At 38.4% G+C, this 144,179-nt stretch overlaps 4 protein-coding genes across 9 annotated transcripts; 1 reads left to right on the top strand and 3 right to left on the bottom strand.

Annotated features, from left to right (window-relative positions):
- Positions 1-36,722: 36,722 nt before the first annotated feature.
- Positions 36,723-91,611, top strand: shisal1b (shisa like 1b). 2 transcript variants are annotated; one of them, XM_036576539.1, is made up of 5 exons: positions 36,723-36,987; positions 63,449-63,634; positions 66,457-66,670; positions 71,524-71,856; positions 90,487-91,611. In XM_036576539.1, coding segments are annotated over exons 2-5 (615 nt in total). In that variant the 5' UTR covers positions 36,723-36,987; positions 63,449-63,567; the 3' UTR covers positions 90,488-91,611. The 2 variants fall into 2 exon arrangements, with proteins under 2 accessions (XP_036432432.1, XP_036432431.1); XM_036576538.1 differs by lacking the exon at positions 90,487-91,611 and having other exon boundaries at positions 71,524-71,860.
- Positions 91,612-98,493: 6,882 nt separating this feature from the next.
- On the bottom strand, positions 98,494-108,410 carry parvg (parvin, gamma). Its single transcript, XM_036576536.1, has 13 exons — positions 108,111-108,410; positions 106,829-106,910; positions 106,576-106,640; positions 104,903-105,005; positions 104,617-104,772; positions 103,705-103,820; positions 103,512-103,567; positions 103,178-103,203; positions 103,016-103,077; positions 102,856-102,924; positions 102,062-102,163; positions 100,818-100,890; positions 98,494-98,947 (listed from the first exon to the last, which is right to left on the bottom strand). Exons 2-13 carry the CDS (start codon positions 106,884-106,886, stop codon positions 98,874-98,876), a joined length of 960 nt encoding a protein of 319 aa, XP_036432429.1. The 5' UTR covers positions 106,887-106,910; positions 108,111-108,410; the 3' UTR covers positions 98,494-98,873.
- Positions 108,411-109,533: 1,123 nt separating this feature from the next.
- On the bottom strand, positions 109,534-126,597 carry parvb (parvin, beta). 3 transcript variants are annotated; one of them, XM_036576533.1, is made up of 13 exons: positions 126,378-126,597; positions 118,971-119,060; positions 117,706-117,776; positions 117,367-117,469; positions 115,356-115,496; positions 115,134-115,249; positions 114,989-115,047; positions 114,876-114,895; positions 114,243-114,304; positions 114,062-114,130; positions 113,707-113,808; positions 113,142-113,214; positions 109,534-111,879 (listed from the first exon to the last, which is right to left on the bottom strand). In XM_036576533.1, exons 1-13 carry the CDS (start codon positions 126,466-126,468, stop codon positions 111,803-111,805), a joined length of 1,074 nt encoding a protein of 357 aa, XP_036432426.1. In that variant the 5' UTR covers positions 126,469-126,597; the 3' UTR covers positions 109,534-111,802. The 3 variants fall into 3 exon arrangements, with proteins under 3 accessions (XP_036432426.1, XP_036432428.1, XP_036432427.1); XM_036576535.1 differs by lacking the exon at positions 126,378-126,597 and adding an exon at positions 123,196-123,271; XM_036576534.1 differs by lacking the exon at positions 126,378-126,597 and adding an exon at positions 120,621-120,784.
- Positions 126,598-127,414: 817 nt separating this feature from the next.
- On the bottom strand, positions 127,415-139,784 carry hdac10 (histone deacetylase 10). Of its 3 annotated transcripts, XM_036576530.1 has the most exons (21): positions 139,695-139,777; positions 139,574-139,650; positions 139,357-139,491; positions 137,557-137,653; positions 137,029-137,126; positions 136,718-136,822; positions 136,538-136,606; positions 136,281-136,407; positions 135,657-135,722; positions 134,790-134,849; positions 134,254-134,343; positions 134,047-134,153; positions 133,583-133,650; positions 132,994-133,243; positions 132,056-132,146; positions 131,508-131,593; positions 131,324-131,377; positions 130,765-130,846; positions 129,092-129,280; positions 128,174-128,336; positions 127,415-127,961 (listed from the first exon to the last, which is right to left on the bottom strand). In XM_036576530.1, exons 2-21 carry the CDS (start codon positions 139,633-139,635, stop codon positions 127,927-127,929), a joined length of 2,034 nt encoding a protein of 677 aa, XP_036432423.1. In that variant the 5' UTR covers positions 139,636-139,650; positions 139,695-139,777; the 3' UTR covers positions 127,415-127,926. The 3 variants fall into 3 exon arrangements, with proteins under 3 accessions (XP_036432423.1, XP_036432425.1, XP_036432424.1); XM_036576532.1 differs by having other exon boundaries at positions 139,574-139,702; XM_036576531.1 differs by having other exon boundaries at positions 127,550-127,961; positions 128,174-128,333; positions 139,574-139,784.
- Positions 139,785-144,179: the final 4,395 nt, after the last annotated feature.

Here is a 144,179-nt window from a genome sequence, read left to right as displayed (position 1 = left end):
ATATAGAATTTAGAATTCATCATTATAATGATGTAAGCAGAAACAAAAAGAAGTCATATGAGAACTCACTGAAAGCAACAGTTCAAATTGACCATATCTCTGAAAAGCTTGGAAGCAATGGTAGTCCTAGCAGTAGGTGGCTTTGGACAGTCTAGTCCACACATCAGTCATAGAGCCTTTAATCCCTCTAAATCCGTTTATGTGTCCCCAGTTCAATTAAAATAGCCTTTTATTCATTGCCTATTGAAACAAAAAGCGCCGGAGCTATTAATGAGCTCTTTGCTTAGGTGCTGCCTTGGGGAACCTTTTAGAAAGCGCATCAGGACAGATGATTTCCCTGCTGCTCTTCCTGTCTGTGAATTTAAGGGAAATACTCCAGTGGCCCAAGCTGCTGTTTGTCTTGCATTTATTGTCTTATTCCCAGCCCTGATTGAAGCGAGAGTGCTATTACTTCTGCCAAAGCCTCAAAGGAGCACTAAAACACACAAACAGGTGGTAAAGAATATCAGCAGAGCTTCTCAACCAGATAAAATTTAAGCACAAAGCTTAGTTTTACCGCATGTATTGCTACCGAATTGTTACTACCATCATATCTTTTTTAATAAGGATAATACTAATTTTACTAGTTATTTAAAATATTTATTCTTTGTTCAAGTTGTACTTTATCCCTTTCATCTTGTCCTAAATATTATCAATGACACATCAAAACAGCAAATTTGTCTTTTACATTTTTGGCCATCATTTAACCATCATTACATCCGTTGTAAATATTACTCGGGTCCTACAGCGTGCAGAGTGAGATTTACCAGTTTAAAGACTAATGCTAACCGTACACTAGAAGACTTTGAAAAGACTTTTGAAAGACTAAGGTCTGACACCCTCTCACATCTAAAGACAGTGTCATGTTTTTTAGTCACAGACTATGATTTTGCAAAGACTAGGAATCTTGCAGTGTCACTATTTACAAGAATGCAACTAGAATTTTGAGATTATTCCCCATCATGCACCTGGTGGAAATTTACAAGCAGATAAACACTTTTCCTTCCACTCTATAGTGGTACAAATGGGAAGATATGCTGGCTGGGTGTGTAAAGATCTGGTGCTCAGATGAGTTCACTATACAACTGTATACTCTGGCAGATAATCACCCAGAATTTTAATTAACCTGTAAAATGTGCAGTTACTTTTTTAATTTGATATAAAGATTTACACATCAACAGAACATGCAGTGATTCAGCATTGTTGATTGGGTGTCATGAACTAAACCACAAGAAACAAACAAACAAAATAAGAAACCACTGTAACAGAAAACAGAAAAAACAGAAAAAAAACATTGAGGATTCTTCAATAATGCCTGCATTCTCTCTCTCTCTTCCTATCGCGCCGCGCACCTGCGCTCGCCTGCAAGCACTCACGCGCGCCCTTGGCACGTTACTATTTGCATGAGCCAAGACCTAAAACTTATGATAATATTAAACGCGGTTGATTTTGTCGCAGCGTCAGGACGAGAAAAAGACTGACTTAAGACAACCATCTGGACCACCTTACACCAAACGATCAAGATGACGCGAGTGCGACGCAACTCTAACAAGACTCTCATGATTTTATCCCGACATGGATATTTGTCTGCGACAGTGACATCGCTTGAAAAGTCGTTTGGTGTAAGGCCGGCATAAGAAAATCTCCTTCTGATGTAACCTGAAGTGAGGAGGAGTTCTTTAAGGCTGTTCTGAAATGAGGTCTTTTCAGGCTGTATATATACACACACACACACACACACACACATGCATATGTGCATATATATATATATATATATTATATATATATATATATAGAGAGAGAGAGAGAGAGATATATATATATATATATATATATATATATATAGAGAGAGAGAGAGAGAGAGAGAGAGATATATATATATAGAGGGAGAGGGAGAGGGAGAGAGAGGAGAGAGAGAGAGAGAGAGAGAGAGACAGACAGACAGAGAGAGAGAGAGAGAGAGAGAGAGAGAGAGAGAGAGAGAGAGACAGAGACAGAGAGAGAGAGAGACAGATCTTACTGCAGCTGTAGTAACTGTAGTAACAGTCTTCAAATCATCATTATTATGCAGAGAATGTGTTACTCAAATGGCAAATGAATCATCACATGGGGAGGACAATAAGCTAAAAGCTTACAGCTACCTTGGTCTACCTGGCTATGGAGACCTCTGTTTGGCTCCTTTTCTCTGTCTGAAAAGATAAACAACTTGTCTCTGATGTCCATTTTGTGCTGAGTAAAGATAGTTGACTGTTGTTTTCCTCACAATTTTGTTTGTTAAATAAGAGATAAGAGTTAAACTAATGCTAATTTAGTTGTATTTATTAGCCTACAGATCAGTGGCAGTGACTAGGCTAGCAGTCATCATTGGTTGACACCACAGGGATTCCCAGTGTTTGAATGATGTATTGGTGTAATTCATGCTGGGTATTGTAGTGAGAGAACACTGAAGAATAGAAACATGAAATTGATATAAAATCATGAACTGTGTCAAACTGATATGGCTGATATACAATGCTGTGCATGAGAACAGAAATTCATGGCAACTTACTAGATATATAATAAAACACAATTTGTTATACTTTTTTTATACAATTCATTATAGCACTTTAGCACCTGTACTAAGTACTCAGGTGTGCTGCTAGGTGAATGGAACAATTTAATTTCGAGCCAAATCTATGTTGAAAATCATCTCACAAGATAGCAATGACTTTTCTGAAAAGAAGAAATTATTGTTAGATTTGCTAGAAAAGACATTAAAGAAGTTGCAAACCACAAATAGATAGACAAATAGTTTTAAAACAGTTTTGAATAGTTTTGTAGGTTATGTCATGACAGAAATAAGATCCAACATGCCATTTGGTTTTAACCTGCCGATCCATGCGTGTACCAAAAACACACAACCAGACAGAAAAAACTGAAGTGAAGGTTCACTGCTGTTTAGTGACCTGCACTGCCAGCGGAGTGGATGTTAGGAGAATTACTCTGACAGTAAGGCTCTGGAGAACACAGGGGAAAATGACTACACTGAGGCAGAAACATGACACAAACACACATACACACACATGCTCACACTCACGCTCACAGACACCTCTCTGTGGGAGAGACTGACTAAGCTGCTGGACTAACCTGAAGTGACGTGGGGCTTTGGCAGGGGAGTGCTGTCAGACTGCTCCGTGCTCACTCACTCTGTGTTGGAGGGAAAGCACCATGCAGACCCCTGCAGGCACAAACAAAGGGTCAGCACTCAGTGGGATACGGACAGCGCTGGATGGACATGGCAGCATATGTGAGATGTGCTGGTGAAATATTATATTTAATAGTGCTGAATCCTGGCGTCTTTGAGGACCCAGCTCAGTGAGTGTGTTACTAAAGCTGCTGAAAAAGCTAAAAAGAAGCCGTTCGATACTTCTTAAGTCATTATGATGCTGCTCAAGCCAAATAAACTTAACTGATTTGTGAGGACATATTAGACGTTTTTCCACTGAACAGTGTAGTACAGCACGGTGCTACTCATCCTAACCCTGAACTACTCATAAGCTTCTTGAATGCCTGTGTCCATGTCCCACTGCATGACAGGACCGTTAAAGTAGGTGGGCTCTCTGGAAGTTGTGTGGTGGTCAAATAAGATCTCACAAAATGCGATCATGGATGTGACACTGTGTTGTATCGTATCGCACTATCCAGTGGGATAATGCCAAACTGTGTATCAGTGCAGGGATTAAATCATGGTCACAAGGGCACATGTCACACTTTTGAGCGTCCACCCCATGCTCTGACAATATCACAAAAAATATCATAAAGAAAAACTTTAACAAACAGCTAATGTAAACAAACAAAATGATTCATTCTTAATAAAATGTGCAATAGCTTGTTAATTCATGTGCAGTTTCTTTCTGCACATTTTTGGTGTTAATAGACTTTTTTTAAATATGTTGACAGGATATGGGGTTATTTTATTTATTTAGTGATTATGTATTCAGGAGCTTTTTGCATCTGGAGTTGGCTGTGCCCAGCCTTAGCCTGAGTCGCCTTAAGGTGAACCTACACTACACAATCTTCAGCCAGATTTAAACCCTGTTTTGCCCTCTTATGACAAATGATGGCATGGATGATCTGGTAGTGTGACAGAGGAATTGAGTCAGTCTTTAGCCTTCTAAAGTGATCAGAGGCTCCTCCTATATTTGCAAACATGTTTCATTTTTACCATGTTCATAAGTCATGTGGTCGCAATACAAAATTGTTGGAAGGAGCAAATTGGGGTTAATATTGGGCAAAAAGTCATGTGGTGTAGGTCTAGCTTAAGGCAACTGAAATACAGCCAATTGCAAAAATAAAAAAATGAAAAGCTCTTGAATGTAATCACTAAATAAATAAAATAGACTGCTACCACATATAAAATTATTAAAAGCCCCTGACTGTCAGTGATAGAACTGAACAAGTGATTCAGGCAAAAACCAATGAAAGCATTAGGAGAAAAAAAAGGCGAAGAGACATGCATGCAGCACGATGCAGAGACAGAGAAGCTGCTTGTTGAGCACAAAGAGGGCTCACTTTATAATATCAATTCAGCTGCCAGTACGTAGAAAAATATTTCTCCAACTCTCAGTGTGATATCTGCATCACCCATCTCTGTAACTGTCCCCAGTTTGCATTTTTGCTGCACTTCTTGTGTTTGCACAAAAAAGTCTAGTCCAGTTTAATTTAGTTTGCATGACATGATAATGACGTCAACTGGACAGCCGCAAGGTCATTGGACAGCCGAATGCGCTTGGAGGAAAGTACAAACCACCAGATCTGTTACGTCAACTAACAGACGCCTGCGCTGACTAGCATCACGTTGAGTGATGGGGGGCGGTGGCAACTGTGCTCTCTCGGACTCCCGGCCACGGATGGCTATAGCATCACCAGGGATTGAACTAGTGATCTCCTGATGATAGGGCCAACGCTTAGACGGTTGCACCTAACATAGCCAAAACCTGTTGCCTCTTATGCCATGTTGTCTAGTGTGTGCACCCTCACAAAAAAGACCTCACAAGATAGACGGTAAAAGACTGATATTAAGTGTGTGATGCTCGGTTTTTTAAATCTGTTAGAAGTTTAAAAGTTGTGTAGTGTATGCCCAGCCTTAGTCACCAGGCAATCAGAGGCTTCTGGGAACGGACCCCATTGGCCCGGTCGGCAATCCTTCCTTGTATCTATGCTCCGCCCACAAATTCATTCTTATGCAACAACAACTGAGTTGTCCACTACAGTTTCTAATTAGGCTGAACGGCTTCTTTTTGCCAGTGTTCTGTAGCTTGCCCAACCTAGAAACAGTTGCTACAAAAGAACTCATGGATAGATCAATTCTATGGGGGTTTGCATTGCCTCTCTAACTGTCTTATTCACTCCTTAGCATGTTTGCTGTATGGTTCTTCTATCTGTGCAGCAGCTCTTTATCTAACACAGTGACTCAGGCCTGGCTGGCAATCCTTTCAGAGAGTGGCGGACTACAAAGAGCCTCACTCAAACAATCCTGATAGAAACAGAGCTTGCATGTAGTAGCTATTGTGCTTTCTCCTCTCTCTCTTTCTCTGTGCCGGTCGGTTTTTCATTGCGATCTGTATCATTTCAATCAAGAGATCAAGGGCACTGTAACAAGCTCTGAAAAGCGTTCCACGAAATACTCGACATCTTCCAAGAAGAGCACAGCTCGTATGTGGTTTCACGAGTAAGGCAGAATTAAGTAGATATGGGGAGGAAGGGTCTTAAGTTTATTTGAGGACTACTGCCTTGCATTTTCTGCTTGTCTGAATTGCTTTTGCAGCCTCCATTAGGATGTATTTTTCCTAATGAAGGAGTGGGTGGTGCATCTAGAATCTTCTGAAGGCTGTCATGTAACTTCCTTTTGTCAGTAAGCTACTTAGTTTTTCTCTAATTAGTCCTCTTAAGGAGCACGATTCTGTCAAATACACTGAATAACAGCAGCATCTTCTTTTTACACTATATAACATTCACTTAATACAATGACTACTTATGTGACCTGAATGAACTAATCTTTAATAAAATAACGATAGCTGTTTCTTTACACCCTAAATCACTCAACCAGACCAGTTTGAGCTTTATATTCATCAGCTTCAATAGAGATATAGAGGGAAAGAGCCACAAAACTATGATCTTCCTGGAAAAAATTTGAAAATCAAACGCAATTAAGTCTAGGCTGTCTAAAAATCAATGCAAGTCTCTCCTCTTCTCCCAAGAGGGCAATTATCAGTTGCTGTATCTATTCCCTTAAGTATTAAGAGTCTCTATAAGGAAAACGTGATAAGAGGCCAAACTCCACAAAAGTCAGTTTATTTTGGGGCTAGGTGAGGAACACGCAAGATGGGACATGACTAGATCCTCTGGGCTCTTCCCATGGTTTAACCCAGGCATCATCACCACATCCAGTGACTTAGTGACACATCAGCAGTCTGTGTACAAGACTCTAGTTAGGATTACATGAATATCTGCACAATGGACCTCACTTAGCCTGATACTTTGGCACTTATGACTTTATTGATTAAAACCGTCTCATCTTCTTCCTCATGTTTATTTGAGGCTCATATCATTGAGCTCAGGGCCAGATGTGGTCAGGAATGTGTGATTTACCCCTAAATGGAAGTTATTTGGCAAGGCAACATTTGTCCATCAGTCCACTGAAAATGACAGTAAGAGCAGGGTTAGAAAAAGTACAGAGAAACTAGACATAAGCGAATGTACTGTGTCTTACAGTCTTACCTACACTTTTACTCAATTAACAGTGGTTAAAAAAAACTTGAGTAAAACTGTTGACTTCTGAGTGAGAATCAAAAAGAATCTACATTTAAACATACTCAAGCATATAAAATGTAAAAAATTAAATAAATAGTTTAACAGATAAAATTAAAAATCAAGTGATGCATTTTTACTTTATCTTAATCCTGGGCACAAGCTGATTACAAGCTTTGTAACCCAGACTTGGCAATCCAGCTGGCCTTGACTCTTTTCAACAAGCTCTGTGTGGTGTGGCAACTGAATTCATTAGCAATAAATGAATAAATAATTTAATAAATAAATCATGGTCACTGTCAAAACTGTCTTTTTCTATACCATTTGAAAACATCTTTATGAACATTTCATCATGAATGGATCAATATGAGTGGTCTTACTTGGAAATTACTTAACAGTAAAATCTTGATACATTAATACACATTAAAGCGGAGAATATTTTTTCTTCTACTATAAAGTTACTATTTCAGAGGTACAAGGTACCAGAGATACAGGAGATATTGCGGTTGTTATAGTGTAGTGCAGGGTTTCTCAACCACTGGGCCTCTGAAGCACCCTTTGATGGTCCTTGGGCCAATACTGAGGGAGTCTGTAGTGGGCCAGTGATGGCACTTTGTCATAAAAATCAGCTAAAAAAACTCCCTTCAGTTGTATACTCATGAGCGACTGTTATAAAAAGCTGTGTTGTAAAAGCATTCTACTTAATTCACCAATTTTCTGCCTGATTTCTGGTTTTAAACAAGCCTAAGTTAGCCTAACCATTTATTTTCATTCACTGATATACATTTACTGTTTGGCACTCAAATATTGCTGTGTTGATTTTTTTTCCGTGCTTTTTAGTTATAAACAGGTGGGCTGAGGACCCTTGGTGTAGTGGGTAACACCACTGGTCCCCAGTGAAGCAGAGTGGGGTTTGATTTCCCACCCAGGAAACAATACTATACCAAACAAGGTGAGGTTATGATAGCAACAATACATTATATAGTGGTGTTTTTTTCTCTCATTTCTAACACTATAGATTTATAGTATAAGAACCTGTCTAGGCACATAAAATGTCACACATCCTTTCACACATGGTAAACAGATCTGTTGTGTGGGGGTAATCCATAGTCCTGCTGCAGCACACTGAAAGAAGTCAGTGTTTTCTTTCTTCTCTCCCTTTAATAACCTACCCAGGTGCACACAAACCCACTCACTGCAAAAAGAGCCGTCTAACTTCATCTGTCTCCTTCCTTTTCATCAAACAGATATTCCTATGTCTCAAAATTAGATCTGGTGCGGAAAGGAACGTTTTTTTATTTATTTGTGCCAAGTCATCTGTCTTAATATGATTCCAGGATACTGACACTTCTCTGCCACAGTTCATATCAATGACCCTCGAAGCAGTGAACAGAGTGAGTTGTATGCAGGTAGAAACGCACAATCAATCCAGTAGCTTGAACCTCATTAGAAAGATACATCTCCACTGGCTATTGTTAGGTCCGTATCTAGCTCATTTCAGAACGCAGACTGCTTCAAAGTCAGAGCCTCTGCTTTTTACTCACAGTGGAGTCCCCTTGGCTAAGTGCCCAGAAACAGCTTACAAGAAAATTACTGACAAGAACTCAATGACCAATTTTTCCAATCCCAGACAGAAAACCCAGACAACGGCATATACCTTTACCTCGCCAGTGTCTAACAAACACCTCTCTTTTAGTCCCGTAAGATTTAAGGCACATACTTTTTTAATTGGTCTTCAAGCTGAGTCTAAAGGTGCTTCTTCTTAGATCAACTTGGATGCTCTCCTTAACTGCTTCTGCTTCAGTATTGCTCCTTTCAACTCTTACAACCTGTTACTGTCATATCAAACCCTTACAATGTCTCAAACAGTCCTACTAGGAGAATTGAGAGTGAAACACTGAAAAAAATGTGACTGAGGTTTCTTTTGCTGTCATATTGTTACTATATTACACCATTATTTTTCTACACCATTTCAACATGCCATCCACCCTTTACATTGTGTGAACATTTCATGTTGAATGGATGAATAAAAGCGCTGCATAAACATAAATTAAACTTTTTTTTTTCATTCTATAAAATATGGGGCATATATGACAGTGGTGATATACATAATATAGTTTTTTTTTGTTTCATAATAATGATTGCATAAAGGGAAAAATATGGCTGCCTTTGTACTTCAGTGTTGGCAAAGACTTTTTGGAGTACATTGGACGGCCTCACTTCTGTCTTACCTCATTTGAAGCCCAGATAACCAAACTGAAGCCCTTTTTTGGACAGACATTTCATGAGAAGTACTAATTCACTGGAAAAGACAATTATGCTTGGAACAGTTGAAGGTAAAAGAGGAAAAGGACGGCCAGCAACAAGATGGATGGAGACAATCACAGGAATCGTGAACCAGCTATTACGAAGCCTGAAAACCCAAACAGAAGGCATTTAGGACATTCTGGAGAATTTGTTGGGATTGGCTGGACTGCACTAAAGAAAAAATAAATAAACATGCATGAATCAAAAATAGTGATTTACATTAAAATTATTACATCAACAAGCTCAATTAATTAAGAAACCGACTCAAACATTTAGACCTCACCAATAAAAATCACATCATGTTTAGTTCATGTTTAGACCTAATCCAAACTCAGGCATAAAAACACAGAAACTATAAGAAGAAATCTAGTAATTTGTATAGACATGACACAGTTAACAAAAGCTTGCTTGCGCTTAGTGACAGTCAAACAAGACATTCTGAAAGAACTCACTTGTTAGATCCTATACAAAGCAGAAATATAGATTTTATAATGCATAATTAAAATAGTACATAAACTAAGTCTTCCCTCTTTTTCTGCTTTGAGGATTTCAGAATGGCCCCTACAGCATTTCCAGGATGCAGTAATATTTTGTTAGAAAGGTTTCTAAAAGCCCTGTGCTGTTTTTAAAACTGAGTCACTGGAATGCCTTCTGAGAGCAGTTGCTTTGTGAACGTTCTGTAAGTCCTTGTGAAAAAAGTAATAGGCAATAAAATTAATCCAGAGTGCTAATTAAGAGGTAGAGGAGGGGAACGTGCTGCTTTACTGGCCTCAGGCTGCACTTCAGAGTCAGACACCTGTTTCCTGACACAGGACGAGTGTGTGTGTGTGTGTGTGTGTGTGTGTGTGTGTGTGTGTGTGCGAGAGAGAGTTGCACTGGAAGTTGTAGTGAAAGACTATTTTCTACTGTTGCAGACAACACTGTAAAATCAACCTAACATACACAAAGCCAGTTCCAAAAAAGTTGGGACAGTTTGTAAAATGCCAACGAAAACTGAAAATGCTGTTTGACCTGTATTAAATTGAACACAGTATAAAAACACAATATCTGATGTTTTACCTTATGAACGTCATTGTTCCTTGCAAATGTTTTGCCATTGTCCAAAGAAAAACAAGTATCTCCAAAACAGTGACTTTACAGGAGAGGGCAAAAAAATTCTATAATTACAATGTAAATTAATGTAAAGTCATTTTATTCCAAGCAGTTTTATGGTACTTCTGTTGATCCATTAATCATGAAATTTTCACACAATGTGAAGAACAGCTGCCGGGCTCAATTCATGCACAAATGTAAAAATACATATAGAAAAAGGAGATACATGTTTTTCTTTGGACAGCACAGATACGTTTATTCCAAATGTAATGCCTGCAACACGTTCCAAAAAAGTTGGGTCAGGAACATGTTTACCTCAGTGCTGCCACCTTTTCTTTTAACAACACTAAATAAACACAGAGATCCAGATTTGAAAGCGAACTTCTTTGCCATTCTTCAGTTATACAAGTCATCAGGTGTTTATTGTTTATTATTATATTTTGTCAAATTATTCCCGAGCATATATAATGATACGTATCACAGAAGCAGGCCAGCTTTAAGTTTAGTTGGACTATTTGCTGATGCATTTTTAGGCAAAGTGGGGAGCCTCAACCCATTCTTTCTTGTAGAGCACTAGGTCTTTCTTGCATGCTCCTTCACCAAAGCATGAATACATCACCCTTTTAAAATATTTTCGGAACATCTTAATAATGTTTCTAGTCTTAAACTGCCCCGTCCCAAAATTTTTGGAATGTGCTCCATGTATTAACTTCAGAATGAGCACAGGTTTACAAAAACAATGAAGCTGATAAAATAAAACATTAAATATCTAGTTTTTGTTCTGTTTCATTCAAATACAGGTTAGAGTGAATTTCACCTTCTGTCCCAACATTTTCAGAATTGTGCTTCTAATAGAAATTTGTAGGGGGTCTTTGCTGATGCAAATTCTTGTCATAACATGCTTACAGACACAGTTTTGGGCACTGCTGAGTTAAGTTTTTACTTTCATTTTATTGTGTTCCCTCCTTATAACTTCAACATGAATGAATCACATCACAAACACAATGAATCCGAAACAGGCACATTTTAACCTTAGTTTCTACACGTGTATTGTACTGACTGGAAGGTGAAGCTTTTAAAATGTTTATATTGTTGCTGTTGGATCAGAACATTCAGAACCCGCACAGGAGAATTGAAAACATTTTTACAGTGTATATGGCAGCTGGCATTTTAAATGAAGTAAAACAAATAAATAAATAAAAATTAAAAAGACAAAAATGGAGAAACAAGGTTGTGATCTGACAGCGATGACATACCACATTAACATTTTTTATTTTGAAAATGCAAGGACAGTTTGGTTTTCCATGATTTGGACGCTTTGCAAGATTTGGGGTCCTAAACACCAAGAAAGAACAGAGAAAATGGTTTCATTTCATCTCTTTAACATCACATACTACACTTAAACATCAACTAGGTTGACGCTGTTTATACACAGAGAGGGTTTTCCCTCCTCCCCCCACACAGAAAACAGTCTGGGAAAGAACTTCTTTCTATCAAAAGCACAGCACGACGTCCTGTGCTATATTCTGTAACACACACACACACACAAACCCACAGTCTCCCCTGAGCCAGAGCAGTTGTGTGTTGTGTGTAAGAAATGATAATATCCTCCATATGGAGCTAGTTCAGGCTGCACAGATCTGGGTGATAAAGACGATACAGGATCAGAGCATATCTGCTAGTCGAGCAGAGAAAGGTGGAAATGAAAAGCTTAACCCAGTCAATGAGCCACTACCCTTCTATTAAGGCCAAATCAAGTGAAGCAGCGTTCTCAAATGAGCAAATCTTCCCTTGCTGACAGGTTTCCTCTAAAGGTCAGCTTGCTCCTTTATCCAGGTATTAACATATTCACAATCCACAGTCTACAGTATAAATAGACATAGGAGGAGTCTCAGTGAAAGGTCATTCTTTGTGGCAGGCTGCCTTCAAAATGTCCTCCGTTTCCAGCTAAATGTCGCCATGCTAAGTGAGATTCAATTGTATTTGTGGCAGGCAATTACATATGTATCTTTTATTCAGTTTATTCAGTTAGCCTGAGCACCACGCTGACAATACTGTAGACTTTATATACTGTAGAATGACCGATATTAATATCCTATGCAGGTTTGAAGAGAATGATGCCAACGCATGACCAGATCCACCAATGGCGGAGGTCCACTTATGAAGTTTGTGTGGGTTAATGTACCAAAACTAGTTACAATAGCTTTTTATATATCCATTTTCCTCTTTTTATGCCTTACAATCAAGAAGGCTGTTTTTTGTTACAGTGACTTAAAGACTGATATATTTAAATGATCTCTGTTCTGACTGGCTGCACCTCATTGCACCTTACTTTAGCACTATTATATGATGTATGCAGACTTCAAGAGAATGATATCTAAACACAAGCAGATCCACCAACCTAAACCTTTATAATAATTGTATGATATTTAGTTTCATAATGACCCTAGAGCAGGTTGAGAAGTTAATTATCACAGCTGATGCAAAATATGAGTCATGCTTTTGATTCACTAACACTATTTTGGAGGAATAACTCAACGGGACTGGACTGAAACACTCCTTACAACTTCAACATAAATGGGTGGGGCTTAATTGCTGTAGGTTGGAAACGTAAATGTGTTGGTTTTTATGACATCACAAAAACAATGAATTCAGAATTGGCGTTTTTTGAGCTTAGTTTCTACACCTGGATTATAATAAGTGGGGAATGACTGGCACCAGTGGTCAGCCTTCAAAATGTTCTCCATTTCCAACTAGATGTCACCATAGCAAGTAGGACTCAATTCTTTTACTGTCATGTAAGTAGCTTTTATTCCGTCACTTAAAAGCAGCCTGAGCACCACATACTGTTAGCTTCATAAATGATACTAATATCTTGCACAGTGGTAGGTGGATTACAGTCCTATTATATGATGTACGCAGACAGAGAATGATACGAAGTCACAGTTTATGTTACTGTGACTTGAAGATTGAATTAAAGGATGTCTGATTGATTCTGATTGGCTGTCCTATATTGCTGCCTCATTCAAAAAGCAGTCTGGTCTGAAAAACTCTTTATAACTTCAACATGAATGCTGTAGGGTAAATATGTATACGTGTTGGTTTTCATGACATCACAAAAACAAATAAAAAATTGACATATTTTTTAGCTTTGTTTCTACATACGGATTACATGGAGTGGGCAGTGAACAGCATCAGTGGTCGGCCTTCAAAATGTCCTCCGTTCCAAACTAAATGTGGCCATGCTAAGTGGAACTCAACTGCTTTTCTGGCAGGCAAACGTATCTTTTATACAGTAATTTAAAAGCAGTCTGAGAGCTACGCTGACGATACTGTTAGCTTTTCTTAATGAATGATATCAATATCTTGCACAGTAGTAGGATTATCCTTTAGAACTATTATATGATGTATGCAGACTTCATAAGAATGATATCAAGACACGACCAGATCCACCAATGGCGTTCTCTTAAACATTTATGATAATTGTATGATATTCAGTTTCATAACGGCCTTAGAGCGGGCTGAGAAGTTAATCGTGACGGCTGATGTAAAATCTGAGTCATGCTTTTAATTCACCAAGACTAATTCGGAGGAATAATTAGGTGCTAAAAACAGGAATAATTTGACAGATAATGAAAGCTGTTCAATGACAAAATACTGTGCAAATGTCAAGCCTAACACATAATCTTGCAGTAGTTCAGAATGTCCCCTTTCCTCCCTGACTTAGATGGGGCTATACTCCTAGAGCGGTGTAAATCTGGTGAGGGTGCGCTTGTATACACAGCTTATTTTTTGTTTGTATTTTTAGCTTAACGGCTGCCACTCTACTGATGTATAGCATCGAACCTTTATCTTGTACCGAAGTGCCATGCAGTCTAAACATCTGTTTAGTGCTGTATGGAGTGGGTATGGGGCATCTAGTGTTCTCATTAGCACTCTTACCACACATGTTTTTTTTTAGAAGCAATAGGTTTTATGGCTATAATAGGTATCTGTAAGAAGCAGAACAGGTTTGGGATTTAGCAGACAGCAGGGCAGGCTTATATGTGCTTTATTAAAATTCACAGCCCAAGCTCTGAATGTAAGAACCAATCAGCAACACAAAGAACCATATTTACCATATTTAAAAGTTCAAAATCACTTGCTTATACTTGCATTGTTCGTAAACGAAAAGAACTTCTAGTACTTTCCCTCACAATGAGGGAAAACAGCTGCATTTTGGAATATTGGATGTCAATGGAAAATTAAGTGTCATATTTGAGAATCAGTGGGAAAATACAATAAAGCTGATGAAAACAAAACTGCCTTGACAAATGCTTTCTTCTGACATTAACAATGCATTCATATTTATATTCTCAGCTTGTCTGCTCTCGCATCGTCTGGCATTTTGGAGAAAACCCGCATTTCACAAAGAGGGGATTATTTTCAATCTGGCACTTTAATCTAAAGTGGGCCTTCTTGAGGGAAAAAACAAGACTATCCTCTTCCTCGCTCACAGGCTTTTCATGATAAGATCATAAGATGATATCACTCTCTGAGCCTCCTGATGCGAAAGGCTTGGCCACATTTAAACCCAGATGCACAGTCTTTTTCTACACATCTATGAGATTGTGGCAGTCCTGTGAAAACCCAAATGCTGGTAAAACTCAGCTTAAGCTCCTAGTGAAGGGACTGTCCTGCTGTATAAATATGACTACAAAACATGCTCTAATGGCAAGCCGCTCTAATAAGAAATGTTTGCAGGCAATTATCCCAGAGCTTGGATCAGTATGCGGTTCACAACTATGCCTGTCTCTGCTAAGCTCTGGAGCTCAGTTGCTAAACCTGAATTGTTGAAATTGGATAATTTGAGTGCTTTGCTGCAAAGTGAACTGTTCAAACTGAGCTGAAGGACGGTAATTGTATAATATTCCCAGTGGTCCACGTCCTATCTCTCCGACTGCAGAGACTGAACAGAGGTTGGTGGAGATTATGCAGCGAAGCGGGTGTGGGCTCTGTGTTTACAAACACGAAACAGGGACGTTCTGCAAAGTAAACAAACAACCTTATAGTGATGCAAAAGCACGTCCTCAAACCTTCGGGCTGAGTAGCAAAGTTAATTGAGAAGCGTACAAATGTATCAAAATAGTCATTTTCAAATGTCAGAAAGGTTCCATCGCTTTTGTTTTAGTGACTGTTTTCACACCCATTCCTAAAAAAACATGTTTTAAGCAGCCAGGGTGGAAACCAGTAGAAGGCTCATGATGCAATATTATAACAAGATGATAACATTGTACTTGAACCCTGCTTCGTTACATTGACATAACCATGCCATAAACATATCATAGCAGATGTCAAATGCTGTCATGAGTTGTCATGACAGATTTTGTTCAGTCATATACAGTGCTCTCCACAAATACTGGCACCCCAGGTAAACATGAGCAAAACTGGCTTTAAAAAACATTTTTTATTGTTAATCCTTTTGTACTTTCATTCAAAATATTGACACAAAATGAACCTTCATTTGAAGCACAAGTGCAATGACTGTGAGAAATAACCTTAATCTTATTCCACAAATCTTGGAACCACTAGAAATTCTTCTGAATTAAATATAAATGAAGTATATTCTCATTCACATTTCATGTTTCAAAGTTCACCTGAGCAATTGGTAACACTTAAATAGTCAGCCATGACTTATTGTTTCACTGAGGTATAAATATGAGGTCACACACAGGCCAAATTCCCTTTGGTCATCCATCAATATGAGAAAGACTAGAGAAAACAGCAATCATGTGCAACAAACGGTTGCTGACCTACACAAATCAGGAAATGGCTACAAGAAAACGACTAACAGCTAACTAGCTGAAAATATCCATTTCCTTTATCAGAGCAATAATAAAGAAGTTTAAAGCAACTAGAGATGTTAAGAATCTGCTGGGAAGAGGACGCATGTCTAAATTGACCCCATGCACAGTGAGGAAGATGGTTTGAGTTCAAAAGAATCTCCAAGGATCACAGCTGGTGAATTGCAGATATTAGTTATGTCTTCAGCTCAGAGCATTTCCAAAACTACAATCAAATGAGACCTACATAACCACAAGCTGTTTGGGAGGGTTGCCAGAAGAAAGCTTCTGTTGTCATGGACCAACAAACTCAGGGACCTACACTTTGCCAAGGTTACTGGAACTTTCTGTGGGACAGTGTTTTATGGTCAGATCAGTCCAAAATAGAGATTTGTGGCAACAAACAGCAGAGGTGAGTTTGGCATGGACACAAAGATAGACATGCGGAAAAGTAACTCATCCCCAAAGTGAAGTATGGTGGTGGACCTGTGATGCTGTGGAGCTGTTTTTTTCCGAAGGCCCTGGACAATTTATTCGCATACATGGTATCAAAGACACCATCAAACACAAGCAGAAATAAAATAAAATCCTGACTGCCTACGTAAAAAAGCTTAAATTAGGCCATGATTAGATCTTACAGCAGGGTACTGATCCAAAGCAAAGCTCAGGACCAACACACCAAAATGGTTCAGTAACCACAGAATTAAGGTTTTGCCATGACCACCCTAGTTCCCTGACCTAAACCCCTACAGAAAACCTGTGGGATATCCTGAAAGGGATGTGGACCTCGGAATCTGAAAAATCTGGAAAGGTTCTGTATAGAGGAATGGTCTTAGATCCTTTGTCATGTGTAAATGAGTCTCATTAAGCATTACAGAAGACTCAGAGTTGTTATCTTTGCAAAGGGAGGCTGCACAAAGTATTGAATGGAAGGGTGCAAACAAATCATCGTTTTACAGCTGATTAAGGCTGGTTTTAAATCGTCAAAACTTTGTGCAACTTAAGTTGCTTGAAGCTTACCTGAAACTAGAGTTGCATAATGCAAAGCATGCTGCAACTCATCTGCAACAGTTTCAAGTGTCTCAACTTTCTGGAACAAGTTTCAGGAAACAGTCAATAAATACTCTAAAGATGCATCACATGAAATGAGATCAAATGACCATTTGAACGATTGATTTCAATAAATCAATGTATATGAAGATAAAAAATAAGATGGTTTATTGTATGATTGAAAAGAAGATCCTCATGATTGACTTCATGCAAGGTTAGCTGCATTTCATTTTGTCCATGTATGTTGTTTACATTTTTTCTCCTGTCCCTAGTTAGCAAGACAAGCTGTAATGCTTTGCCATTTTCCAAACTTCATTTGTGTTAAAGCGCCTGCTCTTCTATTTCTTCTTTTCTAAAGCAAAAGTATTTGAGCCAGGCAAAAATGGCAAGAAAGACAAGCACTTCAGGAGAAGTACCTGTAGCGTTGGAGGATTTAGACCCAAAACACTTATCTGCTTTTGCCAACTCCTTGCATTAGTGAGCTTCGGCAAGCTTTGGCAGCGTTTGGCAGCCAGTGCGCCAGCAGGATGGCGGAGGCTGGGGTTGAGGACAGCAGCAGTGCCAGCCAGTGGCAGCCATTACAGAGCGGTCATTTAACACCAGGCAGTGGCAGACATGGCATTTACAGGTCAGAGGTCCTGCAGTGGCCATTTCAACCAACCAGAAGTACAGAGAAAAGATAGCAAGACAAGAATAGCATCACAGAACATTTATAGTGCAGAGTGTATTTAGCTTTTATAGAGCACCTTAATCTAACCTTTATGCTAATATGTTTGTTAAACCAGCCCTTATGCTTATTAAGCATTTAAATTCTCACCGTTTCATAATTACAACAGTTAGTACACGCTGTTTCAAAGTTAAAGCTTCTAGAAAAGGTGTGTTGACTATTGAAAGTGTAACCTGGTCAAATCTAAAACAATAGTGCACAATACCCATCACAGTTGTTGGAAGTAATGAGGGGCTGTCCTGTTCCAGGGAAAGCTGTTGTGCATTTGTACAAACAATGACATGCCTTATTGGTTGCCCTTTACATTCTCTTCCCTGGAGATACAACTCTCATGCAAACGGAAATGTTAAATAAACAGGGTTGCTGATTACTGGTTGGTGAACTTTTTTCATGCAGTATTCGACACTTTCGGTCACTCATATGCATATGTCACTGTTTAATTATTAGCACACCTTTAAGCACACAAATGTGTTCAGCTTTGATTACATTCTAATTCTAATGCTTATTATAGTCTTTGTTTATGTTGGTATTCATTTCTCTATTTCATATTCATTTTTTTTAAGACACAAAAATTCTAGCCTAAACTTTTTTTTTTAAATAAGGTGTTTGAAGTAGTATACAGTGTAAAAGTCAAAATGTACTGTTCACGCCCTAGTCCATACAGTGCATATATGAAAACTAAACCACAGAAACAATCCATTCAAAAAACAAACTATTTACAGATCTCTGCCTATTCAGCCTACAGCTACCCATTCACACTGAGGCTATAAGGAGTATTTCAGTCCAGACAGCTTTTTGAATGAAGCACAACACAGGAAAGCCAGTCAGAACAGAGTTCATTTGCATAGATTAGGCTTAAAGGCACAGTAACGAAAACAGCCTGTTTATTTCACATTATGACTGTTTTTGATGCATAAAGCCACACAAACATTATAGCTGCACCTCAAGGATAGATAAGTTACAAGAGAAATGCAGGATATGGGCCATTTGAAAATGAATATATTATGGGTGGTTTAGTTGAATACATTACAAACTCATGCCAGACATCAACAAGCATCACAGTGCAACAACCTGCTGCGCTTTCCATGTGGCCATTGAAGCTAATAGAGCATGTGTCCAATCCACACTGCTTCGGTCTCTGCTCCATCATGCAAGTGCTTTTGATAGGTTTTAAACTTGACAGCACAAACGGCAGATCTGTTTATCGACTACTCAAGTATTCATTTGTAAATATTAACAAGTATTTAAGCTGTGTAATGTACTGTTCGGGGCAGACCTACACTTTTATTGTATTGTTGTTAGTCTTTTAATTTTTTGTGCCACAAAACCAGCGTATTTCTGACACAGAATGCTTAATTAGACAAAATCTGCATATACAGCCTGTATTAAATAAGAAAAGACCCTGCTTGCGTTCTCCCTACCTGTATACATTATGCATTTTTAACGTTTTAAAGTGTGTGTAGCCGCACTTGTTGAAAGTATCTGTAACAATTCAGTTTTACTGTATTATCATATTTTAAATTTTTAATACTTCTTATTACGGTTTTTTTTGAACTATTAACCCTTAAAATTCCAGGTTTATTATATCCTAAGATATTCAGGAACAATAACAATTCCAATGCAAAACCGTGTTCTTCTTAGGTTATGAATGTGTGTTTTAAAAAATTAATAAATAAATAAATACATAAAAACCAGACCTGCTGACATGTTCTGACCATTTAAGGGGTTAAAGGGAAATTTCTGCCTAAAACTAGCATTTAGCACGTTATTTGTTATATTATGTAATATTCTACAGTGCAGTATTATACCTCTCAGCCACATCGCTTTGACAAAATTCACAACTTTGTAGTACTTTTGTGTTTTTAATGTCCTTTCATTACAATACCCAACATGCATTATGCAAATTTATCACACATTTACTCAGAATCTCTATGGCGCTCAACATATCCTGATCTATTGATCTATCCACTGATTTATCTGATATAGCACTAACCCCGATTGCTTGTCAATTCCTTGTACACTTGTAGTCTTTCAAAAGCTCCTCCCACCTTCAAGATACATCGCCAAGAAGGGGTTTTCCTAGTTTTAAAGCAGAAAATCTCATTTCATTGCTGCAGGAGCCAAGAAGGTACGTATACAACAGATGTATTTTTTATTTTGCCTGTCATAAGTAATACAATTAATATTATTTGTTTGCATCTACTTCATTGCATCTACCACTCTGAATCTCTGTCATCAGTGAAAGCTCCTGATGGAGGCTGATGGCTGCCTGTGTGTGGACTCCCCTGCTTCCTTGAATCCATAATGAATCATTAAGGAGAAGACTTGAGTTATTTGATATTCCATGGCCAAAGGGAACAAAAGTGGGAAATCCTCACAGCCTGGAGCGTGAGCTCTCACCTAACAACACCGAACCTCCCGCCACATGCCTGTTGCTATGGCAACGCCTCAGATATCCCGATGAGATGAAGCAAGGGAGTCTTGAGTTATGCTAATTTCTCATTCTTCACAGACTATGTCTCGAAAGATTATATGGTCTTGTATCGCTGGAGGCATTAATATGGTCTTTTTTGCCTAAGCAATACCTGCCATCAAATCCTTCCTTCTTTCATCTGAGCAATAAAAGGCAACTGTCCTTACAACTGTCAATCATCTTCCTTCCTCTAAAAAAAAAAGGATCAGTTCCTGAAATTCCATCCTATGCTTTCTCAAAGACCCATTTCACTCACAATCTGCCAAGCCTAAGCCTGAGATATTCTAAGCTTAAGCCTAACAGACTAATTACTCAACATTCTTATGTGGAGCTGAGTTGTATCATTATCACATAAATAGCATGCTTTATTGACTGCATATTTAGCGTGTACGGACAGTGTGTAAGGTGTGTAGGGACAGAATTTATAGTGCAGATATTAGCTGTACCTGAGAAGCCATCTTGATAGCATGGTATCGATACATTTCAGACGCAGGTACAATAGCCCAGGCCTATCAAGACATCGTTTAGATAACAGGACATTAGAGGCCTTATCACAGGCTGTTAAATGACTAATGTCATTGGCCAGCAGCTCCAGACAGCCTTTGCAGTGTATGTGGGAGTTGTGGTGATAGTAACATGACTTACATAGTTGCTATCTTAGCTCCACGTTCTGCTCCTGCCCCATTCCTCTCTACTAGAGCAGATAGAAAGTCCTTTACAGTGATTTTATAGCTTCTCAGGCTACAACCTGACTAAGATCTTCTGAGTAAATCTGGGCTGCTACAGGTGTCTTGCATAGTCAACGATATGGATGTTACTTTGATATTATGACATTTTTTTAACTCATCTGATGGCCATATATTATCTGAATTATTTAACCAATCACTTTGTACAGCTGATATAAAACTAATATGTAGCCTGTGCAAAAGCTTTGTCACATTTTATATTATATTTTATGTTTTTCCAATATATTAAACTCAGCAAATAAATAGTGTGTAATAATCTAATAATTAATAATTTAATAATTTCACACTTAAATAATTTAAGTGTGTTGTCTGTAGAGGATGTGTTATTTTTACTTAGAAAATCAACAAAACGTTATTTGACTAGAGGTGTTCAAACATTCGCATATGATTATAGTTAGCCTATTTTTAGCAATAATTGTGTTGATGTAATATTTTATCCTTGTGGAAATCACGTATATAATGCATCATCTTTTTGAATGTAAACCTCGACAACCTTAGAACAGTTGATAGGAAATAATTAGTTCATGGGGGGGGTATGAATGGATCAGCTGACAGCTGAAAAAAAATGTTTTTTGTGTGTTTTTATTGGATTATTGGGGCATCATTTTGGGAACAAAAAACTGCTGCTTGTGAATAGACATCAAAACCATTGCACTTCTAATAAAAAGCCACATTTTGATACGCTGAGATCAGTTCAACAATTTCATCGTAATGCTCTCTAAAAAGCAGGAGCCACTGATGATGAAAAAGAAGTCAGTTATACGAAGGGTGGCTGCCTATAAGGCAGCAGTTCAGGTTTGACAAAATTCTCTCAACTTGCTGTACTTTACTACTTTACTGTGGGCAGTTGCGAGCTGATAGCAGTCATGTTGCTATGGAAACAGCCTGGACTGATAGAGGAGGAAGGGGGAAGGTTTATCACCAAATGGAGCCGAAAATATCTGGCAACCCAGACAATTCTTTAAAATACAACATGGCTTTTTTTCTCATTTTCAGAGAAATATGATGTTCTACAAGATATGACCTAAACTGTGTACAGCCGCAGAATTTCAATCTAGAACATCTCCAGTATGAGATTTTACCAGACGTTACTAAATTTGGAGTGGATTTCCGACCGTTTCTAATCAGTTCCTTTCTTTACCATGAACTCTCCCTAACCCTAATGAAAAGATTTATGTTCATGTGTCGTATAATTGCTAAAGTGCTCTGTTGTTTTTCTTCCTAAATCCACTTGAATGTTTGTTTGCCTGATAATGGCCGCAGCATGTGTGTCTGTAAATTGCTGCAAGGCATAGAGCCCAGTTATTAAGAATGAAAATATACAAAATTGCTTTTTACGAGTCGGAGAGCGGAGCTTACACAGCTGCTTCACATTTCCATTCTGCTTTGAAAGCCCACCAGACTTTCTCCTTTGCCGCCCCCTCCCTGCTCGCCTGTGTTTCCCCCCGGCTAAGAGCTGGTCATTTGAGTTTTTGACTAAAATGATTCATGAGAAGACTCATGCGGATCCTGCTCTTTTCCTGCTGTCCCTCCGATGTTTCAGATTGACAGTGATTGGTGACAGAACGGAAGAACGGTCAACATTGCCCAGTCTGCCTAAACGGAACGGGAGCGAGAGAGTGGAGGAGGAACCTAAAAAATGCATTAAGCTAATAAGAGTTCTCTGGGGTGCCATGTAAGTTATTAGCTATCATATCTACTCGCTCCAATAATTGGAGCTATTTAATTCAATATTCAGTCCAGAATCATAAAACTGAATAGTATTAGTTATATAAAACTTTTAGCCAGCTCAGAGCCGCGCTAACAATGAACTGAACACCCAGACCTGAGCCACCTGTCTCCAAATTACATGACTTTTTTTCTCCAAAGATCCAGGTTGTGATTTAGACTGTTTTTTTAATGCATTACCATCGACTGGAATCATGGATCATGTCATTGTCTCTGCAACCCATAATTTTCTCTGCTAGCTCAGATACCACGGGTTCCGCTCCTTTTAGTGAATCTGCTTCATGTCAGCTGTGAAAATACAGGTGTCTGCCTCTTTCCTTTCACAGTTACCCAATCAACTCCACAGCACAGGCTATTTCAGGGCTAATTGATGTCTGGGTCTTGAATGTAGAGAAACAACAGAATACAAACCCACCACCTCCCCCTCAAGGTTTAAAAGAATTCTGCCTTTTCTAATTAGAAATAAGAAAGCTTAAGAGTACTAGGAGTGCTTTTGTCACTCCATGACTGCATGACCAATACAGGAGAGCAGCACTTCTGTAAGGAACATGATTCATGCTTATACTACCATGAAGGACACTCTGTACTCACAATGGAGCGACATGCGGTTCTACCTCACTGCATTATACATTCACTGGTCACCCAGCTCGCTTGACAAAGGATGTGACAAAGAACAACACCGTTCTCAAGGGGAAAACATGCTATTCCTTGTTTAAAAGTGAATGTTCTTCAAATTGTGTGCAGGTGTCATCTCCCAAACAAAGCTGGCTGTTTGTTTACTCTATTTTTGTGACATTTTTACAAATGTGACAAGAGATAAGCCATGGGGAACAGCCTGCTCTGGAAACAACAAGCTGCTGTGATAAATGTGAGTGAGTGACTGTCATTCAATCAGTCTAGCCCATTTTATTTAAACTCTCTAAATGCGTTTTAAACACAAAAATGCTACCCTGTAGACTTGCAAAGCCATTACGGACTTGTTGCCGTTAGATAAAGGAAATGTTTTTTTTTGAAGATGATGTCTCAGTCAGACATGCTGTAGGCTAGGTGAGTGCAGTCAGTAGAGACCAAGCAATGTTTTCAAACACTGACATCTGAGTGGTCTGCGAAAGGTTAGCACATCAGAAATCCAGCTCAACCCTCAAGCCAATTTGGTTTAACTGATATTTGCCAGAACCTTCAGGAAAGCAGCAGCTGAATCTTGATAGCGGGTCAAAAAGTGGAACGGACATTTTCATTCCCACTGTCACCCACGTAAAAGAATTGAATTACAAGAATGAAATAAAGTGTTCCTTTCCAACTCCTCCTCAGTGGCTTTGGGCTGTGAGCATGACCGATTGATTGTAAAACAGACAAACACAGTGAGTTGTGAGTGGGGTGCTGTACAGTTGCAATCTAGGGCCACTGTTGATCTCTTAGGCAACAGCCTGGCTCAGTCCAATCAGCCCCATTACCCCTCTCTTCCAGTTCAGAGCAGCCCAGCCACCCAATCACCTGCCGAGAAACAAAGTGAGCTCAAAATAACAGTAAGTGAGCAAACCATTTCTCAGGTCCTCATGACGTCAGACTAGCCATGGCAACTAGACCGCTCTGATGACACAACCCACTGTCTTCAAACATTTCTTTTATTAACATCAAAGATCCAGGCTTTCTGGGCTCTAATTATGCTCCACTCGTGGCACAAAATGCACCATCGGTGAGATGTGGATGTGCATGAAACACACGTGAGGATTATATCCATAAAGAGAGGCACACTTCCACAAACACACAGAAAAACCTATACAGTCAACACTGAAAGATTTCACACATGAGAAAGAGCAACAATTTAATTCAGGCTAAATCAATGGTGTCAAATCTGGCTTTCAAGATTCACACTGTAATGTAACGTCTCCTTCCGTTCACTGCCCTTTTCTTTTTGTGAATGTGCCATTTGTGTGTGTGTGTATGTGTGTCCACTACAGAGGACAGAAGACAAATAAAATCTAATTCAGTATGTTCCTGCCAGAGACTCACTTAATTATCTCACTATGCACCTGGAGCATGCTCTCACTCTCTCACACTCACACTGTCTCTCTCTCACTCTCTCTCTCTCACTCTCTCTCTCTCTCACTCTCTCACTCTCTGGAGGAGATTTAAACAAAGATAAAAGAAGAAAAATAGACACAGGACAATTCCATGTTTGATTAAAACAAAACTGTCTTTGAGACATGACACAACGTTGTTTTTGTTTTTCACAAACACATCAATCAATCAAGTGACCAACCAATCAATGTCAATACATACACAGTAAACCAATATCTTTAAAACTAAAATGTGAATTTACATCAAATAAATTTTGTTCAGCAAATATACAGTACATGCTATTAAATATTCCAGCCGTTATCAGAATGTTTTCAGAAAATGAATGTTTTTGGCTAGTAAAAGGTCTTTTCACTTTTTTTGTAAAGCCCCTGTCACCGTAGTTTCAAATGTTTAAAATTTAGTTTTAATAGTAAAGATATGCCATGGAATAAGTGCTCTTATAAGAAATATATATAAATGAATACAGTTTAATAGATAAATGCTCCAGAAATCCAAGCTGCTGTTGGCTCAGAACTGTGCAGGCGTGTCAGAACACAAACAATGTAAGCAACCCAGAGCCAGTGGTAGAGGTGAGCAACACCACCAATTGGTGTGCTTCAGCCCTACATGTTTAAGCCTCCCTTGGAGAAAAACAGACCACTTTGCTCTTCTTCACTGGTCCCTGAATGGTGAGAAAAAAAGTGGAAAATGGAGAGCAAGCTGTCGAACGGTCATTTTAGAGATCTAGCTAATTATGTTTTGCAGCTAATGCAAGCTCATCTTATGATGGGCAGATTACAGATGTGTGTGTCCAGTATTTGAATTCTTAGCAGCAGTAATGTTACTGTAATCTATAGCTAGCTTACTGCTGGACCATGCTTCTGAAATGGAGGCCACACAAGCTCCTGTTACGCTCCCGGTCATATTTGTGGACACGACGCTTGCAAAGTACAATGATGGGTAAATATTATAGGTCTTTTTTAGGTGGGGTGCGGAGCTAATGTAATAATAAGGTTACATATCCTTTTATTCCTACAGTTAAGGTGGATCGCACTCTTGTAAATGAAGTTAATCGCTTATAGTCGGATCCTGCAACAGGCGGCTAACGCAAGTAGGATGCTGCATCTAGCTACGCTACAAACAATGTAATAAACCTTCATAACAGGCACTGTTAAATTTAGAAAAGCTTAAATAACTTACTTGCTGGAAGTTTTGTCTGGGACACAGAGCAGTGGGAGATCAGTCACTTCATATGAGAGAGAGGAGCCAGAGTAGCTGACGTGTACATACTGCTAACTCTGACTGGTGCTTTGGCAGATCTGACATCACCTGCACAACATTTAGTCCCACCCAACTAAAAAAAAACAGAAAAAAAACAGCAGAAAAGTTCATTTAAAAAATCTCTTAACAGAACAGACCAAGAGAATTCCTTTGCTGCCAGTCCACTGCAGAAACAAGAACTACAGATAACAGAAGAAATGAAAAAAAAAGGCCACAGAGGCTTTAATGGCAGGATGGCATCCCCTTGCATCTCCCCTGGTTACAGACCATTTTTAGACTGAATTCTGGACTTCGACGCTGATTTTCTCTGTTTTCATGACAGCAATGATATTACGATGAATTATTCAGTGAATACTACAAGTCAGTGGATATTTTTTATTGCCAGATGGCTACATCTCTCCCACAGATTCCAAAATGTGTCCAGAAGTCTATGGTGTCACCCTCCCACACACACACACACACACGCGCACACACACACACACAAGTATATAATAAAATCACCTGTGTGACAGTAAAATGTTCTGTTTGACTATAGAAACATAAACAGAAACTGTTTCTGTGGGCAAGCTCATGGATGGATGAAAAACACGATGACGATAATTTAATTAGGAGATATTTATGTGGTCTCGCTCTGCAGGAGCCAGTCTGAAGACTCTTGGTCATTAGATTAGTCCCAGGACAGGTGATTAATTCCCTCATTTGCCCAACACACACACTGCTGCATCATTCATACGGGAAAACACTGTCGCTTGTAAGCGTCTGACCCTCTCCTCTCACCCGGACTTGACTGACAGGTCTAAGAGGACAAACAGAGCCATTAAATCATCTGTGGTGTCATTAATATGTATACAGCTGATAGAAACCCCAGAGAGAGACCCCTCACAACTTAGAAATGCCAATTATACAGTATTAAAGTAAGACAATCTAATGCAGTGCATGTGATCAGAATATTCAATTGCATTACTATGTTTACATAGGTCTGTTAACATCACACTATGGCCAAGTTAAACGAATGCATGCTAATCCGAAAATGTCAATATTAGATGTGTTCAATTCTCTTATTGTCATATATGTATGGTGATAAGTTAGTTACACTCTTAAAGGGGTTGTCAAATCATTTTGTTATCTATTTATACTTTTTTGTCATCTGTTTATACTTTTAACTACAGGCTCCTGCAGGAATGTACCAATATTTCTCCCCTTGCTGCCACTGGATATCTAATCTGCTATGCAGAGTTTGCAAGTTGAAAGCTAAGTTCTTTTAGCTCATTTTGTTCAGTAACTAGTCTTTAAACATAGCCAGCAAATGCTCACATTGCATGAGTAATCTGTTGTCTAGCATATCCACCTAGCCTTAGCAAATGTGCTTGCTTTCGTCACTAAAATGTCCCATGACGGTTACTGCAATCACTCTTAACTGAATATAAATATACCTCAAAAAAAGCCTGTTACAGCAAGATTGTTTACATTGCCATGGCTACTCCACTGTCAATCACTGAGCGGTCTGAAACACCCACTCAGCCCTCATCACTCTTTACCTTTGGTTAATGACCATCAAGTCACAAACCTTTAGGAATTTTAATACGTGCAATCAAGTTGCCAGCCCATACAATACTTTCAGGTTCTGAAGAGGGTCCAATTCACACATCTCATTTACAAAAACTAAAATCTACTGAAAGGTTCTTTAGGGAACCAAAAGTGGTTCTTTTTGACCTCACTCCAAAGAACCCTTGCGTCACCTTTTTTAAGGGTACAGTCATTCAGACACCATAAATCACTAAAGAAGCAAAAGGAATGCACAAAAGAATAGATCTGATATCTGTCTAAATCTGTGATATCTGACATCTGACAGACAACTTGAAGAGTCATTGCCTAACAACACGGCTGCATCATATCTCATATTCATACTGCAGCTAGAAATGGTGTTTCAAAGGGCCACATCCCAGAGAGAACGTACAGTATGTATTCCTCTTCAAGAATTTAGTCGAGGAGGTGTGCTGTGAATCACACTGTAGGCAGTGGAGACAGACGACCAGGTGGACTGTGTTTAATTTGAGCAGACAAAACAAAAAAACATTCTCCTCTGTGATTTGTAGGCTGGTGGTGCTCTTTAGCATCCCGAGATCCTGCCAGTACAAGCGGTAATGTAATCCCTTTTTCATATTTTAGCTTGGACGAGTCCTCATATTGCTCATACTGAACATTTTTTCCTCTCCAAAATTATATGATACAAATCCCTTCCTTGGGCGAAATGGGCACTAAATTTCAAATCAACATCAGTTGTGAGATGCAGAACAGAAAGGGATAGAGTGACTGGAGGAATGGTAGAACTGGAGAATGTAACGAGAGCTCCAGATCTCAGAGATCATGACAGCCTGACACAATATGGTCAGCTTCTCTCTGCCTGTGGGCTCAGCCTGTAAAAGGAAGAGTGTGAGTAATGATTCTCTCCATTAGAGATCACACATACGCTCACAGTCTTCCTTACATCTGGCTGATCAATAAGTTATGCAGCCATGACACTCTCTCTTCACTTCTAATCACTGCAGACCAGAGGAATTAAAGGCCCTGTAAAATACACTGAAGAAACACAAAAAACAAAGAGGAAAGAGAGAGAGAGAGAGAGAGAGAGAAAGAAAGAGACAGTTTCTGGCTCTTAAATAGGCTCTTTGGCACAAGTTCTGGTCTTTTTTCTTTACTGTCTCTTTCCACTGTGCATTCTCTACATATGGACTCGAGTGTGGAATAGGTACTGTGGTTAGTTACCATAGGAAATGGATCAAAGAAAGGTTATTACACTCACAATATGTTTCAAATTGAATTTTATCAGTATTAATGCACTGATTTGATGTATCCATGCTCTGCTCACAAATGTACTTTCATAGCACCAGTTTTACAGAATGTTGGCAAAAATCCCATTCAAACTAATATACAGCTATAGAGCAGCACTGTTTTATCAAAATAAAGGAGAGTGTTAGAACTTAAAAATCTTATTTATAGGGGGCTCCCGAGTGGCGCAACCGTCTAAGCGTTGGCCCTATCATCAGGAGATCGCGAGTTCGATCCCTGGTGATGCTACAGCCATCCGTAGCCGGGAGTCCAAGACAGCACAATTGGCCTCGCTCTCTCTGGGTGGGTAGGATGGCCCCTCCTTCTCCCCCCATCACTCAGCGCGATGCTAGTCAGCGCAGGCGTCTGTTAGCTGACGTAACAGATCTGGCGGTTGGCGCTTTCCTCCGAGCGCGTTCGGCTGTCCAGTGACGTTGCGTGAGCGGCAGTTCGAAAAGAAGCGGTGGTTGGCTTCACAGGTCTCGGAGGAAGCCTGTGCTGCCTTCACCCTCCTAGCGTTGATAGCATCGTGTGATTGGGGGAGTCCTAACTAGCGGGTGGAATTGGAGACGACTAAATTGGGGAGAAAAATCGGGTAAAAATTAAAAAAAAAAAATCTTATTTATGTACTTTTTATGCGTGTGAAGGTATGCGTCATTTCTGCCTAGTTTCAATTAGCTGCAACAACATAGTCCAGTGTGACACTGTAGCATTTTAAACAGGAAACTCAATGTATTTATTCTAAACTCCAATCTAAATTCATCAGGCTAAACTTGATTTCTGCCAACAATCTATCAAGCTTGTCAAACTTCACAATTGTTGCTACTAAAGAATGCACTTGTAGGCGGAGCATAGAGAGATTAATTCCAGGAATTACATTCCTCCAAGTGTCACTGGATCCTCTGAATTACGAGGCCATTTAGCACTCAAAATACAAATAATGCTACATACATGCAACAGGCAAGCTGCCACTCCTGTGCACTTGATGTTGCATAAAAGTAATCTAATATTAAAGGAGCAATATGTAAATCGACTGTAGCAAATCATAAAATGACCATGATATGTTGTCAGAGATTAAGAAAACATGCCAAGTTAAAATACTGGCTTCTCTGACAACAGTGCTACAGTCAGTATGTTCCTCTTTGAAATTTACATTGCAGAGCAGAAAGTCTGTTTGTGTTTTGGCCTGTGATCCCGCCCACTGCCCATTTCCTGGTTTCAACACCCTGGGTTGCCAGATATGAAACACAATAGCAGGCAAAAACAACATGCCGCAGCCATGGAAGCAAGCAAACAAGCTCGATCCCAACCTAAAAAGCCTCTGCTTCCTTTTCATCCATCTAGCTGAAGTAATCTTCCTGTTCACCAGCTTTTTGTTTGAATTTTCCTATTCCACCTTAAATGTTGCAACAATTACATTCTGGCATCTGAGGCACCAGAACGCAACTGCTTCTTTGAGGCATTGAGGCTAACATTGAAGTGATATGAAAAAATCCACAAGATAGTTTATAATTTGCAAACAATTAAAACATTGCAAACATACACATTAGCTGATCAAATTACAGTTATCCAGTTACAGTTATCAACTTGCAGTTATCCAGTTACACTTACAGTTTGTGTAGGTCCAGTGTCCTCAACCTGGAAACCCACGTAAGCGTCGCACCTTTTATACAGCACCAAGGAAACGTACCGCACCTGACGAAATTGCTAGTCTTACGATGTCAGTTCAATGCACAGCAGTGTTATTTTGCATGTAGCTATTGTCATATTTCGTCTCTTTAACAACCTTGAAATTCAGAGGACCTGCGCAACATTCAGAGGAAAATGTCCGTAAAGCAAAGCATATCAGCTCCAGAGCACTTTATTCTACCACAAGGTAGAATACAGAACAATTTTAGAAAGCATTTATTTTTCCTCACAGAGAAAAACAGCTTAGACCCAGAGTTCCTATGTTCATGACACTGACTACAGAATGACGACACAACTTCAGCGATCTATAAAGATTTGAAAATGATGTGCTGATGTGCTGACTTTTTCCACTTCCAGTATACGAGCGGCGGTAGCAGGACCACAGGCCTCAGTGGACTGAGCTTCAGCAGTTTCCATGGAACTCTGCTACACTGAGATAAAAGGGTTATCCAAATTCTACATGGTGTGTACACACACACAAAAGCAAACTCTCTCTCCCTCACACACACCCACACACCCACACACACACACACACACACACACACACACACACACTGAGGAAGGAGATGGGATATAGAGCAGAACATCTGTATCAAATAGGTTCTCTGGTTTAATAGCTCTGAGTGTAAGATGATCCTACATTTATAGCCTACCAGAGTCAGAAAGCCAATCCTCAAAGCCAGCACAGGCTGCAGCTCAAAAACTCACCACTGCCTGCTGTGCACAATACTCAGCATTACAGAGATCATCTCAGTTTGGCTTTTCTTCCATAACTATAATATTTAATACACTATCCAGGCAATACAATCAAACTATCTTTACAGCCAAACAGGCTGACACAGAGTCAAAGGCACTGAAGCAGCTTGTACAAATTAGGGACATGCACAGGTACTCGAGTAATCAATTAACTGTTTGAGACACCAGTATTCAAAAACTGAAATCATTATTAACGTTGGCCAAAGTTTATTATTTACTTTCTCTGCACTTAACTGATTCCCCTTGCAGGTACAAAACCCTACAGTTTTTGTCTATGAAATTAGTAAACATTCTTACAATGATATTAAAAATGATATCTGTAAAATGACTTATATGTGAGTTTCTTGTAAGATATCAGAACAGTGTGCTAGCAACATCTCTACCTTTCTGTTTAGTGCTCAACAATTTGAATAATAATTCCTCCATGCCTTGTGCTCCTTTCACTCAGTGACAAAGCCATTAGGCAAGATTTCTTTGACAAGTTTTAAACTTTAATATTTCATGAGAAGATGAACAGTATGACCTAAATTTGCTTTGAGAGGTGTGAGAGAGAACAACAATACCCAGTGGAGGGGTTCTAACACTCTGGGCTCTTTTCTCTAAAGAAGTCAGCTCTTCCTTTAGTAATCTCTCTCCAAGAGATAAGTGCTTCGAAGAAAATCGGGTAGCTTTTAAAAGCTCAGTTTGTAAATATTTTTCCAGTGGCACAGCGATAACCCCACATTTATAGCATTATACATCAAAAAATGTAACAAAAAACAAACTTGCAATGTATATTATATATATTCATATATATGAAGTTTCAACAGCTGTAGTTTCTACTATGCACAAAATAATAGAATAACTACCTACTAACTACTAACATAACTAACATGGCTAACATAGTAGCCAAATACAGTTGTATGCAAAAGTTTTAACTCCCCTGGTTAATTGACATTTTGTTGTTTTTCTAAGGGAAAATCCTCTAGAAATAACAAACTTAAATACAACATTTTCTGCAGATTTTCAGTGCAAAATTTATATTTATTTGATTAACATGTAGGACAAAAACAGGCCTATAACATATTATTTAATGTGCCATAACTCTTGCACAGGCCACATTTTATGCTATTTCTCTCCAATATGTTAAGTTCAGCAAATAAACAGTAATTGTGCATTAAAATGTGCTCATTTGATCAGGGGCGCCAAGACTTTTGCATACGACTGTCCCTTGGAGCAGATGTGACAGTGCCTTGTGATTTTTAATCAATATGGTCTTCTACACTGTTGAGTCCACATCTTACATCTCTTCTCTTGTTATAAGTCATTGACTCTCTATTCCAAATGTTGCTGGATCTGATTAAAAATTCCCCACAAGCAATATTACAACGTTTATAAATTATAGAAATTCCGACTGTGACTGAAATAGACCCCTATGTGCCTTTTAGGGCGCTACTGAATACTTGGGCCATTTTTACTATAAAGTGCAAATTGTAAAAGGGAATTCCAGAGTGATTTTAAATGCACTAGAAAATCCCACAATGCACTTGTAATTTCTAGCAAACACTGTACATCACTACATTAGTTACATGTATATCAAAGTGCAGTTTAGAGTCTCTAAAAATAGAAATAAATAAAGATACTTGAAAAAATTATAACAACAAAGTCTCTGCTGTCTCTTGGCAACCCAATCTGAAGGTGCTTGGGTCACATAACACAGTTTGTAAAGCAGTTTCCCAAGGGGTTTGTTTGCATTTCAAATCAGTACGTACAAAGGACTGTACAGGAATGCTGTACATTTTGTCGTTTACAGTAACTTTTGTCCAAAGCAATTTCCATTAAGCACAGGAACATTGGCAGGGACATAATGTGGGGTGACTTGGGGTTAAGTGTATTGCTTATCTGGACAATGGCAGTTATGGATGTAATGTCTGTGATGGCTGTAGCTATCAGTAGCAAGTCCATAACTTTCTTCCAGAACACCGCTGGGCACAGCCAAGTTCTCCACTGTTCTCTAATTATAACAGTTGTTGCTGTTTCCATAGGTTATAGATACAAGCATTTCTCTCTCTGCTGGTTTCAAAGTTTTACATCAGGAAGAAGGAATGCCCCCTTTTTTTCCATTTATCCAATCCCCTATGAAAATGAAACTTATTGTCATATGTGTCATACAAAGAATATACTGTTATACAGTGTCTATTTTTTTATTTTTTCATATGAGATTAGACTTTATTTAAAAAAATGTTTTCAGTATTTCTGTGTTCTTGAGTGGTATACTTAGCTAAGAAGGAAGTAGATACTCAGTGCTGCTACTGTGTAGCAAGTGACCTGCTGACCTCTGATTTGGAAGGATTACTTAGCTCCTCTCCACTGTCCGTCTGCAGCAGCACTGGCCAATCGTTGCTGTCAAGTATACAAAACTGACTTTTCCATGCTCCACCCGCAAATGCATTTTGTGTCCACAGCAAGTCCTGCAGGGTCAGGTAAGCTTTACAGAATGCTAACCCTGTTCAACCTAATAAGAAACTGTACAGCACAATTCAGGTTATGTGAAAATATGTACAATAGAGTGCATTACTAATTTTAAATGATATTTATTTTGTATGGGTGTGAAAGGTCATATTGATTGGATAAACTAGGTGTAGCCAAGGTTTGGAGAGATCATCTGATCTGTTTCAGAAACTTAGAAAAAGGTTCACTGGCTTCAGCTGTTTACTAACTTGCTAAGTTAATATCATAGTTTATGCCACTAGATGCTGTAACATGGCTGAATTTAATCATATTTGCTAACATCATTTTTCTAGTTGCTATACACTAACAATATTGCAAAAACAGGAGTTGCCTGATGTCACGTGACATCAGTAAAGTCAAACTACCTGGCTGAAAAGAGCCTAACAAAAAATTATAGAGCACAAAGTCTGTATAGCTAAAATAAGGACATGCTTGCTGTAGCTGTAGGGTGAGATTGCACAACTAAAACATCAGATCCACCCTAACAGTGTAACCTGTCACTTCTATACAAAAAAAATATCATCTGAGATCCATAATACACCCAAAATGTAGGTATATAACCTGTTGTGTGCTACAATTACTCATTATGTTAAATTGGATTTTTGCCATCCTTCTGTAAAGCTTTTCCAACCTTGCAACAGCTGCTACAAAATAGGTGGCAGGCTTTCAGTGCCGTAGCCCCTAAACTTTGGAATTCCCTACCTGAACCTCTTTCTGCTTCCTCCTTCTTACTTCCTACTTTCCTCTTTGAATAACACTTCTTTCCGTCCTACTGTACTGCAATATAAAGCAACCTCATCATTGTGAAAAGGGCTATATAAATAAAACACATTCTTTTCATTAAAATGATGCCCGTGTACATGAACAGGTAATTCAGACATTCAGCACTCTCCTGCAAGGGTGATTAGCAGCCCTGCCACACTGTGGGAGCTGCAAGATGCAGTGGCTAACCTCACAAGTCCCATAGGGTAAAAATAAAATGAGATTGTTTAAGGTTATTAGGTTATCACACTATGCTCTTGCTCAGACTCTTGTAGTATCTAGTGCCTATTTACAGTGTCCACTTTCTATTTGTGCATTATGACAAGTGATATTAAAAATACACACAATAATTTGTTTAATGATAAACAAAAATGATTTTATAGAATGTTTGCTACGGTGGAGACACACTTGCAGTTTTCACTTTAACAGGGAGGCAAAAAACAAGTATTCAGACACTTTTGTTTTTGTTATTTAAGATATTTCCAGTGCATATATGAACTTCAAATTTACATACAATGTTTTTGAATTTTGTGCTAAATATATATATATGAATTGTGTCACAAAAGACAATATCATTAGTTAGGAAGATTTCATTCAACAAGTAGCAATCACAGTGGAGGTGAAGGAGCTTCCTAAAGTTATCAGGGACAAGATTATTAAATAAGACTCAAACGAAAAAAGTTACAGAGCCCTATCAAAGACCCTAAACATCTCTGTCAGTATATATTTTTTTGATAATATGCAAGTGGAAAGTTAATGGAATCACAGCTAATCATCAGGTGCGTTGCAAGATTTGATAACCACTCTCAGACTAATGATACGGAAAGTAAGAGAGTCACTGGAAAATAGTTGCAGGCTGAAGGGAAAGCAGCAGTAACTGTTGTACCTCCAGCTTTCAGGTCATCCTCCAACATTTGTGATGCCTTTGTGAACATGAATGGAGCTTTATCTGTTTCTCTCTCACCCCCTCCACTCACATGCACAGCAATGTACTTGGGAAATTACCCTAATCACCTAAGAAACTGAATCTGGGGAGAAGATGGATGTTTCAATAAGACAACGACCCTAAACATACACAAGACTGGTTTCTAAGAAAAAAAGAAAGTGAAGGTGCTGGCATGGCCTTGCCAATCTCTTGACTTGAATCTTACTGAAAATGTACGGATTTTGAAATTGGGAGTCCATCAGACTCCATCAGACCGTTGTAACCTTGAGGAATTAAAGAAGTTTTGTCAAGAGTAATGGGCCAAAACTGAACCACACTGCTGCAAAAAAGCAGATTACGTCTTGAAGCTTGCCAACAGCTTTGCAACAAAGTACTCATTGCATTAATTTGAGTCTGAATACTTTTTTCTCCTACCAACTTCACTTTTTGGTAACTGTAGAATACTGTTCATAAGGCTACATGACACCTACACAAGCTTGTCATGACAACTGATATAACCCTACATCAATGTTTAGGTTTTTTCCAATATGCATCATTCACTATAAAGGTGATTTGCTGATTTTGATCAAAGTTTGCTAAAGTAGCCCTAATTACACATGACGCCTATTGGAATAAGCATTTATAAACATGTATGTAGGGTTGTCTGTGTCATGACAAGCTTATGTAGTTTATATAACTAGAACTGCATGTAATATAAAAAAAAACAGTGCCCTCTGCTGAAAATCAGAGATCAGATGTCTCCATACTGTCTCAAGCTCTGCTCTCTTTCTCTCACACACACAGCAAGACTATCACACACACGGTCCTCTCCCTCTCTCTCTGTCCCCATGAGTTCTTCTTTTCCTCCACAGTAATGCCATAATGTCATCTCCAGAGCTTTAAGGCTGTGCCTGTGTGGGTGGAGAGAGTTACTAGAGGACATGCAAGGCTTTCTGAGGAATAAACAGACTTGAGGTTAACGAAAACCTTTAAACACGTGGAGGAAGTGGAAGAAGCACATATATGTTGGAGTCAAGCTCTTCAACAGTCAGTTCAGCGCACATCCCCCTCCCACCCCTTAACCCTTCCTCTCTCTCTCCCTCTCTCACTGGTTCGCTCTCTCAGTATTAGCTTTATCTGTTCCTCTCTCACCCCCTCCACTCACACGCACTCCACTCGGAGCACTTGGATACAGCGCTGAGGACTTGGCTGGTCTTTCTCCTCCCTAAAGAAGCGCTCATATTAACCTGCGCTCCAGGACAATCCGGCACATCCACTTTAAATGGCACGCCACCACGCTGGACCACAGAACGAGGAGCGACAAAGGAGTAAGTGACAGAGACGGAGAGAAGGAGAGAGAGAGAGAGAGAAAGACAGTAAGAGGGATTCCCCCGTGTCTGGAGTAAACAGAGGAGATGGCGGTAAGCACACATTGCTCTTTTTAATAAAAATAACTAAATAAATAAATAAATAAAAACATAATAATAAAGACAATAGGTAACCTGCAGGTACAGTGGAAAAATCCATTGTTCCCTGCTTAAACCCAGTTACAAATGAAGATTTTAACAGCATTTGACAAAAGGGCTCATCTGCACTGTTGCTTTAAGCACCTGAGGCAAGTTCTCCAGCATATGAACTAGGAATCATGAAATGAATACAGTAATAATAACAGTAACTGTAACGCAACTAACCAGTTACTAATAATAGTAATTGTTGCTGTTAACATGGTGATGGTTGAAATTCACATCTTTTATTCGAATTGCTTTTGCAGAGAACAGAAAGATCGAAAGCTAAACTAGGTCAAGTGTTCTTCATATTGTTTATTCTTCCTCTTTTTTCACTCAAGTGAATCCTCCTCACCTGCTTTTACCGTCACGCGTGAAACTCACGCTCTCTCTCTCTCTCCCTTCCTCTCCCTATTCTGCTCCCTCTCTCTCTCTGTATTTCTCCCTTGCTCTTACTCTCTCTCTCTCTCTCCAGTATTTCGCTGTTAGTGTGTCACAGGAGATGGGGGGCGTTGGGGGTTTGGGAGAAAGAGTTAACAGTTGAGAGTGTGTGTGAGGTTTAAGGTGTGTGTTTCTCTTTCTTCTTCTTTCTCTCCTTCACTAGTGCGCTGTGCTGAGCTTTCTTTTAGCTGCTGAGCTAATTAGGCTGGATTGGCAGACAGTGTTGGGCTGGTAACTTAGAAACAGGCATGTTGGAAAAGCTCAGTGGAGCACACACACATACACATACACACATACACACACACACACACCACAAGGGAATTCTTATAGGAAACAAAAGGAGGATGCGTATGTGTTCCACCACGTCAGTCTGCTGCACTAATGATAGTGTTACACACACTGCTCGAGAGAGAGAGAGAAAGAAAAATAAAAAAGAGAGAGTTTGACAGAAAAAGAATGATAGAAATAACACGGAGTAATACAGAGACATATAGGGAGAGAGAGGCGGAGAGGATGAAAGCAAAAGACAGACTGAAACTGGCTGAGAAAGAGAGAGAAAGTAGAGAGAGAGAGAGAGAGAGAGAGAGAGAGAGTGTTAATATGGACCTGATTTGTTGATGCAGGGACAGTTTTTTTTAAACAAGTCCTCTGACCTCATGAGCCTGATAATTGCCACATTTTGAGATAACCACACCATCTCTGACTCATTTTGGAAGCTACAGTATTTACCATCAACAAATCAACAGAACAGTATAAATACATCCCACCTGTTCTAGTCAATGATTCTCATCAATGATCCCTTATAAAGAAAATATAAACTGTAAAGGTTCCCTATAGACCTATTTATTTCAGAGTGCTGATGTTACCCTCTAAAACGCCTGTGCATGTGTCCCCGGTTTTCTGAACTGGATCTTGTAATGTGAAGAGCAGTGAAGTTTTCATTTGCCTCTCAGTAGGGCTCTACCTAATGAATGACTAAGAATTTTTTCCTCTTAATTAACCTCCAAACAACACTACTGGAGAGGCTCGGTGCTCAAACCACAACAGAGCTATTAAGCTTCTTTCATGGGACGTGCTGCTTTCATAGATTTTGTGAAGATTAAATATTTATTGAAGAGAACAGTCTCAGACAATGCAACATCAGTAGTCACTTCAGCTGACTAGGAACAGAAATGCTCTAGGATTATCCTGTTAGAATCAAAAAGGACACATCAGCCAAACCTGCTGACATAAAACCCCAGAAGTCTGAATTGAACACTAGTGATGAAAGCATGCTGTGCTTATTCAATTATCTTCTCCCCATTATATCCTATTGAGCTACCTATGCCCCATCCACAAATGCTTTATCTGGTAGCAACTCTCGTGGCACTGGATGAACTTTACAGATTGTTGGCAAAAATCTCATTCAACTAAGAGAGCTTAGGCTGGAGTTTAGATTTGCTATATACCATTGAGTTTTTGGTTTCGAATGCTGCACTGAGCTGGACTATGTTGTTATAGTTAATCAAAACTAGGCAGTCAGAAAACGACTATGAATCTACCTTCAATCGCTAGCTCAATTATAAATTGATATACTAGTCAAATGACATATTTAGCTGATTTCCTAAGTGAAAATAAGCGAAAACATCCTCTACAGCAAACACTTCTGCACATTTAATGCATAATTACTGTTTACTTGCTGACTTTAACATAATGCAGGAAAAACGTGGCCTGTGCAAAAGGAATTGCAGATTTTATAACTTGTGTTACTTTTTCCTAATGTGAAATTCAGCAAACAGATGGAAATTATGCACTAAAATGTGGGTGTTCAAACTTATATGTGTATGACTTTATGAGCCTTCAGACACAAACAATACATACATGTCTCTGTGTATGACTTTTCATCGACATAACCAAACAAAAAAGTCAAACTATCAATAAAACATTTCCATATTTTTTTAGTGGTGTTGCAATTTCTCATTATGTTGAAGGGAGATTTTTGCTATTGTTTATTGCTGAGCTTATCTAACCTTGCAACAGCTACTACAGCAAAAAGCACTTGTAGGTGGAGCATAGATGGATGACTTATTTGGGCACTTTTAGTTGGGCACATGATGCACAATGACAAGAAAAGTTGCTTATAAAAAGACTGACAATGACAACAGTGATAATGACGAGGGCCTAGAGAGTAAGAGACAGAGAGGAGAGGGAGAGAGAGAAGAGCACATCACTTGACAGACATCTAAATGCGGACTGGCAGGAAATCCTCAGTTCTGCGTGTGGGTGAGTCACTGACGTCTGAAAAAGGTGTATGTGTGTATATGTGCGTGTGCGCAGGAGTGCAGTACTATCCATTCACACAGACCAAGGCAGAACTGATGAGAGGCAAGTTTAATTTTATGCTAGCCAAAAAAACAAGCACCACTTTGTTTGCTCATATATGTGTAATATCGTTTGTTACTAACTTAAGGCTAATTAACCCTGATCTAAATGCTTACGTCTAAAAGAGGTAGATGCGGTCCTAAAATCTCAGCAGCATTCGAAACCAAAAAATCCATGTGCAGTCAATGGAATTATACATATGCCTTTGATGCTGTTCACATGGACCACTGAGTGTACCGATGAAGTAAGAACTTGAAGGACGGACAACTTATTTTCTTAACTAGAACTAGGCTAATCAGCTAGCTAACAGGCAAAACAATCCCTTTATTTAATATCACAGGCTTTGAATTAAAGGACTTACTATACGGTAAGCTATACAACTGCAATATTAAAGACTACAGAATATGTGCCTTGAATGTCAGATTTCTAAACAAGACTGGAATCGCATAGAGGCACTAATGGAAATTAGCATTGTCATTGTGGTGGTAATATACTTACAAAGTGAAGCTTTTTGCATTAAACAGTGCTATATTATTATATGTTGATTATTATATGACAAAAAGTTACACACTTCATGAAATGACCACAATACACAATAATTGGCAACTGAATGTTCTTGACCTCTGTCAGCAGTCCATGGTTGATTGGCAACAAAACATACTCTAGCAGAACTAAATTTCTTGATGGAATCATTATTTATCTAGATGATTATTCTTAATGATAAATGAAATAATTTATGAATTATGTATTGACTGAAAATGTTAGATTTTATCATATTTTATGTTGTCAGCAATTTTATAGAAGCAATAAACCACGTGCATTACACTGATTTGTGTTGTGCCTAATAAAATCCTTACTCATGATAACATCACTGTAACACGTCCTGCTTTATTGCATCAGCAAACACATAAGCAGCAAAGTTCCACTTGCTTGACTACAATGTTGTAAAAAAGAAGAACTCCGCAAAAAAAAAAGAACCAAAGTAGAACCTCCAGATTTACCCACAGCACCACCGAAACTTTTACATGACTTCCACATAAAAGACCAGGCACTAGTCAGTGCCTCACTCTTCTGAAATTTAGTCAACAGAACTAGAAAGAAAACTATTAAGTATTTTTTCCTTTGCTTTTTGAGTGTGTCAAAAAAAAAGGAAAACCAAAATGCCGTCTCTCTAGCAGACACTTTGCACGTCTGTCATTTGAACTGGCTGACCACTTTGGAATGCTCTTACAGCTCCAGCCCTACAATCAGTCAGCACAGCGAGTTCGCTTGAAGTACTCCGAGAGTACAGCTTTACATTTCCAGACAGATCCTACAAAAATGGTCAGAGTGTGTTCTGGCCCACTGGGTGTGATCATAAAAATGAGCTGGAAGATTCCCCTTATGTTTTGATTTCAGACGATTCAAGTGCAGTTATGACCTCCTCATAACGAATTCTTCCTTAATTACTCCGCTCTCAGACCGCCTGCACTCCCTGCACATTGGAAGTGTTCGTCTGAGCGTGACAGTAGTCCAGGAATGAGTCTCTCACTTCCTGTCAATCCACAGAGAGTGCTGAATAGTGCCATTATGACTGGTGCAAAGCACTCATTGGCCACATCAATCAACCTACTACTTTGACACTGTTTGGTAGAATTACAGTTCTTCTGAACACCCTTTGACATTACCAGAAAACTTTCAGTAGTTCACTTTTTCATACAGCACATACAGTCTGAGGCTCCTTGGTAAGGACTGTTGGGTTGACCTCAGCCCAAAAAAACCCATAAACTCAAACCCATTACCTCCTGAGACTTCATTTATTTACTGTGACCCTGCACATTACCAATGACACATGCAATACTTAATCACCACATACTGCATGTGTATTACAAGAATGCATTAAGGTCACCAAGAATTATGCACAGCATATATTACTTTTACTTTGTGGAGCCATTTAAAGTGCTGTGTATGATTTAATAGAGTTCTTGAGTTAAGCATGGCAGTTTCCAAAACATGTTTCTCTGCATTTGTTTCTAGTGCTAATGTGATGTTTTCAGTTCACCTACACAACACAGACAAATGTGTTCTTTCATATTAACAGACCTCTGATGTTGTGTCATCATTCTGTGGTCTGCGTTAAACCAGACCACAAAATGTTAGGAACTCACTAGCACATTTCTCTATGGCACAAATGGCATTTTTCAAAAAATCACTGTTTTTGTCCCAATGGTTCCAAACCTGATACAATTTGCTGTATAAAAATATGTCCTCCAAATGTCATTGGATCCTCTAAATTATGAGGTGTTAAGGAGTCAAAATATGAATGCTGCTACATGCAAGCTAACACTGCTGCACATTAAACTGACATCATAAGACTGGCAACCTCACCAAAATACCTCCACAAACCAGCAAGCTTTGCCACTGTGCTGGACTATATATATGCTATTGTAGCTAATCACAACTAGCCATGTTGAAAACAACAACAAATTCGACACCAATTTTAGCTCTATTATTTAAAAAAACAGCTACTTCAGATCTCTCCAGTGTGACTTGCCATACACATATAATTTATTTATTTTTTTTCAGCATTCTGTAAAGCTGTGCCACAGTTGCTATGAAAGAACACATTTGAGGGTGGAGCATGGAAAAGCCTATTGCCTTACCATCTAAAAACTTCTATAATGTCAGAGTTTTGCTGATCTTGAATCTAAAACAAGCATTAGAAACATTTTAACGGGTCTTTCACTGTAATTATTGTTTTGCAAGATGGTTATGAACCTCATGATTTCCTGCACTGATAATAAAAACTGGAAATGCATTACTGGCATCCACTTATCTCTCCATTTCCTCTTGAAAGCAGTTCTGATGCAGAAAGACGGCATTACTGTAACCACAGAGTGAAGAGAATGGTTTTGCGGTGACTAATTGTTTTCTGTCTAATAGCAGTAATATGATCACCACACTGACCTCACATCAGTTTATCTGTGGCAGAACTCCAGTGAATCAGACAGACAGGCGGCGTAACATGAATATCAGCCGGATCTCAGTTTATCAGAGAAAAGATCCAACTGTAACAAACACGTTATGACTGTCACAGCAATGTCCCATCAGTCTATCCATGGAAGTGTATCAGACAGAGTGGCAGCATATCTTTTCTGGTCATTTACACACAGGCAGCTCTTTGTTGGTTAATATCTCAGATATATAGTTTGTTTATGCTTCTGGCATATCAAATTTGTGTTGTCGCAGCTCTTAATCATGATAAAATTTTGAAGTGGGATTACAACATGGAAGAGGATTATAAAGAGAGCCATCATTTCTTCATTAAATTAAATGTAAAAATAACAGTTATAACAGTGACAGCACTGTTTTTAATGTAATAGCATGAAGCTGTGGCAAAAATCCTTGTGATAATGTCTAAAAATACTTCTAACAATGATACATCTATACAGTTTACAGAGCAAGCCATAGCCTCCTTTAAAAGTAGAGCTGAATATAAAGCTGGCTCTGGTCTCTTCTGAACAGTATTGATAATTATAGTCAGTGTTAATTATAAACTAATGTGTAATTGGCTGATTCTGCTCAGCAGCATCCTCTCAGCTATCATATACTGATATCTACCAGAGTTACGCATTAATATACTGATTCATTACCGAATTAGATGGAGAGCAACGAGTGCGCATGGAAATCAGGTTTCTTTTCCAGGCCATCTTTTCAAAAGCTTCAATTAGGTGAATGAATGAATAATCAGCGCTTTCATATGCAGCTGGAGAATATCTACAGCATATATCTATACACAGATAGATTACCATTAGGAAAATCTTATCACCTCATCCATATGAAAAGCTTTACATATTTTATGTGAACTGCCATTAAGCATGGGCTTATGAAGTGCTATTAATGCAATTCAGTGAAAACAAATAATTTTAGACTTATAGTAACAGACAAATGTACACTGCTAAAAGTATATAGCATATTTAAGGTATTAATGCAGATTGTCACTGTCAGATATTATTATTATTATTTGAAAAGGCCACCTGCTCCACCTTAAAGGGCCCATATCACCATATCATGGCATTCACTCTCCAGTCCATACAGTAAATGTATGGAAACTAAACAGCAAAATCAGACCCTTTTGAATTTATTGATTTTATGATGTCACAAAAACTCATTTACATAAATCCACATATTCAGCCTACAGCAGTTTAGACCTGCCCATTTACGCTGCAGTTGTAAGGAATGTTTTAGCCCTACTTTTCGAATGACACACAATACAGGACAGCCAATTAGAAGAGAGGTGATTTACATATCAGTCTTAAGGGCACGGTAACAAAAACAGTCTGTTCAATTCTAAGGGATTAAGCAAGGTTATAAAATGTTCATGGAAATATAAATGACAACATTACATAAACCAACATAATGAATGTCAAGCAGCATTACTATATACAATAATAATGACATTATTATTAATCGTGTTATGGTACTGTTTATTAAAAATATTTTTTCTTTTTCTGCAAGTTATCGTTTCTGAGATTCGAGATACAATAGTTTTTTTTTCCAACAGTGACAATATAACTTTCAGTGTGCAGTAAATATGACTAAATGTTGTTGCTATGAGGACCAAAACTTGTTGTTTTTGTTTCCTTTAAAGAATTTGAAAACGCAAGCTGTTCTTTACACTGTGTCAAAATATCATGACGAATGGACTGATAGAATTGGCCCAAAAACAAATATTTTTCCATTAACCTCTGTTTAAAGTTAAGAATGTGTTTCCTTCTCCTGTAAATATACCATTTTGCAGATACAAGGTTTTGTCCTTGGTTTTGACAGTGACTATATAATACAATATGCAAACTAATACAGTTTATTTTCTTTACTATGTATAACTCCTGCCTAAGTGCTACATTAAGTACCTTTACTATTCACTGTACAGTGGAAGTCCTAGCACAGGCCCGTTCTGCAGCACTTCACGATTTCAACACTTCAAGACTTTGTGGGACATGCATACCACTGGTTTCATTTAGCAACATTTGGTTTTTCACTTTTTTCCCTTTTTATAACAAGAAAGTAAAACTGTCACATCAAATAGCATTCCCTGGATGCCATGCAAGCTCTCAGTCAAGTCTATTTCGAGCCATGGACAGGAAAAAAAAAAACATGCAGTATGAGGTCAGGAAGACAAGCCATGTCATTTTTCCTGACTTCTGGGAGATTATGTTTTTCAAATATTTTGCTCTGTTCAGCCATTTCTAGTTTGTGGTAAACTGCAGAACAACTTTGTTTAAGCATTTATAAAACTTAAACCAAGCTTCTTTACAGGGAAAATCCTTATCAGCAATCTCAAAATCTTTGAGGGAGAAGCTCACTTTCAATATGCCACACTTGCCCTGGAGAGAATTCTCTTAGACTGAAGGTGCTAATGTAGATTCTTACCATCACTTGGCTTATACTGCAAAAATCAATTAGTTTTTTTACTTACAGAACTCGTATTGTATTACTAAGTACTTCTGAGTACTTTTTTCTCATACCCCTGTATTTTTAATGTACATACCCTGTCATATAATGTAATATACCCTGTCAGAAAAAAGGTACTGTGCAGGTATATGTTTCTTTCATCAAGGCACAAACAATGTTAATGTACCATCAAAAGTACAACAATGTTTTTTAAGGACCAGTTGTGTACATTAAATACTTTTCCAAGGGAAAAGGTACATATTTGTATCATTTGATAACCTTATATTTTAAAACAGTCCAATAAAAAAAAGGCCAGAGACAATCCAGAGTGTGTGGAGTCAATAAAACTTAAAAAAATATAGTTGCAGTGGATTACGGCACAATTGTCCCCAACTAAACATACTGAAGACATACCCCTGAGGGCACCACCCCAGTGACAGTTTGGTAGTTTTATTTTATGTAGGCTGCAATGTGCACACACAGCTGTCTGAGGACCCTCAGATTTGCTACATTATGTAAAGAGATATTGGCAAACATCACAAAACTACTTAGCTAGCTTTTGATATTATATGCTTGAATGTTTAGGCACACTGTTTCATAGTTAAGAGAACGATCACACTATTTCAGTGTACAGCGTAGGACTGTTTATCAATGCTGCCTTAAAATGAACATCTGATTACAGCTGTTACAGACACTTATACCAGTTGTTAAGACTACAAAGATGGCAGTTATCCCCACCCTTGTGAAATAAAAGAGTTTGATGTCATGTGTAAATATCCCACTCACTCCCCACTCCATGTGGTCCATATGTGGAAACACATCAGCAAAAATGGCCCATTTTAAATTAATTAATTTTGGGATGTCCATATATCCACCTATTCAGCCTACAGCCTGGACTAATATTTGAATGAGGCACAATACAGGGCAGCCAATCAGAATAGAGATAATAGTGTCAAATACAGCCTGTTTAATTATGTGGGATTGAGAGAGGTTGGAAAATGGAAAAAACGTAGCATATGAGCCTTTTAATAACAACATTATTAGAAGAACTATTTAAGTGACACACAAAACACCCTCATGTTTGGAATATCATAACACATAAAATGCATTCAAATATATCTTTGGGGCAGAAAAAACATGTTAAAACAAAAAAAATCTCCTGCAGCTACAAAAATACAAGTAAAAAATGCTGGGAAGAGAGAGGCTGCTTAAGACTGCTCAACAGTAGATTACTGCAGTATTTCTCCTGTAAATTCACAGCAGTTCTGTAGAGTGTAGGACAGAGTGTGAGGTGAGCCCTTACGCTACTGTGGGACAATATGTTTCTGTTCCCTCTCAGCTCATGATCATGTAATGAATTCAGTTTAATAAACATCAAGTTAGAGAGAGTCATAAATGGCCTTAGAAAAATGACTCGGGGAACATTTGCAGTTTAACTGAGTCTCTGCCCTAAGGCAGAGTCTTTAGGGTGGTGTTTGGCAATGGCATGATAGCCCCCGAGAGTTTATGCATGCTTGTGCAGATTTAATCAAGCTACTGTAATTATCTTGACGAGCAGATTTGACCTGTCCATCAGGGACTATAAAAACTGATTTGTTTCTTTTTCTCCAACAAGATCTCACAATTGGAAGTTCATAAAAATGCATGAAGCCCAAAAGCTTGCAGCTAGTGCTGTAGGCTGCATAGCTGTTTTTGTTACGCCTTAACACAGTTCCCAGTAATTTCCTATGAATTCTCTGTGAAGCCAGGTTTCAAACATAAGTACATATCTCAGAAGACTGATTCGCCATTGTTTGCCAAACATAACCCATTCAGCAGTTGCTAAGTTAATGTACAGCTTTGTATGAAAAACTTTTTTTTCTTTTTGTTTTCCAGACCTCACCTGAGTTAAACAGCAGGTGGGATAACAGCATCTCTTTGAAAGCATGCGTGTATGTGCGTGTTTGTGGGGTGGAGTGAATATTGTTCAGCTGGATGTGGTAAACAAAGCTGTACAATCATGTGGCTTCCTCATACTGGCAGCTACAAAAGAGAAACCCACTGAACAAAACAGCTATTCTCACACAAAGCACAGCTGTATGCATGCTGCCTTTGTCAGGAGAACTGCTTTCATTACAGCACTGATTCTGATCGCTGCAAGTTCTACATATCAGGAGTTTTCAGCAATTCTAAAGGTTAGCAAAGCTAAGCACACACAATTGAATTTTTTTTTAACAATATACAGTAACACTCTTAAAAATAAAGGTGCCAAAACAGGTTCTTTGGAGCGATGCTATAGAAAAACATTTCTGGTTCCCTAAGGAACCTTTCAGTAACAGGCTCTTTGAAGAACTGCTTTTGTAGATGAGATGTGTGAATGTGAAGAACCTTTTTGAAAGTTTAAACAACATCTACATAATACCCACTGTGCATATTGCTTAAATTCAGAAATTGCTTCTACCTGAATGTACTGAATGATCAAATGTGTACACATTAACCATCAGACTGTGTTGAAGCAGAATACAATGGATTGCAGAAAAAAACCCACCTCTCCAATAAAGCTCATTTTTGCTAGCACCCCTCTGTGGGTGCTATTGGATTCTAACAATTTGTTAGCACTAAGCTAACAGCAATTCTCATTAAAATTTTTTGTTTGAATCTTCTAAAAAATATTCCATGTTGAAGACTGTGACAGACATATTAGCATAAGTTTAACTTGTAGCAGTTTCACAGAGTGACTCAGTAGACAGAGCTGAATTGTTTCCATCCAAAACTTAACAACGAAACAAGAGTAGTACTGTAACACCAGCAGACTTTAAATACAAGCATGATTCTACTGAATATAAATGAACTAAAAATGACAGGCATGTATTTTTAGCTACCAGAAATGATTAGGCCTCCTCTGAAGACCTAGAAACCCCTGAGACTTCCCCACTGGCAGTTGTAATGATAAGTTTGGCATACTGTTACATTTTTAAAAATTCCATAGATTTTTCAAATTTTCAGCATAATTTCATCTTTGAAATGTAAACAAGGTCATTCAGAGTGGTTCAATGTGAAACTGCATTAAAGGGAAACATAAAGACTCAGACTTCTTTACAGCGGTGGTAAATGGAACCAGAGGTTGTGATGTCTACAACACAAATATAGCCATTTTATTTACTATCCAAAATAACCAGTGAACCTATGTCTTCTGACTTTTTATATATAATGATGAAAATGATAAAATAATGATAAACAAAAAAAGTGCCTCTCAGCCATAAATATACATATAAAGGAAAAACAGTGTCTCAGATATCAGGCACATTACTTTCTCTGAAGTATCTTTCAAAAGCATTAAACTCTATAAATGCTTATTTCCTTTCAATAAACCATTCTGAATGACTTTGGTTGATCAATGTTTTAATAATGCAGAAATTTTGAGAAAATTGGAAAATTGGTAGAATCCCTCTTTGACAGGACCAAAGCCCAGCAGTGGTGTGGTGCAGAAAAAATCTAAACCTGAGTTTAGGAAACAGCTCCTATTTGCAGGGGTCATTTTATATTCTAATGTAACGAGCCCCTCTCGCCTAGTTGCGTAGAATTTCATTAATAAGGAATCCTAGAAAGAGACACACGTGAAAGAGAGCCCAGCCTCGGGGCAGCTTCACTGTCTTTATTTTAATTTTCACCTGGGAATTACAAGCCTGGTTTGATGTTTTGTTGGTATGCAAGCTAGTGGCAAACACAGGGGATGTCTGTCACCCAAGGCCATTACGAATGGTTTTTGCTGCTTTTGTTACAGCTGACTCTTTTCTTTCATCTGCTTTTGTCAACATCCCACCAGTCAGAATTAAATGATATAACTCAGAGAGACAGGGAGAAAGGGACGTTCACTTTTACACAGAGATGTATCTTAGAGCCATAGCAATTAACATTAAGCTATACGCACAGGTTATGCACAGCTGACGTATATATTCAGATTTAGTATCCACTAAGAATTTCCATGGTATGTCTCTTATATAACAGATAAATGAGAGAAAACTCTCTGTCACCACACCACATTACCAGTCTGCCTGATTCTTCCAGCAGTGAGATGCGATTTAACAGACAACGGAGCGCAAAAACTCAGCGGAAGCCCGTAACTGAATCATTTCCCTCCATCCACTCTGCCTGTAACTAACCTCATTTGGTTCCCACTCTCATTTAGCCCCACATATTCTCCCTGAAGCCTGCATGGCAATGAGCGTCATTAGCGTCTGTGTACCACACCCATCAAACCCTGGCTTAGGTTCTAACGGATCACTGCTGGCTTTCATAAAGTAATAAAATCCCCATTAAAAATCAGCTCGAATCAGATCATGCAATTAAGAATTTCACAGACTGAGGACACTACTGTTGGTCAGAAAGAACTGTCTCTGAGTAAGCTATGAGATGGGGTTACAGCTGTACTGGGAACAAAGGCATTTCAAAACATTTCTGCATCCTGCACAAATCCAGTCTCTCTCAGTCTCCATTACTTCTCTCATTTCTTAAAAACGCATGAAAATAACGGCATCAAAAAAAGTCTTATGGTAGTCCCTAATACATTTGTTAAGTGTGTGCACTTTTCTATCAGCAGTCACTACCATCAGCTACATTTTATGTAATGAATGTGCAGACTACATTTTAGCTGTGTTCCAACAGCCAGGCTGCAGCTGGGCTGCATTTCTAGGCTTCTATGTCATCAAAGCCTGTTCCAATCAGAAAGACCTGGATTTTCAGGAGGCTACTGGAGAAACACAGGTGGATGAAACGCCCACAGCTAAACAGTACTACACATTGTTTTAAAGGTCCATGAAAATGTGTAACGTTAGTAAAACATACAGTACGCCAGAAATTGAACACAGAGTATAAAAAGCAATTTCAGTGAGTTAAACAGTTTTTTTGCTTGCAGGACAGCATTTACAACCCCATTTCCAAAACAGCTGGGAAGCTGCAAAATATAAATAAAAACAGAATGCAATGATGTGCAAATCACTCAATAGCTGATGTGCAAAAACTCTATAGCTAATTGAAACTAGTACTAAGACACTGAAAATTATTTTGGTTTTAATAAATTATATGCCCAGTTTGAATCTGATGCCAAAAAAAGTTGGGACAGGGGCAACGATAGACTGGTAAAGTTGTGCAATGCTTGAAAAAGAACAACGGGCGAAACATGTCACGACTAATTAGGGTAACTGGCAACAGGTCAGTAACATGATTGGGTATAAAAAGAGCTTTCCAGAGGGCCTAAGTCTTTCAGAAGATGGGGAAGGATTCACCGCACGGGGGTTCTATATAGCACCAAAATATGTTCATCTATTGTTATGATGTCAAGCTTGTAACAATAACAGAACCGTTTTTGGTGCTATATAGAACCATTTTCAAAAAAGGTTTTATGTAGAACAACATAACACATTCCCTATTAATTTGAAGAACCATTTCACCATGCAAATGGTTTTTTAAGTGTTCATGGTTCTATACAGAACCTTTGTTTTCACTAAAGAACCCTTGAAGAACCATACTCTAGAGCCCTGTGTTGTCATTTGCACTTCTTCTTTACAATTTCCACAGCTGTAGTCTCGGTACCAGATGCCTTGAGCTCCTCAAGGACGTCGGCTGACAGGAAATTTTAACTTTGGAAGTGGGTAGAATGGATCTGATTGGAGCCACTGGCTCCCATCACTTCTAATCAGATACCACTCCAAGATTGTCAGCAGAAAGTCCCGCCCAGGGAGTTCATCCCTCACACATTAAAGAGAATGAATGTGAAGTTACCCTTCCAGAGGTACAGCCGTTCATTTGATTGGCTCAATGAAAGAGATTCAACACCTTCGCCTGCTGTTACTGATTTCCAAACTGGACACACTTGCATGTGTATGTCTGAATTCCCACCTTGTGTTTCTGAATACATCCTTTGTGACTTTGATTATTTGCTGTAAAAGTTAGACAGAACAGAGAAGACTGATTGCACAGCAGTGGCTATTTGGCACTACATTGTCTGGAATTCGTAGCTAACTAGCTGTAACACCCCTTTTTGCATGAGAGAGAGTGAAGCTCCTTAGTTTTAGCCTTGATTCTCCCTAACCAACTCCTCCCCTTGCTGTTTTGGAAATGGCTAGAACAGAGCCACGCTCTGATTGGCATGTCGTGATTTGCTTTTGGGATCTACAGGGTAATGAGGATACAATGAACCAGAGGCAGAGTCCATATGCAAATACAGAGACTGCTGTCCAGACATAACATTCAGTGCTATAGACAAATAAAGGGTAAAAAAAAAAAATGCAAATCTGACTGATAGTGAATATCGAGGAGTGTTGTACCCAAAACATAACGAACACCAACACAACATACTTTTATTCTATTAGCTTACGAAAGAGGAAATTAAAAGAGAGACATTTCTTTTAGACATATTTCATGTTTCTGTAGCTTTTGTGCTTTTGTGTTCCTTGTACATGACAAAACGTTTGCAGCAAAGAAAAAAAAAGTAAAAAGATGTTAGAAGATTATGGAAAAAACTTTTGTCTTTTAATTAAAATATTAAGAATCATGCTATATATATATATACACACACATGAACTTACATGGTAAAAAAGGTTCCTTTCAATTTCAGGTTGACCCATCAGAAAATACAGAGACTCATTCCAAAATGCTGCATATCCATTTGTAACATTTTAGAGTTTTTGAAAAGAGTAACAGCTGATGTATAATGGAAAACACATTTTCCATAAGTGTCATTTATCATAATATAGCACTGATATTTCTTGTATGTGTAAAGCCCACTCCGAACAACGTATATCAAGAAAATTCTTGAAAGTGGTCTATAATGCATTTTGAAACAAAACCATCTCAGTGGCCTACACAGGATTCAATCAATTACCTGCAAGATCACCAAGTGCAGGGAGGTCGTAATTTAGACATCATTAATGAAGTAGGAAAAACACATTGTGCTTTTTGTGGAGCCCAAATCCCAAAGTGCAGGCAGATCTGCATTTAATTTTAATTAGTTACACAACACAACACCACAGATCTGGCTGAGGCACTAGAGCAGGCAGACACAGAATAAACAACCAAACCAAATTTCCCAAGTTTCCAAAGCACTGATGTCCTGAGAGGAGAAAAAAAGATAAAAGGGACAACGCTTTGTGTCTCTGTTGTTTAAGTTGCCTTGCTAACAAGATGAGTATTAAACTCACTGTGTGAAAGGGGTGCACTTCACTTCACAGCATACATTGAACACTGACTTGACAAAAAACAACCGTACAAATAAAATTACATGCATGCAGTTTCTGGAGGATGAGCAGTATTCAGTGCTTGTGCCAGAGGGGAGATTTGATAAGAGAAAAGTGCCAGCAACACAAGCTGATAATGAGATCTACTCCGAAAAGAAACAGAGGAAATGTGTCATATTGTGACACCCAACAGCATATTAAAATGTTGAAAATGCTAAGTTCAGCTTTTCTGTGTTCTCAGTGTGTAATCTGTAAATAACCAGACTGAGCTTGTGCTCTTATCTAAAGCACTGACACATTCAGGTCTCCGCTTTTTCATGAGGTCAACTGTCTCACCCCGAAGCTTGAAGTGTCTAACAGAGATGCTGTCAGCGTAGTTGACGGTATTTTTAGCCTCAGCAGTTTATTAATTATTTGTCACGAGTCAAAGAAACAGGTTCTGTAATGCTAATATTAGAGCTCAGATGGATGTGCGTCATTACATGAGCCATTTGAATAAAATAAAAATATATAATGATGTTTATGCACAAACCGCAGGACTTATTTATTTATTTATATTAAAATACTGATGATATAAAAGTGAACTAGATAAAAATGTATTCGCTACTCTAAACAATATCAGACCTGAGGCAAGCATGTTATCATAAGGCCCAGCATGGATTACAAAGAGCTCAGGACTCAACTGTGCCAGAAACTTTAATCCTTCCAAACCCTACGTAAATTTAAGACATGCAGGAAACTCAAACATTTAGAATATTTCCTTCGTACATAGTTTTCCTATAAGATTTCATATAAAAGGTTGATTCTCAAGCCACAGGTGTAGTTTACTTACCAGAACCATAAACTTAGCAGATCTGCCAATGTACAATCCGCAGTCCAGGGGTGGTGTCTAAAGAAAAAAGAGAGCAAGACGAAGAAAAACAAAACAAAACAAAACAAAACAAAAGAGAATGAACAATAAGATAATGAGATAACGGGGAGTAAAGTAAGGCTGCACCTTTCAGAGCGAGAAATCAGTAGAATCAAGTGTGGTAACAGCGCCTGGTGACTATAACTAATTACAACAAAATGTTCATGTACTGATTTATTTCTTGCAAACCACAGGAAGATATGGAAGTCCAGAGAGAAGACAATAGTTGTTTCTGTGATATCATAACTTATTTTTCTTGTGATCTCAAGGAAACATTTTTGTTACCTTGAGATCACAAGAAAAAGAAGTTGTGGTCTCAAGTTAACACTCCAGATAAATGTATAGTTATAGCTATCTCCCTCAAGGTCTTCCGTGGAAAAACACCAGTATTCCCACACATAAACATAAACTGAACTTATAAATATGCGGGGTGAAACCACACCTATACCAAACACAGATGAGACTGTTCTAGAAAAGTGTCTGGTTGAACGAGCTCAGCGCTGCAGGCAGATACACCATCATGTCTGTACAAAAATCAAACATTTCAGCACATTAGACCACTGCACCAGGTTTCAGACTGAAAAAGGCGCGAGTGAAAACATGAACCAGCTCTCGTACATTAGGAGAAACGGAGTTTCTGTAACGGCCTGAGGCGAAATGGCTTTAGAGAACGAGACGTTCAGGCTGAGGGGCCACAGACGGCGAAGCTCGAGTTAAACTTGAAATTCCGCTGTTTTAGCAGACTAAACACAGTTTCGTAGCCACATTAACGATGACTTGCTACTGAAACCACGACTTTTACTGAACTGCACTTTATTATGTTCATTTTTTCGGTAATATGGAAAAGATTAACGTCAACTCACAGCTGAGTTTACTGTGTTCCCTCCTGCCGCCGCTCCAGTTTAGGGACCGTAGGAAAACTACCGGAGGAGACGGTAACGGAAACAAAGTGAGCAGCTTGGGATGTTAGAATGGGGTGGCCAGGGAAACCCCAGAGCTTTGACCGGGGTGGCACACTGCTAAGAAAAAAACACAAAAAACAAAACAAAATAGTGCTACTGAATTAAAATCACATTAAAAAATGATGCATAGCTTTTCACTACATGACTAAAAATGTAAATAATTTCCAAATGAACAAAATATTACATCCACACATTTTTGCCGAAAGTAAACAAAGACAAAACTGTGTTTATGTTACTTATTCTGGTCACTGATGAGGAAATTCTGTGTTTGAATAGATAACATTAAATCACTTTTTTCAGTGCACAGTGTTGCCTTTCAGGAAAACATTTCATATAGCAAGGTCAAGTTTTAATTTAGGCTGTCCTCGCTACATTTTAACACGAGTTTAATGATTAAGCTAGCCAGACCACGCTGTATAGAAAAACTACAACATATGCATGTATTCAACTATAAAAAGTAATTAGCATGAGAAATAGTTATAGCTGACTAATTGTTGGTAGTTCATTAATCTTGCCATCACTTAGCTCACTTCATAATGCAGCTATGATACTTCATGAGCAGCACTGCTGAAGGGACCCAGCACACATTCACTTGCCTGTTGGCCTATTACAGCAAGATATGCTAATTATTGAATGAAGCCTCATCATATTCTCATAACTGATTGGTACCCTGATGGCAGATTTTCACCATAAAACATATCTGGTGCTTTATTAACGATGGATGACTGTCTCACTTTCACTGACTGGGCCTGACGGGTGGCGATGCTTCAACGTATGTTGGCACTGGCCACTCCTTGGCTATGCCACTGCTCCAACCAAGTTTAACTGTGGTTGTGTTCTACATGGTTACCCAAATAAGAGGACCCTGTTACTGACACAGGCCTTAGCAAGAGTAAGCAAACATTCATGGAAATGTCTGAAGCAGTGGTTCTAAAATGTCATGCGTAGCAGGATGAACCTGTAAGGTTGTTGTGTGCACAGAAAAAATAGTATTCATTCATGTGTAATTTTGAAATGGGTTTAATATTTCACTTTATTAAAAATAGTTTGTATCTAATAGGCAGCTTACATAGAATAATCAACTATGTAGACAATCCAAATATAACTTAGTTAACTGTCAGGTCTAGCTAGAACATTGAAGTCACCTCAGAAAAACAACATTATGGAATTTGAATCACAAAGTGCAGATATGATTTTTTTTATTATTATTGTCATTATTATTATTACAATATAGAAGTGTGGATATGAATGTTGTCTTCATAGGGCTGGGAATTATCATTATCATGATAGATTGTGTCAGAATATGCTTTTCTGTGCAAACCTCACCCTCTGAACTGACCCTCCCACTGATGCTGCTGCTGCTGCATAAACTAAAACTAATCAAATTAACCACTGCTCCACCTGTTTTCCCCGTTTTGTACTAAAATATTTTATACTAACACTGTTTGCTATCCGGTGTCGACCAGAGGAGGATGGGTTCCTCTTCTGAGTCTTGGTTCCTCTCAAGGTTTCTTCCTCTTGCTCTTAGGGAGTTTTTCCTTGCCACTGTCGCCACTGGCTTGCTCATGGGGGCTTGGACCCGGATTTTTTCTGTAAAGCTGTTTTGTGACAACACCTTTTGTAAAAAGTGCTATATAAATAAACTTTGCTTGCTTGCTTTTCTGAGCACATTGTGGATATCATCAGTACTTCTTGAACACTGACTCACTGCATATTTGGTTACAAAAAGATCAGAAATAGTATTATTTAATGGGATTTATTGCAATGGTATATGAAACATTAAATAAAAATCATTTGTACTCGGAGTTTTTAATAGTACTTTTTAGATGTAGCACCATTGGCTCTTTTTTGCCTGTTCCAAGATTTCAGATTTCATAAAAAAAAACAAATATCATGAAACATTCTGTATCAAGAACATTTCTTGAAGTATTGTGATATTATATTTCTGCGATATTGCCCACCACCATGTCATCACTACTAACATCTAAGCAGCTAAACTGATGTAGCTCCCACTTCTCTCTCTCTGGGAGAATAAAGGATGAGCAGCTCTGTCTAATGGCCCATAGTTTAGAGGACAGGGGCTCCACTATAGGGACACAGTTTTTTGTAATTTGTTAAATGAATAATGGATATCATGTCAGCTATGTCAGTGGAAATAAATCAGGAGTTTGAAGACACCCCAGGGACTCATAGGAAAAAAGGACAGTCCTTTGGTAGGCAAAATGTGCAGGTGTGGAGGTAGAGAGGTTTAGTTGTATTACTTTAAAGATGCTTCTTCTTTTGCTAAGCTGTTACAACACAGCTGCGTAAAGATCATTACTGTAGTGCTTTCCACATATTAGATGTTGAGTCTGCTCTCAGCGGTAATAGTAGACTATTCAAACCAGCAATTATTGATTCACCTAGCGTTCACAAAAGAACAGAGGACAGCCAACATGATTGGCTTAACCCCTTAAAATCCCAGGCTGTTTATATACTAGGGCATATTATTCAGTAACTACAGGGACTTCAGTGCAGATTGTTGAGCTGTTCTTAGGTTATAGAGGAGTGTAATAAAACTTTGTGTCTGGAGGCAGGCCCATGCCTTTTAAGGGGTTAAACTGCAGTGCAGTTTCAAGCAGAAATGTGTAGCAGAGACATTTTAACAACTGCAGGAAAAAAAACACTCTCCCCCCAAAACTTAAATATCTCTATTTTTTTGTTTCCCAAACGGTGCTGAGAAAGAAGAAGATGTCCATATTAGTAATGAACCTGAGCACTTTTATTCATCATTATGTACCTCAAATTACTAATGATATGAACACTGTTTGAAAACTTAGTTGCAAATCAGTATTCACAGGAGAGCCACTCAAGCATGTGCAGTGTTTTGTAGAAGCATTCAAACCCTCCTTTGCTATATGAGCTCATATAGCACTTTTCAAAGTCAAAACAAGCTATTTGTCTGTAAATGTATATATATTTATAAAAATCAAAAACTGAAATGTGCTCATTACTTTAGTATTCAAACCCCAAAGCTCTGGAACACAATTGCCTCTTAATTGGACATAATTGGTTTCTACCCATGAGACAATAAAGTAACTGGCACATTTTTACATTAGATGAAAAAAGCACTTTGCAGATCTACAAACAGTAAAAGTCCATGACCTGTGTTTGTGTGTGTGTGTGTGTGTAAACATGTGCTTGTCAATCTACACAGAACTGCAAGATCTAATAGTTTTATTTCTATCTAATTATGTTATGCCTACAGCTTATATAAAAGACACAGAACGTACAGTTTTTCCTTTTGTTCTAACCGGTTTAGGGACATCATGTTGGGGTTTGAGTGCAAAAACGGAAATGTTAAAAGACTGGTTGTGCTGAGAGGGTTTTTTGTTTCATTTCTGTTCCTAACACTGCCCATGCCTCAAGAAATGCCATCCCTACAGTGAAATATGATGGAGGCAGTGTCATGCTGTGGGGATGCTTTTCATCAACAGGAACAGGACATCTTGTTAAAACTGAAGCAAGAATTGACAGAACTAAACACAGGGAAATAAAGCAAGAGAAACTGCTTCAGTCTGCTAAGAATTTTCAAAGAGTGCCACAGGCCAAAGCAACACTGGAGTGGCTCCACCTCAATCCCTTTGAGAATCTGTGACACTGTTTGAAACTTGCAGTCCACAAGTGTCCAACTAACCTGAAAACCTGCTGCATATCACTCCCAAACAGTCTGCAAAGCTGATACACACATACCCCAAAAGACTTAAAGCTGAGTTCACAGTGAAAATTACTGATAGAAAAATTATGTTTAAGCATCATTTTTAATTTACAAAATGTTGGTGGTATGTTTGGAAGTTGGTTCAATGTATTATAATATACACAGTAGGCTTATAATATCTAAATGAGACCTATTTTATAACAATGTCATGTTTGGAATCATTTTCAGTAGATGATTTTATACCATGTGCTTTTATACCAGTTTAGATGAAACAGATGCGACTCAACCCTGATAATGGCAGCAGAATAAACCGAGAATATGGGGGCTGTGTTCTATTGGATGTCATTCATTTTCAGGGACTAATCTATATATTCAGCTCCAGGTTTTTCATTTGATATAGGCTGCATAACAGAGCACTTGCCATTGAGGTAATTAAAGAAGTACATAGCCAAGACCCATAACTAAGCACAGTGTATTTAGACAGTATTTCATAGGGCCTTGTTGCCACGGTGATAATTAAGGAAACACAGAGCTAATGCTGCTTACAGAACAATGTATTATTTAACAAAGCAGTCAAACAGTAGCAATCTAATCAAATTCACACGCAGTAGAAAACTCAAATAAGAAAATATATGACAAACGCTGTGAAACAGCAAAGGACAGAGCATCTGAGCATCCCTTCAAACAACAAGACCATGAGGAGGAGGAGACCATGAAAGAGAATAGACACTGGAAAACCCTGTATTACTCTCACAAGATAATTTGGCAAAATGTTCCATGTAAAACAAGACTACAGTATCATCCATGTGTCCAGGTCATATGTTAAATCTATATATATTTGCTTACATGTAAAATCAGGGTGCACTGTAAGTGATGTTTTTAAAATATATTTAACTTTGCCATTATAGATATTGAAATATATACCAATATATGCACATATATGTTGATATATTGAAATGTATGCACATATGTAGAAGAAAAAAATTTTATTCTAATATATGTAAGTATATATTGGGCAGCGCTGTGGTGCAGTGGGTATGGGTGCCTAGGTTTGATTCCTCAGTCGGATGACCAGGGTCCTTTCTGTGTGGAGTTTGCATGTTCTCCCCATGTCTATCTGGGTTTCCTCTGGGTGCTCCAGTTTCCTCCCACAGTCCAAAGACATGCAGTCAGACTGATTGGACATGCTAAATTGCCCATAGGTGTGAATGTGTGAGTGAAGGTATGTGTCTGTCTGTCTACCCTGCGATGGACTGGCAACCTGCCCAGGTGTTTCCTGCCATCCGCCCAGTGATCACTGGGATAGGCTCCAGCCCTGCACAACCCAGACGGATTAATGGCTTAAATAATGTATGTGTGTAAATATATATTTCAATATCTTACAATATTTTCAAACATAATGGAACTATATGGAACCACATAACAACAAATATGACACATTTTGAAAAATATATGGAAACATATTTCTTTTGCATATGGGCTTGATCATGAAAACTATTTATATGTTTATATTACCAGAATATAATCATTTCTGCCATAATTGACCATTTGGGGTCATTTCAAGGCTCCTGGTTAATGTGAAATTGCTCCACAACAGGTCAGAAAAGAAGCAGCATTTGCTGTGGCAAGAAATACGTTTAAATATCTCATATATTATGAAGCCTTCATTGTTATAGTGAATTAAACTGTTGTCAGATTGAATAGAAAATTTATAGCTTATAGGTTCCCATCCCACTCACAGCTTTTATCTCTGCTCTGCTACAGTATCACTGGAGTATGACTATTAGACTCTGCGTCTTTGCCATTTTATTATTTTTTTTAGAAATACTCATGGGTGTACAATCCTTAGACTCCTCTTCTTGTCACATCTGTCGCCTGATTACAACCACGCAGAGTCCTTCATCTGTGAGGGATTTCTGCGTGTGTGTGTGTGTTTACATTAGCGAGTTTCTGCTCCAGTAGGTCCAGCACTCTTTGCAGGGACTGTCTGCATTTACAGTCATGCTGTGCTATCATATCGTATTTCATACAGTACTGAAGGCTCTGTTCTGTTTGCTATGTATAAAGACTGCACTCCCTCTTACATGTGTCAGAGTCCATGCACTATTTCTAGGCTTGAAAATATCGGACAAATGAAGCCCGTGTGTGACAGCGTTGAGCGGGAACACCTTTCTCTTCTGGCTGAATAAAAGAGGTTGATACTGCAGTCAAAGAGTGAGGCCTGCACAGACCTCAGGGGAAAACATTATGCTTCACTCCCAGAGGAGGAAACTAGCACATGTAAACCAACGTTTGGAGAAACATATTTCTTTACGCTTACACAGCTTTGGTAAATGTTCTTTCATCCATAGAGCAGCGACTGTTAGCACGAGGGAAACTAAAGATACAGACTGAAGAACAGGTGCAGCTTTTGTTTATTCATGTTACATTGTATCTCTGCCTCATTAGTAGAGTTCTTTTACAGGAAAGCACAGTTACTGCAGGAAAATTAGGAAAATTCCTAGCATTTGTACCTAATACCAATTGATTTGAAACATCCTCTTAAAAACAGAAGTCAAGGAACATATATTCCATTTAGAATCAAAGTCGTGGTAAACTTCCACAGTCATGGTAAACTGCCACCAAGCAAACGGTGGACCACGGAACGAGGAGGGTGGTGAACCCAGGCCTGATCTGTAATAAAGTCAAAACCTGACTGCCTCAGCCAGGACGCTTAAACATAGTTTGGATCTTCCAGCAGGACAATGATTCAAAGCACACCTTAAAATCAACACAAAAATGGTTCAACGACCGCTGAATTAAGATTTTGTCATGGCCACCCCAGGTCTCTGACCTAAACCTCACAGAAAACCTGTGGGATGAGCTGAAGAAGAGAGTCCACAGTGTGGAGCTCAGAATCTTAAGGATCTGGAGAGGTTCTGTATGGAGGAATGGTCTCAGATCCTTCGCCATGTGTTCTCTAGTTTCATTAAGCATTATAGGAGAACACTCTTTACAAAAGGACAAAGTATTACATGTAGGGATGCCAGCAATTGTGAGGCACACCAATTTGAGAAAAATATTTATTTCCTGATAAGATTTTGTTTTTTTAATCATTGTACTTCATATAAAGGTTAGGTTTTTGTTAATATTTTGAATGAAAGTTCGAAATGATACAGAAATACAGAATGGTTTTTACTGCCTGTTTTGCTCATGTTTACCAGGGGTGCCAAAATTTGTGGAGGGCATTGTATGAGTTTATTATTCCATTCTGTTGAATGAAGATAGAGACTTTTAACATAACCTACAGGCCTGGGGCTGCCTGTACCCACAGTCAATACAATAAAAATGAACTACTTGACCTTTGCTTCCTTGTGATTGATTGGTTTAATCCTACACTGATTTGAATTTAATCAATCAGCCTGCTCTGTCTAAGCAGCGCCAAACTCAAGAGGATTAAATGCACTGTGTCGTCCTGATAACAATGTAAGGCAAGTCAAGGCAGGTTTATGTACATAACTCATTTCATACACAATTGTAATTCAGGTTGCTTTAAAATAGGCAATAAAATTAAGAGAAAGATGATTTCACTTGCCAAGATACCATGTTTTGCAGTGTAGTGATGGTGGTGGTGTGTAGGTGTGGTTGGGGCTCTGATGCCTGGTCCCTCCTATCAAAAAAACATTCCATGGTCCATACAGTGACACAAAGTAAAATAAGAACTACTGTTGGTAAGTTCCCTTCATGCATTTCACTATTTCAAGGCTCTTCTTCACAGCCTCGAGAATGCAATATAAACCATCTCACACTCACAGTTTCAGGGGTTACACTCTCTGTTATCCATAAGAGCCCAAGAGAGGTCATGCTAAGGTATCGTCTCTAGATGCAAGATGAACTCAAAGGTTTCAGTGCTTCTGATGCTCACTTGACCTTTGCTCTCCACTGGGAACAGATGTACAGACAGCAACGAGATTTCAGCAAGCTGTTATAGCTCAGTAGTAGAATGGATTTTAGCTGTTGTTTAGACTAGAAATGTGCTTGTTCTGTACTGTATTTAGTCTGTAAGCTTCTCTGTATCATCTGAATTTACTTAGTATCAGAGGTCTTCAACTCCAGACTTTGAATCTAGTTTATGCTTTTCAATTTTAGAATTACTAATGAACTGTTAATGTAAATCGAAAAGCATGTTAATGTAACTGTTTGGCCTCCTTGTGTCATAGATATGAGTAATGACAGAATCCAGTGCTGAAAACTGGATTTAGGGTCTAGAGTTGAAGACCTCTTCTCTATATCCTTGCATCACCTCATGTTATAGCATGCAATTACTACTGAGCTGATATTCAGCTCTTTGAGTCCCTATGAACACTTGACTGGAATTACTAGCTTTGGTGACCTCTAATACCTTTAGGAAATGACTACACATAATAGCAGTGGCAAGAACTGAGGTAGACACTTTGAATTACAGCTCTATTTGTCACTGAATATGCGTATGAGAAAATGCACTAAACCTTGACTCTGCTACAGAGTATGAATGTACCTTGTGTAAAATAAGAGTCTTTATACAAGACCTTTTGCCTATTATTGTAGCTGATAGTTAGCTTTATTGAATAGGAAATGGCTTTTAAAGCATAATAAGTCTTCTAATGTGTTTCAAGTGTGCAATATGTCTTTCATTACATTGCATGTGTCAGAACACTGACCTTGAATATGCGAGTATGCAGTGGCGAACTGTGATTATTAGAGCTAGGCCTTCAGTTTAGGCAATGAATATCAAAACTTGGTCAAAGACAAGGAAAAAAACACTGCTTAAGCAATGCTAATTTGTGCTAGCATCCTTAAGGGATTTTAGTTGCATGTTAGCGCTAACAAAAATCTCTCACACAATTGGTCCCACCCTTTAAATCAAAACATGATTAGTTGATTCCACTGTCAGTTCCTGTTTTGTTGGTGGTTAATCTGACACAACAGGCCTTCAGTTCAGCTCCTAAAATCCAAACCAATAGGAGAGCTTGCTTGGTTACGTCTACCTATATACCATGGAGAAAAAATGATTGGATAATTTTGCATAAGGTGGTTCAAGGATTTAACCCTTTTGTTTCCAGCTAAAACTTAACAATGAAACAAAAGCAGTACTTTAACACTGGTAAAATCCAACAAATATGATGATTATATTAAACATAATAAACTCAAAATACAGACATATAATATTTTTTCTTATTTCACTGTGTATAAGTTTTCTCTGAAGGCCTAGAAGACCTTGATGGTTCCCAACTGCAAGTGTGTTTGTAGAAAAAAATTGGATGTACTCCTAGATCTTACTGTCCACAACTGTCTTGCTCTCTGAATCCAACCTGACCAGCTGGATCTTCTATTCTAACAGGTGGTCTGTCAGCTGTTGCAACCATGAACAGAGTCAGTAGGACATGAAACATGATGTCTAAGCTCAGCTGAAGCTGTCCATCCTCCTCCCTCCATCCTCCCCTGAGGGAGGACAAGAAGATGAGTGTCACCAGCCGTCAGTCCTTCAACATCTTGGCCGTCATATTGCTTTTACTTTCCACAGCAGGTGAGACTCACATAGCTGAAGGGCTAAATGACCTACACTCTTAAAAATAACGGTTCATAAATGGCTCTTGGCTCAGATGTATGGTTCTAGAGAAAAGACTTCTATATTAAGAACCTTAATATAAAGTGAAAGTACTTTAAGCTTTAAAAAGGTTCTTCACACTTTCACTTCTCAGTTACAAGAATGCTTGTTCTATCTTCATCCATTGAAAGGTTCTTTAACAAAAAGCTCTTTGAGTTAGAAAAACATATTGAGAGAAAGCTAACAACCAAGCAAAAGCTAAGGTAGCAAGCATGACTGAGCTATCAAACTAGCTCATTTGTCTGCCTGTCATGGGTCCATCTGTCTGTCTTTCCATCTGTCCGTCTCTTCATTAATTCAATCAGCCATGCTAGAATTGCCTGGATATATACTCAGGAGTAAAATGATAAAAAACCTATCGTACCATAAAAAAATTGATAATGGGCCTCATTCACCAACCATTATTAAGAAAAATTAAAAAACCCACTTATGCAGTTTTCATGAAGATTCTGACATTCACCAATTTTATTTGGGATTTGTTCCTAGGTAACAACAGAGAGCACTTGCAAACTTTGGACCTTTCTCAAGAACATATTTAAGAAAAAAACTTAAGAAGATATTGGTGAAAGAGGCCCATTGTTTTTAGTTAGCCACAGCAGGGCAGTCCACACCACCTTTATATGTAAAGCCCACTTTACTGTGTATTGCGCTACTGTGTCTGTGTTCTGTCTGTACTGGGAAAGTTGGACAGAGGGATATTAACCACACATACTCAATATATTAGGATCTCAGGATTTCAAACATTTCTGGGTGTTGAATATAACACTGTATTTTGTGTAGTGTACCACACAAAAATTTTACACTTGTGAGTTGTGGCTCCTGACAACTGCCATATTTATGTATGACTTCTTGGAGCAAACCAAAACCTTGTCCAGTTTTGTGTCCAACTGGTAGGTTTTAGTGACTACTAATTGAGAAAGGCTAATTAAAGATTCAGTTTGAGTACACTTATGAATTATCATTTCATGGGGGCGTGTTTATTTAAATAATAAATCATAATCATGTTAAAATGGAATCTTTGTTCAACCTTACCTACTAATCATCCTAACTGCAGTCTTGCTCCATTTATATGATGAGAGAAGAGTCTGGTCAGACTGCAGGCTTCACAAGATCAGATGCCACGGATAAAATTTAATCAAATGACTACTCCCCTTTAATTTTTTAAGGCAGGAGTGAGTCATTCTTGGCTTTCAGACACTCTGAGACTTCACTAGAAATCAAAGAGGCACATTGAACATCATGGTCTATATAGAGAAAACTGCTGTAGTGTAGTGTAGAAGTGTGACGCTTTGTGTTAATGATTACAGTCATTACAATAAATGCATCTTGAGTTTATCATTAAGGCAGCATGTCTCATATTTAGAATGAAGCAGGTCTGTATGTGGAATGCTCTTTCAAACCGTGTGATTTTTCTAATTGCAGAAGGTTTTTCTGGCTCATTGCTCATCTGAAACCCTACCAAGAACAGCTCTCATTTTTTCAGCTTCTTGTTGGTCAAATTAGAGACAAAATCACCGCAGAGCAATAGAGTCTTTCACCATGACTCCTCTGTTATTCTCCACAAGTTTTCTTTCAGGTAACTCAAGTGCAGCACATCAAAGAGAGCAGGTGTTGCAGCACTTTCATCTGAGTGGTAATGACTTGTGTTCCTCTTGCCATGCTTTCTGCGCAGGCTATGAACTCTTCTCAGCTAATTAGGCTGTAGAAAAGAACAGCTCTTAGTGATGGAGATTGAGATTGATGAGAAGTACACAAACAGAGCCAAATCTGTGCCTCTCATTATGTTTGTTGTTCTGTTAGCTTGTTTGGTTTAGTGTCTGGTCACTGTTTATATTTTGTTCAGACAAGAATGAGTCCTCGCCGAGGACATTACCTCAGGGAATCCAGACCGTAAAGGAGCATTCTGAGTACACAGTGCCAATTTAATATCTGATTCTTGTAAAGACAGTTTGGATAATTTGATCTAATGTTCTCCAGGCACTCTGTAGCTGGAGTGAAGACTCTTGTAACTTGCTGAATTTGGGTGAGATCAGTGAAATTTGGAAAAAAATTAAGTTGCTGCAAAAGTAAGCATTTAAACTCCAGTAAGTGGCACATATATTATAGTTCTATCAGTTTTAATTTGATGAATTTTCTCATTGCTTTTTATTTTTGGATCTTGCCACAGTTGTCTTAATAGAGTGATAGCTTGTTTTGACCAACTACAGAGAGCATAGAACATGCTTGCTAATATGATCCTGATACGTTGCATTGAATGGTCCTTCAAAGAGGCATTCTGGCTTAAAACTAGCAATTAATATTTCATTTGTCATGTTATGTAATACTCTGTAACACAGCATTATATCCCTCAGACTCATCGGTTTTATAGAGTTCACAGTTTTGTATCCTTTTTGTGTTTTTATCCATCAATGTTGTCTCACTACAATGCCCAGCAAGCATTAAACAAATATGTCATACAACCACGCAATCTCCCTAGCAGTACATTAGCTATCTGGCTTCAGCCCACCCTCAAGTATGTATCCCACAGTGATTGTAGTTTTTGAAGTTCTTGTAGTTCCTCCCATCTTTAAGATATATCATCAGAAGGGGGTTTTTCTAGCTTTTAAACCAGAACATGACTAATTAGAAACTATTGTAGCACTACTATGGGATGCTAGTAGGCATGTTTACAACAATGTAGTGATGGTTACTTTTTCATTTTGTCCCGAGTGCCTCTTTAACCAGTGTTTTTCCCCGTACAGCTCTTTCAGCTCATTTTCGGGTGTGTGAACCCTACACTGACCACAAGGGGCGCTACCACTTTGGATTCCACTGTCCTCGACTCTCTGACAACAAGACCTACATGTTCTGCTGTCATCACAACAACACTGCCTTCAAGTACTGCTGCAATGACACAGAGTTTCAAACCATCATGCAGGTCAACCTCACAACCGCTCTGGATAGTTTTGCACACAAGTAAGTAATTTTGCATAGTTCAATGATGGTGATGTTAACAAAGGCATTCAGAGTGGACTGATGCGAAATGATGCTCTGTAGAGAAACTTATTGGCTCAAATTTCTTTAAAATGGTGGTGATTGGAACAAGAGGCTGAGATATCTACAGTTCAAATATACCCATTTTATTTACTATCCAAAACAAGTAGTTTATAAAATACATTTTAGACTCAAACCTTCACTTCTGTTCCTTTTGTGATGTTTGTGGCATCAATCACATGAAAAACATAAGTTTTTGGGGGAGGAAAGGAGTCTTACTACATAGGTATCAAGAGTCTAAAGCAATTAGTACTCCAGTAAGCACAAATGTGGCTCTAGCAGAATTATTATTTTAATTGTAGATTGTAGTTTAATTGTAGGCTATGCAACAATTTATGTAAAAGCTGAGGTGAGCTGCTGACAGTTTATTTAAGCGGATGTCTCCGCCCATACTGCTGTGTGAAAAGCAGTGAGCTGGCGCAGCCAATAAGCCACTCGACTCCTCCTTATGTTTTACGATTGGCGGTTCATCACAAACATCATGCTTTTATATGCATGCACATGATGATTAATCATAGCTTTAGTTTCTAAACCTGGGTTAACAGAGAAAGTTGTTTATCGGCTTTTCAAAACAAGTTCCGTTGGTTAGGATTTGTGAAGTTGAGTCAGGAAATCTAAGATGAAAGTGTTTTGTGAGACAGGCCCCTGGTTTGTTCACTTAAAACAAAGCAAAACATTGACCTGAAAGAGTGAGAGAGTTGGTGTGTGGCTCTGTTGGTGTATGAGTATATTTCATTTGAAAAAAACACAGACAAGCCGTGGTGTTGAAATATTGGATCCCATTGATTTTAAGTCATTTTGGATGTACTTTTGATTTTCTTCCTAAGTGAGTCACAGCCAGTGCCCCATCGCATGACTGTAGTATCAGTGTGAAAGAGCAGAGGCTGACTGCACCTATGATGCACTTTAGCCTGCCACTACATCTTTTCTAACTGTTGGCTGTACTACAAAATAAAATTATGACCTCCTTCCTTCCCACTTAAAACAGGAAATAGCAAAGCTCCCGGTGGATGGATGGATAGATAGAGGGAGGGCCTGTTTTTATCGACTTTTCAGGCCTATGACATTTAGAATGCAGGTGGCGTAGATGGCAGGATTATCAGCCTGCGTCCATACAGTGCATCCCACACAGAGCTGATAGCAAAATTAGATAAAGAGCTAAATCTGGACTTCAGAAGACGCTGACATTTCATCCTGGTCTTAGAATAGCATCCCATTGCCTACATAGCTGTTGTCAATTCAAAGAAGCTGCCAACTTTATTTGTTCCAACAATGGCAAGTTTAAATCATAAATGATGAAAACAATATTTTATATCCCACATCCACCCATAGTTTTAGTTAAATATTTAAGACTTCAAACCAAATTTGACTTCAGTTCAGAATAAGTGTATTCTTGCTGTCATAACAAAACCTAATTACATTTTTTATTCATTCTTTTTAACACCATTCGAAAATGCCAGCTGCTGTTTACATTGTGTGGACACTTGGATAAATGCTGTATGAGCCAACAGAAATGGTTCAAAAAGACTAATAAAATCTTGTCACATTAACATACAGTGGGGTCCAAAAGTCTGAGACCACATTGAAAATCTGGGATTTTCCTCCATTTAATCCTGAAAATAAACAAGAGCAAGTTTTAGAACTTTGAAAAATTTCAAACAAAGAAAAGTAAAAAGTAAACAGTTGAAAAGCGGAAGAAATATTCAAGATTCTGCATTTTTTCTAGATCAATATTCATATTTAAGCAGATTTCTGCCATTGTCTATTTTAAGGCATTTGTGCTCAAAAGATTATACCTTCCATTGAAATACATGTTCAGATGACTCTCAGGTGGATTCGCTTTACTCTTCAGAGGCTTTTGCACAAACTTGTGGAGTCTATCGCAGCTAGAGTGTCTGTTGTCATTAAAGCAAAAGGAGGACATACCAAGTACTATGTTATAAGTTTAAAAAGCATGCAAAATAGAAGCACTTTCACTAGTGGTCTCAGACTTTTGGACCCCACTGTACATACAATTTAGTAGTATTTTTTTTCCACCTGTACAGTTACCCTTTCAGAGATATGAAGATGACGACAATATAAAACCTGCATTGTAAAAAGCAGGCCCCCTCCATCTGGTTAAGTTATTCTAGCACTTGTCACAGTTCAGCCAAGCTAGAAACGCTGCAATGCTGTTGTGGTCTCCCACTCAGTATGAGTCTTACACTAATGGCCACACCAGACTTTACTCACTTACTCTGCTCACAGGCATTAGAAGAAGATTGTGTGAAGAAGGACAACCTAGTGAGAAGCCATTTCATTCTCATCTGTGGTCAGCAGGACATAGCCAGTGATATTTACCAGTGCCCTGAGGTTAAAATGCCCATAGAGCCATTCACAATCAGCTCAGCAGTGAACAGGGAACTAGAGCATCTGTCAGAGCTGGCTCTGCATAATAATTCAGCAGATACTGTATTTAAAGCATTAAACTTTGAGTCAGAAAGAGGTTTCCTCAGGCTATTATGAGCCCAAGTGAAAGTATAAAGACAGCCCACAATATCATGAGAGGCAGCGTTTTTTCTTTCAACTTAACTCATAATGCGGTTATACGTTGTCGGTGACTGTTCTTTGTAGAAATTACAACTAACTTGGCCAATTGGCTTTTTCTCCTGATGTACGGCAAATACTTCTGCATATTTAATCCCTTTTGTTGCTGTTTCCTCTTGGCCTGACCAGTAATTGGAATCTGTTTGAACCCAGCTTTCTGTATTTTTGCTGGAATAGACATGAAACTAATTGGAGCAAAACAAACAAACAAACAATCTCAAATTTACAAATGCTCATGCAGAGATTTAAGGGCTTATTTGCATAGTGCATTTGGCAGGTATTTTCAGAGTATTTTTTTAACTAACTTCTTTTATATAAAATGCACACAATCATTTGCTCAGTGGTCTGAATACAAAAAGCAATGGTTTATTAGTGCTCTAAAGTCTGACGTATTTGATATCTTTTCATGGATCACCACTCATTAAAAAAAAATCTCAGTATTCAATGATCATTCACACCACACTCAGGGACATTAAAACTCCTTCTGTCCCCAGATCAGTGATTTATTCACACACAAATGTCCTAAATTTAATCTAAATATAAAGTGTTCAGGAATTGTTGACAAATCTTCAGTGACAAACTTTGATGACAGAAGGAAAGATTTGAAGTTTCATGAGCCCAAGCAGCAGATAACTGTGCACTCTATTGTACAATGTATCTGTATGACGCATTTGTGGCACTACCTAAACCCACTGGAATCCATCTGATATGATCAATTTCACTCTTAAAACTACTTATTTCTTTACTCTGTAAAAATATTTTGATGTTCAACCTAAAAATATGTATGCATATATGCGCTCTTGAAAAACAGCAAATTTAGTCCTTTATTGCAGTACAGTATGTAAAATGTTGAATAAATATCACTGTGCCCAGAGTTTTTTTATAGCTTATCTTGTATACTCTGCTCATATAAAGCATGACTCTTCATACCCAGGCCTGGCTTCATGGGGTCATTTAGTGGGGCACTGCCCCACCAACCAATCATCATGCCCCACTAAACCCAATACTTTTTATACATGCTTCTTTGTCAAAAAACAAACTAAACTTTTTATGTGCTGCTACTGCTTGCCACGTGCATCCAATATAAAAGGCTACACTCCTATGTTAGTCAACGTGCTACCAACAGTAGGACAGTTTGCATGGATCACTTTTATATTGGGTGCATTTTATGGATGCACTGTGTTGTGGGAAGATAAATTAGTAGACTTCCTAAATGAGTAAAACTATATATACATATGATCAGTTGAAAAGTGTTGTACCTGTCCTGTTATGTCTGACCATAACGGTATCATTCCACTCACAACAACCACCACTTTACTCAACTGATGGAACGACTTTTTGAGCGAAACAAATTTCCAACATTGAAATTGTATATTTGAATCAATGCTCAGAGCTTCTTTGTTTGATTTTTTTCCTTCCTGCAGATGAATCACAGCTGTACTGTTATTTACAATAACAAAGGACCTCCAGTGCTCTGTTGCTGAAATTCAATTCCATTTGTTCAGATGAGATGTACTACTAATTACATAATGTGTGTAAGAGATTTGCTGTGCTCTTGTGGCCTAACACAAAATGCATTAAAGTAGATAGCATAAGAAGTGTTACCAATTTTGTGACCGTTTTAATGCAGTTTAAACTGCTTTTATTCAAGTGAAATAAACGCTTTCATTAAAATGAAACAAAGCAACAGTCCAGATAAACAAAAGCAATGTTCTTCGTCAGTCCAAATGTCAAACACTTCAAAAGTACCTCAGCAGTATTTTACAGGGTAAGAAATGCTGCACTACTGCCTGGCTGTGGTAGGACAAAAACATTATTTGACAAATCCAAAAATAGACGTTCCTTGTGGGCAGCTGAAATGAGAAAAGTAAACCCCACCAAATCTTCCTCCCCCAAAGGCAACCTGCCAACTCAAACCAGTTTTATTGTTGGTCAAGGCCTTGATGCACTATACAATTAACTAACAAATAAATGTACTAAAAACACAATATCTATGACGAATTTGATCAAATTGATCAAAGTAATTGGGTAGCATTTTTTATTGTGATCATTCATATATTATATTGAACATAGTTTAAACAGCTCTATTAATATATTGTAATTGTGACACAGCTCATGGAGATCCGAATAAACCAATAAACAGTGCTGCTGGAAAACAGAAAGATTAAAGTGTGTGTGTTTTGTTTCAGTAACTACACGGCGCTGGTGGGCGTGTGGATCTATGGCTTTTTTGTCATGGTGCTGCTGGCGCTGGACTTCCTCTACTACTCAGCCATGAACTACGAGGTATGCCGGGTGTACCTGGAAAAGTGGGGGCTTGGGGGCCGCTGGCTCAAACAAGCCCGCAGTCAGTGGCAACGAGCCGAGCAGGAGGAGAGCCAGACGCAGCAGCCATCTCAGCCTGGAGCTCCAGCAGCACTCTCACACTACCAACAGCAGCACTGTCACAACCAGCCCAGACACAGCCTGAAGACAGAGGCCCACAGCCCAACACAGACTGCACACAGCACATCAATTGCCTGGTGAGTTCAACCACACACGACTTTACTCAACACTATAGTTCAGGGCTTCTTCACATCTGTTGCTGAATCTGAATCTTTCTCATGTTTTGTTGCTCTTTCCTTCTTTTGCTTACACTCTTAAAAATAAAGGGGCCAAAAAGGTGCCAAGTTCAGCAGAAAATGCTGGACTGGATATCAGAGGGAGAAAAAAGAATAAATCCACTCACTCACTCTGTGTGATGTAATTGTTAGCTGTGTATTTCTTCCTGTGGGGTAGCAGAGTGTCTGAGTAGTTTGAGTATGATAATCTACTTTTAGATGCTCATCTTAAGTGAAGTGTTCCAATGAAAAACAGCTAATTTTAAAGCGTAGTAGCTTTTAAAGCAAAATATCAAATGGGTATCGATATTGACCCATTATCACAGTTTCGATATCAATATCAGCAGGGATGGAGTAATGACCAAGCCAGTGGGGTCATTGCCAAGACGCTTCGAATTGCAAGGGGGCTTGGGTGCTCACATACTTGGGACAATCCACTAGATAAAAACATTAGAAGACATTGCATCACACAAATGACTAAATAAATGAAGAAATGACCTCTGTTCTCTACTCAGGTTTTACAGTCGTATGTAAAAGGCAGGTCAAATTAGATGTTTTGCTGATTTTCTTTTTGAAAATAAGTACACATTCTTTATAGGGAACAGACGTAAATATGGCATTTTTTTAATTTATATTTGTTTCTATATATTTCTGCATATTTCTATTTGTTTTCTAAGTTTAACATTATGGAAAAGAAATAAAATATAAAATCTAATATAAAATGTGCCATAACTTTTGCATAGGCCAAAGTTTTGTTTTTTTTTCAATATGTTAAACTGAGCAAATAAACAGTATTGTGTATTATAATGTGCAGAAGTGTGTTCTCTGTAGAGGATGAGTTCACTTATTTTCGCTTAGAAAATCAACAGAGCATGTCATTTGACCAGGGGCATATGACTGTATATTATTATTGGCTTGTAGGATATTATTGTTGCATCTCAAACAGGATGTTATAAATGCTATCATTTAGCACTCAATGCATTACGACTCGATTTGTGTTTACAAATCATGTTTGTCTTTAGACATGAAAATCTTACACAAAAACAATTAACGCAAAAAAGAAACACATTAGCACATGAGCACAAATATGAGCTTCTATTTAATCTCTCTTTTTTCTTATGTGTTATTGTTATTTGTGGGCTCTCTGAAGATGCTTGTGCCCAGGACTATTTTATGCTGTATTTGATCCCCTTATTTGAACTTTTTTATGGCTGGTCCTTTGAAGAAGCATTTTTGTAAATGAGATGTGCATGTCTGAATAACCTTTTTCATGTACAGAGATCCTCCACATAATGGAAAAGTTCTGTACTAGTTCGATCTTTTCCTTAGACTGGCACACTCAAGCCAAGAACTGTCTAGGAACCTCTCTTTTTAAGAGTGTACTGTACATCTTTCTTCTGCTCTCCCTTTCTGTTCCTCATACATGCACACAAACCTGGGACAAAGATACAGCAGCCTTCTGCATAATTTGCCTTGAACCAGATGTTTCACGCTGGGAATCTGACCTGTCGTTATAAATTTCCTATTTTTCCCCAACAGTATGTGCATCTGTTATCAGAGCTAGGGCTTGTTAGAGAGTGAGCCACTTGAAATTTCTTTTTTCGTGCTATGATTCTGACATATACAGGTCATACAATTAAACAGTAAACAAATACCCCAAAACAAGAGAGCTCGATTAGAAGAGGAGGCCTACTGATTGTGGTATTGCTGTTTCTGAATAAAGCGAAACCCAGTGGACTGTCAATTGTGATATGATCTACCTCCTGAAGTTCTGCTCATCACATCTGTTGGCCCTTTTATTTTGTCTAGGACCTTGATTTATTGGGAGCAGTGCTAGGAGGGTCTTTCTCTAATACACACTGGAAAGATATTAAAGATGTGGAGTGACTCGGGGTTGTTCAGCACAAGCACATAATTAATTAAAGGCTTAATACAGAGACAGCGCTTCTCTGTGTGATTGCTGGCCGGGACACCTCGGCACACCACAGGAGCGCTCCTGCCTCTCAGCCACTGCCTCTGAAGCTCTGTGATAAATTAATGAAAGGAAAGCTTTGACAAACGGCCATATGAGTTGGACTGGACATTTGTAATCAGGGGAGATCACACACGTCCATGCTCAAAGTCTCAAAAAGAACACACATACACACATGCTCACTTGACAAGATGGCTTTAGTAAGAGACAGATGTTCCAGGAGTTCTTTAGTGAGAGTGAATTCTCATCTAATTAAGCTTGTCTTGTCTGTAGAAGCCCCTCATTAAACACACCGGTGCAGCCTCAGAGAATGGCATTGTCAGGTCATGAAGCACAGAGTCAGTAGCCATGCTTTTCATCACAATGATTATTGTCATTTTTCAGACTATTCAGATTGAAATAGACCTGGTGGAATATTTATGGGATAAAAATTCCTTGGCTGGAAAAAAAAAAAAAAACATTCTGCTTCCTTCCATTCCAATACTTAATTTAAATACTTTTCATTCTAAGAAAAGAAGAAAATGACTAGCATTGATTAGAACATGTCATTTTTTTTCCAAACATAATAGAACACATGGAATTTTCAAATACAGCTGTATGCAAATGTTTGAAGTCCCCTGGTCAAATTATTTGTTTTCTATGTGCAAATGAACAATAACAAATATCCTCAACAGGGAACAAACCTAAATTTATGTTGATGTCTAATATTAAAAAATTGCACATTTTAGTGTATCATTTTAGTTTTTTGCTGAGTTAAATGTATAAAAAAACAATTATATATATATATGTGCTATAACTTTTGCACAGGCCTCATTTTATGTTTAATTGTTTTCCACAATATGATAAATTCAGCAAATAAACATTAATTGTGAAGGGAAAAACAAACAATAAAACAGGATGCCCAAACATTTGACTGTAAACTAGAATATTAGTCAAGTTATCTTTTTTAAACCATTTTATTTGACAGTGGTCCACAGAGAAGGCCTCTCACAGAGTAATGTGTGTGGAGCAGTGTTGGAGTAGTTACTCAAAAAATATTATACATTACTGATGACTAATTATTTCTCTTACACAGTAACATGGTTACTTATTATCTCACTACTCATTAACGTACCACTATGTTACTCTTTAAAACCCTAACACAACTGCTGAACAGCTGAAAAGTATAAGAGAAATTCAATTTATTTTTTTTAATTATTTAAAAACAAATAGCCTGTCATGGTAAAGATTACTGAAAAGGCGTGTTACTGTCCCTGCATTTAAACAAGACACAGCCGGTTATACTGCCTCAAAATAAAGTCTTTAAGGACAAAATGTAAAGCTTACAGAGCTGATCATGGCGTGAAAAGACACTTTGAGAGGTTGCTTGATGAGTCTACAGCACTTCTTGCACTGTTCATATTCACAGTCCAAGCTGCACAGTCAGCTGACGCAGGTAGCGTCCACATAATCTATACAGAGGAAACACAATTAATATTGTTCTCTTGGAAACAGATGATTAAAGCAAGTAATGTAAGTCAGCAGCTCTCACGTAATTACAAAAATTTAGACTTTATATCTAATCAAGAATTACATCTCATGCCCACGGCCTCCTGCCCCAGTTCTGATCCCTCCGTGGAGTGGTTACAAGCGCACAAATCAGTTTTGCTTAGGCTAACTGTTATGTCATGTTTAAAAGGTTGCAAGCTTAGGTTTGTGGCTGTAGCACCAAAAATTAATTGTTTGAATAAATATATTTGTATTTAGATCATACATTTGTGGCAGTGAAGCCGGGAGGCTTAGAACTGCTCGTGGGCCCTGGTCGTGAGGTGGTCATGGGCCTTATGGCTGTAGTTAAAGTAAATAAAATCAGTATAACTCAACATGGCACAACTGAGTGATGTGGACAAATTGTTTTTGATGAAGGCACTCACACCAACGTAAAGCACAGCCATTCATCTTTTCTTCCTTACTACATTACCTTACACACAGAACCAGACAGATAAAAGCAATAGCCAGTCAAGGTTTCACTAAGAAGGCAGTCAGTTTAATTGTCTTTTTTGCCTTAGATATTGTTACCAGCCTAGTCACATTTCACCACACCTTAAGATGCTGCGGCGGTTTTCCACCTGTGTGCAGTAGAGTTTACTCAGTAAAACCTTCAGCATCACCATAAAAACAACGAGGTCTATAACAAGCTATAATGGGAATATAATCCTATTAAAACACTGCAGAACTGTTCCAATGGAGCAATAAATAAACATAGCTTATTGTTCTATCTTTTGTCTCTTTTTCTTGTTTGAAACGTCTTTAATAATATTCCATTTCTTAAAATGTCCCTCTCAGTCCACATCACTGCTGATGTGGACAGCAGTCAGCCTAATCATAACATGTTATGTTAACTGGCTTTGGGAGCCAACCTGTGAGCTAGCTGATGTTGATGTTAAAAAAGATGTAAGGTACTTCTTTGTCCTTTTCTTTTTAAGCTCTACTCTAATATGTTTTGCTATAAGTATGCATCTGATACACCTGTCAGTCTGCACCTGAGTGGATATTTTGAATAAATCCTCCCAATTAGCAGGCACAGATATGAATGACATGAGTCTAAAGATAATCAGTGGTGTATGTGCGTAGATGAGTCGAGGGGAAATAAAGAAATCTCATAAAAAACAGTCAGTCAGAGGCCCTGAATTACTCTGCCCCCCTGGGCTTCTGCCAAACTAAGTCTGTGCATTAGATCGCCCCTGCTGTGACATCTGTGACTTAAAATATAAAATACAGTTATGAGAATGCTTTTTGTCCATGAAAAGTTCAACATGCAAATTCAGATTTTTATCCTACAAGTCCTCACATTGAAAATACAAGTACTGATTTCATTCTACAAATTCTAAGATCAGATTCTATAAATTCTCAAATTTTGCAACATAATTACCTCCATATGTGTTACATTATTTTGGTACAGGAAAAAGTAATCACATTGTTGTAATGCATTACTTTGTACCATATAATCACCAGCACTGGCATTGAAATGAGACTTTCTCGATGCTTGTAGTTGTTATTTTCACAAAGAATGCATAAAAGGATGACAAAGGTGCCCTATCATCGGGACAGATGTGAGTTCGAGCCCTGAAAATGCATTACAAGCACCACAGCCATCTGTGGCCAAGAGTCTAAGACAGCATAATTGGCCTCGCTCTTTCTAGCTGGGTATGATGGCTATTCTTCTCCCCATCACTCAGTGTGATGCTAGCCAATACAGGCATCTGTTAGCTGACAAAGTTAGTGCTCTCCTCCAAGCACACTGAGCTGTCCAATGATACATTAGTGCTTCACATGACTTGGAGGAAGCATATGCCAGCCTTCACCCTCCTAGTGCTGCTGGTATCATGTGTTTCAGGGAGACCTAACTAGCAGTTGAAACTGGACACAACTAAATTGGAGAGAAAACTGTGAAAGAAAGGATTTTAAAGAACTCATCTTTGTCTCACAAACAGTATGTAAAATAGCTTTGAATCTAACAGTCTGGTTGGGGTCATCAGAGAGGGCTAAACCCTTTCCTCAAAGAGCATTATGGGAATTAACAAAACCAGCCTCTACTCTGAAGAAAACATCTGCTGGAGGGGGTCATGACTTGTAAGAAAGGTCATCCACTAAAATACAACCTAATGCATTGTGTTATTGCTGACAGTCTGCTTGGGAACTGAAGCATGAAGCTGAAATGGAGCGTAGTAGAGTATGCCAGCGTAATGTCTCTATATTAGGGTGCTACGTGCCATTTTTCTTTTGCTGGTATGGCCTGAGAAAGCACTGGGAATAGCTTTACATGGCAAGCTGCTGTTGTATTGTGTAATAGGGAGAAGAAGAGAAGAGGCAGCCCCTGGGAATGATGACAGGAAGCAGCATTATCCTGCTCTCGGTTAGTTGCTGTGTGCCCCCTCAGTATATGGCCTGGCTGAAAGAAAATGCATGGGAACAGAGAACACAGTGTGTGTGCGGTAAATCAGAAAAGCAGTACTGTACTGTTTTCCAGTGTACACTATGGCTCAGAAGTTTGGAATCAGTGTTTACATGCACATGATTATCCGATATCTGCAGAAAATGTTGGCGAATTTTTTTTTTACATTTAGAAACACTTCAGTAATCTGATTATGAAAAAACATCAAGCCTACATGAGTCACTGAACAATCAGATTTCTTTCTAAATTTACAACCTGCACATCTGCAGTTGCTGAGCAATTTGCAAATATAAAGTTCACCAAAGAAGTGCAGCATATGACATAGAATTTAAACTTCTAGCTAGAGTTTTCTTTGTAACAGAGTCCCTTTACTAGGCAATACTTCTTTGGGAGTTTACAGTATTTTGCTCCAAATTGCACATAATGGTCTAATTCATCACCATTTCCTAGATGTAGAATTAAAGTGTGTAATGTTTGCTGTTTCCGGAGCAGCTCCTCACTTTCTGCTTCTGTTTATGTTGCGGATGTAGAAAAACAAAACAATTCAGAAAAACAAAATGTATGAGCTGAAATAAACAATTACTCAGCTAAAATCCCAGTTTCTTTAGCATGCTGTTTACATGACCACTTAAACAATCAGATAACTGCCGAAATCCGATAATAAATTATTGATGTTCATGTAAACACACTGTTTTAATTATATACAGCACTGTGCAAAGAGACCACCTTTTTCATTCCTAGTTTAAACTACTACTGAGTACAAGCTATACATTTTTCAATAAATATTTCTGAGGAAATTAGATATAAGGTAGTCCACTTGCATTTGGGGAAAGTCAATGGAAAGTAAGTGAAAAAAACAAGCAACCAACTGCTAAGACTGAACTTTGGAGGATATATTTGGAATAAAATGCATGGGCACTGAAGATACTGCCATTCTATTTTCTATGAACTACATGTTTTCTGCTTTTTTCCTGATGCTGAAAAATGAAGAGCTTGTAGTTGAGGGCTGTTTTAACCTGAAATGAATACATTTCTCTGAATTTTGCACAGTACTGTAAATTCAATTTTGGTGTAGATAGATAAAATGAGTGTAAGGTGATGGTAGTACTGAGTAGCTTAAAAAGTTACAAATGATGTACAGGAATCTGCAAAAATGAATAAAAAAATGAATAAATAAATTATAAATAAATAAATACATAAATAGAAACTTTAGATGTGCCTAGTTTCCTAATTTCTAAATGGTTGAGAAAGCTATAAGGCATCTAGAATGATGTTCTAATGAAATAAATACCCATAATGTCTTGTATTGATGAAATCTCAAGGTGGATACTGCAAAAGACTATTACAGCATACAGTATCAATTACCAATTAATAACCGTTTCCCTTTATGGTTGGATTATATTTTGTTATATATATTCTACATAAGTTATAATTGAATAACAGTAAAAAATAAGCGATCAATGATTGATCACTGATGATGGTAGCGTATATGCTGGATGCTTTAAAAAGCGTGTGATGTCTAAGCCTCTGTGAGCTGCATATCTTCTAAGATTCACAAGCATTCTGACAGCCTGACCACTTAACCAAATATTTTCGAGCGTTACCGCACACAGGGGACTCTCCGCAGCAGCTCACTTCACAGTGCTGAACGCAGCCCCCGCTGCTGCACGACTTCTTCAACATATTGCTTTAAAGTGCTCTGCTCTGTTTTATTCAGCAGCCTGTGTCGTAACGCATGGCGAGAGCAGTGGCTGAAGTGAGCCTCGTCCCTCACCTCTGCTCTGCTGCTCTGGGCCACGACTTCCATCACTGACTTACGATCTATGATCAGTTCTTGCCTTTCATATGCTAATGAACATCACTGTGTGGGGGACGTCTGAAATCAGAAATCTTCCTCAGAGTAAATTGATTGGTCTTGTCTGCTCGGGTCAGGCTGGACTCTGTGAAAGACACCAGAGAGATGACCTGGATTCAACATCAGGGCTGCTAAAGCAATGTGGGCCACTGTTGGCAGCGTCCAGAGACAGACTCTGACTGTCTGTATATGCTGGAGGTGAAAACTTTGATTCTCTCCTTCTGTTTCTCTCCCTGTGTGTCTTTCACTCTCTCTTTCTCATTTTTCTTTCTTTCTCACTCTAGGTCTTTCTCTTTCTCTCTTTCCTTCTCTTTCTCCTTCTTCTAGTTTTTTCGTTTTTCTTTCTTTCTTTCTTTCTTTCTTTCTTTCTTTCTTTCTTTCTTTCTTTCTTTCTTTCTCTGTCTCACTGTTTCTCTTTACCTTTCTCTTTCCCTTCCTATCTGTCTGTCCCTATCTCTCTTTCTGTCTCCCTGTCTCTCTCTTTCTCTCTCTCCCTCGCTATCTCTCTCTCTCTTACTCCTTTCCCCCCACTATCTCTCTCTTTGTCTCTTTATCTCACTTAGTCTTTCTTTCTTTCTTTCTTTGTCTCTCTCTTCCTCCATCTTTCTCTCTTGCTTCCTCTCTTCTCTCTCTCCCTCCCTCGTTCTTCCTGTCTCTCTGCACCTCTCTCTCACTTGTTGGTTATCTCTCTATCTCTGTCCACCCCCCCCACTCGAGATCTGAGCAGATGAAAATTCTGTGTTGTAATAAATAATGAGGATATTTCTGTCTCAGTAGAGTAGAATACACTGACACTAGGAGGGCAATCAGCAATAATTTCTGTCCACAATAGTAAATGGAACCCATAAATTGAAGGAAGAAGAAAAAAACATGATTACATGGTGACAAATTGAGGCGCTATACATATTTTGCTCCATAAATGAGGAAAGTGAACAAGCCTGTACTGGAATAGTCTGGTTAGAGACCCTGTCAGTGCCCATGCAGACCGGTGCTGCGCCCACTGGTCAGTTTTTGCAGCCCAGCTGAAGAGAGAGAGCCAAATGGGCTGGTATGGGTTGAGTTAGAAACATCCAAGGGTCCACTGGGATTCAGGCTGAAGCTGAGGAAACTGGATTTGACTGGGCTGAAGGAAAGGGGCAGTCAGATATCTGGACATGCCATCACCCCAGCTAAAAATACACTACAAATCAAAATAAAACAGACAAGGCATCAGGAGTGCTTCTTTTGGACACAATTAGTGGTGCAGTTTGGAACCTGGAGAGCAGATGAATGTGAAATGCTTTAAATGAATGTGATTATCTAAGGGTGTGACATCCTGACCCATATAATAAAGGTCCAGGCCGAAACCCCCTGCGTAGAGTGCCTTAAAATATCTGTTACTCGGAAACTGAACAAATGAGAATAGAAAATAAAGTAAAGGCTGACACTTTCCTCGAAGCCTTTTCACTTCAATAAGGACAGATTTCAATCATTCATAAGAATGGCCATAGTACATTAATTATTATTACCAGACCATGTGACTAATATTGATGATTAAACATTTTACATGTAGAAAAAAAGAAACACAAACACTTCAATGTTGATGTTTTAAACACACACACACTCCCTCTCAGTGTGGTCAATGGAATTCTGTGATGTCATTACCCCTTATTTTTAGTTATTCAGACATGTGCACAGATAGACCCCAGAGGGAGCTTTAGTCCCTGCCCTTTTGCCCTCATACTACCACTATGGAAAAACAGTATATTTGAAACATATTTTATAAAATATGTATAAATATTTAAAGTTGACCCAACAAATATATGTCACTCAAATATATGTATAAATACTCTCAATATATATTTTTGTTGTTTATGCACCAAAAAATGGAATGGTTTATCAAGAAAGATTAGACAGACAACATCAGTTCATTTAAAGAACCAGCTGAAAACACATTTTTACTTTTGTTTTTCATGATTCGATTGTTTACTTACTTTCATACTAATATGACTGCATTTATTTATTTTTAATCAGTGATTATTTTTATTACGTTTTAATTTCTACTCATTTGAAATGTCTATCATTATTGCTGTTATTTGTATTAGTATTACTAGTATTAGTACTAGTTTTTTATTCTAAAATGTTTCCTTCTACTATTTCTTGAAAAGTGCTGTTTACATAAGGTTTATTACTATCATTACTATTATTATTATTATTATTATTATTATTATTATTATTGTTGTTGTTATTATTATTATAGGTTAACAGCAAATAGATAAACAAATGGATTCTATACAGTTTTGCTTCTAAATCAATTAAACTCTATTGAACATTGAAGTCTACTCTTGTACATATGACAAACAAAATACATTTCAACATATACTGTAAAAAAAAATTGCTGTAAAAAGTGTTTACTTAGTGGATAACATTGTAGACTAGTGCAGGAGATTGGGGTCCATATCTCTGCTTTGGCAGTAGGACTGTTAAAATCAACCTGAAATCACAATTGACCTTTTTTAACGCTGTTAGTTCATGCCCTTGGTCACATTAAGTACAATCTCTTGTGTCATATGATTCAAAAGACAGAATTCTTGTATCTTCGATTGAAGTGTAGTGATTTCTGCCCATCTGTAAACAACGTCTGATGTTGTTTCATCATGTTCTATGTTCTGGAAGGGAAAAATTATAGTAATCAATAATATTTTAGCATCACTCGATCACCCTGACCAAACATTGAGCAAAAGCACCTGTCATCACCTCTGCTTCTGACTGCATGTACATGTATGTCAGAAGAAAACCTCATTTCTTCTTCTCACTTTACTCTCTCACTGGTTGTTACTTCAGCTCATGTATGCCATAAACCCTTGTTAATGTTAACAGGAGTGAGGTAGTTCAAATATCTGGCAGTATTTGCACTGTTTCCTTAAGTTTTCTGCTGCACTCAGAGGCTGTGAGGGGTTCAGCTGATGATGGGGTGACATGCACAGACACACACAAAAAAGTGCTGTGTAAAGTTGCCAAGAACATTTTATCATTAACGGGAATTATTCAGTTGCTTCAGAAAACCAGCCCATAAGATAACAAGTTCAGGCAAGCCATAGAGCTAAGATGTTTTTCAGTCCTCAATCTGTGCATCTGTAAGTGTGCTAATGGATTCTTATTTTTTGGTTCCTTATCCAGACAAACAAATGAATATACTTTTTATGTGTTTGAGATTTGCTCATCACTTCCAACATTTGCATCATCTGCTACATTTATTCAGCCCTGACCTCTTTTTAGAAAACAAAATTTTGAGTCATATTAATTTGCACCCCTGTTTAGTTATTTTAAAAGCCTTGGAGACTCCTTGGCGTAATAACTGAGATGATAATCAAAATGTAGATAAGCATGTGTTTGGAACAAATTTATTCCAAAAACATTGAGGGAGCTGGCAAAGAAAAACACAGCTTTGATCAAGTCATTAAAAACAGATCTGTAAGCAAGGCAAGGCAGAATCAGAGACCAAATCACAAAACAAAACCATAAACAACAAAGTAACAATTACCCCTGTGAATGGCTCAGAACATCTAAGGTACATCAAGACTTTGCAAACACACAAGAGACATACAGGGAGAATAATATACACTTACTGGCCAATAACCAAGACACAGTTGAACAATGACAACGACAAGAGTATTCAATTAGAAGGTCAATAATGCAGAGTGGTGATGTGCTGCTGCAGGGGTGAAGGGAATCTGCATGGTTTGTATAACAGTATATTATGATCTGTATGTCTGTATATTGGATCTAGCATATTATTGACCTACCTTTAGTTAGGGAACATGATCGCACCATATTCCATTGCAATTATACATTTTAAAGTTGCATTGACTCCCTGTCTTGACTCCAACCTTTTTATTGTCCTTCTATTTTAAAAAAATTAGTTTGCAAATATTCAACTTTATGAACATGTAGTGTAGGGGTGGGAATCTTTAGGCACCTCACGATTCGATTCGATTACGATTCAGAGGCCTGCGATGCGTTTATAAAACGATTATCGATGCATCTCGATGCATCTTCTTTTCTATACAGGATTTCTAAAGCAAAGTATTTGTAATGATCCATAATGAATTTACGTCCAATATCTTTTATTAATAAATCAAATGGAAGGCTCTAATTCACTGCATTTGTTTGGAGCACATGAGACACTGCTCCCGTTCCACCTTAAATGGTGCCGCATTTACATTCGGCGCCTCAGTCAGAATTTAAGGTGGAACGGGAAAATTCGAACAAGAAGCTGGAAAATAAGAAGCGACTTCAGTCTCGGAAAACAGTCGAACGCTGAGAGGCATTTTACGAGAAACTCATCTACTTCTGAAGAAAAGTTTTCTGGCGGAAAGCGGCTATAGGGAAAGCTTAAAGCAGAGTAAAGTAAATCTGCATTTTCGTTTATATTGTTTAGCCTCTACTAGGACATCAGCACATACTGAGACAAGGTGGCTGCCAAGGTGGTTTGATTTTTGTTGAAAGGACAAAATGTCTCTTCTTAACATTTGCGTTGTGACTCCTGACCTAACCTGGCTTTAATGCAGAGGGAGCCGGTCAGATTTCTCGCTTATCCATGTGTGTTTTTGTTATCTGCCGCCGCAGACTGTCCGGGCGCTGCACTTACCCACTTCCAAGTTCTTACTTTTGCGTTCCGTAAACATTACATTCTAAATATTTGAAATTGATTTTTGACGTTTGTGAATCGATTCAGAATCGTTCGCGTCCGCATCGCGATGCATCTAAGAATCGATTTTTCCCGCACCCCTATTGTACTGTATGTTTAAAACTTACTTAAAGAACATACTTGTACCTTTGAGGGTATATTTATACTGTTTGTACTTTAGTGAACAAAAATCTACCTCTACAGAAGTCTTTTTTCCTAACAGTGCATGGACCTCTATGAGTTCTGTGCCTCCTCTGCCCACAGGAGAAACCATGACCATGCTCCCTAGTGGTCACTGCAGTTCCTTTGCAGAAACTAATTCAGTTTCCTGATTAGTCCATTCTACTTGTCCACTACACTGGGAATGATAGCCGGGAGGAAAGCTGGCTGCAACTACCAACTTCTCCCCAAAGGAGTGCCAGATATCTGATATGAACAGAGGCACAGATAGAACAGGTGCTGAAGGAGCCAGGTCAATAGTCAAAAAGGAATGTGGGCCTTCAGTGCTGGCTGGACAGAAGCAGAGTGTTGTGTGAGAATCCTGGATGTCCGATAGCCATAGTGATGTATGCCTTGGTCTCAGAATCTAGTATGAATGCTTTCTTTATGAAGCAGACAGGTCTCTGTAATGCTTCACATAGGTCTGCATAAAATTCCCAGCATACAGTTGCTGTTCTGCACTTGAGGGAGTCACTTTCGTGCAGATTTAGCTTCTTCATTTTTTTGAACTCGTTTGATAAGAAATTAAAAAATAATAATAATCCTGAGAAAAGGACTTTTTTGGCTTACCCTCATTGAAGCTTTTGGTATCGCAGAGGTGCTCCGGGTTCTTGTGGTCTTGCTTTGGTACTCCAGGTTTGTGGGATCTTGTGTAGGTACTCCAGGTTCTTAGGGTCTTGTTTTGGTACTCCAGGTTCTTAGGTTCTTGTTTTAGTACTCCAGGTTCGTGGGGTCTTGCTTTGGTACTCCAGGTTCGTGGGGTCTTGCGTAGGTACTTGTAAACCTGGTGAACAGATGTGCTGATCTCACAAGCCAGTGCCTTCATTCGCCCAGGGAAAGATTAATAGCAAGTGCTCTGGTGAGGTCTTCTTCCTAGAAAATAATGCACAGGAATGTAACCTAAATGAATGGGTCGGAGTTTTCTCCTTCTCAAACATCATCAATTAGCCATCATATGGTATCTTTAAGTGATTTACTTATGTTGTTTTACACTGGAGCTATGAGGCTAATGTAGCTAAAAATTAATAGAGAATAAATTAATCTGTGTCTCCCAAAATATATCATAGACTTCTATTATATTAGCATTGTAGCTCCAGTATAAAACTAAAGAAACAAAATTAAGACAACAAACTTGTCTTGGCCAAGTGGCCATGTTTGGAGAAAACTGTTCAAAATAGATAAATTAGATTTTTCAGTGAAGTGTTTCTTTAAATGGCTCCCCATAGCACTGTGATTGGATAGCCACAACTCATCTCTACCTCAGAAGATTTACTTGGTTAAGGATTTTTAAGATGCAGAGTTTTGCCTCCATCTCTTTAGTGGCTGTAACTCCAATTGAACGAGCAATTTTTCAAGACAAAACATGAGGGGAGCTGCTATGGTGCTGAAATGGCCAATGAAGGACAAGTGTAAAGGCCAAAAAATTTTTCCTAAGTGCTTCATTTATTCTTCTATGGCTCATGTCTCAGATACTGAGCAACAATAAACCTAAACGATGCAGGGGAAAGCACCGAGAAGAAGATCTATGGTGCAGTTACATGGTTGTTAACGAGGGAAGAGCTGCAATTTGTGTGTTCCCAAATACCCCTAGTGTATTTACAAGGTAGGGAGAAAAGGAAGCATAGCACTCTAGTGATCTAGGTTCTTTTTTGGCATTTGGTTATAACCAACGTGATGGTTTAATGAAAAGTAGCCCCTAAAATGAGTTGAATTGGTTGTAAAGCCACAAGTCCAGATTCAAGAGAACAGTCACCCAGCCCAGAAATGATCTGAAATGATAAGAAGTAATACTTAGGACTTTTGCCTCCTAGTCCATGAGCACACCAAGATCACACAGATTTGGCAATAAGAGATTTCATAACATTAAGTTCAAATGCTATATTCACATGTTGAACTGATGGGAATCTCCTCATTTAGTTTATGTTGAAACACTGCAGGTAAGATGCACCATGGGTTCTCGCGTCTATCTATATATTTATCCATACATATACATACATAATCTAAACCGCTTATCCTACTGGGTCGAGGTGGTGTGCTGGAGCCTATCCCAGCTGTCATTGGGCGGAAGGCAGGATACACCCTGGACAGGTCGCCAGTCCATCGCAGGGCAGACAGACAGACATACACATTCACACACACTCACACCTAGGGGCAATTTTAGCACGTCCAATTGGCTTGACTGCATGTTTTTGGACTGTGGGAGGAAACCCACGCAGACACGGGGAGAACAGGCAAACTCCGCACAGAAATGACCCTGGTGGCCTGGCCGGGAATCAAACCCAGGCTCTTCTTGCTGTGAGGCGACAGCGCTATCCACTGCGCCACCGTGCCACCCCTACATTATCCAGAACAACTTAAAAAAGTGCTTTGTTGTCCATTTAGAAAATTTGTCCTAAATAGTAAAAATGGTGTCGAAAGTACCCTTGAGCTAGGAGACTTTGATTATGTTCTGCAACCCTTCTGGAAGCATTTAGGAACCACAGCAACTCAGCCACAAAACATTAGACCACGTAAAGTTACAGAGCGGGGTCACCGAGTGCTGAGGTGCATAGTGTATAAAAGTCACCAACGCTCTGCTGACTCAGTAACTGCAGAGTTCCAAGCCTCCTCTGGCATTAACTTCAGCACAAAAATGCCGGGTCCTGGGAGCTTCATGGCATAGGTTTCCATGGCCAAGCAGCTGCATGCAAGCCTTACATCACCAAGCACAATTCCGAGCGTCGGATGGAGTGGTGTAAAGCACGCTGCCACTGGACTCTGGACCTGGAGGAGGGATAATGCTATGGGGTTGTTTTTCAGGGGGTGGCCTCGGCCCCTTAGTTCCAGTAAAGGGAAATCTTAATGCTTCAGCATACCAAGACATTTTGGAAAATTGTATGCTTCCAAGTTTGTGGGAACAGTTTGGTGAAGGTCCTTTTCTGTTCCAGCATGACTGAGCCCCAGTGCACAAAGCGAGGTCCATAAAGCCATGGCTGGGTGAAAGACCTTGACTGGCCGCACAACCCCACTCACCCACCTTTGGGATGAACTAGAAAGGGGATTGTGAGCTAGGCCCTCCAAAATCTTGTAGAAAGCTTCCCAGAAGCGTGGAAGCTGTTACAGCTGCAAAAGAGGGACCAACTCTGTATTAACACCTATGGATTTAGAATGGGATGTCATGAAAGCTCCTAGGTGTAATGTGTAGGTGTGCCAATACTTTTGTCCATATAGTGTATAATCTCTCCTTATATTATTCTCATTTACCTTCAAGAAAATGCTACTGCTTTCAGAGAGGTGATCGAGAGGATTGTCCTAGTCTAAAACTTTCATTTTCTTCTGATATCACAAGGCACAGAGCAAGGCTAGAATCAGCTTTTGAATGCTCTTGAGAGAGTCTTTTCTGGAGGATGGGGAAGCTTGGCTTGGTGCACTCCAGCTTCTTGTAGTAATGTCAAGTGATTTCACTTACACGTACCCACTCACCAGCTTGACTGAGGTCTTGCAGGGAGCCACAAATTGCTTTGCTTCTTGTCGCTCCCTCCCATTCCTTTCTTACTGCAACCTAATGCCTCCACATAAGTCAATTTCATGCACAAGCACATGAGCGACATTTTTCATAGTTTTGATTGCCCTGCCCTTTCAAAGTTTCGAACTTTTCTTGAACTGTGCCAACAAAATCAGCTGTCACGATGCCAGATAAGTGTAAAATTAATTTGCCCATAGCCAGACATCTCTTACCATTAAACAGCCTCCATATAGAACCATCTGCAGTGAAAGACTAAGTGGGTGGAGGTGGAGGGGGATTAAGAAGAAAGAAATGAAGAACACTTTGTGTGGGTTATAGATGTATGTATTGTTCTTGAACTGAAAAACTCTGGCTTTTGCTGTTGTGACTAAAGCTTGTCCTGGCTAGTTTAAGATAATCAAACAGCCAAGGACTGGATACTGATAGCCAAGCAGGTTTGGAGACAACGAAGCAGAGAGATGCTGAAGGAGCAGAGAGTCTGTTACGAAACTGTATTAATGAACAGTATAAAAAGAGGACTGAACATTAAGGGTAGATAGAGATTTACAGATTTTGTCAACAAGGAATGATGTTGAGGAATGAGGTATTGGGCATGAAGAAGATGAGAAGATGCCATTGTGAAATTGAAAAATGGTGCCAGAAGGTCGTCAGCCTTGTGGGTGGGTGGGAATGTGTGAAGCTGAAGGATATGAAATGATGGAGAAACAAGTTTAATGGTTTCTTAATCATGCACAATTTGCTTCATTGCCATTTGCATTCCTCAGGCCATCTACTTGGCACATACTTTGTCTTTCAAACTCGACAAAAGCAAAAAACATACAATTATGGAAAATCACAAATTGAAATCATGTCAGCTCACCAGTTCATAAATTTAGGAGTTCACACTTCAAAGTAGCTGTTTTGAAATTGTGCTTGATTTTGTGTATGATTACAAGAAATGGGCAACAACTCCATTTTAAAGCAAGACTGCCAACTTTCTTGAATACAGTCTTGGATATTGTCAGCTTTACTACAGAAAACACGTTTGCTTTGCTATCAGTAATTAAGTTTAATCAGAAGCTTGTGGGACTAGGACTTTAAAAAGTAACTCAGTAATTCAGCACACATTTGCATGAATGTGAAACACTCTAACCACAAAGACCAAAATGGAAGCGAAAGGTTGTTTTTATATGTAAAATATAATTATGTAACTGCAATAGTTTGAGGTGGGGTTTTTCTACATACAATGCCAACAGCTTGTTTCCTATTATAAAAACTTTCATTGTAGTGACTGGAAGTGCTTAAATCCTGAATGAAACTACATAAATGGGAATATCTCATGCAAATAGAAATAGTGACAGCAGTAAGTCAGCTACTGGAAGTTCAAGCAGCATTCCAAGTCATGGATCTCGATGTTTCACTATGTTTAATGGATAAGAGGGTGTTATACCAGTCACAAGTCAGTCTGACTGGTGCCAAGTTACCTCTAAATATCAACCATTATGTAACAGGCCAGGGGGTTCACCCTGAGTGAGGGTGGGACCCTTATGTTAGTAGTTGAGAGCACTGTGGGGCGAACCATTTGGCGGACACTAGAGGGTGGTCCCAAGTACAGAGCAACTGAGGGTCGGGAGAAAGGTGCAATTCAGAGAAGAAACAAAAGGGGCTATGAGCCGGGAAAACAAACTTGACAAGGAACAAATTAAAAAGAGAACGCAATAAACAAGGAAAGTAACTGGTCACGGGGGGGGATTGAACCCTCAATCACCACGTTGCCAGACTAATGTGCTACGAAGCTTGTGACCAAAGGAGATAATGGCCGTCCAAACTAAAGACTTACAAGGATGACTCAAACCGAGAGCTCCCCAAAACTGAATCCAAAAAACTCCCTCCTGTAAACTCACCCTCACCTTTCCCTAAACACGGAGAGTGAGACACAATCAAGAGATTGTTTTAATATTTACTTACACTGGAGAACAATTTGAGAAAAGCAAAGTCTCAAAACTCAAGACCAAGGTTACCGACTGAGTCAGAGCAATGTGTGTGCAGCCACATGATTCCAAGACTGAGCAGTGAGCAGCGTGTGAGCACCCCTTAAGTAGGGTGCCAACAGCTGCTACCTCTCAGCCCTAATTACTCAGTCCTGGCTCTCCAGCCCCTCCCAGCAGCCAAAGGTGGCCTAGCAGGTTGCCTGGAAGTTACACATTATTACAAGCTGAATTAATAACAGTTTTCAGATCACCAAGATATTAGAATATTTACAGCATTTCTGTCAGTCCATTTGTCTTTTTTTTGGGCATTTTCAAATTCTGTAAAAAATTACAATAAACAAATGGAGATTTTTTTTTCTGACAGCAATGATATGCACAATGTTTGCCCTTTAATCTTACTGACTGTGTTTGTTTCCCTGTTCTTTTAGAGTTAACAGACCCCAAGAAAACACCTGAGTGGAGAGTTTGGTGTACAGTGTGGTTCATGCTCCAGTCTTCAGACATAAAGCTAGCTGTCGAGGAGCACTGGTTCAGATGTGCCTCCCTATCAACCCATTCTCTTCAAGCACAGCCCTTCAGTTCCTCTATAAAGACCTCCCTGCAGAACCAAGCCCAAGAAACACTGGAGAATCACTGACATACTTGGGGCTGTTATAGACCCAGCAGAACTGGGTAATTAAAGGAACTACTGCAGAGCTTGAATCTTGAAGGAACAGATGAGATGAGATGAGATGAGATGAGATGGCCTTTGTGAACTGAGCTGGAACAGAACTTCAGTAGAACTATGTCAAAGTCTATCTGAGTAAAGGAACAAGTGTAGCTTTCTTCAACCATGACCACTTCACAGCGAGGATCATAAAGTGAGGAGTGTTCATGGACACATTTGAGGATATATTTATAGTGTTTGCACTGCCTTGTGAACTAATATGGACTAATTACTATAATTGTGTGGTGGTAGGAGTATTTATTTGTACTTTGTTTATGTATACTAGTCAGGGAATATTATGAGAAGCAAATACTTAAAGCCCCACTCAGGAACCACTGAGGCAAGAGCGCTACTGCACAAGGACGAGCTTTGAGTGAACAGTGAGCATAGTGGTAGTATGAGTAGTGTAGTCACACATAGTGTAGTCATCCAAAAGACATCCCGTTTTAGTGCTGTTGGTGCAGTGCTAAAACTGGCCTGGAACTGGCAGTGATTCCTGATTTGGGCTTTAGTGAATTCTGAATATTGGTAATCACCATTTTGAAATTCACCTCTTGCCATCTTGTAATTTATGACACCCCACCTGTGTTCCAGTGGAAAAAATGCAGCAAATCTTCACCTCATGCAATTTGGGGAGTCAAATGAAAGGTTTCTGACTGCAGTTTCACTATGATGAGCCCATTGCCATGAAGCACGATTGATTTTGACGAAAAAGTGATCCATGTGAGCGGAGACGGTCAGTGTACTCACAGCAAACAAAAGGAAAATTACTGTTTAATTCAAATTTGTGCCAGAAGGTCATCTACATTCTGGTCATCTAGTCCTAAAACATTCAGTAATCAATTAAGTAAGCTCTGAGTTCATATTTGAGAGTTTGAGAGAACTTATTTGTTATTAGTGGTTCACCCTTAAAATTAAGTAACTGAACTAAATGTACTTTTATGTTATTTCATAAACGATGAAGGCTAGTTTATGGTCCCTGTTTGATTATACTTTGTTGCAGCTGTGATCACTGGGAGTGAACAGCCATACCAGTTTATTTCATTTTAATTATGATGTAGGATTGATTGGAGGTCTTATGGAAACAGGTTATATCTTGTTTTTCATGAAATTCCCGTTTTCAAATGGAGTATCCAAGAAATTACTTGACCTTTACTTTTGCTTTATAATTCAGATTTTGCTATCAGTAGCTACGTTTCAAAAGCCGCCCCAAGTGGGCTGCATTTGAAAACCACTACATCTTCCGAGGCTGTTCTAATCAGAAGCATCCTTCAAATACAGCCGAGAAATGCAGTCTACATTTTGACCGTTTTCAAGGACACTACCAAAGTGTCCTTCACAGACATGTGCCGTCCAGAATCCTTTGGTGCACATCTGACCCAATGAAAGTTGTTTAAAAAGGCCGGTACAATATATAGTAGCCACTGTTTCTTTAGTTGTGCATCTGTTTAAGAGGGTGCAAATTGAATACAGAATGTAAAATGCACCTGCTTTTACTGAGTTTAACAGTTTTAGCTTGCAGGATGGCAAGTAATTACAAATAAATAGCTTTGCCTGCCGCATATTACATAATTCTCATCAACAAGTTGCTTGCCAGCTTATTGTTCACATCAACAGATTTTTCTCCATTAAAGTTTTGTGCACCTACTCCTTTCTTGATGATGTGACGGTGCAATCTTGGCAGGCCGTTCTGTTTTAAATAATGTAATACAAACAAGGATCCTTTATAGGACAGTCCTACTGAGGACCTACATTTCTCGGCTGCAGTTTAACCTATGGAACATTTTCATGTTTCATTCATTCATGAGTGTTCTTTCACTACAACACCAAGTGTGCATTATGCAAATACATTTTACAACGATTGGGAATCCCCTGTGGTGTCAACGATTCCTGACCGCTAGCCTAGCCGCTGATCTATAGGCTAATAACTACTACCGAGTTAGCTTTAGTGTAACTCTTACCTCAGTTATCAAACAAAGTAGTAAATAGCCATTCTGTCTTTATTTAGCACAAAATGGACACCAGAAACAGTTTTTTTGACCCTTTCAGTCAGAGAAAAGGAGCCAAGCTGCAGTATCTAGATAGTCATCTAGTTGCTCTGCTGACTTTAGCTATTAGCTTGTTATCCTCATCTGATGAGTCATTTCTGATGTTTGAGTAATCCATTCTTTCCATTTAGGAGATGATTTGAAGACAGTTACTAGACTTCTCTGACTCCCATTAGATAACTGACTTCCTAGCAGTAACATTAGCTATCTCCCGTCCTTCTGCATTCACCAGCTAATAAGGAAAAATAAAGAAACCATAATATAGGTTCTCAAATGTTCCTCCCACCTTCAAGACAAATCATCAGAAGGGGCTTTAACCTGAAAGAGAATACTCTGGCACTGCAAGACACGAGTAAGCATATTTGCAACAGATGTAGCAATGGTTACATTTTTTTGGCTGGAGAGCCCCTATAATATGTTTTTGTCATTTCACCCTAATTTAAACATTTGATTTGATGATCTACAAGCAATGCAATATACTTTATAACTACGCTTGTATTATTAAGCAATGTTCTGAAATGCTTGGAGCATACATGGCGAAAACATGCTCTGGAACACACATTGCGGTATCCTGTGTAAGGCCAGAAAAAAAAAGAGTTTAATGTTGTGGCTTGGACTGGCATCCCCCAACTCAACATGATGTGGTTTCTTAGCTCACTGCCAAAGAACACAAAAACAATACATGGAGTCCCTTGCCCTGTTACAAAATGCTCTCTGTATGCCCTTACTAGCTAGCTGTGAGCTTCTGCCGGATGAGTTACTTCACATTGGGCCAGAGCAATGAGTGCAAAGCTGTAATCCCTTGTTATGATCAATAAGCTTCAAAAATGGTCGATGAATTCACTGCGGGAAAAGTTACTATTCAAAATATGGCCATTGTCCAATTATGTGATTTCTTCAGTGGAACAATGTCATCTCATCTCATGCTGGAGCTTGACATTCCCTACACTGCAATAATTGGCCAGGCAGGAGAGAGGTGGGAAATTACTCTCAGAGCTCTGAGAGAATGGACAGTGGAGGATAAAGAAAAAGAGGAGCAGAGAATTTCAACCGCATCTACAGCAGAATAGTAATTTAATCAGAACTAATCAGGATGATCAGAAGTAACGATGATCAATTACATGGCCTCGTACTTAATAAAAAAAGCAGTTAATATTTGAATATCAATTTTATAAAACAGTCAGAAATTTGAGAATAAGGCTGTAAGGGCCGATTCTGAGAGACCTGGTTGGAAGAAGGACTTAGAGATGCAAATGAAAAGATGGAATAATATTAGAGTGCTTAGTTTACCACAATGGAAGAATCACCATTCACCCGTTTTCATTTGGGTTGTCTTGGTAACAGTTGCCTTAGTAACTCTACACCTGTAGACAGCAGCTCTGTAGCTACTGGTACCTTAAAGCAGGTGGTATGGTCACACACGCACACTTGCACAGCATGCACATGTGTATGCAAGGACACACACACACACACGCACGCACATACACACACACACACACACACACACACACACACACACACATATCTGTGAGCTGGTGTTTTGCTATTAGATAGAATGTATAGTCCTTATTTCAATTGTACTTGCAATTGTTAACTTTGTACTGTTACCGTTGGGAGAAATAAAGATATTTATAACTATTTCCAGCTGTGTTTAAAAGCAGTTTATGTTCACTTTCACAAACTTCACAAACAAAAATGTTGGAACAGTATGTCACTTGCTAATAACAGAAAGCTGTGATTTGTAAATCCATGTTGACCTGTATTTAAACATAAACAGTAGAAAGACAAGATATTTAATGTTTTACTATATGAACTTCCTTTGCATTTTTATAAATACATGCTCACTCTGAAACTAATGCCTGCAACACATTTTTTAAAAAGTTGGGACAGGAGTAATTTAAGACTAGCAATCATAGGAACATCCAGGAAAGGTCTAGTCCTTTATGCAGGGATAGGTTAAGACTCGCCACTTGCCAAAAAGCAGCAAATTCAGCAAAAATTCAGCAAATAACTGAGCTCATCTGAAGTGAATTAATGCCCAGTGGAAAACGTGTTTTGTTGTCTGACAGGACAACCTTTAGATTGTTCATAGAAATAAAAAATGGATGCTGTGTTCCCCAGGCCAACAAAGAAATACTTGAAATTCTAGGGTCTGTCATGGTATGGGATCCATTAGTGCCTGTGGCATGGATAACTAATATATCTGTGAAGGCACCATTAACGCTGAAAAATATTTTGGAGCAGCATATGCTGCCTTCTAGACTATGTCTTTTTTAGGGATACATCTCGTTTCAACAAAGCCACATTCTGCATGTGTTACAACAACATGGTGCTAGACTGGCCTCCCATTGACTGAGTTCATAAGGTAAAACTTTAAATATTGTGTTTTTGTACTGTTTCCAAGTTTTTATTAGCATTTCACATACTGTTCCAACTGTTTTTGAGATTTGTACCAGTGTGGCTAATTTCTTGCTAAGTGAAATAAATAAGTGAAATGGAAAAGCACACAGTATACATGCATTTGTATGTATCACAGTATTTGTTGTTTGTGCTTCATTGTTTCATTGTGTATTATTCAGTGTCCAGCACTGTTGAGAGGTGTGATACTTCAAAGCCTCTGTGGTTCGAGTCTCTCTGATGTTTTGAATCATTTAGACAGTAGCAGCTGATCCATCTGGCCAGACGTGGGCCTCACCGCTGCCCCCACACAAACTCTCCTGGCTCTTGTGGTTGTGAAACATCATTAAGTCCTACAGCAGCATATCTGAAGGGTATTTCCAGAGGGCACTGACAGGGCCAGCTGTGTCATGTCTGCTGCCCTGTTCTCGAATTAGAACCTCAGTGGAGATCCAGAATTAGTCTCAATACACCAGACTTTTAGAATTAGAAACACATCTACAGGTCTGGCTGCTTGGCTTTGTTTGGGCATTCTTTTGACAGATTTTCAGTGCTTTAAGGACAACTCTTCTGAGACTGCTGTCACCACTACTGCTTTCCTACATCAATTACTGTTGGCCTCATCCTTTCTTTCTTGCGCACAGTAAAGAAGACCAGTGATCTGAGGTGATTTTTAATGGTGGGTTTTGTTTTTATTTTATAATGATGGATTATTCCTGGGCGATTCCTAACCTTGCTATGGCACTGGGAAACATTTCTGGGAGAAAGAAGAAGGTAATCATGAAGGCAGAAATGATAGCAGCAGATAGCATCAGATTACAGATATCTAAATAAAAAAATCATTTATGTGTCTCTTCTCTTCTTTAATAACGTTACAAATCATCCAGCTATAATTCAGCATCATCAGAATCCCCATCACGTCTTTATTATTGGCATTTTTTTACTTTGTTTCCATGTAGCTGTGCATGTGTCCACGTTAAGAACATATGATTATAGCACAAGAAGGGTTGGACCAAGGTGAGCATGGTTTACCAGTGTTACAAAATAAAATCTGTTCACTGCTTCCTTTTAGGATCTGTATTTATTTTTTAAATGACATTGATATACATTGATATAGTATACACCGTATATACTACAGAAGCCCTAAAGAGATTTACTTTTTATCTACAGATAAAGTCCAATATTTGGTGTGTTTTCAGTGGGCAGTCTTGGAAGATAGTTTTGGTATATTCTCAAAATTACCAAAATGGTAAAACTGTTTTAACCGTTGCTTAGAGCATCAAACCAGATTTACATACACAGTCTAATACAATTCACAGCAGTATACAGTTTATTACAGGAACCCTAAAGGTCCAATGATTCGGATTTTTTTTTTTTTACTGTTTTTTCTGTGATGAGTTTTCATTTGTTTCCTTGAGATCTTGTTATACTTATTATCACAGCAAAACTAAAGTTCTCTTGAAATATTAAGATATTTATGTCATCATAACATGTTTTATTTAGATAACCTTTGTTATGTCATGATAATGACATTAATATTTCAAGATCTCAAATGAAAAAAGGCATTATCACAGAAAAAGAGTAAAAAAAAAAACATGCAAATCCATGGCCCTTTAGGGCTTCCATAACAAACTGTATGATCCTGTGAATTATAATAGACTGTGTATTTGAATTTAGTTTGAAGCAACTGTTAGGACAATTTTACCACTTTGGTTTATCAAAGCATTATCAGTCAAATATGAGGATCTACTAAGACTATTTTCCAAGACTGCCCACTGAAAACACCACATATCTGATTTTATTTGTAGTTAAAAAAGTAAATCTCAAAGTAAATCCTGTTAATTTAAATCTTGCTGCATTTACATAAAGCAATTTTAAAGAATTGAGATGTGTTCACTTATTTGAATTAATTCAGTTAATACAAGTACATGGTTTATTTTAGGGATTTGATAAACGTACAAAATAAGCAACCATACAAAAATCTTCTTGCAATATTAAAAGTACTGCAGGTACAGAAGCGTTCGGCTCTGAACAAGTGAGTTTTGTGCCTCTCTGTAAGGGAGGAAATGTCAGGATGTATCAAAACAGCAGTCTGAGGTTTCCTGTCTGAAAGCTGAAACTTTGGTTCAAGGTGTGTCACTACACACATCCCAAAGCATAATCTGTGATAGCGCTCTGATAAGTTCAGTGTAAAACAACCACAAGAAACTGTTTTACACTCTTCATGCAACACTTGTTTGTTGACAGTGTGTTTACACCAATATTGATCATCCAAATATATTGTATGAACACATGCGAGAAGTTAATTAATTTATTCATTCATTCATTTATTTATTTGTTTGTTTGTTTCTTTGTTTGTTTTTAGAACTTTAATGCTGTGACATTCATTTGGTGTGTTTGACATTGTAGCTCAGTTGCAAATCATCTCCATAACAGTTATTATAGTAATTTCTGATGACTAGCTTAAAAACATGCCTCTTAGAACATTTTACTACACTGCATTTTCTTCAACAACTCCTTCTACTCATTTACCCCATACAATCCCAGGCTTATTATGCTACCATTAAACACTCTAGAATCGTTTGTCATATAGTAACTGTTATTCAGTAGTAGTATATACAGTGTAGACTGTAATGTTAATTCACAATTTAAAGTATTTTGAACAAGACAAGAAGTTATGACACAGTAAAAAACATCACATTATTGATTAATAAACTGTAATTATGTATTATTGTAATTTACTGTTATGAACTATGAAAAGCTATTCAATCAGTGAGATTTGAGATTTATTATAAAGTTTGTGCCATTTAAATATTTGCTTTAAACAAATTATTCTTACTTCTTCTATTTTTGAACCATTTATAATGTGTTTGTCTGAGGAAGTGCCTAGGCAGATGAAAGGGCCCCCCAAAAAATCCTGCATATGGCCCTCAAATGGATAGAGCTGCTCTGGTAATGGAAATACATTACAATATCTAAATCTCTATTCATCCTCAAAGATTTCTTCATTTTTACAGTATCCTGCAAGTTGTTTGAAACTTACAGCATCATATTAGAATCATTTAATACAAGTATCTACAACAAAATTGGTTTATACTTTTGAAAACAATGATTCCATTTAATTGGTAGCTTACATCCTAAGACTTATTACTCATTAACTATATAAACTGCGATACAAACTAAATAAGTTATTCTGGTTTGCTGCCGGTTACTGGCCATTTAACAGGTCAATCGTAAACAGGTGACATAACAGAAGAGGAAAGGATGGACACCACTCTGGAGCCTTCAGATAAGAGGTATTTATTTGAGAAGAGAATGGGAGGTGGTTGAGGGCCCTTCATCAGGAACAGGATAGTGGTCCAGTGAGAGAATGTATAGGACAGTAGAAGGTTGGGAGAAAGAGAGGGTGGCAATGAGGTGAAACATGCTGTTAGCATCCATACCCGGTTATATCCAATCTGTGCAGTGAGGCGAAAGGTTTCTCATGTACATTAACACTAATGTGAGTAAAACCAGTCTAGACAGCTGCTTCTGAACTGCTTTCATGCCGTTCACAGTAGCAGCTGAACATTAGAGCCAGTGTTGCGCTCTAACATGAAGAGCTGCTTAACCCAGACGTGTACAGGAAATTTAATCAGAGGCTGTAGCCTTGGCTGGTCGGGAATTACTTGTTCTTATGTTTCTTGAACAAGGCGTACAACACTTTCAGTGTAGCAGACACATCTTGGGACACGATATCTGTCAGAGTGGAATGAAAAGATGTCATTGAAAACGTCATTGAGTCTAGCACTGAGAGAACAAGCACACATGCACATATAAACGTACACAGGCAGAATACTAAAGACACGGTAAACATGTGGGCCAAGACAGTCAGTCAATCAATCAAGCACACATTCAAGCACAAGCTGTCCAGTTTCTCATTCCATACGTCATTCTATAAGATCAATATAACAGCCATGCAAGATAAGCATACAAATCATCCTCATTTCCATTTTTCTCTATTCACTCCTTCCCCCTCAGTGACACGGAGAAGTCGGGGCATCTCGGAGACGAGACAGACCATCGCAAACGATTACGACCTCTGAGGCGAGAGTGATTCCCATCTAAGCGCTTCTGACTTATTCTATTCTTCTCTGGTAAAAGGCATTTGCGTTATACGTACACATACCAGTGCCAGCGTATTCAGACGTACTCCAGCAGTGAGTACAAATTCACGCTCTCAGCTGACACGCTGCATAATTGGTTCATGACACATCCCAGAGCCAGTTAAACGGTTTCGATACAGCCAGCAATCTCAATTAGCATTGCATTACCTGCACAGAAATGCTCATGGGCACTACAGCACAAAGCAATCAGCTAAATATATATATAGTAAAACAGAGAGGTGGTACAGAAATTACACTTTGTTTGCATGTAAATGTTCCTTTGGCTGTGCTTTGCTGTTTAAAGTCTCTTTTTTATCAGCTTACACAATCGTTTAAGTTTGGAATTGAGTTAAGTATTCATTGTAATGTATTGTACTGCACTTATTGAAATGTATAGTTTATCTCTTTTTCTATTCTCTAGGTATCAACATGGACTTTTGTTTCTAGCACTATCTGAGGTCAGGACTAGCTTTCTCTCTAACCTATTGGTAACTAGCAAAGATACTTTCTCTAGATAGACAAAGCACTTTTTGCACGTCACTCTGCATAAGAGTGTCTGCTAAATGCTGTAAATGTAAAATGTAAATGGAATCACTTGTCATAATAATAATTTTTGTTATTTTACTCCATAATAACTTATACAGTCGTCGTGTGTAAAAGTTTGGGTAAATGCTTTGTTGATTTGTTAAACACATCCTATACAGAGAACACACATTCTGTTTATTTACTGAACTTAACATACTGGGCCTGGGCAAAAGTAATGGCACATTTTATATGTTAAATTCAGCAAATAAATAGAAATTTGCACTAAAATTTGCAGTATAAATGCAATGCCATAAGTAAGTGTTCTCTGTAGAGGATGTGTTAACTTACTTTCATCAACATAACGTAATTTGACTGGGGGTGTTCAAACTTTTGCATACAACTGTAGACTGAAATAAATATATCAAGTGTTTTGGAAACAGCAACACGTTATTAATTTGCCGTTTTACAGTAATTATTTGATCTGCCTGTTTAAAATATGAAGCATTTTAGATGTTAATTTTATTATAAATTCATTCTGAGCAGTCTATAGCTTTCTCGGTCATTAAGAAATCATCTCCGGTTCTGTTTATCATTCTGGGCATCTTACTTTTTCTTTCCTACAAATTAGTTCAGACCCATAAAACTGTAGAGCACTACTATCATAATAGAATCATTCTGCAGCAAAATTAACATTAATAAAACAGTGATTAAAGACTTTGGAATGGTAGTACATACACTGAAAATGAAAAACAAAATGTGCTTTGAATTTACATCATTCAAATGTTTCATTTGGTTGCACATGAATAAAATATGTTACATCACAACTGCTGTCTTTGGGATAACTTTTGGCAAGAACTGTGTTGATGTACCGTTTTATTCACGTGCAACCGACTGACACATTTGAATCAAGTACATTCAAAGTTTAGCTTCTCTCTCACCTTCTGGATCAACATTGGCCACTTGTATTTCTTTGTCATTGAGGAGATCCAAAGCCAGGGACACATTGTGAAGCTAGATGTGAGAAAGATAAAGAAGGTTGACAATAGTGTTTATGAGCTGTAACCTTCAGAAGCTGTTATTGAATAAATTATCAATTGAATAGCAGAAAAGCATATGTCCTGGATGAACAGGTTCCAAAATAGCTGGTCTGTTACAGTGTGCAGATGCCAGTCCATTTGGCCTAAATGAATATTTGGTGTCACAGCTAGATTTGACATCTGTCGTCCCAACATACAGCCTGCCTCCTGCACCATTATGAGTGGGTGCAGATTGATCATTCTAAATGAACAGAAAACAATAGGCATGCTCCAGGGGTTCTGAATAATGGCAGACTGTAATCCCAACAGCTGCTAAATATAATAAGGGCAATTCTGGACACAATTCTGAAAGATAATGAAATGATGCAATGTCACAGGTGTGGAAGCGCATTTTCATGGATAACATTAAAAAAATATTTAATCAAACGCCCATATGTCAGTCAAAGAACATGACCATTCCGGACTTGTGTAATTCCTGCACTGCATTCTGGACTATCCCCATTTTAGACACTTGTCATTGTTACTAGCCATGTCAAAGAACAATTCACGAGGTTACAGAAGTGATACAGCTTGTGGGCTACTTTGCACAGCTCCTATAGGTAGGAGCTCAGTGATTGCAGAACATATCAGCAGTCCGGATGATCTTTATGGGTAAATATGCTACATTGTTCCATAGTTGTACTCAAAAGGCCTGTAAAACACCATCTTTCCAAGAACAAACAATAGTTAAAATTACAGTGAACAGGTATATTGGATGTTCATGATGTGCTATCACTACAATCATGATTCCTTCCTTTCTTATAAGGCTGGTTTTACTTCCTCATCTCAAAGTCATATGACCATTATTACATTTTTAGCTCATTGTTTCCATTGCATAAGGGAAAGTAGGTTCCTCCAAATGATGATAGCAAGAAACAACATATTAATTACATTTTATCTATATGTTGTACATTTTAAATGGAATCTATCTGCTTGACAGATTTGATGCCACTTTTGTTGACCTGTGGTTTAAAAATTCAGTAGCGAAGGTTAATCAGGTCCTTACTCAATTTAAACATCTATCTCTTGAGCTAACAGCATCTGACCAACATATTTATTTATATATTTTTGTTTAAGGAGAACATAGATGTGTTTAAGATACTCACCATCTCTGAGTGTCCATCAGGAGACAGATGGAATTCGTAAAGTGGAATAAAGAACCCTTCCAACTGACCAATCAGCAAAAGCAGGATCACACCATCTGCAAACTGATTACACCAATATTATGTAGCACATGCACACAATAGCAATATATAAAATAACTATAAAAGTGCATTTCTGTAAGAAAATGCAGAGTGATTGCACAGCTTTAGCAGTTGCTAGGCTGTTGCTTGGGTGCTGCCAAGAGGTGACTTTGGTATTTTAAGTGGCTCCTAAGGTGCTGATAAGCAATTGTTATGGTATCCCACTTGGTTGCTAGGGTGTCGCTAGGCAGTTGCTCCGGTATTCCTGATGGTTGTTAGGGGGTTGCTACATTATTGCTTGGACTGTCGTTGTCTATTGTATTGGTAATCAATTTATCTTGTCAAACAATAAAATGCTCTTAACCAACAATAACAAACTATGCATAGCTTTTCAAAGATTCCAAAATACTTTATTGGATAGCACCTGGCTAGCATCGCACTGAGTGATGTGGGGAGAGGGAGGGCCATCCTACCCCCTCCTATAGAGAGCGAGGCCAACAATTTGCTCTCTTGGATTCCTGGCCATGGTTGGCTTTAGCATCACCAGGGAACAAACTTGGGCCCCAAGTATGCATTATCTTCATTCAAATTGCCAACTATCCATTTCTGGTTTGTTGAGAAGGTCAAATTTAATCTATTTTAATCAGTTTTTACAGCTTTCATTTGAAGTCCAAAGTTTTTTGCTGTTTTTGGTGAGATGATCAACATTAATTTACCTGTTTCTCCATGTCAGCAACCTGTAGCCTTAGTGGTGACAAGTTCTTATTAACAAAGTGCAAGATAGCCTGCAATTACAAAACACATCAGCAGTCAACGTACTGTATAATTGGGGTGCTTTTGAATTTAGATCGTAACTGTAGTACAGAGATGTGCTACCTTCTTTACTGTGGCAACTTTATGTGCATCGAGTTTGAGTAGCTCATCAATGGGGTCTTCTTCTGTTGAAGAAAGAGTCACAAAACAGGCAAATCTGCTCTCATATGTGCTCTGACATGTCAATGACCAAAAAACAAGGTAATATTATATGCCTTGACTTACTTTTAGATTGTCCATCTGCGTCCTCACTGGAATCACAGCAAAAGTATGAGACAAGTAAATGACTTTAGCTGATATTCAGCACATATTATCACTGTCATAACAAAACCTCATACTTCCGAAATGGTAAGGAGAAGATTTTTTTACCATTTCCATTAGTTCATTCATCATGAAATTTTGACAAAACACAAAGGGTTAAGGTTAGCTAGTGTTTCCAAAGGCTATTAAAAAAGAATAAGGAAAAATGGAAAATTGAAAAATGGGAAAAAATTATATATTAACGTATATTATAGTCATATATTCGTAACAGGGACGCAATCTGATTTGATAGTCATACCTCTGCAATGTGATGAATTCTATCTGTTTGTCAGATTTGATGCCACTTTTGTTGACCTGTGGTTTAAAAATTCAGTGGCGAAAGTTAGTCAGGTTCCTACTCGATTTGAACAACAATAACCTCTAGAGCTAACAACATCTGACCAACATATTTATTTTAACATCCAACACATTAGCATATTCATGAAGTTCACCTCAAATGAGATGATTTCCACGCTGACATTCAGGGGCAGAGCCAGGTCGGGCTGATAGCGCTTCACTATGGCAACCAGCAGATGCAGAGTGGCAAGCAGGTCTCGGCTGTGGATCACTTACCAGCAGAGAAGACATAACCTTATTTAAACACTCGTGCTCATTAGGCCAACAATTACATATCAAAATTTCACTGGTTTGGCTCTGACTTTTACAGTAAAAATCAGAAAATAGAACAGCTGGCTTTCATACATGAAATGATGTAAAGCACTGTAAGTGTATATCTTTCTGATCAATTTAAATGATCCTGTAATACAATACGCAACACTTAATTTAACCCATTAAATCCTAAGGATCCATATGTGGGCCATTTCTCAATCTAATTTAGAACATGTAGTTTCATACTAAATACTGAATAGTTCATAGTAATTACTGAATTATTTATAGTAGTTGTGAATCATTTTTAGTAGTTGTGAATAATTAGTTGTGAATAATTTATTTTAGTTATTGAATTATTAATAGTATCTGCTGAATAATTTATAGTTATTACTTCACAATTCATTATAGTTAATGAATAATTTATAGTAGCTACTGAATATTTTAGGATAGTTACTGAATAATTTACAGTAGCTACCAAATAAAGTCTTGCGATTACATTCCCAGGCCTATTACATTCTAAGGCTTGTTATTCATTAATTACATGGAGAGCAATGTAAACCACATGAGATATTCTTAAGAAGTGAGGAATGGAAGCCTGAACTCAACAGCAGCTCCTGGCCATTTAAGGGGGTTAATAATAGAATAATAAGTCTGCAGTTTCTAAATTGTAATTATGTACAGTTAATTTGGTGCCTGTGGTACAATTCCTGTTTCAATGATGGCATCATGTGTTTAATGATCATTTTATTACTCACGTTTGACATTCCATTTAGCTGAAGTGTCTGGTTCGGGGTTCTTGTCAAGTTCTAGGTACTTGTCGAAGGCCTGCAGAATCGTCTCCAGCTTTCGTGTCTGAGCAGCACTGGTCAACGCAATCTCCTCTACGTTTAACTGTACTCCTGCTAACCTTCCTGAGGCAAAAACACATGAACATACAGTCACGGAATGACCTGTGTTTTGCCTATAGCAATCTGAAAAGTTTCTCTAATGACTGCTGCAGATGTAGACACAGATATAGAGGACAAAATGCCAGTTTCATACTCAGTAGGTGATGAAGCACAAGTCCATCATACATGTCTTCCTCCAATGACTGCACCACAATGTGCTCTGACTTCAGAGTGCTGTTGATCCACCCCACCAGAACCTAAAGTACACATATAAGCTCATGGGTAGTAATATTTACTCAGATACATGTAGTCAAGTAGAATTTGAATGGATTTGTTTTTCTTGTACCATTTTTAAATGATAACACTGTAGCGTGCTGAAGAGATGTTGCTGACATGTTAATTCTTGGTTAATTGTTCTACAGCATTTATTTGCTGGGTTATTCTACAAGGACTCTTATTGTGAAGCCAGCGCTAGTCAGATTAGTCCAGGTGGCTGGGAGAGGAGATGTAGTGAGGCTAGAGTGCACTGTTAGAGAAAACACAGGCACGGCTGTGGCCAGCTGGGTAATAAAGCAACATGAAAGTGCAAAAGCTGTGTCTCCTTTAATAGCGGGGAACGCTACAATATTGTTACTAATACTCAATTATATTTGTTAGGAAAGAAACCTACTTTTTAAGTAGCCATTTACATTGAGTTACTAATGTTCTGTTAATTCAGCACTTGAGCTGCCTTGCTGTTCCTCACACCTTTCATTTTCAAGCTTTAGCAATTTAATTTTCAAAAATAAAAAGGATATCAAAAAGAGATAAAAAGTGACTTAAGATCGTGGAACACTGACCCAACATGCCCTAACAAATACCAACAATCCCATTTTAGAGGTTTAATTTATCTTCCAGAATAAGTACTGATAAAGTAAAAGAACTGAGTATGAATGAGGGAGAATGTTCTAGAACAGTTTGAACACAAGAGGGCATTCTAGAATAGCATGAACAGAGGAAACATTCTAGAACAATGTCAATGAAGGAGAACATTCTAGAACAGTCTGAATGGAAGAAAGCATTCTAAAATGGCATGAATGAAAGAGAACATTGCAGAAGAGTGTACATGGTAGAAAACTTTTTAGAACAGTTTGAATGGAGGATAGCGTTCTAGAACACCAAGAATAGAGGAAAATGCTAGAAGAGTGTACTTGAAGTAGAACATTCTAGAACAAAATTAATGGAAGAAAACATTCTATAACAATGTCATTGAAGGAGAACATTCTAAAACAGTCTGAATGGATGAAAGCACTCTAGAATGGTGTTGAATGAAAGAGAACATCACAGAAGAGTGTGCATGGAAGAGAACTTTCTAGAACAGTTTGAATGGAGGATAGCATTCTAGAACACCATGAATGCGAAAAAAACATTCGAGAACAGTCTGCATGGAGGAAAGCATTCTAGAATGGTGTGAATGACAACATCACAGAAGAGTGTGCATTGAAGAGAACTTTCTAGAACAGTTTCAATAGAAAGAACATTCAAACCATGTGAACAGAAAAGAACATTGTAGAAGATTTTGAATAGAGGAGAACATTATAGAACTGTGTGAATGAAAGAGAAGATTTTAGAATGCTGTCTGGAGGATAATATTCTAGAACAGTGTGATGATTTTTTCTTACGCTAATTTTACTTTAGTCAATTTTAAATTAACATTTTTACTTGAGTGTGGATTTAGGCTGCTCTGCTTGCCTCTCTCAGGAGTTAATCAGAGGTCAGACAAAGACAAGGTCAGGCCTTTATCATGGTTACAAAGTGAAGGATAAAAGAAAAAAAAATCAGTCTCACCTCTTTAAGCTTTGCCAGTTTGGGATCATTTAAAGATGCAGGCTGAATGATCTTCCTCCGCTCTCCTGCATAATGAACACTATTGAGTGGTGCATCACATTTTATACATCAGCAGTCTACAGACGAAGGCATTTCATCCTTCATTGGCTGACTTCATAAGGAACGCCCAGACCAGCACATGCTGTCTGATGTTCACTCAATCTGATAAAACAGTGGTTGAGTAAAGCTAAAATCCTCCCTATAAAGCACTCACCCTGAAAAGATGCAGAAGCTTCACTGACTTGGTCAAATTCCACTTTTTCTTCCTCCATTATTTGTAGTCTGACTGGTTAGAACTGAAAAAACAGACACATAATTCAACAAACACTGTTCAGTCATTCTTGTTAGCTAACTTGATTCGACCAGACATGTTTGGTCTTCAAGCTTTGCTATTTTAGGTTTAGAACTGGAGCTGCCAGGCTAACAGTGGTAACAAACACTAGGAATTTCATACTGGTTACTTTCTACTCAGGAAAGAAGTAACTCCATTTCTAAACGGCTGCACTTTCTTTATTCTAGATAGAGAAGTTTTTGATTTTTTATAAAATATAGTGAGTCAAACTGTGTTCTAAACCATAATGACTCATCTGCACAACCTGAATTAAGACCCGGATGTGGTTTGAGAGATTAGCCCTGTAGCCACAGTTCTAAACTAAAGAAACAAAATTTTGACAGCAAACATGTTTTGGCTGATCGACTGCATTTGAGGTAAGTGGAAAATCATGTAAATTTGATGTATTACACTATAAATATAATTACACATTACATTGTTAATATTATAAATTTATTACACATTTTTTGTCAGACTTTTTACTGCAACACTGTTACCAAGCATTTCAGTGACTGACATAATTGGGTAATGAAAGTAGTGCATGAAAACAGTCCTAAACTGATGTTTTTGTTTATTTGATCTGGTTTTATTTATTGCCAGATTGCTGATACATGAAGTTGTCACATTCAGGAATGTTGATGTAGATGAAAATTGACTTGTGTTCCAGCACAAGTCGCCAGAGTCGCCCCAAACACTGAGCTGTGAGCCTTCCAGTGCTGACATCTCTGTCTGAAATGATCCGGTGGAAATGCATGCCGGCTGCAGCACTTTCACTCCTCCTCTCTAAACTCCAACATCTTACATACCAGCCAACACTGACATAATACAGACTGACAAAGAAAACATCAACCTGTGAAAACTTTCCTCACAGAGAGAGAGAGAGTGCGGCAGAGGGAGAGAGAAAGAAAGAAAAAAAGAAAAAAGTAAGTAAGAAAGAGAGAGATAGAGAGAGAAGGAAAGGCAAGATAGTATATGTATGTATGTGTATATATATATATATATATATATATAGAGAGAGAGAGAGAGAGAGAGAGAGAGAGAGAGAGAGAGAGAGAGAGAGAGAGATGTTTATTTGTGTGTGTTGATGCCTGTCAGACCTGTTCGCCACTCAGTGACACAAGCCTTCACTCCATGTCTAAACACACGTCTGAATAAACAGGCCTACCTCTCAGGATTGCTGCAGCAGCGTGCAGACGCTGGTCCTGCCCTATGCCCTCAGCTGTCCTTTCTGCACACCTTTGCAAGTCAATACTGTCACGATCAAATTCCCCCAGCACAAACAGGAATACACACACTCTGAGGCAAAATAATGTGGTCAGCAGTACAAGATGTTTCCAGGCTAACGTTGTAAGGACGAGCAAAGAATAAGTATGAGTAACTGAAAGATGCTTTTCTCTCAATAAGGAAGTGACAGTGAAGAAACAGCGCTTCCTCTTTCTGGTTCGGTGGTGTAGTATAAGCGGAAACTGCTCTGAAGAAATTTTGTGTGACTTTAAGTGCAGCTGTTTATAGTGATATCAAAGTCAGTAGAGTTACAGAGCACTTCCAGTTTACAGTGTGCTTTCTATTCAGTACAGAGCAGATGAATAGTGATGGTGTTTTTTTTTTCATTTATGTTAGTAAATGAATTAAACAGACTGCTTTTGTTGCTGTGACTGTTTAACTTACTTATGTAAATGATATCTGTTCTGATTGACTGTCCTGTACTGTCCCTCATTCAAAAAGTAGAATGGGCTGAAACACTCCTTATAAATTCGATGTGAATGGCTGGAGCTTAACTGCCGTAGACTGAATAGGCAGATTTGGAAATGTGTTGGTTTCTATGATGTCACAAAATCAACTTAGTATCCATATGTGTACTCTATATTATATACTGCAATTTATTTTCAAGAATGGTACATTTTGAAACCACATTTACACAGTACATCAAACCATGGTACCTTAAATTCCATAGTAAGTGAGGACAAATTGATATTTTGCTTCCATAATACAGTCCCTTTAATTCTGAACCATATATGCACTGTAAAGAACAAAAGGGTAGAGATTGATTTGAAGTGTTTGTGAGACTGATGAAGGATTGATGAAGAACATTGCCTTTTTCATCTGAACTGATAATTTGCTTTACTTTTTTTTAATCAAATAACTTGTTTGACTTGAACAAAACTAGTATAAATCATTTTCCACAGTGCATTACTTGCAGCCCAAGAGGCTGATTTCTTTAAATGGCAGCGCCTGCATCGTCTCTGCTTCCTTGGCAACCAACTTTTATTATATTTACGTCACTGAGTTTCACAAGTAAGATCATCTGTGTATTCTGTGAGAACTTTTTTTCTCTAAATACATAAATGTTCAACATTTAGCTAGTTTTACTATTCAAATTGCTTAGTCTACCCATTTCTCTGTGAGAACGATCACAGAATGCAGCACACTCCTTCCAGAATGCTCCTTCTCCTTCTCTCTATAAGGCATGAGAGCAGAGTCGGAGTCCCTGTGACAAGGAAGCAGCAGCAATTTGGGCAGGGAGGTTACCATGGTAACTCAGCAAATAGACAAGGCACGATTAAGCCCTCAAATAAACATGAGTTTAGAACTGCAGTGTTCACCTTAACCGAGAAGCAGCAAGGTTTCCAGCCAAACTCCTGCATCACAAAACTAAATTAAGCTGAATGTTTAGCCCATTTATAGTGATTTAGTTAAGCATTATATCACAGAAAGGAATGTGATGAGGATGTAACGTCTCTAAAAATACAAGACTGGATTAAATAATTAATCTCTCTCTCTGACTGACACATTATGACTAAAATGAGCCTATAAATGTAATGGATGTGAGCAAACTCTCCAATGAAGTTTCTCCAGGCAGACCCCACACACTGAAGTGAATTATTAATGCATATGTGCATGGAATATAAAAATGTATATGTAAATATGGATAGAATACAAAACGTGGCTGTATTAGCTCATATTATGACCTGAAAGAAAAATGGCAAGAATCCTTTTTTGTGGTCATAAAAGGACAAAAACCAAGGGTGATCAGACTTCTAACTGCTCCTGCTGATAAGCACTGATAAAAGAATGATCAGAATGCTATTTTCACTTATAGTGTTCTGCACCAAAGACAACACACTCCTTAAGCTTTTGAAAATTCTCAGGTGAACCTTATGAGGTTGACCTGTATTTCAAAAACTTTTGTTCTAAAAACTTTAGTTCTGGGACAGTATGTGAAATGCTAATAAAAAACAGAAAGTAGTAATTTGTCAATTCTGTCAGGGCTGTATTAAATTCAAACGCTAGAAAAATATGATTTGATGTTTTACCATATCAACCTTTTCCTCATACTAATTCCAAATTTGATGCCTGCAACATGTTCCAAATAAGTTGGGACAGGAGCATGTTTACAAGTGTGTTGCATCACCTTTCTTTTTAACAACTCTTAATAACCATTTGGGGACAGAAGACACCAACTGGTCCAGTGTGACAGTGGCTGTCTTCCATTATACAATCTTCAGCTGCACAACCATACAAGGTCTTTCATGTCATATTTTGTACTTCATTATGTGGCACGTTTTCAACAGGAGGCAGGTCTGGACTGCAGGCAGGCCAGTCAAGCACCCACACTCTCTGATAAGCCATGCCCCTGTAACATGCAAAATGTGGCTTGGTGTTGTCATGCTGAAATAAGCATGGATATCCTTGAAAAAGACATCATCTAAAAGGCAGCATATGTTATCTTTAAGCGTTAATGAAGCTTTCACGGATGCACAAGTTTCTCATGTCAAGGACACTAATACCACAAAAGACCCTGGCTTTTGAACTTTACGCTGGTAACAATCTGGTCCTTTTCTTCTTCACTTGCCTGGAGAACGACATCCATTATTTCCATAAACAATCTCAAAATGTTGACTCGTCAGACCACAACACAGGTTATCACTATGCATCTGTACGTTTCAGATGAGCTTGAGCCCAGAATGGTCAGCAGCATATCAGCAGCATATCTGGACACTGTTGACATACTGCCCCTGCTTCTTAACTTGCATTTGCAGATCCTGTGACAGTATTTATTAACAACAGTTTATCAAAGTATTCCTGAGCCCATGTGGTGATATCTGTCACAGACACATAAAGGTTTTTAACTGCATGGCCATTCAGTTGTGGTTTTCTTTGGATGAAATTACACATGGTAGAAGGTGAAATATCTAAGATTCTTGCAGTTTCTCATTGAGGAACACTGTTCTTAAACTGTTGGATTACAAATGCATCACCTGTTTAAGATTTTTTTTAAACACTTAACAACCTTCCTAGTCTAAAATTGCCCTTAACCCTTTTTTGTAACACGTTGAAGACATTAAATATCTTGTCTTTGTACTGTTTTCATTTAAATCCAGGTCAAAGTGGATTACAAATCACTGATTCCTGTTTTTATTAGCATTTCACTTGCTATAACACACATACCAACTTTTTTGGAATTGAGATTTGTAGTTGAGAGAAATAAATACCGAACAAGTAATTCAATTTGATATAAAAACAATAGGCTATAAAAACGTTCAGCGTTATTATTGTGATAATAAAGATATAATATCTCTCATACAACACACAAAGCATACAGGTCATAAAACATTCAGAGTGAAGCAGTTACTAGCATTGTAAACAGCAGTGGGCCTTGTTTGTGTGGGTTATGTACAATACAGTATTTGAGCTACCTTTGAGCTTCTGCAGTGACGTCCTTTTGGGACAACAGCGTTCAAATTTCCAAAACAGACAGATGACATAAAAGACTGCGTTCTTAAATATAAGTGGTGTGTGCGGCATCAGAGAGGCACAAGGCAAGGGTTCAGTCGCTGAGAACCTCTCTTTCTTCCTTCAGTCGGCACTTTTGTAGTTGGTGAAGAGGTTATAGAGGACCCTCAGAGTCGACTTCAGGTTTAAATTCACAACATCTACAACAAATACAGGCAGTTTTAGCACATAAAAAACAACAAGAATAAACAACCCAGTGCTAAATTAAAAGAATGAAGACTAAACATGAGCAAACGTTCATGTAGTTCTGTAAGGCAGGACAATGCGGCACAGACTATCAGGGCATGAAGACAGGTCCTCTCTCTCCGAACCCCATGAAACACCACAGTGAGGTCTGTGATGAGGAAATTAGGATACTGTCCAATACAGACTCATTACAGTCTCCACAGTTAAACAACCGTGTAATGTAAAATCACGAGCATCCATGTGCAGCAGGTAACAATGGAGACTGATCCTCCTAATGTTAATGTACAGAGCACCCTTAAAACTAAAAGGTGTCAGAAAGGGTTCTTTGCATGACGCCATAATAGAAACCACGTTTGGTTCCCCAAAGAACCTTTCAATGCATGGTTCTTTAGAGAACCATTTTTAAATGAGATATGGGAGTGTGAACAACATTTTTAAAGGTTAAAGAGCATCCACATAATGTTAGTTGGTATAAAAGCTTAACATTATGTGAAGGTTCTTTAAACCTGTGAAAGGTTCTTTACTTTTTGGCATCGCTCAAAGAACCCTTGTGGCTCCTTTCGTAGTTTGTTTAGCTCATAACACTGATATGTGCGTGGTTTTCTACCCTTTACATTTTGCTTAACTGACTCAATATAATGAAATGTAATTTCTAAGGTGTTTAGATCATAGTATGAGTATAGAGAACAGCCACATCTACAATTCATACAAACAACTTTGAAGATATCGAATCCAGATTGCAACAGTGACTAAAGAGTGCAGTTTAAATTAGCCAAAAAGGAAACATCCCACAGCAGGGGTGTCCAATCTTATCAAAGCGCTGAAGTGGCTGCAGGTTTTCATTCCAATGAAGCAGAAACACACGATTAGTTGTTGAAGGCTGAGACCAACTGAGTACACAACTAGAATCTGGTGTGCTCCTCCTGTTTGGAATGAAAGGCTGTAGCCACACCGGCACTTTACAGATAAGACTGAACACCCTTGTCCTACCAGTACAGAAAAAAATGCAGGGAACTATATATATGGTCTACATGATGAAACAAATGTTGCCATCTAGTGGACGGATTGGATAATACGTTATAGGTAATTAATGTCTGGAATATCTGTGGGCAGATTCCATTCAATATTACAGAAGTCTAACAGAAATATTTACATTAAGGCAGTGATACTTCTGTCTAAATCTGTTGCTTTAACTAAAAATCTAGCTTATTCTTACCTTCTGGTCGAGCTTTGGGTTTCTTCAGTCCTCCATCCTGCATCAACTCAAAAGCAAATGCTACATTATGTACCTAAAAGACACAGAAAAACATGTCACTTTCTTACACCTCACATTAATAAATTGTGTAGAGATGGCACATTGGTATAAATGGGTATCAGAATCAGGTCCATATCAGAAGAAAATACTGGATCTGATAGTGGGGGTAAAAAAAGAATAATCTGAACTAGTCCTGTAACAAATCTGTCCTGAAATAGCACTCACGCACACTGTGTGATGTGATGATGTAAGCTGTGTATTTCTTCCTGTGCTCATCTTAAATGAGGGGCTTCGATAAAAAATGGCTCATTTTGGCTTTGATAAAAAATGGCTCATTTTGAAGTTCATTAGTTTTATTTTTTGGATTAGTATCAGTATCAACCAATATACAGTGTTTCAATATTGGTATCAGAAAAGAAAAAGTGGTATCGTGCCACCTCTAGCTGTTTAGCATGACAAGCTGAGGCATTTTTGTGAATTAGGATTAAATGGAGTCACTGTGTCATCTGTTCAGTCTCTCACTCACCTTCTGTTCAAAGCTTTCTGGCGTGAGGTAAAAGTTATACAATGGCACAAAATAGTCCTCCAACAGACCCATCAGCAAAACCAAATATACACCATCTGCAAACTACAGACATAAACACACACTCAGGGCTACATATTAACAGATGTACAAAGCTCTTTGTGCTCCAGCACAGGCTATAAATGCTATTAAAAGGTCTTTCAGGCATGGTGTCTACATATGCAGACATTTCCATAACTTTTTAATAACACTGACATCTAGAACAAAAATAAAATTGTATAAATACTAAAAGTGCCCCCCACAAATTATTAAGTGAATATGTTCCTGAAGAGTGTGAAAATTTTGCAGCGTGACTCACCTGTGACTCCAGTTCAGTCACCTCCAGGTTCAGCTTGTTCAGATGTTTATTTACAAACGTGATCAGGGACTGAAAGAGACAAAAAATCAATATCATCAATTCTACAAATTGCACCACCTGAAGGTATCTATAATACAGTAGAGCTGTGCTGTAAAAAATATTCTTTCAAACAGTATTTTACCGTCTTGACCACGTTAAGCTTGTCTGGTGCATGGTCCAATAAGGTGTCAAAGGCATCCCTCTCTGCAGTCACAAAAAATTAGTAGTAGAGTGAATATTGAATATATAGTCAGTGTCAGATGAACATCTTGTAGTGTTTTGCCAGATGTCATTTACACTGTGTGAAAATTCCATGATGAAAGAATCGCTTGCAAAAAACTACTTTACATTAAAGCTACACTCTCTAGTATAAATGTGTAATTGCATGTAACATGTAGAAGAAGACTTTGTAACATGGGTTGTGCTTAGGGGCCCTTCAGTGACAGGATGAGTATAATGATTTCAGTGTGTTGAAAGAGTATTCAAAGAGAAGTGAAAACTGTGAAGGACGTGTCTTCTGAGGGTGTAAGTGAACTATCATACCTTCATCAGTATAGTGTTGATTTTGCATTTGAGACCTAAACATCAAGCTGGACCTCCTTTTCCAGCCTGTGCATGTGATGTTCATGCATAAAGGTGTATGACATGGTCCAAAAAACTCCCACGAAATCCAAGATGACACCTCTGACTTTCAAATTATTGTTATAGGTTTTACAGGGTGTCTCATAGCAGCACACACACCATATTTTAGTTTACTACCAACAGATCCACTCACCAAATCTTCCCATCATCATCCTGCAAAAGAAGAGGAAGAGGTAATACTGGTGTTACATGGAAACTCTAAAATGACCACTAGATGGTAGTAATCGACTACGTAAAGGCACTTACTCTGTCGTGGTTGTGAGTTCTTTGGTCACCTGAGCGGTCTGTAAGATTCCTTCCTTTTTCTGTAGAAAACAAAGGACTTGTGAGGAAATAAAGCTATTCGATATAGGATGAGCACATTATCTGTTCTTCAGACATGCTTACGCACCTTAACCACCACCACCTGCACAGAGACGTGTTCAGGCAGTCTGATGGGGGCCATGTAGTGCATGGCCAGAGCCACCAGCAGATACACGATGGCTACCAGGTTCTTAGAGTGGATGGCTGAAGGAAGAGAAACCGAAGTGAGACAGTTAGGCCTGCAGTCATCTGACTAAACGAACCACATGTGTGTATAAGTGGGAACATGTTCCTTACAGTGCGTACTTACAGTCAACTGCCCACTCTATTGTCCAGCCCTGAGGCCTGAGCAGTTCATTTACTGCTTCCAGTACAGTCTGCAGCTTCTGTTTCTGACCGATCTCAGACTGAGTCACCTCTGCTACATTCAGCTTACGGCCTGACAGCTTCTCTATCATAGAAAAGACACACACATGGTGATTTAGTCACATTGGGCCTCATTCACCAATATCTTCCTAAGTGTTTTCTTAAATTTGTTCTTGAGAAAGGTCCTAAGAAAAAGTCTAAGCCAGATTGATGATGTGTTCTTAAACCACAGAAGTGTTTGCACATTTGTGGTCTTGAGTGTATGTAGATTCTGTACTTACCTAAGAACAAATAGTGTAAGTTTGCACTAGTTGTATGCAAAGGTTTGGGCACCCCTGGTCAGTTTGCATGATTTGTTGATTTTCTAAGTGAAAATAAATGAACACATCCCCTACAAAGAACACACTTATGCACATTTTAATACACAGCTACTGTTTACTTACATTCAATATTAAGTTTTATTTTTTCCAACATGTTAAATACAATAAGTAAATTGAAAATTGTGGTCTAAAAATGAATGAAAAATGCAATATTTAAGTTTGTCTGCTGTAGAAGATGTGTTAACTTATTTTTAGTTAGAAAAACAACAAAACGTGTAATTTGACCATGGGTGTTCAAACCCTGCTGAACGAATGGATAGAATGGAAGTTCATAAGCATTTTATTTAAATCTCAGGGGAGATGAGAACTCAAATCACAATTTGTTAGGGCTGGTCCGAATAATTTAAATACTGGAGTATTTGTCTGATTTGTCTCCATTTGTTTCTCTAATTTGTATTAAAAAGCTTTGTCTTCTAACCCCTTAAAATCCCAGTCATGTAACTACAGGGACTTCAGCACAAACTGGTTGAGCTATTCTTAGGTTGTATAAGTGCGTAAGAAAACTCTGAACCTGCTGGGGGCCCTGGCCATGCAAGGGGTTAAGCCACAAAAACTGTAGCCTAAATGACACAAAATGTCATCCAAAACCACCTTATTATTATTATTTATAATTTATAGTTATTATTAATATGTGGAAAATGTTTAATGTAAATAAAGTATCTGTTTTAGTTGAACACATCATAAAACTATGCCAGGTCTCTGTGTGACCTTGAGCGAAAAGAATCATGTGTGGGAGCACAAGGTATATAACAGAAGCAGGACAAGTTTGATGGATCATCTCAAATATGTAAGTATAGTGATTCTTATCTGAGTACCACTTGGTAGGCTACCTGCTTTACACCAAAGTAGAATTTGGGTCATTTGTGCTAATCATCACTGGTATACATTGTTAATACACTGTTGCCAAATAGTGGATACATTTTGAAATGTGATCACACGTAAAATTCTAGTTAATTGTTTTTAAGTGTGGTTTGAGAATGAGCATTCAAGTACTTTTTTGGTAATATGAATAAGTATTTAAAGCCTGTAAAATGATGCTGGGGCCATGTCTAATACATACAAAAAATATTATTATTATTATTGTTATTATTAAAATGCATAATATCTTCAACCCCTTACCTTCCAGGTTTATTCATACTAAGGCTTATTATTCAATAACTACAGGGAATTCAATGCAAAATAATGGAGTTATTCCTAGATTACTGAAGTGTGTAATAAAACTTTGGGCGTGTTAAGGGGTTAAAGTACAAAAATCCTATAACGTTCCTTTTTAAGTTTTGAAACCCAAAGCTTTCTTTTCTTTTTTGTGTTGGCAGTGGGGATATTTGTGGATCACTATTTTTAGGCTTCTCACTGTATCCACAATACGGTAAATTCCATTTCCTAAGGACATACTGATATTGACTTTTATGTACCTTTTCCACTTTTATATATTTGATGTACTTTTTGTATACCCTCCACTCCTCATCGATTCATTAAGTTCATAAGCATACACTTTATTCTTATGTGAATTAGACTACTTAAATCCTTAAGAATGAAATATGTCTCCCACACTCTCCTAATAAATTCTCTTACCAAACAGCTTCTGAAGAACCTGTCCATCATATAGATCCTCCTCTAGATCTTTAACAATGATCCTCTCTTCCTCTAGCTCATTATTGATCCAGTCGATGAGAACCTGGGTACAGAATAAAAGCATTCAATGAGCAGCTTCATCATAATTTGGCCTCTAATGGCCTCAGTATTTGTCTTAGAAAACATCATTCAACTGAGTCTGGCTCGTGAGACAAGTTTGTTTGGCCTGTGTTGTTCTGTACAGATAAAAGCCTCTGAATATACTGTCATCTAGTATCGGTGGCAGCTAGCAAAAGAAAATGTACATGGAGAAATGTATGAAAGTGATAATGAACATACCTTCTGTAAGTCTTTAAATTTGGGATCCTCTCTAGATGTGGGATCCAACATGCTCCTCTCAGCGTTCTCCTCTATAAAAGAGAGTAAGAATATAGAAAAAGGATACACGAATGCTCGCACACTCACACATGCACATATTGTATATACTCTCTCACTCATAAACATACCTTCCATCCCTTCACTCCCAAATATAAGTTTTGCTAATGAGTCAGTGCTTAAGCTCAGATTAATCTTTTCCTAGCGCTGTGAGTCAGTGGTGACTCTGAGGAACACTGGGTGTAGTCGCCGCTCTGTGTCATCCAGCTGCTGCCTACCGTCAAAAAGTCCCCAAAGACAAATGATTTTACATGAGGAACTTCTAAATAAATGCTTCTAAATATATTTAGGCCTACATTTTCAGATGTGAAGCTGAAATAGCAGCAAGACTAACTCTGAGTTTAACTGAGAGAACAAACAGCATATAGTCACTGTTGAAACAAAACATCTCATCTCCAAAACTGTAACTTTACAGGAGAAGGAAAAAACATACTTAACCTTTAGTAGAAGTTAAAACAAATAGATTTGTTTCTAAGTAATGTTGGACCACTTCTGTTGGTCCATATATTATGAAATTTTAACACAATGCAAAGGGTAACTGGATTTAAAGTAAAAAAAAAAAGTTGAGATACAGAGTTTTTGTGCAAACAGCGAGGTTTGTTTTTACGTTAGTCTTGCAGCAAGGTTTAGGCATAAAACATACTTTTTAACATTCATGCCAGAGAGGTACACACAAGCCAGTGTAAGGCATAACACTACAAAAAGAAAACATATTTTGCAATTGTTTTTTCATTGTCAACATTACCTTTAAAAAAAGGACACGTGTAGGTTCAGTGGTCATTTTGGATAGGAAAAAAAATACAACTCCTGGTTCCTATCAACACCACTTTAAAAAAAAATTGTTTCTCTACAATGTACCATTCCTGAACACTGAAAATAAGTTTGTTTACATCTCAGCAATTGAATTATACAGATATTGTGAAAATCTGGTGGAAATCTAACAAAGCAGATAACTGCAGAAGCAAGACAAGGCGGCATTTGCTGTCTTACTCAAAGCACACTTCAATGTCAGAGTGAAACTGCACTGAAAGAATCACTGAACTCCTGGCTGTACCCAGCACAGAGAATTCATCCGATGTGGATACGGCGTAAGTGAATGAAGTCCTCTCGTTTTAAGGGGGAGTAAACAGTAATTGTGTGTGACTGATGAGGAAGGAGGAGTGTGTTACCTAGCAGCATGTCCTCTGGGAGCAGGTCAGCACTGGAGGGGAGGAGTGGAGCGTTGATGGCATTCTTACCCTCTTCATGAAGGTCACTCACTAAAGATACACAAAGAGCAGAGAGCAGGTTGGAAACTGTTCTGATTTACCTGTTCCAGGTGTCAGTGTTCGAATAATGAAATCACTATTTAGGTATTCATTATGTATCACAGGAGGTCAGAGAGAAAACAGGACATTGAGAAGGAAAGTCACACCTTATACTGAGTGGTCACATGTTGATGTTCAAAAATGTTTGCTGTACATTTAATATTTCAGTTCATAATTTCTCTGTTACTTCTGTCAAACACAAGCACATGCGCCACCCACTGGTGAAAAATGTAACTGCAATGAGAAAATTACGTTCTGGGATTTGCTGACTGCTTTCCTTCCCTGTGATTTACCACATATCCATTCATTAACTCTGATTGATGCTCGAATTTCAAAATTAGGATGCACTATTTTAGCTGGAACAAAATTTGAGCAAAATATGCTTGCTGCAGACTGTGCTCCAGTCCATTTGCAGCTACAGGAGTGGAAATCTCTTATATTACACCACTTCTGTATTTATGAGACCTTTGTCAGATCCACCTCTTTAAAGCTCCTGTGGTAGCCCACCATTTCCTCAATTAATAAGTTAGATAAGAGATGTGGTGAACATGATCAGAGCAGCAGAACAACCAATAGTAACCAATAGTTACACTATACCCCACCCTCAGCTGTCCATATTTCTCTCTTCTCTTTTCTCTGTAGGGGTCACTAACATCCGTCCATAGCAACAGGACTGTAATCTAATTACTCATTTCCTCACTGGAGTTCACACAGTGAGCAGGAACTACTTCATCTGCTGCCACACCAGAGCCTCTTATAGGGAGTGGAGTCAGACTGAAGTATCAGATACACATCAGAGAATGCTGCTGCTCTCATTACCCCCAAACCCAAACCCCTAAAAGCTGATTCATGACCTGTTATTAAGACGAAGGCTCAGTCTGTAAGGTCCATTTAAGGTTGTGAGGTAAGAAATCATGTAGCGGAAGCTAAAACAGGTTCATTCCATTTAACCTCTCAGCTCCAACTTGTCAGAATGTCAGCTCAGGCCCATAAAGCAACTGCCTCCTTCACTGCTCTTACACATTTCAGATCTAATCACAGTCTTCTAGTAAACAGTCTATAGAGGGAGCATGCATCTTGCACCAAATCAGCATTTCCTTCATAATTACAGTCTAAACATTCATGCTAATTATGCTATTTCCTCCCTTAGTGACTGTAGTAGATAAATACCTCTGGACCTCCGAGCATTGGGCAGACACTAATTTGAAACGTAACAGACAACCATAAGCAATTACAGCTTGTTGAGCATACAGTAATCACGAGATTCCAAAATTTACAGTAAATTTGTGCACAGGAGTCCAATATCAATCCCCACAGCAGAGCTAAAGGATAATACGATCAATAAGTATATTCAGCATTCCCTCTGAAGACTACTCAGCTGTACCAAACAGCCTATTCAAACAGACAAACAGCTAAATATTCACACTTAAGATATCATATAAGCAAAATCAAACAACGAAACACAAAATAAATGAATCTATAAGTCAGCACTCTCTACGCCACAAACTCTACCTTGCTTCTTTTTCTTAGTCCCACACAGCAGCCCAGCCATATCATAAAAAACTGTCCTGGATCCAGCAGGTCCCTTCAAGAAAAGTGACGAGAGAACAGGCGCGTGTATGAAAGTCTGGGGGTGAGCGTGTGTGCATGTGGTGGGTTGCTGCCAGTGAGGCTATGGCAGTGGACCCAGTGTCAGTACATGATATTTTTGTCCATGTCACAACCCCCCACCCTTCACTGATCCCGTTTCACTAGGGGAAGCGAGAGGAGAGGAGGGGAGAGGGAGACACCAGCGGACCATAACAAACATGAAGCCAAAAGGACGCAGCAGCAGCACACTCAGAGAGGAGAGTCTCTGAACAGGTAGAGTGCAAATTCTCAATAATATCAGTCATTCTGGTGTTGGCGTGTGTATAAGAAAGTGCTGTGTAATGATCAAACAGCTGTGACTAGTGCCGTTTGCTGTTAATAAATAGAACAAATTGATGAATTTAACCATTTTCAGTCTTTAGAGTTTGTTAAATCTTCATAAGTAAGCCTAAAATGAGTACAGTCAACATATCAAAACTAACTCTAGGAATTATAGGCTTATGATACAATTATTAACTTGTAACCACTAGAAATGACTCTGTAATTACTACGCTTGTATCTCCAAAATAGCAATAGTAGAAGGAAAAAATATTCTTAACTTGTAATGGAAGTTAATGTAACAAGAAGTCATTTTGGACCATTTCTGTTGGTCCACTTATCATTAACTTTTAACATAATGCAAAGAGTGAAGTTTGCAAATTATGCAAAGTAACAAAGACACAAATGGAGGAACAAGGTTTTTGTGCAATAGTGACAATATATAGTTACAAGAGCGAATCATTAAAGCGGGCGTCACTAAGAGCCCTTAGGATTTAAGGGGTTTATCTTTTGCTTATTCTATTAGCAATGTGTTGTGCATAGTGCTGCCCTGACTAATTAATTTAATGTTTAAATTAATCTGAAGGCCCTTACTGAGGTGCTATAAATCTCCTAAAAGCACTGCAGCCATAATCTTCTGAAACCACTTTCATGTTCAAGTCCATTAGCAAAGTGCAGTTGAGCAATGACTGCAGTCCAAACAGGGTTGCTGCATCTAACTGCGCTGTCACAGGCCTACACAGACCACCACTTAGCCAAAACCAATCAATACTACTCCTGCTTTCTTACAAGCAGGCTGTGATCTCAAAGTGCTGACCAAGGATCAGTTTTTGCTATTTCACTTCCTGAAGAAGAGGCTTACAGTCGAATGTGGTCGTATGACCTCTGGCCAAATGACGTTTAGATGAATGAAATGAAATGCTTTGTTGATTGTCTAAGTGAAAATAAGTTAACATATCTTCTTCAGAGAACACACTTAAATGTGGTATTTTTCAGCAAATTTCACTGCAGAATTTCTGTTCTTTATTTATTCGTTTTTAACATATTGGAAAACAATGAAACATGGGGATGCATGGGGAGATAGGGTACTTGTGAGCCTAAACAGGAAAATATGTGCTGTCTTTATAGGTCAAACTAATTTGTGCTGATTTTGCAATTGTAAGAATAAAAGTTGAATAGACTTAAACGCTACCTGGTTTAACAGTAAAAACAGCCATTCCTTCAAAACAGAACTACTGTGAAAATAGGAAGCAGTGTATTGTAAGGCTTTTAAAAAGTGTGAACCCAAACAAGAATTGAGTTCATTCAGAACACTGAGCTCTTACTATTTCTAGAGGCTACAGACTATGTTACTGTGTTCTGTAGCAGTGTTCACCAAACCAGTCAAAAAAAGCTAGTGTATTTCTTTAAGTTTATGAACATGTTAACACATTCGCTGTGCGGCCAAATACTGGTGACCAACAAGCCCATTTACTGTGATCCCCTATTGCTACTGTAAATTTAGCTTGCTGACCCCTATCACTAAGGGTGGGAAACGCAGCAAAATCTAACAGTGCGATACATGGTATGTGTCACAATATTTACTTCTTCTTTTTCTGCTTGTGAACAAACTGGAATGGACCAAATCCAAAACATAAAAAACCTATAGAAAACTTGAGTACTATGAGTCAATTACGTTTTTTTCAGAATTATAAAAAATAAACTATTTAAGAAGAAACAGGAAAATAACATGATTGGAAACAAATTAATAAATAAAACAAGATAACCGGTAAACATTCAATCAGATATTTCTTACTATACACTGTACATTGCTTGTTGTTTACAGGTTGCCTAATCTTTTTAATGAGAAATGCAGTTGTTCAGTGTTCTAAAAGTTCTGACCATGACATACTCAGAAAAGCATATTGTGGCATAATTTATCCTGATAATGATAACATATCATATTGCCTACCCCTGCCTGTTACAGTGTCCCAATGGCCTGTTTCATTATGACATTCACAAATTGTTTTAAGCAGAATTTGATTCAGCTTAAAAACATAAATTATAAGCAACATAAGCACAAATAAATCTACAAAAAAAAAACCCAAGATAATTAGGCTGCAACATACTTGTGTATGTTTCTAAATGAAAGGCATAGAACTAAATATACAGGATTAAAGAGTAAAAGTAATACACTTACTTTTTTCAGGGGCACTTGTAGACAATACAGTTAATAAACTCTATCATTACAAGAATGTGGAAGACAATGACTTGCATTTATGCAATTGCATTTATAGTGACACGTGTGACACTTGGGTAAAGATTCTGACACATTACAGATACACACTTCCTCCATGCTTATCTGAGAGGACCAGGACGTTTATTTGTACAATAGTAAAGTGTGCTATTCCTTTCACATTAATTTGTGGCCTTTTTCATGGTTATGAGACAACTTTGTAGTATTAACCCCTTAAAATCCAGTCTTAATACATCCTCTGGCTTATTATTCAATAACTATGGACAACAATAAAAACTGAGTTATTCTTAAAGCAGCACTATGTAAGATTTGAAAAGATTTGAAAATTGAGAGAAGTACCATTAATAAGTCAGGGGAAAACAAAAAACACATCAAAATAGTGCGTGCACTGCTACGAGTCAGCCTGCAAAGCCTGAAATAATAATTTAAAGTCAGAGGTGTTGGGTCGGATTTCACAGGACTTTTTTCAGGCAACATCAAATATCTTTACGTATTAATGTCACATGCACAGGCGCAAAAAGAAGATCTGACTCAATGTTTAGGTTTCAAATGCAAAATCAACATTATATTGATGAAGATATGATGACAATAGTAGTTATTTCACTTACGTCATTGGAATACACACTTTACTACACCTTGCACCAAGTTTTGACTGAGATCTCACTCGCAGTCATCAGTTTCATCCTCTCATGGGGGTGTGAAGCACAACCAATGCTACAAAAAGTTCTTCTGCACATTGTGTGCAATTACACATTTCCACCAGAGAGGACCAAATCACCAAAATCATACATAGTTCAGCTTTGAGTAATAGAAGTGTGTAATAGTGGTTTGGACCTGCTGTTTTAAAAAAAAAGACCCTCTGACAGCAAAGATTGGTGCCTTCAAGCATACTATGAGCATTTCTACCTTCTTCCTTGTGAGCTCCTACTGCATCATAACTACTATACTATGAGTTTTTTTCAGTCTTTTACTGCTGGGGAGAAAACACATAAGGCATCTGTTCCTCCAAATAAAATATCTCCAGATCCTTCAGAGACCTAGGAGACTTAGGTCAGGATACTGGAATGGCCACTGCATTTTCTTGTGTAGAACTGAAGGTTTGCTTTGTATCATTGTCCTGCTGGAAGATCCAAACATGACCTTGTCTTTGTTCCCTGGTAGAGAGAACCGGACTGTGATGCAGTCTGCTAATATTTAAGTCTATAAAACCATGTGTCCAAACAAACCTCCCAAGGCCTTTGGAAGAAAACGGCTTCGCTACATCATAGACCCACTACCATACTTCACAGTGGGGATGAGGCTATTTTCACTCTTTTCCCATCAAATTAATCTCTAAAGCCAAAAAGCTTTATGTTGTCTCATCTGAACACTCAGCCTGGGTCCAAGTGAAGATTCTGTGAGTCAAATTTCAGGCACTTACATTTGTGGTTTAACACCAGCAAAGATCTTTTCCTCACAAGCCAAATAGTCTGTGGGCAACTTGGAGACCTCAGAATGCATTATCAGCTTGATCTTTCACTGTGAGATCAAGCCGATAACCAAAAGTCATTTGTTTTATTTTTATTTAGCTCGTAAGGGTGCCAATAATTCTGGCAGGCAGTCCATTACAGCACAGGTTCTACTGTCTAAAACTAGGACACAAGTTCAGAAATATGAATAATACTCTGCCCATTTGTACTGAAGGGGGCACTGTGATGCCACTTTGCTACATGAACATCAATAAGGATGCATCTCTATGGGAACTGTTGGCCAATACTTTCCATGCACATATGTGTCAATGCTGATAGCGATGCTGATTCATAAACATTTATAAAATGCAAAATTGGGACTAAATTCACCTGGATTAGCATTACAGAGAAATATAACATTATTTCGGTAGAGTTACAAATACAGTAAAATGAAAAAAGCAGATATTTTAGTATAGTAGCCCACCATCAGCTAAACATTCTGCTCTTCCAGAGTACAATAAACACATCACCTAATATCAGACAAATACAAACATCTGTCCTATGCAACATTTTTTAAGCAAATATCTGCTAAAACCGATATGACTGATTTTATTGCACAGCCCTAAACATCATAATACTGTAAACTTCTGCTTCTCTGAGGGCCTGAAAACAGCCTGCTGTTTAAACTCTCTCAGCCTGGTGTCAATGAGTCTGTGTTTACAGAGACTAACACTGCTCACATTTCTGTTTCTTACAGGGTCTGTGGGGGAGCGACAAAAAAAGAATGACTACACACACACACACACACACACACACACACTTTGCAGCTGTTCCCACAACAGACAGGGAGAGCAGGGCAGTGTCGAATTAAACGGCTCTGTAAGTAGGAATTTAAATATCAGAAACTCGCCGTCAAAGCTGCCGGTCCTTCAGTTACACTTATAGGGATGTTAAAGCAGAAGAAATAAGTATTCGGCTTTTGTCTTAACAGTCCAGCATTCCGGGCATTGTGTCACTTCTATTTCTGTCCATTTAATCAGCTCCACTGTCAGTGTACGTGGCTCGAGTGGAGGCTCTGACCTCACAGCTCACGCGCGCTGTATTAGCCTAACATGTGCATTTATTCCCGTGTTGTTTCCAATGTAGAACCACAATAAACAGAGCAGGAAGCGGCTGCTGGAATTATGTTCTTTAAAGAAACGTGACAGTGTTTGATGTTTAAAGGTCCAGCTGTAGCTTTCTCGTGCTAAAGCAGAGCCGAAATCACAGCAGTCTGCTCTCACACACATACACACCCAGGCTGAAGGCAGCATCTTATTCGCCAACTTGTTGTTCGAATTTTTCCCTTCCACCTTAAATGCAGCAGTTACATTCTGGCGCCTCAGTTATATTCTCAGCTAGAATGTAGCTGCCGCACCATTTAAGGTGGAACGGGAAAATTCGAGCAAAAGGCTGGCGAGTAAGAAGCCAACTTCAGCTTCGGCTCTCTCTCTCTCTCTCCCTCTCTCTCTCTCACTCACACACACACACACACTCCACGCTGTGAACCCTGAAGACGGCTCGGAGAAGTGTGAGTGTAATTCCAGACGCACGGACAGGGACACAAGGATGAATGGAGACAATACGACACTCAAGTCTGCTTTCAGGCTTCGTTTAGCAACCATTCAGCCGTTTTACCTTCTTTTGACCTCTTCTTTCGAGCCAGCGTGCCTCCGAGCTTCCCGAGGAAGCCCTCGTCCTTCTTGACCCTGCCTGGATTTGTGGACATCTCGGCCTGAGCTCAGCTCACCTGGGGCAGCCTTTCTGAGGAGGAGAAGAAAGAGGAGAGCACAATGGCCGGCTGGACAGGCCTGAGTGAGCTCGAATGGCAGGGTGTGAGTGATTGGAGAGGAGGATGAGGGCCAGCCTCCACAGATGCTGCACAGCCTCCACCCACAGCGCCATCCCAGCTTGACAAACCCTGGAGGACAGCAGCCCCCAACTGACACGTCCTGACCACATCAAGAGCGCGTGTAGGATGACAACACTGCAGTGTATGGATTGTCACTTAAGTCTCTTATACATTGCGAAACCATTTCTCTCGATACACGTCTTCTAAAGATCACAAAGAAACCAAGTTTTAAAGGGGAATTCCACCGATTTTTCGAAATTTCTGCACAGTTCCACCGTTGAGGTGAAAAAGTCATTCAAGGTGGTTTGGTATGAAATGGTTCATTGTGGAGAAACTTACTGAGATTTCTTTACAGTGGTGCTGATAGGAACTAGGGGTCACAATGTCCACAACACAAATATAGCTATTTTGTTTACCATCCAAAATCACCAGTGAACCAGTGCAATGTTGATAACCATGAAAAAAAAAATTCTCTTTGGGGACTGTTTTGCCTTTCACCACCCTGCACGTACCTTTCTGCCACGAATGTATTTTAAAAAATACATTTTAGGCTAAAAACCTTTTCAAAACTATCACTAAACAATGCAGCATATTCAGAATGATTTCATGTAAAAACTTTCTGTGAGGGAGCTTTTAGAGGAATTAAACTCTTCAGACGTCTGGTTCCTGTCACTATCACTGTGACTAAGCACGTTTCTCTAGAATGGTGTCTGTCAAATTAAACCACTCTCAAGAGTACCTATAAGATTGTAGTCTACGTTTTCATATTTGTTCATGTCATATGATCTCGGTGGTTTTCTGCAAAAAAAGGTCATTAATCCTGTTTTGTCACTTCGGTTTACTGAATTGTCCCTCTATTCCAGTACAAAAACACCAAAATGTCAAAATATTACAACACTTGGAAAAGAAGTAAATGCAAAAAGAAAGTCATCAGAAATGAACAGCTATTTGATGAAAATGGAATGAAGCAGTAGATGATTTTTATTGGAATGAAGGACCATTTAAAAAGGAAGACTACATCAATGTTCCCTGATAACCATTTTTCTGTAAATCAGGAAGTGTTTCATAATGTTGATGAACTGACTACACTGGGAGAGGCTCACCCCCAAGTCAAATCTAGAAATGCGTTGCTGATTTGACTGGGTGCTGTAACAGCACAGCACTTCAGTAATCACTAAATTCAGGTCACAGATACACATTCCACCAAAGACAACTAGCTGACAGTAACTAAGAATGACCCTTTAATTGTATAGAAAACTGACTGTATAAAAATATAACAGTATAGTTATTGTAGTCTTGTAATCTGGGTGTGACCTAAGGGAGGTATGAGTGTGTTCATCCATCTTGACTCTCTGTTCTGCTTTCTGAAACTGAAAATATACACACACACACACACACACACACATTCATATTATGCACTTTGAGCTTTGTACTGAACATTTCATTCACTGCTCACAACTAAAGAACAATTTACAGCATCTGAAACATTACTGACAATTAAGCAATGAGAGACTATTTGCTGTCAGTAAAATGCTGCTGTTGTACTTCTGAACATGAAAAAACAAAAACAAAAAAAGCTCACTTGTGTTTAACAGTAGACCCCATCGGCCCTGCAGTCTCAGTCTCTGTGACTCTATAGCCTCCACATCCTCAGCTAATGGAAGACCCAGAGGACTGAGAGAAGGAGCAGGAGACCCAGAAAGAGAAGCACATGTAGCTCTCACCATGTCTCCATCACAGCCCTGCTTTATAAACACAGAAATATTAAACTCCCTTAAAACTAATGTAGCTTAAGTTTTATGTATCAAAAATGATCAGTTCATTTTTCACATGACTATTTTCCAGCCTCCCTTTATCCCTTACAATTAAACAGGCTGTTTTTGTTACTGTGCCTATAAAACTGACGTAGACTGAAGAGGTAGAATAGGGCATATGTGGAAATTAGTTGGTTCTTGCAACATCATAGAAACAATGAATTCAAAACAGGCTGTTTTTGCAGCTTAGTTTCCATATATGGACTCTGCAGACCGCAGAATGAACTGTACATTGTGAAACTTACAGTGTTCACATATTACTTCAAAAAAGTGAGAATAATTTGGTTGTCCAGGATATGGCCCTTTAAGGCAAAAATATAACATCATGATACTTGAAGACATTTTCATGATACAATATGCATCACAATATTTAGTTTTTTCTAAGAATATTTTGTTATTTTTGTTGGAACAGATAAAATACACCAACCAAATTGTACCGCAACATTTCTAAAAAGGCTATAAAAACCTGAGGGCCAATTTTTAGAAATTCAGCATTTAAAAAAGGGAAGAAAGTAACAGGAGAAAAAAAATGAATTAATAAAAAAAGATAAAGACATAATGGGGTGTTATTCAATCAGCTACACATTTCTTTACCTACTATTACATAAAAGACAAGACACATCTGGCCAGCACAGGTGAAATTTCCGATAGCATAGTCCTACCATACCCACATGGCAATGACTGACCTGAAGTAGGGTCAACGTCCTGCCCTGTGCCAATCCCTGCAGCAGGCTGCTGATCTGGGCCCAGACTGACACCTCCAACCCAGCACTGCCCGCCAGGACCTCCAGCACCAGGCCAGGACCAAACTCATACGCCAGAGGCAGGAGCAGACCCAGCATGGCCTGCATCACACTCGCCCTGCAGCGCCCACCCTGCAGCAAGCAAAACAAAGATATGGCAATGCTGTTCTGCCATCGTTACTGAATGACTGTGCTGCAAACAGTTAAAGTACAGTAAAGCTGTAAGTGCCAAAGCATGTTTAACCCTTTGATGCACAAGTCAAAAATGGCCCATATTGATTTCCTTATTCCTTATTATTTATAATAGTGTTTCTTTGCAATATCTTTTGAAATAAATGTATCATCTAATATTCTAATTCTTCATTAAATACCTTTTTTGGGTCAAAAATGACCCAAATTGTGTAAACGTTATGTAGTAATACAAAAAATTATTTTTCTTCATAGAGTAAGAAAAGAAGAATGAAATCAATTATGTACAGTAATAAAAAAAAACAAGATATTTAATGAATACCTGCATGAATTAAATAACATAGGAAATAAATGCGGGTCATTTTTTACTCATGCTGTGCATTAGAAGCGTAGTGATATAAAATGATTTTTATTTAAAAAGTAAGAATAGAATTTGTGATGATCAACAAGCTAATTGAGGAAGACATGGAATCCTGAACGATGAAAATAATTTATTGCAAAGATATAGAAAATAAAAAACTCAGTCGGGTCACTTTTGACTTTTTTGTTGTGCATCAAAGGGTTAAAAAAATAACAGATTTACAGTTGTAAAATTACATTGTTTTGTTGATTTTCTAAGCGACAATAAGTTAACACATCCTCTACAGAGAACACAATTCTGCACATTTTAATACACACTTACTGTTTTCTGCTGAATTTAACATTTTGGAAAAAATAAACATAAAATGTGGCCTGTGCAAAAGTTATGGCTAAGTTATTTACTGTCCAATATATTAAACTCAGCAAATAAACACAAATCATGTGTTCTCAGTAGGGGATGTGTTAACTTATTTTTACATAGAAAATCAGCAAAACATGTCATCTGAGTTTTGCATCAAAATTTTACATACGACTGCATTTTTACATAAGAGATCATGATTATGAGAAAGAAATAATTGAGGGTGAAGTTGGGCTAAACACTCTACATGCAAGACACTCTACATGAAATAAAAAAGAAATAAAATGCTGGGTAAACTAAGCATGCAGACAGCATACATAGTTCACTGCTTTTCAGCTAACTGGGCCTCCAAAGACCCAGCAATATAAACTTGCTATTTTTTGGAGATTTTTTAAGATGTAACATGTAACATATATAAATGGCACATTAAAAACAAACATGATTTCCTCCTTAACTCTGAATAACCAGATCTTCTGTACAAACAGGAGGTGTTTAACCAAAAAAGAGTGTAATTCTGCCTTTAAACTACCAGGCCACCACATTTCCATACACTTAAATAGCCTTGGTTAATTCAGTGAGATTAAGAGAGATGTAAGAATTCTGGGCAAAGATGAATACAGACAAAATGATAGTCAGTCATATCATAGAGTGCAATAAAGGCAACTAATCTGTCTTAATAATGTACTTGTCAATGGTTCATATCACACACCTTTCTCAGACACACAGGCACGTGGTAGTGAGACGTCACCCCTTCAGGCTCCTTACTACAGAACTGCACCAAAAGCACTCTCCTACACACACAAAAATACTTTGTTTTATTTATTTATTTATTATTTATTTTTAAATCTACCTCACAGAGAAACAAACAATGGTCCTTATTTATTACTGTGTATGGTCAAAGCTGAACCACTGCAACTATTCCATGTTCCACTTAGAGATGTACTACAGTGTGCTTTTGTACACTATAAAGTTTGGTCAGTAGAGACAGCAATGCACTTACTGCTCCACCTCAAACTCCACCTATGAGCAGAGCCATTGGCTCACGAAGGCATGCTTTACATATGTGATATGAAGCTGATTAATCATCTGCACTCAAATATCTGTTTTTCCTTGCAAGAAAGTTTCATGAAGCAGATGCAGAATAGTTCATACATCATTAAAGGCAGTCAAATCTCTGTTTTTTATGCAACTCTGATGATTAAGGTCCATTATGTCTAAACAGTGTGAGAGAAAAACACTAATTTCTGAATAGCTGATTAAATACTCACCCACTGCTAATGTCCACTGTAACATCATCGTCCCCCACAAATACCACCAAGACCCTGAAATAAATCGTATACATTAGCATTCAGCATCACACAGTATTTGTCTAGTGTGAATTTCAGAAGACATTTGATCTTAAAACAATACTTTAACACATTAAGAAGGAATGATTGAAGATGAAGTGCATACCGATCACAGAGGGACTTTAAGGCATGCTGTACAGCACAGCTCACAGATACACACACATCAGGCACCACCACCAAGCCATTACGCACCTGCCAATGGTTGGCAGTTAGGATTGTGCATGTCATGTACAAACTGTTTTAGTTTAGAGTGATGTAAACTTGCACACATTGCTAAAAAAAACCTTGTATCCTTTATAACTGTATAATCAATATGCAAAATATAAAAGTGAGTATTTGTTATTTGTTATATCAGATAAAAACACTCAAAGAACATGAAGTGAAATGCAGAAAATTAAATGAAGATGGGAAGTTTTCTCCAACAGAGATGCTGCATAAATCTAAAGGCAAACACCAATTCTGTAACAACAGACGGAAGGAAAACAGGACACTTCCTGTCTGCATGAGCTTTTATCTAAGCATCTACTCTGATGAAGGCCCATGTTGAAACACACTTGGGTTCTCCAAGTTACTCTTGTTTGTACACTTTACATTTCTGATGATTATGACAAACATCTCAAGCATTCAGACGGAACAATTATTCAACAGGTTTACCCCTTTGCTCTTGATTTTCTCCAAAACTGAAACAACATTCTGGAGGCACTCTAATGACTTCTCGTGAGTCATGTCTTCAAAATGTTCTTTCCTGAAAGGAGAATATATTGTTTTTATCAAACTTTTTGATTAAAAACATGCATGTTTTGTTCACTTTCTAAGTAAAAAAAAAAAAAAGTTAATGAGTGCTCTACAGGGAACAAACTTAAATACAGCATTCTGCTAATGTCAGTGCACACTTTCCACTTATTTGCTGATTCTAACATATTGGGGAAAAAACAAAACATAAAATACAAAATGTGGCATAACATCATGATCTATTTTTTCCCAATATGTTAAATTCAGCAAATAAACAGTAATTAAAATGTTAAAATGTACAAATGTGTGTTCTCTGTAGATGACATGTCAACTTATTTTCACTTCAGGGTCAACAAAATGTAATTTGAGCAGGGGGTGTTTAAACTTTTGCACACTACTGTGGCAGGCTTGCATAATGATGTGTCATTGTTGGGTTAAGAATAGCCTAACAACTAAAAATATCTCCAGCCAACAGGGGTCCTGTTGTCAGAAAGGAAAGCCCATCAGTTATGAAGGTTTAGAGGATGACTAAAACAAACTGTGCATGAGGAAAGAGAAGTTATGGTCTGTAACCAACAGGGGAGCTGTGTCAATGAGGCTATTAAGTGTACACAGTGTTTAAAAACATTAACGATGCTGCTGCCACTGATGCACAACCACAATGTGCCACTAACATGTCACTGCTGTGCTGAGAAAAAAATCACCAGCCAAACAATATCTGGTCTGCAGTGGTCCTATGGTGGACTGTTTCCATTGATGGACAGGACAGATTCTTAGATTCTGATTTTCTCAATCAAAAAAATTACTAAATTACTAAAATTACTGGTTGAGCTACACACTTGGCTTAGTAAATGGCTAACCTGAGTCTTTCTGCCTCCTCAATATAGGTCTGTGCTATTTCACCCAGGTACTGACAGCCCTCTGGCAATGAGCCATCAAGTTCTGTGGTGATCACCACAACTGTGTGTACAGGAGGTGCAGGGCGCGGTAAGGGTTCAGGCCACTTAATATCCTCAGTCTTCTCCTCTGTTTTGTCCTCCTCTTTCTTCTCTCCATCTCCTTCTTCCACTCTGCAGCGCTTGGTGCTTGGCTCTGAGACTGTAGATTTAGCTACAAAAGCAGGGTATATGCCAAAAATACCTATTGATTTGACAGCAATCAGTAAAGGCTGTATAGAGAATGCTGATTGTGACCAATATATGTGGCAACGTTATTCCCCTGAGGAAAAGTGAAAAAGCTATTTAAACATTTACAGGTCTGTGTGAGATAAACCTTTTTATATCAAATCATGTACAATAAGTAACATATCCTGTGATTTGAAATTGTATTTTTGTGGCTTGCATATCTAATCACACACTGCTGTTTCAATTCTCTTAATGTATCGTTAAGGTTTAATGTACCTTTCAGCAAAGACAAGAAGTCAGTTGTTCTAAGGCAGTACTCACTTACCTGTATGTTCGAAACAGCCCCAGTACTTCTGGTGAACAGCTCGAACATTCTGAACAGACTCCAGAGCACTGAAGAGTGGAATGTTAAGATACAAAACGAATGTTAAGCTAAATTATACACGCTTGTACAAAACGTCGCTGTCGGAACAAAACCTTGTATCTCCAAAAACTAACTTTACAGTAAAAGAAAAATATTATTAATTTGTAACGAAACATAATGTAACAATTTTTCTCTGAGTAGTTTTGGACTATTTCTGTTGGTCCATTCATCATGAAATTTTAACACAATGCCAAAGGCAAACTGGAGTTTTCAAAATATGAAAAAAAATAATAAATAAAATCGACAAAAATGGCGATACAAGGTTTGTGACATTAGCAAAATACAAACTTATAATTACTCTAAGCCAAATGGATTTAAAGAGAAAGATATATATTTTTTCTAAAAACAAAAAAAGCTAAACCCACCTGTGACATGGGGAGCCAATACCAGTCAATAAGGATGTTGGGTCTCCGAGCAGGGTCTGCAATGTCTGGCAAACTGACTGGGCAAGCGAAGTCAAGTTATACCCACCCTAATGGAAAAAACAGGAGGACTCATTTTCTACCAAAAAAAAATAAAAAATCATGAACACGAGCGTGTATTTCGGTTCATAGCGTTGAAAGCAATCCCACCTCTAGGACAACACACAGCCTGCCATTGGCCAGAGACATCAGAAGGTGTGTAAGGTGGCCAAAAATCTCTGGAGTGGCACACATGTGACCCTAGGGAAAAAGCCAAGCAAACCGATTAAACCCCTATGGACCCTCACACAGCAGGTATTTTTGCTTGGTGGACTATTCTCAGTCCAGCAGTGACACTGAGGTGTTTAAAAACTCCAGCAGCACTGCTGTGTCTGATCCACTTTTACCAGCACAACACACACTAACACACCACCACATCAGTGTTACTGCAGTGCTGAGAATGATCCACTGTACCTGCTCTGTAAGGGTCCATGGGGGTCCATGAACAGGGTAAAAGGGGGCTAACAAAGAATATATATATATATATACACAAACACACACTATAACATATATGTACAATGCAGGAGTGTTTTGTTGACATCGATTAAGCCTAAGAGGATGGGGATGGGATGTCATTATAGGGGGAAAAAAAAACTTTGTTGTATTACAATGTTGAAAAACTTGCTCTAGAAACTTCAGTTTCTCACCTCTGGATCTCCTATTCCAGAATCAAACCCTGCACAGACCAGCACCAGCTCAGGATCAAACTGGAACAACAGTCAGCAGTATGGTCAATAGTTACTCTGGTGCATGTATCAGACACGCTTACATTTCTGACTATTAAAGGGGAATTCCACCAAAGTTACTAAATTTCTGCATATTTGAATGGTTAAGGTGTAAACAGTCATTCAGAGTGGTTTGATGTGGAATGCTCCATTCCAGAGAAACGTTTTATGTCAGAATTGTTCAAAGTGGAAGAGTTTGGAACCAGACATCTGAATAGTTTAATTCCTCTAAAATCTCCCTCACAGAAACCTATTACAATAAATGGTTACGAATATGCTGCCTGATGCTTTAAAAGTTGTTTTACATTCTTTTTCAGATATGGTTTTAGCCTAAACAAGTTATAGAATACATTCTTTATGGAGAGGTAAATACAGAGTGCTGTTGAGCAAAATAGTCCCCAACAAACTTTTTTTACCATTGTTTTACCAATATCAGTATTACACTGAAAACACATATGACTCATCATTTTCAATAAATGACTATAAAATGGCCACATCTGTGGTGTAGACATTGTGACTCCTGGTTCCTACCACCACTGTAAAGAAATCTTTTCTAAGAATTCTCTTTCCCTTCTCTTTGTAAAGAATGCCTGGGTTTGTAAAAGGCGCTTTATAAACAGAGCTTCTTACTAAATTCCTCTACAAGGTATAATTGTACAATTTCACATCAAGCACTCTGAACAACTTTGTTTATATCTCTACCACTGCATTATGCAGACATTTTTGAAAATTGATGGAATTTCCCTTTGATCATCAAACTAAAGTCTTTCAAAGGCCTATGATACCTACCTCATATGCAACAGGTAAGAGAACATGGAAGAAAACAGAGAGGTAGTCACTGTTGGTCATCCCGACCTGTTTAAAACAAGTAATAAAAGGCTCCATTCACAATATTAAGGCGATAAAAAAAACATTGTGAAAATGATAACTTCTTTAACCATTTTGTGCGCCGACACACAAGTTACAGTGCAGTCAGTGAGTAACTGGACAGTTCTGATGTTTTGCCTTTCACTTCAGCACACTGAATTTGAAATTAGACAGTTACCAGGAAGTTCGAGTGCAAGATGTCAAGATTATTTTACATCACAGCCCTTTTCATACATAGTTCTTATATGTCAGGGGATAAGAAGCACTTAAATAATTGGTTACTCAGTTGTTTCTTGAGAAATTACATATTATCTTAAACAGAATTGTGAAGCTTACTTATTTGCAATTTTATTCACAATAAAACTTATTTTCCATTCATATGTCTTTTTATTTGGATTCCAAATAAATAGAGAATCCTGGAAGAACCACCTCTTTTTAAGAGAGTAGGGCTGTCACTCATCAGTGACTCTGAGACCAGTCTTGATAAAGAACCTGACAAATAAGCTACTTCCAAGTTTTAGAACATATGAAGCTGGACAGAGGTACCTTGTTCCAGGGCACGTTGATGTTGAAGCCGGTTCCTTTTCCCTTACCCACACTATCGTAGTCAGACTCGGCAAGGTTGGGCCAGAAACGCTGGTGCTCATAGCGATGCCATGAGAAATACAGCACACTATGAGACAGAGAGAGAAAGAAAAGGAAAGTGAAAAAATTGCGAAGCTGCTTGGTTATACTGACAAGATCTTGGTGCATTACTGCATGAGGTCTTGAATGCCCACCTAATTTGCTAAAATCAAGCTCACCTGGGGTCTTCTTCAAAGCAGTACTGAACTCCCTGCCCATGATGAACATCCCAATCCACGATCAACACCCTGAACACATACGCAGACATACACACAAAAGCCTCCTCAGCCAACACAAAACAGCTCAGTTCCATTTTAAACAGCTCACTCCATCTATTCTCTCATTACTCCACTCTTTACCTGTTGAGGTTGTAGTGCTTTTTGGCATAGAGAGCTGCAATGGCCACATTGTTGAACACACAGAATCCATTGGCTGCACTCCGTTGGCTGTGATGACCAGGGGGCCTGTAGAAAACATAGGAGAAAAACAGGAGAAAGAAAGAAGAAAAGGGCTGGGAAAAATAAAGCACTTGTGAATTTTGACAAATGGAAAAAAGGTCATTGATTTCATTAACGGTTACAGAACTCAAGCAGGCATCTTCAGATTTTACTGTAGAAATTAACATAGACACTTGCAAATAACTAAAGAATTGAATTCTAGCCAGGCTTACCTTACAAGGGCCATCCCATTTCTCACTTTCCCCGTCATTACACTGTCCACTAGTTGTAGTGTGGCCCCAATAGCCAACTTAGCACAATGGTAGATATTCTACACACGTGACAAGAACACATGAATAAACATAAAACAATGCATTTTAGGAGATTTTTTTTTTTGACTGGACACAAAGCAGTTGTATGAAAATGTTTGGGTGGCCCTGGTCAAATGGCATGTTTTGTTGATTTTAAGGAATAAGTTAACACATCCTCACACAATTACTGCTTATTGGCTAAATTTAACACATGCTATAAAATCTGTGCAAATGTTACGGTACATCTTGTATTTTACATATAATTTTGCAACATCTAAAACTCAAATAAATAGAAATTATGCACTAGTATTTACAGAACAATGTCATATTTAAGAGTGTTCTCTGTAGAGGATGTATGAACTTATTTTCACTTTGAAAATCAACAAAACATGTCATTTGACCAGGGGCGTTCAAACTTTCACATGTGCCTGTACAGTGAGTGATCCTTACAGGATGGAAGTAGACGTCTCCATATTGCTGAGTGAAGGTCATCAGATCTTCCAAGCTCAAGTAAGGGGTCTGTTTCACTGCTTCAAGATATTCTTTGCTGCATACAACACATAACAAAAAAAAAAAAACAATATGTTAAGACTATATGTAGTTACCAACACATACAAATAAGACCACTCTGATTAGCTGTGTTCAGTAGTTTGGATAATAGTTTATAAGATTTCACATAATATGAATCATGGCCTCAAAATGGACAGAGATAAAGGAAGTCTCCGCCATGTTTAATAGTCTAGTCTGAAGTAGAATGAGAATGTAAGAGAACTGCAATGGTAAGTAAATTGCGGTGTGTATGTGCTGAACAGTCTGTGGATAAAAAGCATCTCCAGTGGCACTAGCTTAGGTCTATCAATATACACAGCACTGCAACAGGAAAACACTGATAGTACACAGCTTATGATTTAGTTATAACTAATTGTGGAAAATGCCTCATAGCAAGAAGGGCCTGGGTTCGATTCCCTGGCTGGGCGACCAGGGTCCTCTGTGTGGAGTTTGCATGTTCACACGCTGCTGCTTTTCCTCCATGTGACTGACTGTTTCCCAATCTTATTTCAACACTCCTACGCAAATAATTCAGCTGACAATATTTTATTGGTGAAAGCAACTGAGTGACAGTGTCTCATTTCTTTGTTCCATCAGGTGAACGAGTAGACGTAGTTCTACAAGTACAGACTGTAGTCCATCTGTTTCTCTGCATACTTTGTTATCCCACCTTTACCCCATTCATCAATGACTAAGAGCCCCACAGGACCACCACAAGGCAGGTATTAATTGGGTGGTGAATCACTCTCAGTGCTGCAGTGACACTGATGTTGTTGGTGGTGGCGTGTTAGAGTGTTTGTGCTGTTGACTGCATCAGACACAGCAGTGCTGCTGGAGTTTTAAACAGCTCAGTGTCACTGCTGGACTAAGAATAGTCCACCAACCAAAAACATCCAGCCAGCAGCGTCCTGTGGGCAACGTCCTGTGACCACTGATGAAGGACTATAGCAGGCATGTCAAACTGGGGACCTTCCAGGCCAAAGTGCTGCAGAGATCCGAATTCAGTTCATGAAGGACTTGCTAACAAGCTGATGAGCTGAATCAGGTGTGTTTAATGAGGCAACATGCTAAGGTCTGCAGTGTTTTGGCCCATGAGGCCTGGAGCTTGACACGTGTGGACTAGAGAATGACCAACACAAACAGTGCAGCAGCAGATGAGCTACTGTCTCTGACTTCACATCTACAAGGTCGATCAGCAAGGTAGGAGTGTCTAATAGAGTGAACAGTGAGTGGACACAGTGTTTAAAACTCCAGCAGCACTGCTGTGTCTGATCCACTCGTACCAGCACAACACAAACTAACACACCACCACCACATCAGTGTTACTGCAGTGCTGAGAATGAACCACCACCCAAATAGTACCTGCTCTGTGGTGGTCCTGTGGGGGTCATGACCATTGAGGAATAGGGTAAAAGGGGGTCTAACAAAGCATGCAGAACAACTGGACTACAGTCTGTAACTGTAGAACTACAAAGTGCACCTATATGGTAAGTGGAGCTGATTGAATGGTGAGTGTAGATACAAGGAGGTGGTCCTCATAAAGTGCTCAGTGAGTGTCGTACATAAGTTACAATATCACAATATACCACACGAGATAAGAGTGTAGAGATTTAATGTAAAGACATAACGACACGAAGTTCCACCACAAACTTTAGTTACGCCAACTCAGTGAGGTATGAAGCGCGTGACAGTCGGTCTCACCTGTGAACCAGCAGAATCTCCTCCTCAGTGGCCTGGCGGACAGACAGCGGCTCACAGCGCTGCTCCAGACCTGCACTCTTCACAGCTTCATAACTCACTGTCAGCCGCTCCGGCGTCTCTATCTCACAGGCGGGACTGCACACAACAAACAAGGACGTTTTCCAGCGAACTGTTACAGGACCAACGCCCCCAGAAACCCACCTCTGCTGAGACTTACTCGGTCCAGAGCAGTTTGTAGCGGGTCATCTCCTCATCGTAGACGAACGCAGTACCGCTCATGATGACGGAGACCAGTCTGTACTGAAGACCACAGGAAACCTCACAAGCCCCACAGAGAGAAATGTCTCTTTCTAATATTCAAATATATCCTCCTCGCACGTCAGAGCGCTGCCATCTTGTCTTTCTGTGTGTACAGTTATGATAGCGAGACGCAGCTGGTGCACTGGCTCCCCCTGGAGGCTCCGCCGCTCACATACAAGCTGCCACATCTTGTATACCGTCCACGACCTGCCCAATAACACTGAACATAAACACAACCTCAGCTGTGGACAAAGTTAGAAAGTATATAGTGAGAAATGTAACAGAATAAAAAAAGTGCAGCGTTTTAGGGCTTAATGTCAGGCCTCAGCATGTATCATACTAATAATTATTATATCTGCACATTCTAAAACTGATTAAATGACACAGAGCTACACACAAAAAAATCATCTGATTTTACTCCATCAGTTTTTCAGCACTCTTCACCCAGAGTGTAAGAAACTCTAGGTGAGTGTAAGAAAAAGTCCTGTGTTTTCTCCCTGTTACTTGTATGTTTATGTAATTATGTGCTGTTACTACAAGAGTCAATTTCGAGATCTTAGTAAAAAAAAAAATAAAGGGAGGGGCATAAAACTGACATAAGTTTTATAATTAAATAAGAATTAGAATTAATCTTTTAACTGAAATGAGATTTAGACTGAAAACCCCTCTAACCTTTCCTTTTGCTTGAAAAAAGTTGGTCACACTTTATTTGGATGCTCCCCTAAAGATGATCTACAGAAACTTTATTTTAAGGTTAGGATTAGGGACAGATTTAATATAATCTTTCAAACGCAACTTCAAGGTCAGTTGCATTTAATAGATATTTAGTTGAATGGCTGAGCATCTAAAAAGCATCTATAGTAGACCATCCAAATAAAGAGTTAAAAAGTTAATGCATACAGTAATTTGCATACAACATTCTTTGCTTATTGCAGTATGGTTTTAATGGACAAATGTCATACACTGGTGTCAACTGTTTTTGATGTTTGCATTCATTTCCTCTGTTCACTTAAAGGAGGAAAACTACAACTACTAGAGTAGCATGCCTATATTATATATTATATATTATAAAACAAAGTAGAAGTTGTAAGACCATTTGAAGCTGTTTGCAGAGGGCAGAGTAACTCTAGAGAAAGAATGTATGAAGATCCTCTTCTTTAACCTGGCAGCCCCGCAGATCATTACACACAAGAACACATTAAGAAAGATGGACCACTGAAACACACACACACACACACACACACACACACACACACACACACACACACACACACACACACACATACACATCATTGCTGCAGTAACACAGGCCTAATAATGGACCTTAGAACAAACTTTAGTGTTTCATTAATGTGAGTTATTTATTACAGTTCTACACTTTCTTGTTCTTGAATGTTTTGTTACTGCAACAACCATTTTAGCAGTTATAATAAAATGTTTGTTGTGTAAAGTGTAATTGTTTTGTGTTTTGATCAGTAATATTTGGCGAAAACGGAGAGTTTACCTTTCTGGTTGCGGATCCATGTCACAAACTGCCACTTGACCTGAGCGTCCATCTTAAACTGGTGTAACCAGATCAGAGCCAGAACAGTAACCTAGACCCCCTTCTCCACCTGAACATCTCACTGCATGTACAACCTCGAAAATATATACATAAAAATGCCAGGTGCTGTACTCTGCAAGAAAATGTGTGTACCTCATCCTTTAAAACCTCTTATGCTCATGGGTATGTTTCGGTTTTTCCATCTGAATTTACATGCCCAAATCGTAAGGCAAATTATTCAGTAACTGCATGAAATAAATGTAAAGTTTTTTTTTTGTTTTGTTTTTTTTGTAAAAGCTTATGCTTTATGATAATAATAAATGATAATCATAAGTTCAACTTATAAAGCATCAAACCCAAGGACGCTTTACACAGTGTCAAAATAAATAAATAAATAAATAAAATCTAGAAGACTAAAGAGAAGAGAAAAGGAAGGTTTTTAGCAGAGATTTGAAGGAAGACAAAGAAGAGCAATTATGAAGAATTCCAGAGTTTGGGGGCAGCAGCACTGAAAGATCTGCCACCCATAGTAGAAAGTCTAATTGAGGAAACTGTAAGGAGTCCAGTCATAAACATAATGCAATATGCTTACAATTTACTGCTGAAAGCCAAAAATCTTAAATGCTCTTCGTATTTTTTTATAAAAATAATTTTTACAGAGCAGATCACTGAAGAGACACCATCTGTTTATAGTTTATAGCCCAGATTTGTGGAAAAATGGGTCAACTTTCACAGCTCTCATATGACACCCACCTTTTCAATGTAGCTTATGAAATATGAAAGTTATGAAGTAAAGAATATGACGAAGTGCGTTTTGGAACCACTGGTGGTTCCACAGAGTTAAAGAGGTTAAAAAACTGGCAAACCTCTGCTGTTTGGCATTGAGGAAAAACATAACGTCCAGCTCGGCTAACTAAATCAGATCTTGTAAATAAATCTGTCATATCCAACCTCAGTGAAGCTCTTCCAAATGTTATTATAGTTCTCTTCAGCAATGGCAAAACATGTCATAAGTGTAGCACTGAGCCATTAAGATTAGTACTTTACAAAAGTTAGTTTTGAAGAGATCATAACTGCTATCATAATTCACAAACTACAGCCGTTCAGTCGTGCATATACTTGCACAACAGAGGAGTGTTTGTACTGCTGCTATAGCTAATCTTTGCAGTATTTAAAGTTGCTGTTAATGACACTTTTACTGCCTCTGATACTGTCCTCTACAAGCTGTTGTGAAAAATGAATATACCTTTTTATCGTTTGAAGATTGTGAAAAAAAAATAGCGGGAAAAAGAGCACAGTTCGGATGTTTGTTTGCTTGTCAGTTAGTTACATGTGCGCTACTTTGTCCTGCTTTAGCTCATTGTCTGGTATAGAACTTGATATTGAAATTGCAGTCAGTAAAGCTGATTTGTCATGAGTAAGCCAACTTTGGCTAGCCAGGTTAAATCTTGGAGATTCTTGTGGAATGATCACTTAGCTAATATTTATGGACAGTATTTATTATAAGACTAATTACATTATTTTTAACGAATGCACAATTTATCTCAAAATTAGCAAAACCCATCCAGCTCAGTTTTACTGCTACGGTCATTCTTATTGTCATGACATAATATCAGTGGAAGAGGAAGAAATGAAAAAGTAACTTTTCCTCTGAGAAAACACAGAGTGTGCATGTAACTGAGTGTTACCCCGTATTCTCAGCAGGCTTGAGGGAGTAGTAGAGTGTGTTGGTGACTTCTTGATCCGCTAGACCCCATGTGTAACGCAAGGCCCACACAATCCTATCCAGCCCACTGAAGTTATTAATTTTAATTTTAATTTTAATTTTCTATTAATGTTAGCCTGTTTCACAATGCACTGCACTACAGTTCCCAGCATGCACTGCAACATTAAGTTTACTCCGACTTTCCAACCCCAACAACAGTATATGGGACAGCAGTTACCCCTCAGTTCTACACAATTCTATGCAATTCCCCACCAGTCATATCACCAAACACACTAGCTGCATTTCAGCTGCAGTTCAACCAATATAAACAATTAAGGTTAGCTCAGCAGCTCAGAAACTGAGCCTAAGTTTTAATGAACTTGTAGCAAAGAAAGGATGTCAGGTGTCTAGTTCAAGCAGATAAGTAGGTTTAAAAGACTGAGCTCCTGGGGACATTTAAACTTTTAATATTTCAAGTTCATGTAATATTTCAAAGTCTACTACAAGTGCCTGTGTTTCACTATTGAAGTTTGGAATAAACAATGGCCAGTTTGGGTTATATTATTATACTCATTAAAAAATGAAATAAAAACATTTTTTTTTGTCTGGCCCTCGGATTTGTTGAGATTTTCTAATATGGTCCTTTGACTTATTGAGTTTAACACCCCTGTGCTACGCGGTACTTCACTGTTACAGTCCCTTCAGAGTCTTAGCTCTGACTCTACGAAGAGAGAAAGATTTGTAGGGAGTTCATTTCCTGCCAGTACTTTTTCCCAGCATTGTTCCTCTATTTGCTTTCATTTTTTTCCTATTTGCCAATGGGAATTGGCAAATTGTTTAATAATTGGCTAATTGTTGGGGTTTCTCATTGTGTTTCTCTGAGTGTGTGTTTCTTCCCCTCTGTTGTCGCCATGCGCCTTTTGTTTTCTTGTGCCATGTGCTTTTGTTGTTGTTCTGTGTCTCCTCTCTGGTCCTGCCCCCTTTATCTACTCCACCAGCCTGTAGCTCCACCCCCCACATTAGTCCCAGGTGTTTCTTGTTTCCTCTCAGTGTATTTATACCCCTGTGTTTGTTCAATCTTCTTGTCTTGCATTGTGGATTTTGTGTTATTATGGACTTGCCTGTTCGACCACCCTCTGCTACTCCGTTTCTGGACTTTCTCTGTTAAATCCGATTTTAATAAATGCAACTCGCACTTGCATCCCGCTTCATCACCCCCACTGATACACTGATACATGCTTCCTGTGTAAAATAATACATTTTTGCAAACTGAAG

This window comes from Colossoma macropomum, unplaced genomic scaffold (assembly GCF_904425465.1).
Source record: "Colossoma macropomum unplaced genomic scaffold, Colossoma_macropomum, whole genome shotgun sequence".
NCBI lineage: Eukaryota > Metazoa > Chordata > Actinopteri > Characiformes > Serrasalmidae > Colossoma > Colossoma macropomum.
This window is presented reverse-complemented; position numbering and strand designations above follow the sequence as displayed.

What these genes read in the sequence shown, in the direction of transcription:
- shisal1b (XM_036576538.1), top strand. Translation starts at nt 63,568, where the DNA reads ATGAGTGTCACCAGCCGTCAGTCCTTCAACATCTTGGCCGTCATATTG. An exon ending in GCTTTTACTTTCCACAGCAG is followed by an intron (nt 63,635 to 66,456) that starts GTGAGACTCACA and finishes TTCCCCGTACAG; the next exon opens with CTCTTTCAGCTCATTTTCGG. An exon ending in CTGGATAGTTTTGCACACAA is followed by an intron (nt 66,671 to 71,523) that starts GTAAGTAATTTT and finishes GTTTTGTTTCAG; the next exon opens with TAACTACACGGCGCTGGTGG.
- parvg (XM_036576536.1), bottom strand. Translation starts at nt 106,886, where the DNA reads ATGGAGGAAGAAAAAGTGGAATTTGACCAAGTCAGTGAAGCTTCTGCA. An exon ending in AGCTAAATGGAATGTCAAAC is followed by an intron (nt 103,821 to 104,616) that starts GTGAGTAATAAA and finishes TCTGCTGGTAAG; the next exon opens with TGATCCACAGCCGAGACCTG. An exon ending in TGGAAATCATCTCATTTGAG is followed by an intron (nt 103,568 to 103,704) that starts GTGAACTTCATG and finishes TTTAAACCACAG; the next exon opens with GTCAACAAAAGTGGCATCAA.
- parvb (XM_036576533.1), bottom strand. Translation starts at nt 126,468, where the DNA reads ATGTCCACAAATCCAGGCAGGGTCAAGAAGGACGAGGGCTTCCTCGGG. An exon ending in GAACTCACAACCACGACAGA is followed by an intron (nt 114,896 to 114,988) that starts GTAAGTGCCTTT and finishes CTTCTTTTGCAG; the next exon opens with GATGATGATGGGAAGATTTG. An exon ending in CAGAAAGCTTTGAACAGAAG is followed by an intron (nt 113,215 to 113,706) that starts GTGAGTGAGAGA and finishes TGTGTCTTTTAG; the next exon opens with GTACATAATGTAGCATTTGC.
- hdac10 (XM_036576530.1), bottom strand. Translation starts at nt 139,635, where the DNA reads ATGAGCGGTACTGCGTTCGTCTACGATGAGGAGATGACCCGCTACAAA. An exon ending in GGCTGTGTGTTGTCCTAGAG is followed by an intron (nt 134,154 to 134,253) that starts GTGGGATTGCTT and finishes TTTTTCCATTAG; the next exon opens with GGTGGGTATAACTTGACTTC. An exon ending in ACAGTGGACATTAGCAGTGG is followed by an intron (nt 130,847 to 131,323) that starts GTGAGTATTTAA and finishes TTGTGTGTGTAG; the next exon opens with GAGAGTGCTTTTGGTGCAGT.